This window comes from Pithys albifrons, chromosome 24 (assembly GCF_047495875.1).
Source record: "Pithys albifrons albifrons isolate INPA30051 chromosome 24, PitAlb_v1, whole genome shotgun sequence".
Lineage (NCBI taxonomy): Eukaryota > Metazoa > Chordata > Aves > Passeriformes > Thamnophilidae > Pithys > Pithys albifrons.
Window position 1 is genome coordinate 7,360,958 of NC_092481.1, and position 134,678 is coordinate 7,495,635.

A 134,678-nucleotide genomic window follows, 5' to 3' on the forward strand; every position below is an offset into this window, starting at 1 on the left:
CCTGGAGACTCTCAGTTGGGTCAGTTGTTTGCAACCCAAACTTGCTGCTGTGTAAAAACTGGTAGAACTAGATAAAGACAAGAGGAATTTTCCTATAGCCCCCTGGGCTACAACAGATAATAACAAACTGTCCTGACTCTATTAAAAAGATGTTTAAGCATCGGGTCATGTTGTTTAGTGGTGCTGGGCTGCAGCAGAGCCAGTTGCATTCCCACAAACCCTGCAGGTAGAGCTCTGCACGCTGGAAAACAGCTGCTGGGAAGGGGCCAGGGAGGGGTTTGTCCCTCTGGCTTCAGAAGGCCAAATTCTTCTTTTCCTTTTCCTCATTATTACTGTGACAATAGAGCTATAGAGGGACTGCTGGAGCCTCCTTTGTGCTGTACAAACAGAAGGAAGGGAGTCCTGCCAGACTGAGCCTTCAGCCCAAGGAAGTTCCAGCTCAGCCTTTTGTTCTGCCTTCCAAGGAAAAGGCTCTGGGAGACACAGGGAGTCTCACTGGGAAAGATTGTCTGCTTTGGATATCAAAGGTCTCTGCAAACTTAGATGGCACAAGGTGTGCTCTTTGCTGGAAAAGCACCCGAAGCAGCCACATCTCCCTGTGGAGAGCAGCTCACCATAACCTGCTCCAGGCTGCTTCCTCTTACTGAGTATTAATTGTTGAAGTGTTTTAATAACCTTTGGTCAAAGACAGCTGAAATTCCTGGCACATCACAGGACAGCTGGAGAGGATGTTTGACAGCTGTCAGTGGGAAAAGCTGTGTATCCTTAAGGGATTAAAGCCCTTGCTTTGAAGTTTCTTACAAGTTATACAGAAAAGCAGCCAGACTGGGAACTGGGAGTGTGGAATGACTTACAGGAGGTCACACCACCCCTCGGTGGCAGAGGGAGAAGTTGGGTATGGGATGGCAGGGCCACAGGGCCACTCTGCACCTTGGGCACTCCTTGGGGTGCACCCCCAGTGGCTCTGAGTGCTGGGCACCCCCAGTAGCTCTGAGGGCTGGGCACCCCCAGTGGCTCTGAGGGCTGGGCACCCCCAGTGGCTCTGAGGGCTGGGCACCCCCAGTGGCTCTGAGGGCTGGGCACCCCCAGTAGCTCTGAGGGCTGGGCACCCCCAGTGGCTCTGAGGGCTGGGCACCCCCAGTAGCTCTGAGGGCTGGGCACCCCCAGTGGCTCTGAGGGCTGGGCACCCCCAGTGGCTCTGAGGGCTGGGCACCCCCGGGCCGTGTCCTCGGCCGGAGCTGCCGCCCTGGCCTGAGCCAAACACACTGAGCATGGTCTGCCCTGGCTGTTTGAGGAGGGTTTAACAAGCCAAACACAAGTGCAGCCCTGTTGCCTTAGAGAGGGTGTAGCTGTGAGCAAAATTTGGCCCTCTTTTAAACCTTGCAGTTTGTCTTGACTGCTGCATGCTTTATTTTTAGAGCATCATAAAAGGCTTTTGTTCCAAGGTATATTTAACAGGGGAGTGGAAGGGAAGTGGGAGGGTTTTGTGCACAGAGAATGTATCTCTTGGTCTCTTTCTTTTAACCCACCCCCTCACCAGATACTCTTGGAGGGTGGAGTATAAATGAAAAAGAAAAAAAAGAGAAGAAAATAATAATTAGAAATACTGAAATCACAGTCAAAGGGATTGTCTGGGCGTCCAGGCCTGGAGGCCTCTCTGGCGCCATAAACTCCCATTATTATCCCAGAAGGACAAGGGACCAGGGCAGGGCAGGTGGTCCCATGGCAGGGCTGGTGGGGCAGGGCCATGCCCGGGGGGGAGGGCTGTCCTGCTGCCCACCAGGACACACCACAGCCAGCCCGAGTGTGCTGGGCTGGCCCTGGGGCTGGGAGGGTTCTGTCTGGGGGGCACTCACTGAGGGAATCAGGAAACATGTTCACCTGGCCTTGGAGGGGTGTTTGAGAGCTCTGGTGGCACCACATGGAGCCAGCCAGGCACAGCCCATGGCAGGGGCAGTGTGAGCTGGGACTGGTGGCACCAGGGCACTGTCACTGCTGGGGCTGGGACAGCCCTTGATGCTGGGGACCTGCACACAGGGAATTGTGTAAGGATTGAGGCTGGATGTGGGAACCAGCACATGTCTCCCAGCCTGGCCAAGCCTCTCACTCTACCATTGCAGTAAGATCCCCTCAGGAAAAGGGTGAAGTCCTGGAGCAAAGCTGAGAAGAAACTTAGTGCTAAAAACCAGAATTAGTAAAAATGAGAGAGTCAGTTCCAGAGAATTTGTTTGAGGGGACTCTGTTTCACCCTCCCAAGGGATCTCGTGGCTCCTCAGGCAGACTCTGGGAAGCAGGACAGGGCACAAAGCCTTGCCAGGGACTGGAGGGCAGCACCAGGGGCCTGGTAAGCCCAGGCTGGCCCTGGCTGTCCCCGTTCCACTGAGCTGTGGAGTTGAGCTGCAGGTGTAGCAGGGCTGAGCTCAAACCCCAAAGGTGGAACCAGGGCTGTCCCAGAAGCACTTCTGTCACAGACTTTGGCTCTGGGCAGGCAGGAGGGTCCAGTGGGTTCATTTTTCTCTGGTCCCCAGTCCTAAAGCAGCAGTGTCACCCCTGCTGGTCTGCAAAGGCCAAGTCTGAACACCTGAAGCAAATCCAGAGGTGGATTTGGCCTGGCACAGGACACCTCTAACTGAGGCAAAGCCCATCACTGCTCAGCTTTGCCAGACACAGTTCTCCCTCTCTTTTCTTTGACATGGGCTTTTCCCCTCAGAGGTGAGGATCCCATGGCCTGCTGTTCCCCTGCATGGTCTGGCTCAGGTGGTGTTTTCTCCTCCTTCACTTTTGTTGCTGGAATCTGTTAAGTCTCACTGAAAGCTTAGAAGAAACTTGGCAATCCCCTGAGGGGACGTGGCTGCTCTGCACTGTCAGAGCCAGTGAAATACTCCCTGCCCGGGTCGGGGAAGGGACAAGTGCCCAGGACTGGGACTGGTCATCGTGAACTGGGCAAAGCTTCCTTGGTTTGGAGATATAATCAGAATATTGATTCAGATTTGGGCTTTCCTTGGCGTACCAGGACATGGCCCTGCCCTTGGTAGGGGCTTGGGACTGGATTATCTTTAGGGTGCCTTCCAAGCCAAACCACTCTGTGATTCTGTGGGGGTTCTTTTCTCTTCTTTCTTTGTACCTTCAGCACTGCAAGGTCTGTGCTATGGCACTGAATTGATCATCAGCCCTCACTCAGCTGACCTTTGGGCATTGCTGTCCTCTGCTGTACCAGTTTTGGCAGCTGGTGCTCTGCAGCAGTGCCCACTGCAGCCTGCATTGCTCCAGACCGTTGGCTTTCATTGCCAGCACGCAGCCCTTGCCCAGGGCTGAGCCCGGGCAGCAGGGCAGGGTCGGGGCAGACACGGCTCAGCCCAGCCCGTCCGTGCCCGCAGAGGCACCAGGGTCACCCCTCCTGGGCACTCCCAGCTGGCCACGCTGTGCCAGCAGCCACAGAGGTGTGTTAGAGGGTGTTGGACCCAAACTGGTGTGCTCTGTCTCCACATGTGCCTGTGTGGACACGCCTCGGGCCGGGCAGGGGAGGCTGTTTGTCCCCAGAGCTGCTCTGAGGTGTGAACACCCACAGCTGGTGCTCTGCAGTGCAGGAGCCCATGGGGCAGTCAGGGGGTGAGACACGATGGGGGGTGAGAACGAGGGGTGGAAGCCTCACTTTTCCCTTTGTTTTGGGGCTTGTATCAACCTGCCTTGTAAAATCCTCTCCTGCCTTCCAAATCCAGTCAACATGAGTCACGGCTGAGCCCATCCTTTGGCTCCTCATTGCAACACGGATGACAGAAACCATCCAACGAGAGGGCTTGAATCCATGATGAGTTTTGTTCTATTGCATAAACCTTTTCCCCGTTTGCAGGTGAGCTGCTCCAGAGGTGTTGCCTGAGTGCTATTCCCGCTGCCAGTTCCAGTGTTGGGATTTCCGCTGGAATAACGCTCCGTGGAAGGCAGGAGTGAACGGTATGGAAAAGGTTATTCCACAGACCTGCTCCTTCCAGAGCCAGTGCAATGCCAGGGGTCCCTGAGCCAGCAAGCCTTGGCATCTACAGCTGGGGAGGGTTAAAGTTACTTCTTAAGAGGAAACTTTTAAGAGAGGGATAAACCCCCCATACCTATGGAGATGTTCTGGAGTGAGCAGCTGAGGGAAGGCAAGAAAGGGTTATCCTGTACAATTACCATGTGGGAATGAGAGGAAACTAAGAGGCTTTTCTTCTTCCCTAATTTATTCCTGTATATATGTATGTATGTATTTTTGTCAGGGTATTTATATATAAAGAAACAGCAAAGGACAAATCAAACCCCAAATCCATAAAATGACAGTTCTTTGGCATCGCGGGAGATGGAACACGTTCACCAAACTGAAACTAATTATCCCCGAGATGAATACCTGATTCCACTCCTTTATCCTCTGCTCTCCCCCCGAGGGCTTTCCCTGCCTCCCTCCCCGCCCTCCCGCTCGGCAGGCACAGGGTTACCTGCACCTGTCTGGGTGTACCTGTCCCAGGGCACCTGTCCCGGCAGCCAATCGGGGCCCGACCCACCTGTCAGCCAAATACCTGCACGGGAAAGCCGCTCATAAAGCAAACACTCGGCGGGCGATGCGTGTGTGCGGCCGGCGCTGAGCAGAGACGGCACCGACCGGAGCGGAGCGGGACACCGGGGGAAACATGTCCAATGAACTGGAGTAAGTGGAGCTTTTTGTCTCTCCCCTCTCGTGCCGGGGCTGGGCCGGCGCTCCGGGAACGGGAACGGGAACCTTTGCCAGACCTTCTGTCCCCACCGACCTGGTGCTGCTCTGAGGAGGAATCGCGTCTTCGTGGGTTTATTTAGGAGTTGTTTAAAACCCTGATTCCTTTTTATGCCCAGCCTAAAACTGGACACGTGGGGTTTCTGTCTAGAGCCAAGCCTGCTCTGCCTCTGCCGACAAAATCTGACAGGACCTACAGTATTTTATTTTTTAATTTCAGAAAATACCTTCCAAAGTATTTATCAGTTTCTAGGTTTTGGCGGTGGAGGTTGTTGTGTAGTGGTTTTCCTTTGGTTTGTTTGGTTTTGGGTTTTTTTGGTTGGTTTGCGTTTTTTGTGATTGGAGGGATTTTTATTGGGGTTTTTTTGTTTATTTGTTTGGAAGGATTTGTGTTTTGGTTGTTTTGGGTTTTTTTAAGTGAATGAATTCACATTATGACCTTGTCAAAAAATTAGAACTGATTTTTTTTTAACAAGAAAAACCATTTTAACACTTACTGATCCTGTGAAACTCTCGCTTCTAATTTTGGCACCTCCAAAATATTTTGGGCTTTGGATGCTGATGGTATCGGCACAGCACATCACGCCTCACACCTCTGAAATGAAAGCAAACAAATGCCATACTGGTCTGCCAGGATGGAGGAAAGGCTGAAGGAATCTTGAATACTGCTGGGGAGCTGCCACGGCGCTGTTAAAGAGCCTCTGCGAGGCACCTGTGTGTGACAGAATTGACAGGAAACACATGTCCATACCTACGTGTGTGTGATTACAGATACGGTGCTTTGGAGGGTGTTTTTTGGATGGAAACCACACGCCTGTGTGTGTTTACAAGCCTGGCAGAGATGCTGTGTCAGCCAATCTCTTACTCATTAAGAGCCCTGAAAAGGCGCAGCAGTAATTGTTATTTTATGGAAATACTGGGATCAATCTGCTTGGATTGATTAAGAGTCAGTGACTTAAATTTTCCCTGAGTTTTTTTGGTAATTGACAGATGATGCTTTTTCAGTTTCAGGAGTCAGGGCGTGTGATCGACTCCGGAATGCCCGGAGTGTGTGTGAAGGGCTGCGGAGGGACATTGATGTATTTATCGCTAATTATGGACCGGGCCATTACGCTGCCTGCAGAATTACACGGTTGCCTGAGCCCTGTGCTGTTAACGGGCTGTTAACCCCTGCCCTTGGCATGAGGAAGGGCAGTGAGGGACCGCACGCCTTTGAGATGCAGATCCCGGCTCCAAGGGATGCAGATCCCGGCTCCAAAGGCTGCCCCTCTCCGGGACCGACCCCAGCACGGGGCTGGGTTGGGTTACCCCTGAAGGGAAAGGGTCTGTGCGACGTTTTTCCATAAATTGGTCCTGAGGACACGTCTGCAGATCTGGATGAAAATCCCGTTCTTGTTCAGTGCGGGGAGAAATCCCCTCGGGAGGGGTGGGAGCAGCAAAGACCCTCGGGAGGGGTGAGAGCAGCAAGTCCCCTCAGGGGAGGTGGGAGCAGCAAATCCCTCAGGGGAGGTGGGAGCAGCAAAGACCCTCGGGAAGGGGTGGGAGCAGCAAAGACCCTGGGAAGGGGTGGGAGCAGCAAGTCCCCTCAGGGGAGGTGGGAGCAGCAAACCCCTCGCCGGTGCCCGGGCAGGGGCAGGAGAGCCGGGGCCGCCGCTTGGGCTCACAGTGGGCCTGGGGCACCTCCCCGAAACCCCCCGGGGCTGGCAGAGAGCGCTGGTGGGAGATGAGGGAGCCGGGAATTCCGTGGGACCAAAGAGCGGCTGAACCCTCGAGCTTTGGGTTTGCTGTGAGGGGGAAAGGGCAGGGCAGGAGGAACCTCGAGCAGAGGCTGCGAAAGCCCCGCACTGAGCGGTGGCTGAGGGAGCTGGGACTCCTCGGCAGCCACACGGGGTGCAGCTCTCCAGCATCAGGAGCAGCGTTTGGGAGATCTGGAGTGGCTCTTTATGCACTCCCCGCCTTGGAGGACGGGTCTGAGCCCTGGGCATGTGCCCAGATGTGGCTGATGTTAAGGGAGCTGTGATGTCCCCATGGGCTGGGCCTGTCACCCAAAATGACAGGGAGAATAATCTCATCTCTCCCTTTGGGACTTCACAGAAAGGACTGGGAGAGACTAGTGTGACATGAGAGAATGAGATGTTTTGCCTATTGTAAAATATTCTAACTGATAATTTCCATAGTCTTCTAAATTGAACTTCTGTCTAACTCTGAGGTGCGTGGGCTTGAAAGAGTTAACCAGGAGTTACTCCCAGTTGTGGTTTTGTGGTCGAAACCATGATCGCCAGAAGCAAATTTTTGTCATGCATAAGGTGTGTTATTAAAACTTGAGTTATGCTCCTGGTGAATGAAAAGTTAAAGCCCTTTTATAAAATCCTGGCAGTAAAGCACACAAGGGATAACCAAGCTGGAGCAAGTGAGCTTTCAAGGGAGGCTGGGGTGGATTTCTGGTTTTTAAGTTATGTAAAGAGAAGGAGAGATTTGTAAATTAGAGAAACAACAATCAAATAACTGCTGTGCAATTCCCAGCAAAGAAGTAAAAGCCCTCTGAATAAAGTGCAGACTCAAAGCAGAGGTAAATCAACATTTATAGTATCTCTGCTTTGATGCTTTGGGTCACATTTTCAACTGGTTGGTCCATAAGAATGATGCCAGGGAAACTTGTGGAATAGGGACAGTCACACTGATGAGGATCTGCCCCTGCTTTGTTCTGGCTGGTGTTTAAATTGCTGATCATTGTAAAGATTCATCCAAAAATGCATTTGTGCTTGGATTGTGAGCACTTTGGTTCCGCTGACAGGCAGGAGAGGGATCCTGGAATTGTGAGTGCTCAGGGATGGAAAAGGCAAGAGCCAAAAGTACCTTCATCAGTGGAATTGATTAGTTAACAGGTGATGATATTCCATCTGAGACTCCATTGGTAACAGCCAAGTTTCCAAGGCCTGGAAGACAGGAAATGTGAAAGAGAGTACTGGAAGGGGATGGATTTAGAAGGGATATTGGGAAGCAATTCCTGGCTGTGAGTCTGGGCAGGCCCTGGCACAGAGAGGCTGTGGCTGCCCCATCCCTGGAGTGTCCCTGGCCAGGCTGGACGGGGCTTGGGGACACCATGGCAGGGGCGGGACTGGATGGGCTTAAGGGCCCTTCCAGCCCAGCCCATTCTGTGATTCTGTGGTTTGTTTCCTGTTGTTCCTGTGGGTGTTAATGCTGGTCTGGCTCGTAGCTGGTTGTGGGCAGGGGGAGCTCTGAGCCCAAAGAGTCCTTGTCCCCAGAGTGTTCATATCCAGGAGTGTCAGAGGGCAGGAGCAGCTGCCACTCACCCTCCTGCCCTGTCAGCTGCTTCTTTCTTTTCATCCTTCTGCCTTGCACTCCAAGTGGTGCTGCTTGTCCTTGCTCTCCAGAACTGCCTGGTTTTATAGGGTTATACCTACAATGGGGTGAATCATGTTTGTTTGGCAAAAGCATTGTTTGAAGCACATTATGCTGCTTTTGCTTTTTGTTTTTAATTCCTGTTAAACAGCAAAGCAAAAGGCTTGTTGACCCTGGGACGTGTCCACAGGACACTCTGGGTCAGAATTCCATGCACAGAGTGGTCAGTCAGGCACGTTGTCTGGGATGAAAAGTCCCTCTAGGATGGGAAGAATGAGATAAACACGAGGGGAGAGCCCACCCTGCTGTCCCAGCTGTGCTGTGGGAGGAACAGCCGAGGAGCAGGACAGGGCAGGGGAGCAGCTGCTCCTGCAGAGTGTCCTGCCCTGGCATCGCTTCCCTGGATCCTCTTGGGCACCAGGACTCACCTCACCCACCCTCAGCCAGTGAAACAGGTGCCTGAATTCGCAGGCAGTAGGAGAGATCAGCACAGCCCAGACTAGACCAGGAGGACCCAACTGTCCTGTTGGCTCAGAGCACATCAGGAGCCTGAGCCAGCTCTGGAGGTAACACCTCCCGGGGGCAGTGCCAGGCTCTGCTCTCACTGCCCTCCTCAGTGGGTGCTGAGCTTCACTCAGGAACACGGGGCAGCACTGGTGTGTCACTGCAGGATCCTCTCAGAGCACGTGATGAGGGAAGCACAGAAACTTGAGTAAAACTGGGCTGTCAGTACCGTGCAAATAACCCATAATAACTAATTACTGGATTAAAACCTGATTACCTGAAGAGCAGTAAAAAAGAAACAATTTTGTTACAAAAGTTTTCATATCCCTTTATTGCTACCATTGTTGGGGTTTTTTAAATCCAAGTCTTGTAAAACTGATTTTTTAAATGTAATTTTATTTCAAAGGCATGGTTCTTGCAGTCAGTGACTAACAAGAATTTCAAAAATAAAATGGCAATAGGTAGGATGTTGCATATGAAAGCTGGGAGAGAAATCCATAGGCACTGAAAACAAAAAGAAATAACTGCAAATACCCAAACTCCTGGAGTTAGGAAGCTCTTCTCATTGTGTGTAACCTTCCTTGTGGTGTGTGAAGGGCTGGGAGCTTCAGTGCAGGGTGTGCTGTGTGTGTGAGGTGAAGGTTTGTGCCCATGAGTACATGAGCATGAAAATAAGGAGAGAGTGGAGTTTACAGAGGGTTTCAGAAGTGGCAGCAGATGCTCAGGGCCTGGGTTTGTGCAGATTGCCCTGAAACTCCGGGCACCCAAACTGAACCATCTGACATCATAAACTGCTGCTGGAAAAAATCAGCCATAATTCCTGAACTGCAAACTAATTCTGTGCTGTAATTTGTTTTGTTAGGCAGGGGAGGCACTAAAGCAGGAATAATTTGTGCAATGGGATTGTGTGGGTGGAGCCCTCAGGGGTGATGTTATCAGGTAAAACACAAAACCAGCCGGTGTCCCCCAACATCACTCAGCACTGGCTTGTCTCCTGGAGCCCTCCAGGCTGAGGAGGCAGGACCAGCCCAGGGCTGGGGGGTTATGGCAGAGGGTCAGGGCTGGTCCTGTCTCTCTTTGCTGAGCTGGACTAAGGCACTGCAGTGGCAATTCCTGTGCCTCGGCTTTCCCTGTGGGCATACAGAGCTGCAAGAGCAGGGAGTTAGTTAGGCTGGTGTCGGAAAAAGGCAGAATACTGAGCTGGAGCTGTGGGTTTAAGGGTCCTAAAGAGCTGTAAGTTACCCAGAAAGGCCAGGTGAGGTCCCTGCACATTCTCCAGGCAGCCCCTGCCCCTGGAAGGTTTGCCTGTTCCACCATGGACTGAGCCTGCAAACTGTTCCCACTGGTTCCAGCTGCCCAGGAGAGCTGGAGCTGGGGGGGTCAGCCCAGGGGCTCAGCAGGGCTCTGCTCCAGCACAGCACACCCCAGTGCCCACCTGGGCCCTGCCCCGTGTCCCACTGAGGGCACAGCACCCCAGGGCCAGGAGCAGGGCCAGGAGCAGGGCCAGGGCCAGCCCACCCTCTGGGGGCTCTGAGCTCCAGGGCTGCACCAGCTGAGCCCTTTGGGGATCAGGAGTCACTTCCCAGGATGGTCAGGACGGCCCCTCCTGCGCTGAGCCCTGTGCAGGGCCGGGCTCTGGGGTGGGTTCCTGGCTCGTGCCTGTGCCGTGCAGGACCTGCAGGGAAAAGAGGAGCTGGTGCAGTGTCTGTGGGTGAGCCTGGCCGAGGGATGGCTGGAAACATCGGGCTGTGCTGAGTTAACAACCTCAGTGCCCGGGGCTGGGGGTGCCCCTGCCAGGGACAGAGGGACATTGTGCTGCACTGCCAGAGAAAACACTGCGGTCCTGTGGGCAGAGCAGGTCAGGGGCCATGAGATTAGGCTGTCCTGGGCCTTTCCTGTGGATTGACACCGTGTTGTACTTGGCATCCAGGCAGAGGTTTCTGTCATTAGTCTGCGTTTGGTGTGTTTCTTTCTGTGTTTTTTTTCCTGGTTCTGTCTCTGTTTGGATTTTTGCCTGACTCTGGATGGGCCTGTGACAACACACTGACTGCTGATTGTACTGTCACAGTCTCCAGGTGTGCTTGTTTGTTAAACTCGCAGAGACGAAGAGGGGAAGCAGAGATGGGGTGGGATGGAGCAGGAAGGGAGGTTGGGATCACCTTGTGTCAAACTGGGAACTGTTTGCAAACAAACAGGCTGCTCCTTCCCCAGCCCTGATCTGCTCATGACCCCAGGCCAGCACACGCAGGAGGGACAGGAGGGAGGGAGGGACAGACGGACAGAGCCTGCTGGTCCCACGTGTTTGTGTTTCCCTGGCTGGAGCTCTGGGCATGGCCTGGCACAGGAGCCTTCGCTCTGCCAAACAGGGCACGTGCTCTGAGGTGATCCCATGGCTCCAGTCACGTCTTTCAGTGGCTACCAGGGAGCAGATGGGCTCTGGAACAGAACCAAGATGCAGGAAATGTGCAGAGCCCATCATTGCACCTCTGTTGAGTCCTCAGCTGGGTGAGCTGGTGAGGCTCACTGGGACCAGGGCAGTTCCCAGTGCATGGAGGAGCCACTGGGCTGTCAATCCACTGACTTCCAAGGCCTGTGTGGCTTCTAAGCCTGAAGTTCCCAGAGGTCCTGGAGTAGCCTGAAATGCTGCTGTCCTGACCCTCCCGTCCCTGCTTTCTGCTGCTTTAGGACAGGAGAACCAGGAACACCTTTCAGTGCTCCCAAGCTCTGAGCGTGGCTTGTCACTTTGGGAAGTGCCTTTGCTTTGTGCCAGGCTGAGGGCAGGGCAGGTTTTCCCTGTGCCAGCCTTGCCCCAAGGATGGTTCTCCCCGCAGAGCTGTGGGGCAGGCAGAGATGAGGGGGCAATGTCTGTGAGCTGCCAATGGAGCCACATCTGAAAGGAGGTGCAGGGTCCAGGGGCACGTTTTGGGCTTGTCTTCACTCATAAACTGGGTGCAGCTACAAGTGGTTGAGACCCCAAGCCCCCCAGCTCCCCTCTGCCCCCAGAGAAATGCTGGCACAGCAGGCCAAGGCAGGAGGCAGGAGGGAGTCACACCAGGAGTGTGTCAGGTGAGGGACAATAAAGCTCCAAAGCAGTTTTTGCTTGTACCATCTTTGCTTCTCTAAGCTCCTGAGTGCTTTGCTGCTGCTCCTTGCCCCGGTGTGTTTCTGTGTGTTGATTACGAGTGATGGGAGCTGAGTCTCACCCTGAGCAGGGCCTGTTGCTGCCCATTCTTCCTTGAGCAGATCGGATTGGGAGCGGGAGAGGATTCCTGTCCGGACAGGACCCAACAGCCCATCGCGAGTCGGCAGCGGTGAAATCTGAGTCACGGCGATGGCTCTGCGGAGCCGGCACCGAGGGCAGGAGGAGGAGCAGGAGGAGGAGGAGGAGGAGGAGAAGGAGGGAGGGCTGCGTGAGAAACGCTAAAGACAACGAAACTGCCGGAACACCTGGTGAAGTTTCGTGCGCGGAGTGAAACCGGTGCCGGTGCATCACCCCGCGCCAGGGAGGGAGGAGCAGACCCGGCATCCCCGTTATTATCCTGAGGGGATGGAGCAGGTGAAGAGCTGCCCCTGGCCCAGCCTGAGCCCCGGGACTGCCACCCGAGGGCGGACTGGGCACCTCCGGCCACCAGCAGGGCCGGTGCCACTTTCTGTCCTGGCAGCTCAGATGGGGAGGGCAAAGCAACACCCTCCTCAGTGACAGGTGACAGGGACAGCAGGGGAGCCTGTGGTGGCCTCGTGGTGCAGAGCTGGGGAGCATCCCCAGGGCTGTCCCTGGGAGCATCCCCAGGGCGATCCCTGCCCAGTCTGTGGGTTATTCCCTGCTGGGCACACGGCAGGGCAGGCACTGGGGGCTGTGCAGGACTCAGGCTGGGCTGCCAGGGGGAATGGACCAGCATCCTGCCCCCCACCCAGGGCCCACCTCGGTGCCCCTCCAGGTTCCATCCCAGGAGCATCTGCGGAGCCCTTGGCTTTGCCCCTGCCAGCGTGGGCAGCTCCCACCACTCGGGCTGGCAGTGCCTGTCAGGGGGGCTCTCAGAGATGCTGGTGCCTTTCAAGAGGAATTACTGTTCTCCCAATGATTCACTTAAAAGTATAGACCAGGACTTACTATGAACACAAGGAGAGCATCTTAATGAAAACAACATGTTCCTTATAAACATGCTATTAAAATGTAGCATTCAGTGCCTTAATTCCTGTAGATTTTCTTTGCCTTCCCATAATATACATCAGTAGTTTATGTCGTGGTTTAATCCCAGTTGGCTCTTGGCAACTTTGAAGATTTAAAGAAATCTTCTCATAATTTTTTTAAGCCTCTTCTGCTTATAAACCCCTGTCTGAGTCTCCTGAACATTTCCACTTGGAGGGAGAAGTAATTTTTGTCCATGGACGTGTTACTTTCTGCTGAGTGGTGTGAGCTGTGACACCGAGTGCTCGTGGCTGAGGGGGTGACAGGAGCTCAGCCACTGCCTCATCCTCTGTGGGTTGGTGGCTGTGGTGGGTGTTCATCCAAGGGTAGACTCCACGATCCTGGAGGCCTTTTCCAACCTTGAGATCCTGTGATTCCACCACTGTGCCCTCTGAGCAGGGGGAACCTGCAGCACGGAGCACCAGGGAATGCACAGAGGTGCCTCTGTGCTGGCTGCTGGGAGGATTTGCTGGAGGAAGAGGAAAGATGACCAATGTTTGGGTAATTAAGTGTCTGACAGTTTATTAACATAAGATGGAGAGGCCTGGAGAAAGTGCCAGAAGAGAGGACAGGCATTATTTTGGTATGTTGCTTCTCAGCTCTGGCAGTCCCACGAGCCTCACCTCTGCCAGGAATTTCTCAGTGCAAGGGAGGGGGTTGTGATTTGCCTGTCTGCTTCCCTCTGAGCCAAATCACATACAAATGATGGGAAAAAACTAATTTAGATTAGGACTAAATTTAAAACCCACGAACTGCAGCACAGGAAAATGCTGAGGTTTGGTTTCACCTGGGCAGGGCAGGTTCTCTGAACAGAGTGGCTGTGCCTGGCTGTGGGTTGCACTGGCCTGTAGCTCCAAATCCAAGGCAGAACTGTGAGTTTCCTGATGCCCTTTTACTGGCCACTGTCCCCCCGTGGTGTGAGTGGCTGGTGGGCTGTGCTGAGGCAGGAGCAGTGCAGACAGTGCTGTGGTTCTGCCTCGCTGGGGCAGGAGGAGGGAGCAGAGGCACAGCTGCCCCAGAGGGGCTCTGGCCTCCCTTTGTGCAGAGTCACAGCCTCCCAAAGACTGTGGGAGTCAAGGACCAGGCAAGCATCCCTTCTCCACTCCACAGTGCCTTTGGGAAGCCCTCTGTGTGTTCAGCTGGGTGGATGGAGATTGCTGTGCAAAGTCCTCACCCTTCATTCCCACTCTCCTCCGTGTGGCTCAGTTTCAGGTCTGTGCGCCTGATGAAGAATGACACCATGAACTTCCAGAAATTCCCCTACACCAGTGAAGATGAGGCCTGGAAAAGCTACCTGGAGAACCCCCTTACTGCAGCCACCAAGGCCATGATGAGGGTGAACGGGGACGACGACAGCGTGGCCGCCCTCAGCCTGCTCTACGACTACTACATGGTACCCCCTGCCCTCTGCCCCCTGCCCTCTGCCCCCTGCCCCCTGTCCCTGCCCCCTGTCCCTGCCCCCTGTCCCTGCCCCCTGTCCCTGCCCCTGTCCCTGCCCCTTCTCCTGCCCCTGCCCCCTGCCCCTGTCCCTGCCCTTCCTCCTACCCCTGCCCCTGCCCCTCCTCCTGCCCCTGCCCCTCCTCCTGCCCCTGCCCCTCCTCCTGCCCCTGCCCCTTCTCCTGCCCCTTCTCCTGTCCCTGCCCCTTCTCCTGCCCCTGCCCCCTGCCCCTGTCCCTGCCCTTCCTCCTACCCCTGCCCCTGCCCCTCCTCCTGCCCCTGCCCCTTCTCCTGCCCCTTCTCCTGCCCCTGCCCCTTCTCCTGCCTCTGCCCCTTCTCCTGCCCCTGCCCCTGCCCCTGCCCCTGCCCCTGTCCCTGCCCCTGTCCCTGCCCCTGTCCCTGTCCCTGCCCCTGTCCTTGCCCCTGCCCCTGTCCCTGTCCCTGTCCCTGCTCACAGACAAGGCTAATTTTGCCTCTGTTTTCCATTAATAAAATCCAACAATAACCAACCTTTGTTCTGCCTTGCTGCAGGTCCCGAAGGAGAAGAGGATTCTCCCGGCTGGAATGATGGGACGCAGTGACCTGGGAAAGAGGTTGGCCTCAGTCTGTGCTCTCCTGGCTGGCTCCCTCTCTGCTGGCACCACGGGGCTCTGAGCTTGCATAAAACAGACATCAAAGCACGTTGTTATTACCAACAACAGTGCAGGTTATTAACCCTGAGACACACATTAAAATTCTTCAGGCCAGACCCCAAGCAGGTATAAATGGAGCTACACCCACTTACACACCTGAGGATGTGTCTGGCTCTGTTCACAGCACTTGTGATGATTTGCAGCAGCTGAAGAATTTGTCTCATTTCCTACTTTGTGACAACTGGAAAGGGCAAATGGATCAAGCAGGGGCAGGAAGAAGGGAATGGCCAAGTCCTTTTCCATTCCCTAAGCTGATAAGGGTTTCTCTTCCACTTGCTTCCAGTCTCCAAGATTCTCTTCCAGTGACTCCCATTTGTCCTTTGAGGTTTTCAGATAATTAACTATTAAATTAATGGCTCATTTGCCACTATGAGTTCAGTTCCCCTTCCTGGAGATTGTGTACTTTGGCAACCTTTTCTGGTTGTCAGTTTTTAACAACTTGACAGAATAAGTCTCTTGAGTGATGCTTCATTCCTTCTTCATAAGTCAACCAAGTTAAGCTTTTTCTCCTCTCTGAGAGGCCTCTGCATTCTGGGCAGTGCTGTGATTTTTATTAACTATGGAAATTTCAGCCACTACCTGAAGGTGAAGCTCGAGGTGGGTGGGAGCTCCTGGCTCAGCCCTGGGGCAGCTCCTGCTGCCAAGGCCTGTGTGGGTTGCTAATGTGGGGTTGGTTTGTTTGCTGAGCTGGTGACAGGGGCAATGAGCCACCTTTTCCCAGCTCGGCCAGAGCTGCAGGGTCAGCAGGTCCTGGAGTCCCTGCTGCAGGAGGGGCCAGGCTGGGATGCTGCACAAAGGGGCCACGAGGGTGGGTTTGGAGGTCTTTAGCACTTAAGTCTTTTCTGCTCTGAAGAGGCCACTTCCAACACTGCAGCCCTGTCAGACTTTCACTAATCTTGTTCCCTGGGAATTTTGCCTCCTAAGCTCCTGGAATTTGTGAATTTGTACAAGAATTGGTTTTCCTTTGAAAGAAAAAAAAAAAGAAATCAACTTTAAGCATCAATGAGCCCCCAGAAGACTGAGATGGAAAGAGCACACAGCAGTTCTTTCTTACTGTCCCTGCTGCTCTGAGTGTTTAATAGCCTAAAATAAAGGAATAGTGGATGCAGGCCCTGGCTCTGCAGCCTCAAACCACATCTAAATGATGTTCCCTGATTCCAGGTGCTCATCCCTTGTGTGCTGAGCCCCTCTGGCCCTGGCTGGCTGTGCTGGGAGCTGTGGGTGGAGATGACCCGGGGCCTGTCAGTGCTCCCGTGTCAGCAGGAGCTGCTCACGGCTGACTCAGGGACTCAGGGTCACCTGTGCAGGCTGTGCCCAGCAGCACAGCAGGGCACTTGGCTCTGGGGCTGCCCACGCTGTGCCCAGTGTGAGACAGGCCCTTCCTCCAGCAGGCACTGCCTTGGCATGGACTACGACCCCGAGATCGGCGCCTTCGACGGCTCAGCCCATCTCATGAAGCTCCTGTCTGAGAACGTCTCCATGGCCCAGGAGTTCTGTGAGCCACAGAAGAAGAATGGCTTAAGTCTGGAAGGTGTCCCTGCTCCCCACAAGCCAGCCCTGCTCCCTCCAGGCACCAGCAAGCTGGAGGCCACCCCAGACAACTACCTGGTCCCTCCTGGGGACGTGTATGACAACAGCTCGCTGAGCTCCCTGTTCGAGAGCCTGCCCATGGCCCCGGCACAGCAGCGCTGGCAGCCAGACAGCACCTTCAAGGAGGACCCCCAGGAGGTGAGAGCCCTTTGGGGGGACTGCAGCAGTCTGGGGGGCTGGGCTGGCTGTGCCCAGGCTGCAGTCAGGAGGAGCTTGGCTTTGCCTTGGGAGCTCGATGCCGTTCCCAGGGGGTTGTTGGGGGTGTTATATTGGTTTGGGAAGTAGGAAAGGCTTTGAAATGAGGGTCTGTGTTTGTGGCCTCTGCTGGGATGTCTGGGGGAAGGGGTGGACAAAGCAATGAAGGGCTCTGTTCTGACTGGTTGGTTTGCTCTGTTCTGACTGGTTGGTTTGCTCTGTCTGCAGTCGCTGCTGTTCAGTGACATCCTCAAGCCGCAGCCGGAGCCGCCCTGCCCCGAGAGTTACCCCTCGGACCCCGTGAAGAGGTACCTGCCAGTCCTGGGCTCGGGGCTCCCACTGGGCACTGGGCTGTGCCCCTTCCCTCTGCCCAGCCAGGCTGGGCACTGAGCAGTGCAAATTACAGCTCTTGTGCCTTCCCGATGCCTTTGGAGCAAGTTGCTGTTCCTGAGTTTTTAGACCCAAAGCAGTCGATGTTCTCCGTCCCAACTGCTGTAAATCCACCTCTCATGAGCACCTTGGCCTGCCCGAGGGGAGCTGTGGCCCTGTGAGGGTTTGCTGTGTCCCAGCCCCTTCCCAGGGAGCCCTGTGGGCTCCTGTGGGACAGATAGATCCAGGTGGCTGCACCACCTTCCCACCGGCTGCTTGGAACGGGGTAAATGACAGAGAAAAGGAGGATTGCAGTTGATGAGGGTGATAATTACCCTCCTCTTAATCTAAGGTTTAGGTTCTCACTTAGCACTGTTAGTCAACCTTGAATTTAGAGGGTGCCAGTGCCTCTCATTCCTAAAACATGAGAGGGATTTCTTCCTCCTTTCCAGCCCTGTCTCAGGCAGGGCTTCCCTGCTCCAGATACTGCACCAAACCTCCGAGCAGGTAACATTATTTCACCTCCCACTTTTTATTTGCCTCCGGAGCCACCTGACTGTGACTCAGCTGTCAGACGTGGGGATGTTCACACAGACAGCAGCTCATCTCCATGGGGCCCTCTGTTCTCTGCTTATTTGTGCACTGAAGTTCTCTGGCTCTCCTGGCTCTAGATAAGAGGAGCTGCCAAGCCCATCTTCAGAGATGGCATCACAGGAGGTGGAGCAGGAAAAAGATGCGTTGGTGACTAAACAGGGCACTTGAAGGGTCTGTGTGAAGGCTCCTGTACAGGCAGTGGCTTGCACAGATTCCTCACAGCTGAAAGCAGCTTGAGCTGTGGCCTCATGGTCTGAATGCCCAAGAGCTTCTGAAAACCAGGATCTTCTTTCAAATGTCCTTGTCCCCAGTGACGCCTTCCTCTGTGTGACACTACAGATCTTTTCTGTAAAGACTGAAGTTGCTGCCCAGCAGGCTGAGAGTTCCACAAGCTGGGCTTCCTAGTCCAGTTCTGGAGAGTCAGGCTGTGTCCTGCAGGTCCTCCTGCTTCTACAGAGCCATCAAGGGACAGGATTGCTGCCTCAGCCGTTTGTGGGTGGGAATTTGGAGACAGGAATCTGAATTTAGGATGTCGTAAAGTCTCATTGCAGGTGCCTGTTTTCTGTGCTTTGGTTTATGGTGTTAGTTGAGCAATGGTTCTGTTGCCATCCACAGAAAAATACTGGTTACAATCAAGTCCAGGGTTTTTTAAAGCCAAAACCAAAGGGTAAAGGGAGGCTGTTGGAGCACTGCTGCTGCTCCCTGGGGTGCTGGGCAGGACCAGCATGTGCTGTGCTGGGAGGTGCTGGGTGGTGTGTGTGAGATGGGAGCAGAGCAGAAACTCCTGTGTCTGCAGTGTCTGGAACCTGCAGGGGTGGAGGCTCCCTGGCTCTTGTTTTGCTTCTGGAGTGAACCAGCAGCGTGTGCTTATTCACCCTTCTCCCTTTGTTCCATGCAGTGACTTTGAATACACTCTGGGGTCACCCAAAGCCATTCACATCAAGTCTGGGGACTCTCCCATGGCCTACCTCAACAAAGGACAGTTCTACCCCATCACACTCAGGACAGCAGGAGACAGCAAATGTTTGCACTTGTCCTCAAACAAAGTGAAGGTACGAGCCAGGCTGACAATTCTGCTGACACACACTGTACTCAGACCTGCAGCAGCTTCACTGGGCAGGGAGTGGAGCTGAGCATGGGCAGGAGTGGCTTTGTGGCTCACGTTGGCTCTGAGGGGTGACTGGGATGGCTTCACTCAGAGCAGGGGAACCCTCTGATGCACAGGTGGTGCCACTGGGCAGCTGGAACCTGTCACAGAGAGGTCAGGGCTGCCCAGAGGGCAGGCTGGGGGTATTGGGGTCACCCTTTACTGGGGTAATGTAGATCAGCTTAGTGGTGGTCAGAGGAGGCAGAGACAGCTCAGGCTGCACTGGGGTCAGAAGGCTCACCCAAGACAAAGGACTTGATTTGGAGTAACAGCTTCACTTTTATCTACTCCTGTATCCAACATGCCAGCACACCATTGGTCAGCAGTTCACCTCACACACATGGAGAGATCCTGCTGGTTACGAGGCACCCACATTCTACAGGTGCCTCTCTGGTCCTTAAGGATGGACTCACCAGTCACCTCAGAGCTTAAGGGATCCACACACACTGTCACCCCCACAGGGGCCCCTGCTGGGGCATCTCTGAGCTGGAGAGACATTGCCCACCTTGCCCCGGGACTGTGGCCAGGCCTCAGAGCCATCCTGAAGGACTGTGCTCAGATCCCTTCCCTTGCCTGCCCCTGTTTGCCCAGGGGTGAGGCCGAGTGTTGTCAGTGCCCCTGTGCCTGTGTGGGAGGGCAGGGTGGGCACAGCCCTGTGTGACACGGAGGGTCCTGCCATTGCAGAGCGTTGTGATGATCGTCTTTGACAACGAGAAGGTGCCCACGGAGCAGCTCAAGTTCTGGAAGCACTGGCACTCCCGGCAGCCCACGGCCAAGCAGAGGGTCATCGACGTGGGTACGGCCGGGGCAGGGATGGGCAGGGGCTGGGACCCTCTGGCACCACTCTGTGGCTTGTTCTGGCCCTGGAGGGGCAGGGTCTGGGGGGAGGTCTGGGCAATGTGCCCAGGGTGGCAGCCCAAGTGTGAGCTGCTGCCCCACTGCCTTTCAGCTGACTGCAAGGAGAACTTCAACACGGTGCAGAACATCGAGGAGTTGGCCTACAACGCCCTGTCCTTCGTGTGGAACATCCACGAGGAGGCAAAGGTACAGACTGTGTGTGGAGGGGGTGTGGGAGGCCTTGATGAGGCTGCAGCTCCCTCCTGACAGCCCAGACTGCCCCTGCTCCTCAGCTGAAGGACAGGGAGAGTTCCAAACCCAAACAGTGCCACTCCAGCGGCCCCAGGTAGTGTTTGCCTGCCAGGACAGTGGGGAGCACACGGGGCTCCTCTGTGTGCTTAAGCATTGCCATTAGCTGATAAACACACCGGGAACACCCGGGACTGGCTCAGAGATGTTTTCCTAGTGCTGATGGATAACTCTCAAGAAAGGCTTTTGCAGCAGCTCAGGGCTCTGCTCACATGTACCTGAGGCCTGTTTAAATAACCCCCAGCTCAGGGAACAAAGACCCTCCTTTGGAGGAGCAGTTGCTGCAGACAGGACTGGCCACCCTTCTGTGCCTTGTGTGCTGTGGAAAGGAGCCAGCCAGGTCACAAGATCCCTTTTCCCCTTAAAATCTCTAAAGCTTAAAGCAAAAGCTTTCCAGCTCTGCTGTCTCTTCTGCATCTCCTCAGAGTCTCTTTAACACTTTCTACTTGGTGTGGATTGAAAGGGCCATGGAAAAACAGATGAAGGCAAGGAAAAAAGAAAAGCATAAATACCTGTCTGAAGCTTGGGAAAGCTCTGCTTTGGGATCTCAGTAAGCCCTTCTTTAGCCCAAAGGCAAAGCCAGTCTTTTACAACCCAAGAGGTTAACAAATGTCTTCAAGGCAAAGTGTCAGAAATGGAAATATGTCAGGTATGTGGCAAGCCCTGGGGGCACCTCAGCAAAGCTGGGTTTAACTCTTAGCAGAAACTCGGTCCCTGCACTGGCCTGGGGCAGGTAAAGGTGAGACTTCAGAGGACTGAGAGCTTGGAGTGAGACAGGAGGGGTCAGGAATCTGGGTTGTCTGTGGCACCTGTTACTTCTCTCCTTCCAGTTAAACTTCACACCACAGTCAAGTGGTTTCCTTTCCTATACACAGGTACTGACTAGAGCTGACATTGGGTTTCAGGGCTGAGGGAGCTGTGGGAGCATCTTCAGCTGCAAATCTGTCCCCAGAGTGCAGGGCAATTTCAAGATCACACCAATGAGCTGGCAGTTTGCAGAGCCCATGTGAACTAGAGCTGTGCTCAGCTTTTCTTCAAAACTTCCACTGGAGCTGCCTCCACACTGGTGATAAAAGAGACCAGTGTGTGCTGAGTATTTATTTCACCAGCAGCACTGCTGTGAGTTCCTGGAGCTGCAGTTCAGTCCTCCCCCTTGCTCTGCTGTCTGAGGGTCCCTTGTTCAAGTGAAAGCTCAGAAATACCAGCAAGAACATCCCCAGGCAGAATTCTGGGAGTGCTGCAGAGCTGGAATAGGTGTGGGGGGGACACTGTGCTCAGGTGGGGAACCAACTGCTCAGGTGCTGGGCTGGCACTGGGAGGGCTGGGAGGTGCTGGGCTGGCACTGGGAGGGCTGGGAGGTGCTGGGCTGGCACTGGGAGGGCTGGGAGGCGGCTCAGTCGCTGCCTCTGTCCTGCCCACTGCTCCCCTCGCTGTGTGAGGATGGTGCTTTCAGCCCCAACAGCCTCTGCTCTGCTTGCAGGTGTTCATCGGGGTGAACTGCCTGAGCACAGACTTCTCCTCGCAGAAGGGGGTGAAGGGGGTCCCCCTGAACCTGCAGATCGACACGTACGACTGCGGCGGGGGCAGCCACCTCGTGCACCGCGCCGTCTGCCAGATCAAGATCTTCTGTGACAAGGTACAGCTCTGCTGCTCCAGCTGCTGCCCCAAACTGCTCCAGAGGCTCCAGGAGACAAAGCAGGAAGGCTGTGAGGGCCCAGCACAGCCGGAGGTCAGGGCTGAGGAGCCCCCACTGAACGACAGGGCAGCAGGGATGGGGCTGCACCGAGGCCTCTGCAGAGCACTCAGGAGTGCCCCACATCAGCCCTACCTGGGGCTGTGCCTCACAATAAACTCTTGGTTTTGACAAGTTGTTAAGGATCAGAAGAGATGGGAATTTCCTTAGAGGTTCTTCCCCTATCTCAGATTCCTTCCCAAGGGAAAATTTGTCACTGCTATTTTTGTCTTTATTTTTCATTTTTAAAAGCAAATTTAAGTTTTGTTTTTCTAACTGATTAGTACCAGAGGGTCCTGGTGGCCTGTAGAGCCTCTGAGGTGACTATTTTTGAACAAAGGCTCCTTTACCTTAGTGTGCCCCTGTCCCAGAGGTGGCCAGTGAACCTCTGGCCAGTGCCAGAACTCTCAGTGTCCTGATTTGTGCCTGATCCTGCCCACAGGGAGCAGAGAGGAAGATGAGGGACGATGAGAGGAAACAGTTCAGAAGGAAAGGAAAATGCCTGGACTCCAACAACAACGGTCAGTGCCTGTGTTTGTTCCCTGGTGGGATGTGTGTTGAAATCCATGGCTGTTACTGCCACGAGACCTGCCCTGGGCATCCCACCCCGGGTGCCATCGGCCCCACTCAGAGCAGCCTGTCAGCCAGGGCCTTGCTGGGCTCCTGCCAAGGGTCCCAGAGCCCTTTGTCAACACCAGCCAACCCTTCTGACCCCCCTGGAACTCATGGCAGGGCCTTCCCTGGCGCAGCCAGCACCGGCCAGCCCTGGCACCTGGATCTGCAGGGGCCCCTCTTTCCCAGCATTGCTCTTGGTGCTTTCCCCTCTCCTGACAGAGCTGCCTCTCGTAGGGCCCTCTGAGCTGAGATGAACTGGACTTTCCATCTGTAGGTCTGAAAGGCTGTTTGCTCTCTGGCTTCAGAGGGAATGAGATCACGTTCCTGCGGCCGGAGACCGACCTGGAGACCCAGCCGGTCCTGTTCATCCCCAACGTGCACTTCTCCAACCCGCAGAGGTGTGGCACGGTGAGTCCCTGCAAAACAACCCACCTGCTGCCCTCACCTGTCACCCCCATCCTTTCCAAACTGATCAGTCTCCCACACATGACTTGTGTTATGTAAAAATCCCAAACCAAACCACAGTTCCTTGTGGGAATGTGGTGAACTGGAAGACGCAGCTGTCGGGAGAGGCCCCGTCCTGCAGCAGTGATGGGCAAGATAACCTGGCCAGGCTCCTTCCAGCCAGATACCCTGTGGTTTGCAGGGATCACCTGCAGCTCCCACAGAGGACTGGAGTGGTAGCAAAAATATCAGCAGAAAGTAAACTATAGAAAATGTGACTTTCTCAGTCCCTGCCTGTGTGGGACATCTCTGCCCCCTCATCCCAAGGAAACCTTAACCCAGTGTCCTTCAGAGCTCATCTGCATTCCCTGTCTCAGAAACAACTGTCTCAGTCGGGGAGGGGGAATCTGGAGAAGTTCTTTGCATTATATTCATTTGATGTAAGAAACAGAAGCAGATATTTGGGGTTAATTGTGTGCTGGGCTGGGAGGAGGGAAGTCACATTTGAACTGTGCCCATGTGGCCTCATGGCAGCCTCTGGCACACAGTGCAGGCTCACAGATCCACCTTTCCTCTGCATTCCAGGTGCTCCCTCCTGCTGTTCCCAGCGCTGCCAACAGGTAAGGATGCAGCTGTGCCCTCCCAGCAGCTGTGCCCTCCCAGCAGCTGTGCCCTCCCAGCAGCTGCTCTGCTCCTGTGGGAATGGCTTGGCCGGTGGGGGCCCACAGGTGCACAGTAACACAGCACAGTGTGCCCCTGGTGCCCCTGAGAGCCAGAATGTGTTAAACCTGGGCCCAGAGTGGGCTCGAGGGCTGCAGAAACACAGGCCCATTTGTGCCCCTGCCATGGGCTGGCCCCTGACTGTCCTGCTGCTCTCAGGGTTAGACAGGGAGAGTCACAGGTCACAGCGGAAGGGTTGGAGTACCCAGAGGCTGTAAAATAACTGGAATGAAGCAGAACGATGTAGACACACTTGTACCTTGTCTAGAGTGGGGAGAACCAGCATCTCCCCCAGGCCTGGCCCACTGTCTGGTGATACAACAGAGAAACAGTGACATGAGGGTGCAAAAGACTTCTGGTTTTGGTGTGACACCAAACTCTCTGCTCTCCCTGAGCTCCCCATGTGCTTTAGGCAGGAAGTTACAGCTCTGAGGGACACTTGCTGCTGTAATTACCAACCAGTACTTAATTGCTGGGTGGTTGTGGGGGTAATTGGTTGTTCAATCAGAAGTTCAGTTGCTGGAATGATTTTGTTTGCTGGTCTGTGCTCCTGAGGGTGTTGTTTCCTTTGGCTCAGGCTGCCCCTTAAACGCAGCGGTGCCTCCTTCACAGACGAGTTTGAGGCGATTCCTGCAAAGCAAAGCAAGGAAGAGGATCCCCAGAGAGGTAATGCCTGGGAGGGACAGGACTCCTTGGGTTCAGGACCCCTTGGCTCTTGACTTCCAGGAGGCCACAGGCCTGTGGGCCCCTGAGTCAGGGCTGCCCCTTCTCTTGCAGTGCTGCTGTACGTGCGCAGGGAGGCCGAGGAGGTGTTTGATGCCCTCATGTTGAAGACCCCAGACCTGCAGGGCCTCAGAACTGCTGTAAGTGCTCCCAGAGCCCTGGGAATGAGCAGCCTGCAGGCAGAGGGAATGGTGCTGGGGCACAGGCAGGTGGATATAGGGCTGCTCCTCCCTCTGCCTGCTCTCTCCTGGCAGTGGAGACAGAAAGTGTGAGCAGCAGGTCCCACCAACAGCTCCTGGCATGGGCTGCGATGGAGGAACCACCTCAGGGCAAGGTGTTCTGCTCAGATCACAAGAGAAGCTCCTCCTGTGACAACACAGTCAGATTTTCCACTGTAAGACGCCTTTTCCATTCTCAGGGCTGAGATGTGGAGTCAGTGCTGCCCTCCTGCTGGAATGCCATGGCTGTCTTTGAGGAGCACAGACATATTTCTGTGATGATTATCAGCAGCATCTCTGATAACTCAGCTCTCCTTGGAGGCTGCTGGGAAGGAAGCAAACAATAAACCTCCCAGATCTGGGGTGGCTTTATGGCTGCACCTTAAGCTCTGTTGGTTCTACAAACTTTTAAACAGAGAGAGTTTGAGAAATGTCAGCATGGAGGATTTTTGTCCATCTTGTCCCTTTCCCATCCCTCACCACAGAAAGTAAAAAACCTCTATGGAAAATGCTTGGGAAAACCTGCAAACCTCCTGTCATCCTAAGACCAAAACTGAACCTGCCCAGGAGAATGTTCAGGTCATGGGTTTGGCCCCTTTCTTCTTGAGTGAAAGGGAGGGGAATCCTTTGCTGCTGAACACCCCTGGCTTGGTGTTATCTTTGATTTTTATCATGGGAATTTCATTTTACAAGTACAAAGAATTGCCTTTTTTCTCTCACAGATTTCAGAAAAATATGGGCTTCCTGAAGAAAGCATTTATAAAGTCTACAAAAAATGCAAAAGAGGGTAAGCTAATCAATCTCTCATCTGCTTTTATGCTGTGCCTCCAGAGCCCCCTCCTCTCTGGGGCTCTGCCATAGGCTCAGACAGCCTTTTAACAAGATAATAAAAGGTAAAGCCTTGTCAGCCTGTGCTATTTGGAGCATATAAAACTTGGATCTCTCTGGGCTTTAAAGATTTGGGATAATGCTTGTTTGTATTGTATTAGTTTGGAGGGTAAAGTCTCCCAAGGAAAGGAAGTTGGGTGAAGGAGGAATTGTTTGGGTAGTTTAATGGGGGATCCTTTGTGGCTCAGTTTAAAAGCCTGAGGTTATGGAGAACTTATCAAAGAGGGATCAGTGTTTGCTTCTCCAGACCAGCTCTGCCATGGCCCTGGCTCAGGGGGAGCCTGTGCTGGGTGACTGTGGCAGCCCTGGAGGGTCCCCTCCTGGAGCTTCAGGACTTTGTGACACCACTGTGCCCAGCAGGGAACTGCAGGAGCAGAGCTTTGGGCAGGCCCAGGACGGAGGGGACTGTGGTCCCTGTGGTCACAGAGCCCCTCAGGGCTGTCCAGGTGTGACAGCAGCCCAGCTGGACTGGAACCTGCCCCAGCCTGGAGCCTCTGCCCCTCCCGAGCTCAAAACTTCAGGGGGCAGCTGAAGGGAGGGCAGAGGCTGTGGCTGCTCCTCCCCACTGGGATGTGTCACTGAACTGGGAAGCTGAACCACCTCAGCTCTGACAGTGACTGGGAGGGAAAACAGGCACATGTCCTTCCAGCTCCTCCTGGGAATGGAGGAGCAAAGAGGCATCTAATGAAGAGAAAAGGCCACGCCTGGAACTCAGTTTACATCAATAATTTTGACCCCTGGTTTAATGGAAGCTGTGCCCAGTGCCAGAAGTCACTGCTGCAGTGTGAGGGACACACAGGACACCTCCAGCCTGGGACAGGGCAGGGGCAGGGCCTGGTTCCTGCTCCCGCAGATTTAATTTTCAATAATTTTGTCCTGTTGCTCCACCCAAAGCAACCATCTCCTGGTAATTGCAGCTTGAGGGGCAGATCTGCATCTGGGGGAAGGCAGTGAAGCCCAGTGGTCCTGCCTGGCCTGGCAGGGGAGGGTGAGGGCCTGGCCAGGGCACTGAGCTCATGCGGGTGAACCCGAGCTCAGGTGACTCAGCAGCAACAACGAGAATTCGTATCGTGGTGAGGTTTGGTCTAGAAAAACAACACAGGGCTCAGATTCTTAATCAGCACTCCCTGGAATCATTTGTGGTTGGGAAATCAGCTGGAAGCAGGGGAGCAAGAGGCACAGGTGACTCCTCTGGTTCCTGCACTGAGATAGCCAGAGATAGGGGAAGCAGCTCTGCTGCTGCAAAGCTTTTTGTGACATCCTGCCCTGGGCACCCACAGGGACTCTCTGGGGCACCTGTTGGGGGCCAGACCTGGGATCCAGGGCTTGGGGATCTGGGCCCTTTGGCCCCAGGGGCACAGGAGTGGTCCCAGGGCCAGGGCCAGGGCTGGGGGTGGGATGCAGCCCCTGGACAGATCCCTGGGGGGATCAGACCCTCTGTCCCAGCCTACCCCAGCCCTGGGTGGGCTGCACTCCCCAGCTGTGCCCTGACAGAATGCCCAGCCTTGGGGAATGTTCTGGGCACTGCTGCAAAGGCAGCCCCGGCCCTGGCACAGCCCGGCACGAGGGCAGAGCTGCCCCCTCAGCTGTGCCAGAGGGGCTGTGAGGAGCTGCCCTGACCCCCGGGGGGACAGCAGGGCCTGTGTTTGTGCCTGTGGCACTGCTGGATGTGTCAGAGGCTCAGCTTTTCTTGGTTTTAATCTTGGCTTGAGGAGCATTGCACAATTAACGCTCTTGCCCCACTAATGGCCCCAGCAGGAACCTGCAGGGGTTGTGCTTCCCGCAAAGGAAGAGAATCTCTTGTTTCCTCCACATTTCACACTGATTTATGGGAACACTGGGGGGTGATGCCAAGCTGCCCCTGACAGGAACGAGGGGCTCTTGCCTGGCACAGAACCACAGCCTCGGGGTCACATCTGCCCTTGAAGTGTCTCCTTTTCCCTGTGTCTCCATGGAACTGATTCCAGGGCAGGGCAGCTGAGAGCTCTGCAGCAGGGCTGGGACCCTGGAGCAACTCAGGGAGGGCTTTGCCACAGCTGGGGCTGCTCCTGCAGGAAGGGCTCCCCAGCCCACCGGGGGCACATCTGCATGGGGGGCTGTTCTGGAAAGAACTTCCATGTGCTCCCAGAGCAGCCTCAGCTCCTCCAGAACAGGCAATTCCTGCAAGGCCAGAGAAGGGAGCAGGGAGCTCCTCTGCTCTGAATTCACACCCTCAGAATCCAGGGAGATTTGCCCAAGGAGCCAATGCTGGGGGCCAAGGCATGTCAGGGAGAATTGTCAGGGAGAAAAGCTCAGCAGGATCTCCCCTTGTGTTGTGCTGTGGCTTTAATTAATCATTTAATTGATTGATTCATTAATTAATGGTGGCTGAGCCCCTCACACTGGGTAAAGTGGACAAGCTGTCTGTGTGCTGCATCTGATCCAGCTGCTCTCCCTCTCCTGCAGGATCCTGGTGAACATGGACAACAACATCATCCAGCACTACAGCAACCACATGGCCTTTCTCCTGGACGTGGTGGAAGCAGAGAACAAGTTCCAGATCATCCTCAAGGAGCTCTGAGGAGCCACAGGCAGCACTTACTGGGACTTCTCTCCTCGCCTCCAGAACTCGGCCTCGTGCCCCACTTGTTGCCTTGACGTGAACCCACCGTGGCCAGGGAGGCCTCAGGGCTGGGCCACAACTGCCAGAGCAGTGACCAGTGTGAACGTGGAACTTGGCTCTGATGAGTTAATTATTATTATTATTATTATTTTATTCTATTCCCTTCTGGCCCTGGGCCTGACCTGCTGTTTGAGATGGGAACACGAGGTGACACTGACCAGGCCTGGGCAGAGCAGAGCTGGTGGCCTTGGCTGTGACTGATCCTGCCCTTGGGTTCCTCCCAAGCCACAGAACCCTCAGACCATTTGCAGGTCTGAGCCTCTCTCTGCCACAGACTCCCAGGTGCATCTTCAGCTCCCTCTGGACGGACACTGCCTGCTCCCACCCCCGCCACCTCTCACTGTAAATACCACCCAGGCCTCCACAGCCCTTGTTTATACATTTCTGATGTATTGTTCCTTTTATATTTTATATATGTATAAATATGCCTTGTTTTATACTGGACTCAGTATGGTGACACAGAGCATTTCAAACACAGGCTGCTTCACATTTCTCCGTGAACTCCTTTTGTAACTGTGTTGTTGGTTTTGTTGTTTTGGAATATTCCATAGTAATAAAGGCTCAGAGATGGAAAATGAGCTGTTTCCCCCAGCTCTGGAGTCAGAGTTGGGCTGGGCTGGGCAGGAGCCAGGGCAGGGACTGGAGGATGGGTTTGCACCACGTGTGCCATGGATGCTCCTCCCTGTCCTGCACGGGCTGTTCAAACTCCTCACACCTGCAGCTCTGTCCTCCACCCACCCCTGCTCCCAGGCCTGCAAGGATTCCCACGTGGGTAACCCAGTGCCAGGGGAGCCCTGTTTATTCTAATTAATCCTCTGACCAATGGAAACTGGGGCCTTTCCTCATCTTCAGCCCCTGCTTTTCCTGGCTAAGTTAAAGATGCACCTGAGTCCTGTGACTGGGGAAGGGAGAGCAGCTCTGCTCCCCCTGGGGAGGAAATGCAGCAGGTTGGTGAATTTTGTATTATATAAGTGTTAGTAGAGGCCTCCAAGATGAAACTCAGATAAGGTAAAGGCCTATCAGCCTTGGAGATCTGTCCAGCACTCTGTGCTCCCCCATTTCATCTCCCAAACCCCCTCAGGAGGGTTTCTTTGGTCCCCTGTTGGCTCTGGGAGGCTGTGCCTGCAGTCCTGCAGCAGAATCTCAGCTCCAGTTCAAACCAGTCACACCGGGAGTCCCCCAGTGCTCAGTGCCACCAGCTGTGACCCTCCAGCTGCCCCCAGCCCTGTGTGCCAGGAGGGTGTGTGGGCTCTGCCCTGCCTTGCCCTGGGAGAGCTCCAGGAGGGCTCCACGTGCCCCCTGCCAGGGACTCGAGCAGCACTGCCCCTAATTTACAACAGCAAGAACTACCTCCTGTTGTGACTGTTGGTTCCCAGCAGGACAGAGGTGGACCGTGCTGGGTTTTATGGTGTGCCGTTCCACACGGATCCTTGCTAAGCACTGCAGGGCCCTGGCCGAGTCTGCCCTGCACAAACCACGCTGGCTTTGGGCGGTGGGATGGAGGAAGAGACCAGGGCTGGGTCCGTGCGGGGTCCGGGCAGTGTCCGGGCTGTGTCGCGCTGTGTCCGGGCTGTGTCGCGCTGTGTCCGGGCAATGTCCGGGCTGTGTCGCGCTGTGTCCGGGCAGTGTCCGGGCTGTGTCGCGCTGTGTCCGGGCAATGTCCGGGCTGTGTCGCGCTGTGTCACCCGGCAGGAGCAGCGGCTGGTTCGATTCCCGGCGGCGCAGAGCGCTGTCCGTGGGTGTTTGCTGAGTGCTCAGTATCGCTCGTCCCTCCCAGCCAAGGCGAGTCCGCGCGGAGGTTGCGCAAAGCGGAGCTCCCAACTATGCGAGAGCATTCCTGACTCCCTGCCCGGAGCCCACCAGCTCCTTTTGAAGATCGAGATCCGAGCGATGGAGGCGATTCACCTCCAGCGAGCAAAGGTCGTGTGAAAGTACGGAAAGTTGTGTTGTGCAAAGGGCTCCTGCTGACACAGGAGCGGCTGCCCCGACACCTGGGGCTGGTCTGTGCTGAGTGCGGGCAGGAACAGGGAGATGGCCCTGCCGGGGGATGGTCCTGCCGGGTCCCTGCGCTCCAGGGGCCGGACACGTGCCCTGCACAGGGCAGTGTGTGGGGCAGAGCTCCAGGATCTGCCCCCCTGCCCTTCTCCTTTACTCCCACCCTGCTAAGGATGGCCCCTCTCCAGGGTAACACCTCCTACGGGCACAGTCAGCCCACAGCACTGCTGTTCCAGATGGAAACACAGAGGAGGGTTTTTGCACTGCTCATTGGCTGTATTAATTATTCCACATCTACAAAACTGGAAGTTTTCAAACCAACTTATCTAATAGTCATTTTCCAGTTCATAGCAGCAGGTAGCACTGATGACCTGCTGAGCTCTCAGTGAGCCATCCCTCAGGCTGAGAGCACCTCTGCTCCCTGTCCTGTGCAGGGCCAGGGGGACACCCTGAGGGGGGTCCCACTCTGCCGTCCCAGCCCTGCTGCTCAGCCTGGGAGCCACTTCCTCCCACAGCTGTGGAAGAAGGAACATGTCCGAGTGCTCCTGGTGAACAAGTGCCCTCAAAGACAGAGGTGCCTCAAAAAGAGAAGCAGGAGCACGAGGGGTGAGTTGTGCAAGAGCTGTGGTGTCCCCAGTGCTGGGTGGAGGGCTCTGCCCTTCACTGCTCCAAACAACACCCAGTTTCTGTGTCTTTATTCGCGCTTGTTCATTCCTTGCCCCATCAGGCAGGCAGTGAGGAGCTGTGCGTGCTGTGGCTCTGCAGGGCCGGCAGGGGAACAGCACCCCCTGCGCTCTGCTGGGACACGCAGCTGTGCTGGGAGATGCCCGGGCACAGTGCTGGGGGCGGAGCAGAGCGTTAAAGACAGGGAATTGCAACCCTGTCTGCAGTCTGCAGTGGGGAACCCTTTCATACAGCTGGTGAGGGTTCCCCCAGCTCTGCTTGCTCACCTGTTCCCCCAGGGAGCGCCTGGGGTTTGCATCACTCCGTTTCTGATGGCTGAGATGGGCACCAGAGCCCCCAGCCTGGGGGATGTCCTGGTCCTGTCAGCTGGAAAGTGTCCTTGGCCACAGGATTCGAGCTCAGAGCTCACTCTCAGTGTGCACAGACTGGGTTTCACTCTAGTAAGTCTGGGGCTGTGTTGGGTGTAGGTTTGACTGTGACTCGTGTGAGGGGCTTGCTGGACTCCTGAAACCAGCAGTGCTGTCAGGTGGCTCCAGCTGGAGCCCCTCCTGCTCCCTCCACTGCCTGGAACAGGAGAGGGAGCAGCTCTAACCGCAGCAGGTGGGTGTGCAGTGTTTGTGAGTCTTCTGATAACAGACTGGGGATCTTCTCCCCTCATAGTTGATCTGCCCTTTCCTCCAGCCCTCAGTCCTTATCAAATGCCTCTTGGCATTGCTTCCCTGCAGCTTCCCACCCCCTCACCAGCCCCTGTTACAAGATACAAGTGCTGAGAGATGTCGTAAAGATGTAGTAAAGATACCCCTGCTGGGTAAGGAGAGCCCTCAGCTTTCTCATGGGCTCATGTTTTTCCATGGCCAGGAATTTATTGTTGATCTTAATCTTAGGCCAGGCAATGTCACTGCATGGTGACAATAAATGTTCTTGAACAATCTGCTGATGGATTTATTTGTCTTCTCATGAGGATTCCAAGGGGCAGGAGGGCTCGGGAGAAGGGAGTTTCTGTTTGTGCCTTTTCATCTCTTTGAAACAGTCAGTGGTGGGATGGACTACACAGGATTGGCAGCTCTGGCTCGAAGGAGGCATTTGAGACTTTTACAGGCCTCTCTCCAGCTCCGATTCCCACCCTCAGGACAGGCTGAGGAAATGCCCAGGTGTTACCCTGGCCCCTTGCCATGCTCTGCAGCCACCAGTATCCCCTGCCATTCCTACCCAGTGGCTCCCAGATGTGAGTCTTTATGCCCAGTGTGTTCCTCTGGGAGCGAGTTTAGGACCAAAACAAAGACAGCCTAAATGTCTAAAGCCTCTGCTTGGGATGTGAGGGATCTTTTCCCAGGTCATGTGTGCTCTGGCTTCTTGTTCCATTCCTGGGGATAAGAAATTGCCCTCACATCACAGGGTGGTGCAGGATTTAATTACTCTTTGAACATGTCTGGGGCCCCTGATCCTCTGCTCCAGGCTGTTCTCACCCCACACTCCCCTTCCAGGCACTCCGAGCCTGTGCCTGTGGATCTGGGGCAAGACTCGTCCCCTCTGGACCAGGATGGCCAGTGGGACACTCTGGGATGGCTCTGCTGGCTCATTACTTTCATTTATCCCATGCAAGGGGCACAACTCCCAGGCTGCACTCACCTGGCAGGGCTGTCTCTGCCTCCCTGGTGGGCTGTGTGGCTCAGAGGGGGCACTGAATCTGCAGTCCTGGTTGGATGGGAGGGCTCTGACCTGCAGCGAGATGTTCTTCCCCTGGGAGACACCTTGGTGAGGGAATCAGTGTTGGAGGGACCTGCAGGACAAACAGGGAGGGATGGGAATACCAAAGCAGGCACTGAGAGAGGAGAGAGCATCTGTCAGTGAGTGTGAGTTACCCCAACCCACAGAACAGGCCACGGTGAGGTGGGACAAAGGGAAGGGTCTTTGGGAAAGGAGGGGACAAAGGGAAGGGTCTTTGGGAAAGGAGGGGACAAAGGGAAGGGTCTTTGGGAAAGGAGGGGACAAAGGGAAGGGTCCTGGATTCCCGAGGTGAAGCTTCACCTCTTGGAACATGGTCTGGGACTTAAAGGTTTTTACTGTTGGCTGCTGAAATTGGCTTTCCTGATGGGGCTGCAGTGAGGGACAATGTCTGATGGTTGAGGCTCATCCAGTTCTAGCACAGGAGAGGGGAGGGAGCAGCAAACACCTGCATTGTAGATTCAGACTCAAAGCATGATGCGTTTTCCCTGTTTTTCCCCCCTTGTTTCCTTTGGTAAGTGGGGAAATGCCACAAGAGCTGTGATGTTTAACTGCCTTTGTTTTAACACAGGGCTGACTGAGCACAGCTTGGGACACTGTTCTTATTTCTCAGTCATTTTTTAGCTCACAAGTTTGTCAGTTTTCATCTGTCACTGCCTCACAAGCAGAACCTCCAGTCCCTACACAGAAGTTCCTTTTTGCTGTGTGAGAGCAGTGCCCATGAAAATTGCAGGATCTGTCCACTTGGCTCAGATGTCTCTTTGTCTATAGTCATAAATTATCAGCCACTGCCATCTTTTAAATAGATAGTTTCCTGTTCTGCCTCTTGTAGGTTAGATATTATCTCCTCCAGTAAATCATGAGTCAGTGATTAATTCAAGAAGGCTGTTCCCAGAAGCAAATTCTTACAATGTTAAAATTAATGTGATGCGGAGCCATTACGGTGATATAGAAAATAATGATGGGCTGCAAACCAGAGCAATCAGCCCGGAACATGCCGGGGCGGGTGCCCAGCCAGGGTGAGTCACTGCAGAGTTCACGGGCTCACTGACGGGCTGGGTGAGCACACAGGGTCATTCCCCGGCAGCTGAGCCTGGACCTCTCTGGGTGCTCTTTGCACGCCCGAACTGTGAGCTCAGACACCTTTGCTGATGTTTCAACTGTAGCAAATGACTACAAAAACATGAATCGCCTCAAGAACGTGCGTGCGGCCGGTTGAGATGTCTCGGCTGATGAGTGGCAGCTTATTAAGCTCATTAAATTGTGTCTTCATTCTGCCTAGAGCAGCTCCGCAGAGTCATCAAGCGCTGGGGAGCGCCCCGGCTGGCTCAGCACGGGCTGTGTCCGCAGCAGGAGCGGCGCGAGGGGAGGGACAAACGCTCCCTAAAATCACAGAGCAGTCCGAGAGCAGGGACAGCCCCCGGGCGGTGTGGGCAGTGTGTGTGTGTCCCCAGAGTCCCCAGGACCCCCTCTGTGATTCTGTGACACCCAGAAGTGCCGCGGGTTGGAGCTCCAGCCCCCGGGCAGTGTGTGTGTGTGTGTGTCCCCAGGACCCCCTCTGTGATTCTGTGACACCCAGAAGTGCCGCGGGTTGGAGCTCCAGCCCCCGGGCAGTGTGTGTGTGTGTCCCCAGAGTCCCCAGGACCCCCTCTGTGATTCTGTGACACCCAGAAGTGCCGCGGGTTGGAGCTCCAGCCCCCGGGCAGTGTGTGTGTCCCCCCTCAGGCTCCCCGAGCAGAGTTTTGGTGACAGCTCCGTGCTGAGCCCCCCGAGCTGCCCAGGGCAGGGTGGGAGCAGCAGACACACAATGGCTGAGTGAGGGACCTGCTCAGGGTGCTCAGCAGGGCGGGGGCAGCTGAAGGCTCAGCTGGCAGGACTGGCACAGCCCCCTGTGCCAGCAGAGTGCACAGCACTGGCCCCAGCGCTGGGGAAGAGCCCCCAAGGCCAGGACCTGCCTCAGCCCCCCAGAGGGTTTGCCTGGCAGGAGGAGGATCCCACACTGACCACCAGGGCCAGAGGGGTGGTCCTGCCCCCAGCACATCCTGCCCTTCATCCCCCACTGCCCAGGACAAGCCAGTCCTTTGGGAACAGCTCAGAGCAGAGAATGGTCCACACAGTCCTGAGGTGTCACATGTCTATAAACAACTGTTAAACTTTGCTCATTGGCCCTCGTGGCTGTGAGTTCCACAAATGAACTACTATTAATTAGTGTGTTATTTCTCTATCTGTTGCTTCCCACCTATTCCATGGTAAATTATAATCCCAGTTTTCAAATGGAGAATGAACATTGTTTGTACAATTATTTCCTTCTTTCAGGTTTCAGTTTACTGGGGTTTAAGTTTGTGCTGATATCCCTTTGGTTTATATGGTGTGGGAGCAGCTCATTATTTTACTTAATTACCTCACATACATCTTGTTTGCCTTCTCTCTAAATGAAACATCCTGTACAGGGACTCTATACCTTGTTTCTAACTGAAGGCTCCTTCTGCCCTTCCCTTTCAGAGTTAGGGTGGCCAGAACTCAGCCACATTCCCTCTGGAGACATTCCAGCCCCACCACTGGTGGGGTTACTGCATTTCCTGTGCTCTTTTCCAAGTCACATGAATTTCAGGCTTTGATTTTAACTGTGCATTGGGGTGTCTCCATGATTTCCAAATTATAATCCTTTAATGCAAGTCTCCAGCTGCATGGAAATGTGGCTGTTTCTGGGTATGAGGAAGACCAAATTTCTCTCTGTTTACCTGGAATTTGTGTCGAGTGGGAGCCAGGCAGCCCTGAGGTGTCAGTGCAAGCCCTGAGCTGGGGCTATGTGGGCAGAGGGCACTCTGTGCAGTGCCACACCTGCCCTGCCTCTTCTCTTCCTGGGCTCTGCAAAAGGAGGCCTGGGCAGGATTCTGTTTATAGAGGCAGGGAAGCCCCAGCCTGGCTGTGGTAGGTGACACCTGAGCCTTCCAGCCCCAGTGCCCAGCAAGGGCTGAGTGCCCCTGGCAGCCTGTCCTGCTCTGCCCAGCCCAGGCACAAAGCTGGGACTGCAAGGTCTGGGACCAGACAAGATGAAGGGAGCAGCTCTGTACTAACAGAGTGTGGAGGGTGGGAAGAACTGACACTCCTCATCTTGAAGAGCATTCATTGTGTGAACTTCATTAATTGCCTTGTCTGCCACTTGGCAACGGAAAATACTGTGGAGGGCACTCGGTTCCTGTGGTGCTGCCTGGAGGGGGCACTGACAGTGCCCACGTGCCCCCTCCCCACAGACACGTGAGTGCCCTCAGCCTCCCCCTCACCCCTGCCCCTCCTGTGCCTGTTCCTGCTGTCCCAGCCCGAGAGAAGCCCCTGCTGACACCTCTGAGATGGCAGAGACGGGCGGGGAGGGAGATCAAAGGGAGCAGAAGAAAGAGGAGATGCCAAAGGCAGAGGGAAGATGTCAGGGACTTCCTTGATTCACCTGCTTTGCATACCTGGTACAGTGTCAGGAATTGTTAATGTACATAATTTTGGGAGTTCTGGAGTCGCCACGTAGTCACCAGACAGCAGGAGGCTGTGGAAGGGCATCCTCCTTCCACCCGCTGAGGAACGAGCTCGAAAGGCGGATCCAGGAGGGCCCTTGGCACCTGCGAGCCTCGGCTGGAGCTGGAAAGGGGCCCGGCCCGGGGCAGGGGAGGGAATCCCGGGGCTTGACAGTGTCTTCGTGCTTCCCTCTGCCGGTCACACAGAGCTGTGCTCCTGGGAAGGCGCAGCGTGTCTCTGTCTGGCTGTGTCTGGCTGTGTCTGTAGTTCCTCTGTCTGTGTGTCCTGGAGAGCTCCGGAACGGGAACTGGCTGCAGGGCCAGAGCTGGGGGGTGGCAGGGGATGGTGCAGCACAAATCAGGTGCTCTCTGGGCAGTCATTTCAAGCTTTAAACCACTGATATAACCTCCTGTTACCAGCGGGGATTACAAAGGTAATTTAACGGCCTTGATCTAAATTTAGTTGCTATTGTTACACACCAGGATCGTTACCAGCGCCACTGTGGGGGCTGCACCGCCGGGCCTTGGCCGGGGCCCGGCACGGTGTGAGGGGCAGGAGCCGCCGCAGGTTTGCCGGTTCCGGCCGCGCTCGGGGGAGGCCCCTGAGGAGCCGCCCCGGGTGAGGCCGCGGGGGCGGGACCGGAAGTCGCCTCACGGCCCGGCCCCGCCCCCGCGCGCGCCGTTGCCACGACAACCGCCCCTCAGCTCTCCTCCAATCACCGCGCGCGTTACTGCGGCGCTGAGCGGGGGCCAATCACAGGCGAGCTCTCAGAGCGGCAGCGTCTGGTTTAAGGTGGCTCGGCGGGTGCGCTTTGCGCATGCGCCTTAAGGCGGCCCCGGCTGCCCCCGCGGCGGGAGGGACGGACGGACGGGCCCCACCGGGGAGGGCGCGGGGCCGCGGCTGTCCCTGCGGCCGTACCTGAGGTTGTCCCCCCGGGCCTGCACCGGGGAGCGCCTCGGGACCTCCGGGAGGGGCCCGCGGGGCCAACCGGGCGGTGGAACGCAACTCCTTCCGCCCTGCTCGGCAGAGCTGTGCGCCCATTGGCTGATTCGCGCCCCGCCCCCGAACGGCAGCCAATCCTCGCTCTCAGCTGGGCCCGGCCCTGGATTGACAGCGAGGACGACCAATGGCAGGGCCGGATATGGCCCGCCCCCCCGCGTAACGTGACCCGGAACCGGGGCTGGGGCTGAGGCTGAGGCTGGGCCGCACCGGGCACCGGTGAGGGACGGGGCGGGGACCGGGGGGGACCGGGGACCGGGGAACGGGGGGGACCGGGGACAGGTGAGGGACGGGGCGGGGACCGGGGAACGGGGAACGGGGCCAGGTGAGGGACGGGGCGGGGACCGGGGGGGACCGGGGACCGGGGACCGGGGAACGGGGGGGACCGGGGCCAGGTGAGGGACGGGGCAGGGCAGGGCCCCTCAGCCGGGCCCCGTGCGCCGCTCCCCGCGCACCGCCGCGGTCGCCCCGAGCAGTCCCGGCTGCAGCGGCGCTGCCGGCCCGGCCCGTGCCGCGGGTGCTCCCGGAGGGCAGCGGGACCTTGTGGTGCCGGTGAATGCCGGCCGAGTGTGCCAGCCCGGGGGGTGCCGGCTCAGCTCCTGTAAAGCCAAGGGGGAATTTCTGTCCAGCTCTGAAAGAAAACGTTTAGTCTCTGCTGTCCCTGCTGGTGTGTGCGGGGGGTTGAGCCCAGGGGGTTTCATTCCAGGGCCGTTCCTGTGGCTCAGCCTTCAGCAGGATCTCATTGCAGGTTTTGGACCGTTGATTAAATTCAATCTAATTCTTTTTTCTTATTCTTTTTTCCCATAGTATCACCTTGGAGGAACACAACCCCTGCCTGGCTGGAAACAGTGTCTGCTCTGCCCCTGTGCCCACAGAGCTGCTCTCCCCCTGCACTGTCTGTTCCTTGGCCAGGCAGCAGGATGGGGGGCCCGGAGGGGCACCAGGAGCTGCTTCCAGCAAGATCCCTGTCTCTGCTCTGAGGAGCAGCTGCAGCATCCCAGAGGCAAACGCTGCAGAGCTCCGAGATGGAGGGAGGGAACGGCCCAAACCTGCAGCTGCAGCAGCTCCTGGTGGGCACAGCAGCAGTTTCTGTGCAGCCTCACACCGAGCCCTTCTCCTACAAGGTCAGTCCCAGCCGGGGCAGCCCCAGGAGGCGCTGCCAGTGCTGCTCTCTGGGGGTCACTGTTTGCAGACAGTGCTCTGCCTTTGTATTCAGCCGCTGCTGGAGGCCCCGGGGAGTCACATGCTGTGCACAGGGAGAGACAGAAGGAGCAGGTCTGTGTCTGCAGGGCAGGCAGAGCCAGGGAAGGGCTGGCAGGTCAGAGCTGGGGGTGTCTGAGGTGTCCAAGGGCAGTGGATCCTGCCAGAGGGTTCTGGTTTGCTGTGAGTCCCAGTGCTTGGCTCTCAGGGGTGCCCCCCAGCTGGCATGGCACGGGCTGCTGTGGTGCTGCTTGTTCTGCAGCTGTTCCCATCCCACTTCCCTCTGCATCCCTGACTCAGAAGGTGCCAGAAGCCCTGAGCAAAAGTGCTCTGGGCCCACAGAGCTGGGTCCTTGCAGGGGTGCTACAGCCCAGGACACTGCTGGGCACACACAGTGCCAGCCTCGTGCCAGCCCCCCTGGCTGGGGGGAATGTCCCTCAGGGGGTTAGAACAGAGCTCTGGGGGTGCATCTGATCTTCATACATCCTGACTGGGAGAGTTCTGGAGAGTTCTGCTCCCCTTGAGATCTGAAAGGTCTGGTTTGGGCGGGTGTGAGGGGGTTGGGGTTGGTTCCTCTGCTGTGAGGGAGGGCTGGGAATGGGGCTGGGAATGGGGCTGGGAATGGGGCTGGGAATGGGGCTGGAAATGGGGCTGGGAATGGGGCTGGAAATGGGGCTGGGAATGGGGCTGGGAATGGGGCTGGGAATGTGGGCTGGGAATGTGGGCTGGGAATGTGGGCTGGGAATGTGGGCTGGGAATGTGGGCTGGGAATGTGGCTGGGAATGGGGCTGGGAGTGGGGCTGGGAGTGGGGCTGGGAATGTGGGCTGGGAATGGGGCTGGGAATGGGGCTGGGAATGGGGCTGGGAATGGGGCTGGGAGTGGGGCTGGGAGTGGGGCTGGGAATGTGGGCTGGGAATGGGGCTGGGAATGGGGCTGGGTTATCCCAGATCAATCCCATTTTGGAGTCCAGCACTGAATGGACCCTGCTAGAGACATCTAATGACATTCAGGCAGCTGTTGGGAGCACACAAATGCTGAAAGGCCTGGCTTGGCCTCGGGCTCTTCACTCCTACTCTACATTTCCTTTGTGACTCAACCTGCTTTGCATCCTGTTTTGTTTCAAATTCCATCTTTATAGACCGTGGGAATTATTGCTGAGCTGGGAATGCCAGTGTAGGAGTTGGGAGTTTGCTGGAGCTCTGAGCAGCTGCCTCGGGACTTTGCAGCAAGTGGGGCATGTAAAAAGCAGCATAAAATCTGTGACAACTGAGCTGCCTCACCAGATGGGCTGAATTGCTGAGTGAGCAGCAGCTGTTACAGGTGGAGAAAAGCAAAATGTTTGGAAGCAACGGTTCCTGATCCACAGAGTGGAGTTCCAGGGCAATAAAACGTCCTCAAGACAGGAGTGTCTCAAAGGGAACAGTGACAGGGTCATTGTGTTTGGCTTTGTCTCCCTCCCCTCTGAGAAACTGCAGAGTAATTGGAGAAAGTGGCTGTTAAGGGTTATCTTTGACCCGAGTTCACAGCTTGGGAACAGCCGCAGAACTTCCCTGACCTGACCCAGATCAGGAGAAGGGGAGGGAGATAAACAGACTTTATTGCCAGGTGGGTGGGGCAGGAGATGACCTTTAAGGGTCCTTTCCAACCCAAACTGTTCTGGTTGGGGAGCAGTTTTAAAAGCCTTTCTCCAGGGTGTGCAAAACCTCCGAATTCCCTGGCTCAGCTGAGCCCTGTGTGTTTCCTTTGTTTCTGCAGGAGAACTTGATTGGGGCCTTGCTGGCGATTTTTGGGCACCTTGTCAGCAGCATTGCCCTCAACCTGCAGGTGAGTGTCCTGCAGGACCCCCCTGCCCCCGGAGCCCCGGGCCCCCCAACCTGCTGTGCTCTTGTTCCCTGTGCAGAAGTACAGCCACGTCAGGCTGGCGGGCTCCAAGGACCCCCGGGCCTTCCTGAGGAGCAGGGCCTGGTGGGGGGGGGTCCTGCTGCTGCTGCTGGGGGAGCTGGGCGTGTTCTCCTCCTTCGCCTTCGCCCCCCTCTCCCTCCTCGTGCCCCTCAGCGCCGTGTCTGTCATAGGTAAGGGGGGCCCAGTGGCTTCTCTGGGGCCGTCCTGCCTCAGCCAGAGCTCACTGGTTCTCCCTTTGCTTCTGTAGCCAGTGCAATCATAGGAATTATATTTGTTAAAGAAAAATGGAAGCCCAAGGAATTTTTGAGTAAGTTCTACAATTTCTTTTCATTTTTTCTGTTTGTTTACAGGCCATTACACACACACACACGTGGCCTCTCAAGAATTATATTGGAATTATTTGATAGTGAGGGGTGGCACATCCAGGGGTGTGTGGGGTGGATACCCCAGCCCTGGCTGTGCCCTGTGCCCTGTCCTGTCCCTGCTGCCCCCCCAGTGCCCTGGGTGTGATGGTTTGGAGGTGGCCCTGAGTCCCCCCAAGGGGTGGCACATCCAGGGGTGTGTGGGGTGGATCCCCCAGCCCTGACTGTGCCCTGTGCCCTGTCCTGTCCCTGCTGCCAGGGCGGTACCTGCTGTCCTTCCTGGGCTGTGGCTTGGCAGTGGTTGGCACTTACCTGCTGGTGACCTTTGGGCCCAACAGCCACGAGCAGATGACAGCAGAGAACATCACCAGGCACTTAGTGAGCTGGCCCTTCCTGCTCTACATGGTAAGGGGGCCCAGGAAATGGGTGGTTTTCTCCATATGCCTGATTTGGGAGGTTCATTTCAAGCATTGTTTTTCCTTGTGGTTGTACCAACACTGATGAACCTTTCCAGGTGTCAGACACGGGCCCAGCTTAGAACTCTCCCATTCCTTCTCTGAGTTATTCTGTCAGAACTTGAAGGGATTCAACTGAGAAGTTCCTGTGCCTGCATCTGGGCTTTTCTTACACTGACTTTCTCTGGAGCCATTCACTTCTCACTGAAAATCTCCTGGAATGTGTCACTTTATAGCTGAGAGAGGCTTGGCCATTGACTGAGTCGTGTGTTCCAGGGGTCCCTGACAGAACCCATTGCAGAGAGCAGGCTGAGGCCTCTGATGGGAATATTCAGTCAGGATTATTTGATCTGCTGCTTTACCATAATGTCAGAAGTGTCCCATGTTCCTGTTCTGCAGGAAGGCACTGAATATCCCACCCAACTGCAATCCAAGATCGTGCTAAATTTAGTCTGTAATTGTGGGGGATCCCTATTTTCCTTTGATTTGCCCTATTGTGCAGTTCTGATGTTTGACCAGCTCGGAGTCCCATTTACTTCCAACCCATCTAATCTGCATTTTTAATATTCTCCTTTGTAGCTTGTGGAGATCATTGTTTTCTGCCTGCTGCTGTACTTTTACAAGGAGAAAAATGCCAACTACCTTGTGGTTATTCTTCTGCTGGTGGCTTTGCTGGGTAAGTGGATAGGGAGTTGTGAGACCCTTAAACAGTGACCTGAGGCATCTGTGGCGTTTGAGGGCTTCCAGTGACCTCAGCAGTGCCAGGAATGCCCCGGGCTGTTGGGAGTGCAGCTGGCAGAGCTGTGGCAGGGGGCAGTTGGGCTGGCAGGGGGTCGGGGTCCTGCAGCTCCCTGTGGTCCCTCCGCAGGTTCGGTCACCGTGGTGAGCGCCAAGGCCGTGGCAGGGATGGTGCTCGTGTCCCTCCAGGGGCAGCTCCAGCTGGACTCCCCCATCTTCTACATCATGCTGGTGTGCATGGTGGCCACAGCCATCTCCCAGGCCACGTAAGGCTGCTCTGGGGCTGGCCCTGTCCTGCTCCCAGGGGTCAGGGGTGGGGGGGCCTCGTTACCATCCCAAAAATGCTCATTAAAACTCAGGGGAGTCACCCAGTCTGTCCTCTGGCCTGTCCCCACATCCACGTCACAGGAGCCTGGGGTAATGGTGCTCTGTGCTTCTCCATGGAGTGACACTGCCAAGCAGTTCTAACCCCAAATGCAAATACATCATTTGAGCATTTGCAAAGCAATTTTAGGGCTGAAATGGTGATTAATCAACCCTAACCCAACATCAGCAGCATCTGTGCCCTGGCTGAAATCACAGTGCAGAATCAGTGTTGTTGAGGTGCAGTAACATAAAGCCCAGTAGCAGCAGGAATAAAAAGCTTCTCCAACTGTGAGTGACAGTCTGGCCCTGAGGTCAGGGGCAGTAATTCCAGAGCCTCCCTCCTCTGGCCTTTATCCTCATTCCAAGGGATGCTGCTGCTGCTGCTGCTGCTGCTGCTGCTGCTGCTTTAGGGAGAAATGGTGAATTTTCTGAACTGTGTCAAGGTGTTTGCAGAGTGTCCTGTGTCTGTGCAGGTTCCTGGCCCAGGCCTCACAGCTCTACGACTCGGCCCAGATTGCCAGCCTGGGCCACATCCTGTGCACAGCAGCAGCAATCTCAGCAGGTAAGGGCACAGCTGCCCAGGGAGGGGCAGGGCTGGGGAGAGCCCTCCCTGACAGCTGAGAGAGGGGAGCACCCTGGGCAGAGAACCCTCCCTGACAGCTGAGAGAGGGGAGCACCCTGGGCAGAGAACCCTCCCTGACAGCTCAGCAGGGGCAGCACCCTGGGCAGAGAACCCTCCCTGACAGCTGAGACAGGAGAACACCCTGGGCAGAGAACCCTCCCTGACAGCTGAGAGAGAACACCCTGGGCAGAGAACCCTCCCTGACAGCTGAGACAGGAGAACACCCTGGGCAGAGAACCCTCCCTGACAGCTGAGAGAGGGGAGCACCCTGGGCAATCCCCCTCACAGCTCAGCAAGGGAACACTCAGCAAGATGACCATCTGTGTTTTCTTTCACCTCTCTGTAGATGCCTTTGTTGTTTTGGCCTTCAAACAAGATGAATTATCCCATTAGACTGTTAAAGTTCTCTGTTGAGTGCTGTCACTTCATTTAACGTGCAGGGGGTCTTGGGTTTGAGGCTGTTCCTCATTCCCTGCAGGGTGCTGGGTGATCTCAGGTGTGCAGTTGAATACACAGCTGGAATCTCTCCTTGCTGAATTTATCTCGATTTTCTTAGTGTGTCACACAGTGGACAGACCTCTTTGCTTCCTCTGCCCAAAGGTGTTGGGATCCCTTCCTGACAGCCTTGTTGGGGCACCCAGAGTGCAGCAGCTCCCTTGGTGTGGAGAGGCTGGTGCTGCTGAACAGCTTTACTTGCATCTGTGTTAGTCACACCAGCAGAGCTATTCTGGTAGTGCAACTCTTGAAAGGTTTGTCAATAATTTGTGTTAAAATAGAAATCAGGCCACCTTTTGCTATTTTAAGATCATTAAAAACCAAAGGTGCTGACTATAAAAGTAGGGATGTTGCCTGATTTGGTTTCTGGAGGGATTAGTGCTGGAGGTGTAACTGGGGGAAAGATGTAATGAATTATTTCCTTTTGAAGGAGCAACTTTTTACTTGGACTTCATGGGTGAAGATGTTCTCCATATCTGTATGTTTGCACTGGGGTAAGTGCCTCAGGTTTCCTTGGCAGAAAACTGGCTATTCTTGCTTTATGTGACTCCAGTTTTAAAAATACATAGCTTAAAAATATCTCCCTACTGGGGGCACAGACTGGAGAAGGACAGACTGAAAACACTTGCTCTGTCAGAGCTCAGTTTGTGTCTGGGTGATGCTGGAAGCTCTAAACAAATTAGTCCCAGTGCTGTGTCTGATGGAATTGGCTCTCCATAGTCAGGGACATTCTCAAATGGCTTTCAGGTGAGTAAAGAAGAAACACAGTTGGGAGATTATTGTTTGGAACTGCACCTTTCTCTGCCAACCCACTGGAAAAATCAAGACCAGTGGCTGTTCCTGTGTTTACCTTCAGGAAGCCTTTCAAAGGTCAGGCTGCTAAACCCTGGAATTTCATCAAAGAAAACCAAATGCTGATATGCTTCCCTTCCCCTTCAGTTAGTCAAGGTTAATTCATTAATTAACATGAAAAAATTCCCTGTGTTTTGATAAAGAAAAGGGGAATTGTGCTGATTGCTGGGTGGGTTTCAGAGCTGCTGAAGGGGGTTCAGCTGAGACAGTGCTCTGGAATTCTGTCTTTGCAGTTCCTTAATGTCAGTTCTGAGTTCTGTCTGGAGTCACACAGAGGCACTGTGGGAAAGCAACATGGGATATTGTGTGCTCTGCCTTGCCAGTGATCCCAGTGTCTTGTGCTCTCCCTTTCCAGTGATCCCAGTGTCTTGTGCTCTGCCTTTCCAGTGATCCCAGTATCTTGTGCTCTGCCTTTCCAGTGATCCCAGTGTCTTGTGCTCTCCCTTGCCAGTGATCCCAGTGTCTTGTGCTCTGCCTTTCCAGTGATCCCAGTGTCTTGTGCTCTGCCTTTCCAGTGATCCCAGTGTCTTGTGCTCTCCCTTGCCAGTGATCCCAGTGTCTTGTGCTCTGCCTTTCCAGTGATCCCAGTGTCTTGTGCTCTGCCTTTCCAGTGATCCCAGTGTCTTGTGCTCTGCCTTGCCAGTGATCCCAGTGTCTTGTGCTCTCCCTTTCCAGTGATCCCAGTGTCTTGTGCTCTGCCTTTCCAGTGATCCCAGTGTCTTGTGCTCTCCCCCAGGTGCCTCATAGCATTTCTGGGTGTTTTCCTGATCACAAGGAACAGGAAGAAGCCAGTCCCCTTTGAGCCCTACATATCCATGGATGCCATGCCAGGTAACAGGGAATGCAGGGCCTCACCCCCTTTCCAAGTGCTGGGCCCCCACTGAGGGCTCAGGCTCTGGCTCTGCTCAGCCTCAGAGGGATCACTGGTGGTGTCTGCTGGTTTTCCTTCTGTTTCCTTGTGCCCTGTGCAGGGTGTGCATGTTTGGCACTGAGCTGAGGGGAGATGAAGTGCCACTTGGATGCCACTGGGTGCCTGGCACCAGGGGGTGCCCTGTCCTGTCAGAACAGCTGGAGGCACCCTGGGAAGATGTTTCTGGGGATTGGGGTTGGCCCAGCAGGAAGAACTGATTCCTAGGGAAGGCTGGGATAGTGGAAGAGCCAGAGGGCAGGGGGAGCAGCAGTTCTTGGGAAGCACAGCTCAACTCTGGGAGCTGTGGGTCACTGCCTGCCCTCCCTCCCTCCCAGCCCTTGGGGGGGGTCACTGCCTGCCCTCCCTCCTTCCCAGCACTGGGGGGTCACTGCCTGCCCTCCCTCCCTCCCAGCACTTGGGGGGTCACTGCCTGCCCTCCCTCCCTCCCAGCCCTTGGGAGGGGTCACTGCCTGCCCTCCCTCCCTCCCAGCACTTGGGGGGTCACTGCCTGCCCTCCCTCCTTCCCAGCACTGGGGGGTCACTGCCTGCCCTCCCTCCCTCCCAGCACTGGGGGGTCACTGCCTGCCCTCCCTCCCTCCCTCCCAGCCCTTGGGGGGGTCACTGCCTGCCCTCCCTCCCTCCCTCCCAGCCCCTGGGGGGGTCACTGCCTGCCCTCCCTCCCTCCCAGCACTGGGGGGTCACTGCCTGCCCTCCCTCCTTCCCTGGGGCTCATTCCCAGCAGCTGCCCCAGGGCTGGGCACAAACCCACCAGTCTCTCTTTGACACTCCAGGAGCTGCTGAGCCCTGTCCAGAGCCCTGATAATTCAGTGATTTACCAGAGCAGGGAGAATGCAGCTTTGCCCATGGAATTTCCTCTCTGCCCTCTCCAGGCATGCAGAACATGCACGACAAGGGCACTGCAGTCCAGCCTGACCTCAAGGCCTCCTTTTCCTACGGGGCCCTGGAGAACAACGACATGCCCGAGCTGTACAGCCCCGCCACGCTGCCCGTGGTGCAGGAGCAGCACGGCCCCAGGGGAGCCCCTGCCCCTCCCTACAGGGTGCTGGAGCACAGCAAGAGGGAGTGAGGGCCCCCAGGGAGCTGACCTGAGCCCTCACAGCTTCCACCTTTATTTATTTACCTGTTAAAATACAAGCAAGTGTAAAGCCAACCTGGAAAGAGCTGAGAGCTCACGTCAAGCTGAACCTCAAGGCTGATTATCAAAATAACCAACTCTTTATAGCTGTGACATTGAAAGCCCTCGTCTTAGCAAGGAGTAAATCCCAGTTCTGCATGGAATTCTGCTCTCTGGAAGTGTGAAAGGGGGAGTGCAGCAGCATGGAATGGACAAGGGAGCAGATGCTGTGAAATCAGAGCTGTGCAGTTTTTAGTCCTGCTGGGAGTGGGTTTATCTCCAGCCAGAAGTTTTCAGGAGTGGCTCAGAGAGAGAGAAGGGCAGGATTTGATCTGTCACTTACAGAGACTGTGATGGATTTCCAGGAGGGCTGGAAATCCTTGGCAATAAATGGATTTGTTTTTAAGCACCAACACTGGAACTTTCTGTGTCTTTAGAGCAGCAAAACTGCTCAGAGGGAAAAAGCTGCTGGATCCCTTCAAACCAGGAATTTTGGGCACTCCTGTCCAGCTGTTCTCTGGCTGGTGTCGAGCACAAGCACTGAGGGTGTGAGTTGTTTTAGAGCACCACTGGATTATATGTCAGCCTAGAACAAAGATTATTTGCCAGTTTTCTGTTTCATAGCAGGAGCTTCAAGTTGGAGTAACTGGTGCAGAGGGAACACTGTAAGGGACAGGGACAGAGAATAATGTGACTGGATCTGGGGGGGAATTTTATGTCATTTTTGATGAGGTCTTAATGTTTTATCACATTTATTTTTGTTCTGGTTGAGGCAGATTTCCAACTTTAGTGGTCCCAAATCCTTAAAGGTGTTGACATTCCTCAGTTCAAAAGCTCAGTCTGGGTGTTGTGAGCTGGGATCCCCCCAAAAAAGGGAAAAATACTGGTCTGTGGTTGTGGCTGAGCTGAGGAGGAGAGAGGTGTGCACAGTGGGGGACTGTGAGAGTGATGGAGCTTTGTGTCCTTGGAATGTTTCTCTCCCAACTTCCAGGAGGTGCCAGGAGCTGATCCAGAGGGAGAACAGACCCCAGGGGGAGAAGGGGCTCGTGTCCAGGGAAAAGGGCAAAGTGCCACTTTGTTTGCTGGTGTAGGCAGGTTCTCCTGGCACTTTGGTTTTGTTGTGCTCTCTGAAGTTGGGGTTTTTCTGGGAAACTGAACTTTAACTCTGTTTGGTGTGTCTTAGGCTGTAAGAACAGTGAGAGTCCCCAGGACCCTGGAAGGCTTTATGTGCTTGTGTTCTGTGCATGTTTGAGTGGTTCCTGTAACACCAAAGGGTTTGGGAGGATCTTGGCCTTGGGACAGTGTCTTTCTGCATTTATTTATTTATTTTTAGGTTTTAAATTGACTCCTGGCCAGTTTCTGTTCCCACAGCAGATTCCCCACAGCTCCACTGCCTTGTGCAGAGTTATTCCAGGTTCTTGCTCTTGTGTGTGACAACAGAACTGTTCTGTGCATGTATTTGCCTTGTCAGCTCTGAGGGCTGATTTAATCTGTTCATGCTTTTGCTTTGGCATTTCTGGGCAGCTCAGAGTCCCAGCCCTGCCCTGCTCAGAGAGGTGCCCAGGGCTGCCCCCACCTGCCCTGGCTCCAGATTCTTTTTGGCACCTCTGGCAACTCAGATCTCACCAGTGGCATCCCCCACACTGCAGGTTGTGAAAGCTGGAGAAGTAACAGCTTTTCTGTTCCCCTGGATATTCCCTGTGTTTGAGCAAGATAAGGATGGTGCTGGGCTGGTGCTGCCAGAGCATCATTCATCTTCTGGAGCTGCAGTGACTGATTTACTGCCTTTGGATCCTGGTCATCAGAGGGGATTTATGTGCAGCTTTTGTTCAGCAACAATACAAAGTGAAGCCCTGCAGGGAGGCTGATGGGAAGGGCACAGGAATGCTGCCTTCCCTTCTCTCTTCCCTTTTAATTGGAGGCACTGGCTGTTCTGACCTGTTAGTTCTGCAGCCACAGAACACACAGTTGGAAAACAAGCTGTGCTAAACCACTGTCACCTACCAACACTTTCATGGCAATATTCTGTGTCTAATTATTGCTGATGCTGCTGTGGTATAACATAAATCCTCAGAAGGGCCCAAATGTTTTGCTGGTGACACTCCTGTGTCAGGATGGGCCTGTGTGTAACAGGATGTGGTTTCCCAGTTCTGTTTCTGTGCTGAAAAACTGCAGGTGACCAAGCACAGACTTTGCAGCAATAAATGGTTGGGTTTGGTTTGTCCCCTCATCACAGCCCTGACACCTGAGAGGTGGGCACAGAGTGCTCTGGGGGGAGCCCTGGCTTGTGCTTCTCCTGCCCTGCTCTCTGCCCTGAATCAGGGGGTTTTCTCTGTGAACTGCCCATTTCCCCAGCCCAGGGCTCTGACTGACCCCTGGCCCTCCTCACAGAGCCCTCAGGGGTCGGCACTGCTGCTCTGAGTGAAACTTCCTCCAGCCAGAACTTGAGCTTTTCTGTTATTGTGTGGGTTTGCCTTTTCTTTCAAAGATTCTAAAGGCAATTTCTTGCTCCAAAGCTTTACATAACCATGTTTTATTTACACAGTCTCCACGTGTTCCAATAATTCTACTTAATAATGACAGTTCCCTTTACCTTGATTTGCCTTTGGAAACTCCCTGACAAAGGACTGCAGGGGAGGTGATGCCTTTTCTGGAGCACATAAATCACTCTTTGTTTGATTCCTGTGCCCCCTCAGAGCCTGAGGAGATCTTTGGGCCTCAGCTCACTCTGGTTGAGGGGTTGGGAGGACTGAGGGGTTGCAGCTCCCTCCTGTTTGCTGCTGCTGTTCAACACTTGAATTTGAAAATATGGGGGTTTTGTACTTCCCCCTTTTTGCTTTTTCTCCCAGGCTTCCAAAAGATGTTACTGCTGCCTGTTGGCACCATCACCCAGCTGGGAAGGCAGAGCAGGGCCCTGAGGAGACCAGTATCTTACTTACACTTGACTTGTAGGACTTGTGTGCTCTTTCTGACAGGGAGGGGGGAGCTCAGGATTGAATTAAACTCCTGACCTGCCCCTTCCAGTCAGAGAAGCTGAACAGGATGGTCTTTGTACCTTCAGGTGTGAACTGTCCCCAGAGCAGCTGCTGGTCTGAGGTGGCAGCACAGGGAGGGGCAGGAGAGGAGCCTGTGCCACATCCCAGTGTGACCAGTCACACCAGTGGGCACAGCACGTTCTGCCAGGGGCCTGTGAACCCTCCTGTGTGTGCAGGGCTGGCCTGGGGGAGGCAGAGCCTGCTCAGCACCCACAGCCCCAAAGGGGAAGGACTTTCCTGCACCAGGAGCTGTTTCTCCCACCAGACTGTGGATCAGCTCCTTGGCTCCATCTCTGGCTCCCTTGTCCAGTGTGAACTGACATCTCTTGCCTCCACACTGAGTGGCTTTTCAATGCACCAGAGCACTTAATACCTTCTCAGTGTGTACTTTGTGTGTAATTCAATGCTGTGGAGCAGCTCCTGTGCTGGCTGAGTGTATAAAAGGATCTGCCTTCAGTGTTCTCTTGTTCACATTAAAATGTGTAAATAAATCAAGCTTTACACTATTGCACTCTGAGGGTAACTGCTGCATTTTCCACAAGAAATGGTGCATGTCTATTTAATTCTGTTTGTCTTTCAGGTGAGGCCTTTGGAAATGAAACTTTGAATAAAAGATTGTGGTAAAATGAAACTTTGAGTAAAAGATTGTGGTAAAACCTATGGAATTCTGGCTTGCCCCATGCTCTGGGAATGGCTTTAATTGGCCATAAATGTCTGGAGAGAAGTTAAGGCAGGATTTATTTTACTAAAATGTGTATTGAAAGACCTGCGTGTCTGTTTTTTAACACAACAGTTGTGAATGAAGTGCAGGTTGCTCTGTTTGGGGCTGCAGCATTGGATTACATGAGTGCCCAAGTATTTGGTGTCAGCTGCAGGAATTGTGCAACTTCCTTTAGAAACTTAGTTTTACAGAGCTCTAAAAAATGAGCATTATTATTTTGAGGAAGAGCTTGCAAAGTGATCCAGGGATAACCTGGAGGAGACACAACCCCAGATCGTTGCCTTGCTGGTGGCCTGACCCGAGTTATTTTACTGAACGGAGCTGCTCTGCCAGCCCAGCCCTGGGGCGAGAGCTGGGGATGCTCAGCTGGAGGAGGGGCCGTCCAGGGACGGGGGGCAGGACACGGGACAGGACACGGGGCACAGGGAACATGGCACAGGGGACAGGGGACATGGCACAGGACACGGGGCACAGGGGACATGGCACAGGGGACAGGACACGGGGCACAGGGGACATGGCACAGGGGACAGGACACGGGGCACAGGGGACAGGACACGGGGCACAGGGGACATGGCACAGAGGACATGGCACAGGGGACAGGACACGGGGCACAGGGGACATGGCACAGGACACGGGGCACAGGGGACATGGCACAGGGGACATGGCACAGGGGACATGGCACAGGGGACAGGACACGGGGCACAGGGGACATGGCACAGGACACGGGGCACAGGGGACAGGACACGGGGGACATGGCACAGGGGACAGGAGCAGCTTCACTGCCACTAGAGAGCCAGACCATTGTAAATAAATTTAGAATAGTGGGAACGTGGCTAATCGACTGTTTGCCAGTTTAATTAACACGTAACAGATGGGGTTTAGTCCAGGGGGATGAGAGGAGAACCCTCAGGATACTCTTAATTAATTCAATGTATCTCTTGGGGTCCCAAACCACCAAGGACAAAACCAACCAAGCCAAGAGCAGCCTCAGCTGGTTCGGTGTTCAGAGCTGCTGTCCCCTCCCTGAACTCCGCTCAGCGCCGGCCTGAGCTGCTTCCCCAGCCCCTCCTGCGCTCCCTCCATCCCATCCGGGTCACCCGACCCGCCGCTCTCGGGGGCGCGCACGCGCCGTCCCGCCCCTCCCGGACAGTGCGCGGCCCCGTGCGCGCGCTCCCGCCGCTCCCGCCGCCCCTCCCGGCCCCGTGCGCGCGCTCCCGCCGCTCCCGCCGCCCCTCCCGGCCCCGTGCGCGCTCCCGCCGCCCCTCCCGGCCCCGTGCGCGCTCCCGCCGCCCGTCACGCAGCGCCGTCCGCAGGTGGGCCGGGCCGGGCTGGGCTGGGCTGGGCGGGGAGGTTGTTCCTGTCCCTCCGGTTTGGGGGTTAATCAAAGAACAGCCGGGGCTGTGCGGGGTCCTGGGGGTGGTTCGGGCCGGAGGGGCCTCAGAGCCCGCCCGGAGCCAGCCCTGCCCCGGCAGGGACACCGGCCCTGTCCCCGAGCAGGGCCACCCCTCCGCTGCCCCTGCCCAGGCCATCTCCCTGTCCCCTGCCCTGTCCCCTGCCCAGGCCATCTCCCTGTCCCCTGCCCTGTCCCCTCTCCGGGCCACCCCCCTGTCCCCTGTGCTGTCCCCTGCCCCCTGTCCTGTCCCCTGCCCCCTGTCCTGTCCCCTGCCCTGTCCCCTCTCCGGGCCACCCCCCTGTCCCCTGTCCGGACCACCCCCCTGCCCCCTGTCCTGTCCCCTGCCCCCTGTCCTGTCCCCTGCCCCCTGTCCTGTCCCCTGCCCTGTCCCCTCTCCGGGCCACCCCCCTGCCCCCTGTTCTGTCCCGGCCGCTCCAGCCCGGCCTGGGGCGCTCCCGGATGGGGCTCTGGGATCCTTCAGTCCCGTGTGTGGGGCTGTTGGAGCTGCAATCCCAGAGCAGCGACTGAGCACACAGTTCGCCTGTGAGTATTGCAGTGAAATCGCTCGTAGCTCTGTTTGTTGCAATTAGTACCCGTGCAAGAATTAGCTGGTGGTAATGAGCGCCCTGCGTGTGTCTCTCCATCCATCCCGGGCAGTTCCTGTGAATGAACCTCTCCCCTTCCCATCCCTGGGGAGCTGAGCCCGAGCGGTTCGGCTGCTGCACTGACAGGCACACCCCTGCCCTGCCAACCCTTTTCTGCTTTTAATGCTTTCTGATAATCGTGCAATAAAATAATTGTAGCTGATCTGTTAAAATATCGCCTCTCCCAGGGCTGTTTTAACTGCACCTCTCAGGAACATTCACATCAGCCTTACCCCGAGTCTGATGTCGGTGGAGCTGCTGGATGTTCTTGCCTTGCTCAGTAACCAGGTGTCTGATGCTGGTTTGGGTGAAGTCATGAAAAATGAGTAATCTGAGGAAAAAATAGAATTAACCATGTAGGCTTATGATTAAAGAGAATGAACTATGATGCATTCTTAATTAAAAAAGAACCACACCATAATTGAAGTAGCTTTTCTAGCTCAGTTTTTGCTATGGAAGCTTTTCAGATTTTGGGTTTACAGCAGGAAATGCTGTGCTGGAAATCACACAGAGCTGTTGATGTTGTTGCTGGAATGTTTCCTTAACTTAGACTAAAATTGCTTCCATTAAATCCCTTCCCCTGCAGATTGTTTGCAGGAATTCAAGGGAATAACTGCACTGTGTCTGCAGCTCAGGCATGTGCAGGTTTCCACTCCAGTTCTCTAAAGGAGTGAGATGATTGCTGGGCACTGAGGAATAAATTCACCTGCGTCCTGGCCTGGGGAGGGTTAAACTGCCCCAGCTCCTCGGTGTCCTTTGCACTCATCATTTGAGACCTGCTGCCTTTTCACAGAGCAGAGAATTTAACCCAGTCAGGTATTTTCCTGCTGTATTTAAATGTTCAATGTGATGATTTCCTGTCTGACCAACCCTGTGGCAGAGCTGGGGATGTGATGCCCAGCCCGAGCCTGGGCTGTGCTTCCCATCAGGGATCTTGGCAAGGCTGCAGAGCATCTCCCCAGTGCAGGAATCCACACCGGGCAGGATCTGAGGTGTGTTGGGATGCCACACATTGCTGAGGAGCAAAAAGCAGGATATTCCTCATAGTAAAGGTATTTCCAGTGTAAGATTTTGGTTTCTGTGTGAAAGGAAAGCTGCCCAGTGGTGGCAGGACCAGCCTGCAGAGCAGGAGCAGCAGGGCCGTGGGCTCAGCTCTGCTGAGAGCCCAGCTGGGCTCTGGTCCCTGTGCCTTTGGAGGGGGAGGACACAGCAGTTCTGTTCCACAGGGAGCTGCAGGAAGGGACCCAGGGCCCAGGATAAAGATGTAGGGACTGCAAAGGGAATTTATTTCATGTTCAGATGGTAACTGGCCAGGTTTGTGTCCCAGCATCCCAGTGACTGTGCAGCCACCACTGCCCGTCTGCTCCACAGGCACTTGGATTGTTCAGAGGGCCAGGAATTAAACTGTAAAGAACCTGTTGGGGCTTTTCTGTTGGCCTTTTTCCCTCTCACTTTTCTTCCCTCCTCTCTGGCTCTGTCTGCTGTCTGTGATACCTGAGCTCCTGGCACTGTCTGCAAACATTTCTGTTTGTTATTGATCCCTCTCCTGTTTCTGAGCTGATTTGGCAAAGACCTTTCCTGAATTGGATTCTCTCTCCTACCATCAGTCTTGCCTTTTTCTTTTCCATCTCTCACCTCTGTATTTGCAGAATTGCCCTATTCTGTTTTACCACAAGGTGCGGAAGTAACAGGGATGTCTCTTTTCAAAATACAAAATGAGTTTCAGTTTTAGAACCTCCTCGTGCTGGAACTTTGACATTCATTGTAATTCTTTAAATTACTTTAACCAAATGTGGAAAAACAAGTGAAATCTGGGACTTGTTTCCCCCACAATGGATTCTTTGGGTCTTTTAAGTTGATATTTTAGAAGTGCCTTGTTTTGCTGGTTTTAAGAGTATCAGTTTTGTTTCAAGGAGATATTTTCATACTTCTCCTGTGTGAAATGACGCCCGCTGGGCTGGGCTGGGCTGGGCTGGGCTGGGCTGGGCTGGGCTGGGCTGGGTGGGCCCCTGGGCTGGGTGGGTCCCTTACGGTTCTGGCTCTGTTTGCTGACCCCCCTCACAGTTCTGGCTCTGTTTGCTGACCCCCCTCACAGTTCTGGCTCTGTTTGCTGACCCCCCTCACAGTTCTGGCTCTGTTTGCTGACCCCCCTCACAGTTCTGTCTTTGCTGACCCCCCTCACAGTTGTGGCCCTGTTTGCTGACCCCCCTCACAGTTCTGGCCCTGTTTGCTGACCCCCCTCACAGTTCTGTCTTTGCTGACCCCCCTCACAGTTCTGGCTCTGTTTGCTGACCCCCCTCACAGTTCTGGCTCTGTTTGCTGACCCCCCTCACAGTTCTGGCTGTGTTTGTTGCCCTGGCAGAGCCTTTGGGGGCCGAGGGTGCTCAGGGACCCCATGAAGTCCTGGAGCGACAGCCAGTCCGACCTGTGCAGCAGCGACCAGGAGGAGGAGGAGGAGCAGATGGTTTTTGGAGAAAATGAAGATGATTTGGAGGAGATGATGGATTTAAGTGACTTGCCTACCTCCCTCTTTGCCTGCAGCGTCCACGAGGCTGTGTTTGAGGTGCAGGAGGAAAAGGTAAGGCAGGAACAGTGTTGTAAGTGTGGAGAGATGACACCTCCCTTTTTAGATACATTTTGAACTTACTGATTGACTTAATTGCTGCTGTTTCTACTAGATCAGCTTCTAGTTCAAAAGACCTTAGGAAGTGGGGAGGACTCTTTCCTTCTTTGGAGAGGGGAGTGAAGCGTCCCTTAATCCCTGGGGCAGCAAATAATGCCCTGTCCAAGCCCCGGTGCTTTGGGGATGAGCACTTTGGGCTTCCCTCACTAGGTGGCAGTTTGTGCATGTGGAGTTTGGGCTCCTTCACCTCGTGTGCTCTGGGAGTTCAGATGTAGCTGGTGGCACGAGGCTGTGCTGCTCTGAACAGGGACTGAGTGGTTGGGGTGACAGGGGGGCTGTGGAATGTGCAGCCTGAGGAGATCAGGGCAGTGAACAGGATTTAGGAAGGGAAAGTGAAAGGAAAATGTGTTTTCATGGAGTGAAAGTGTTCGTTTTGTGTTTGGAGAATGTTTGTGCTTCCTCTCTAGGAAAGGTTCGAAGCACTTTTCAGAGTCTATGATGACCAAGTGACATTCCAGTTGTTTAAAAGCTTTAGAAGGGTGAGGATAAACTTCAGCAATCCCGAGGCAGCAGCCAGAGCTCGGATAGAGCTGCACGAAACAGACTGTGGTGGGAAGAAGCTGAAGCTTTACTTTGCACAGGTATGGTGGAACCTGCTGTGTGTGTCCCTGTTTGTTTGTGCAGGAGCTCCACGTGTGGCAAACAGCACAAGGCACCTCCAGCCTCGCTGCTCTGCCCTGGGCTGGGTCAGGTGTCACTGACAGGGACACGTTCACACCAGGGCCAGTTCTGCTGTTCATGCAGGAACAGGAATGTGCTGGAAGAAGAGGTGGGTGGGAGGCTCTCTGTGTCAGGGGTGCTGTGCTGGGAGGGGGTGCTGGGCCAGCACAGGCCAAGCCTGACCTGCAGCCCCTCCCTGGGGCTCTGCCCAGAGAGCCCACAGGAGCTGGACTTTGATTTTTAAAGCTGGGCTGAATGAAGAATTGCTAATGCAGAGAACAGACATTAGTGGGGAAATGACTAAATGCTGAGGGAATTGATATTTGTGATCTGTATCTCCTGGTCTGCCTTCAGGTGCAGGTGTCCAGTGAAACAGGGGACAAGTCCTACCTCCTCCCTCCACAGCCTGTTAAGCAGTTCCTGATCTCCCCACCTGCCTCTCCACCAGTTGGGTGGAAACAGAGTGAAGATGCAACTCCCCTGATAAACTATGACTTGCTGTGTGCTGTCTCCAAGCTGGGACCAGGTAGGAGGATTGTTTTTGTTGTGTTCCTTCACTTCAAAAATGGTTATAAAGGGATTTTATCTACTTATCTTTCTGTGAAAAGGAACTCAGTCTCTTTTATGTGATGTTTCCTCCTTGAATGAAATGGTCCATCACTCTTTTTGCTTAATTATTAATTGATTGAAAGTACAGCACAGACTGGACTGTGTGGCTCCATCACATCCATGTATGGAAGTTTGTCAGTCTCAGTGTTAAGAAACAAGCAATAAGAGGAATGAGAAGTTCAGTCTCTTGCAGTTGGGCAGCTCAAGTTACTAAGGATGTCAGGATGCTAATAGGTACTTTTGGGTTTAATAATCAACTTCTTTCTGAGCCTTCCTGGAAAATGTGGTGTTTGCTTTCTGTAAAATACAGGAAATAGAGAGACTTAATGTTTTCAAATGCTTTTGTAGGTTTTCCTTTACAAATGTAATACAAACGTGCAGCATAAATGATGTCACTTAAAAATGTGTCTGCTGCTTGTGCTCTGGTGCCTTCAGTGGTCCATGACAGTTTCTAACATCCCTTAAACACTGAAAGATTTATTCAGAGTACAATGTAACTGATGCAGGGACTGTCTGAAAGCATTTAAGACCTTCAGTGAAGTGTGGAAGTTGAGCAAATTGAAGATGAGATGGGATAGATGCACATTTGATGGTGTTGCTGAGATCTTAAGGAGCTTTTCAGATAAAGTGGCTTAGTGCTTTTCCTTTGCTGCCCGTAGGGGAGAAGTACGAGCTGCACGCGGGCACCGCCTCCACTCCCAGCGTGGTGGTGCACGTGTGCGAGAGCGAGACGGAGGAGGAGGAGGAGCTGCGCAACCCCCGGCAGAAGATCCTGCAGACGCGGCGCCCGGAGCCGCCCCCGGCGGTGCTGAGCGACCCGCAGGGGCTGGGGCTGGGCATGGGGCTGGGCGGGGCGCTGCGCTGCTAGGGGTGCCAGGGGGGCTGCCAGGGCTGTGCCAGGGCTGTGCCAGGTGTACCCGGGGCTGCCAGGGCTGCTGGTGGTGCCAGGGCTGTGCCAGGTGTACCTGGGGCTGCCAGGGCTTCTGGGGCTGCCAGGGCTGTGCCGGGGCTGCCAGGGCTGTGCCAGGTGTACCCGGGGCTGCCAGGGCTGTGCCAGGGCTGCCAGGGCTGCTGGTGGTGCCAGGGCTGTGCCAGGTGTACCTGGGGCTGCCGGGTGTACCCGGGGCTGCCAGGGCTGTGCCAGGTGTACCCGGGGCTGCCCACACTGCCAGGGCCAGGCCAGGCCAGGCCATCCATGGCACGGCCGCCTGGTCCTGGGCTCCTGGGCAACATTTGGGATGCCAATGCGCTGAAAAGCACTTTAATTTTAGGGACTAGTCCCCCTGAGTGTAGCAAATCCACCTGACTTGAAATAGTGACAGGTAGGAAGTCTGGTTGTGTGTTGGTTTTCCAAGGTGTTACTCCTTTCCCTCTGTTGTACAGTGTGATGTACCAAGTGCTGAAATGATCTCTCCCTGTCAGGATTGGATTCCAGCAGAGTTCCTTGTACAGCAGGTAAAGGCTGATCTGTGCTGGCCCAACAGCTTCCAGTGAATACAGTGTTAAACACAGGGGAAATGCCCTCCTGATGCTCAAACCCCTTCCCAGCTGAGGTGAAGATTGACCTTTGCTTTCCTCAGAAAATTTGCCATGAGGAACAAATACACATGTGGAGCTGAACTCAGGTGGGTTTGGTGACTGCACAGGAACACCAGGGGAAGAACCACCCAACAAGTCTGTCACCAGCACTGCTGCCCTCACCTCTGTGGTGTGCTGGTGCTTTGCACTCACCCTGATCAGGGGTTCATTACAGTAGGCAGATTAAAATATGGATCCAGCTGTTGAATGTGTTGTCTCTGATCCTCCCTGAGTCCTTGAGAGGCCTCCACACACGGATGAGCTCAGTGACTGTTGGGTCATGTCAGGAGATAAGACACTGAGGGTTAGTTTTTAACTTCTCCAGTCTGTTTTGTATTTTTAAAGACAATCAGTTGCCTGGCTTAGCCAGTTTTTATGCAGTTTCAGCCCTTGTTTGCTGTTTTTCTGTGTGGCATCCTGTCTGTGTGACAGAGAATCTGCTGCTTCTGAGACCAGGATGCATCTTTTAGAATACAAATCTTTAATTTTGTGATCTTTTGTTAAGTGTTTTCGTAGGAGGAAGATATGCCTTGGTATAACAACACCTGCTCCTGTGCTTTTATGCTATTTTATAGCCAAACCTTTTTAGTCTAGACAGATTCTTCTTTTTTTCTATTTAAAAGGATAAAATGATTTGTGAACAAACCAGGCTGCTGATGTTTGTGTGTAGAAATCATTCAGGTCATTCAGAAATTCAGATTTTTCAGGTTCATTTCCGTGTGTTTCAGTTGAACATGGTGTGCTTGTCAAACTTGCAGAAGTGTTTTCACTTCACTAACAGCAGAGAGGAGAGGAATGCTCAGGAGCTCCCATGGATGGAGCAGTTTCACCCTCTGCTGTCCTGGCTCGTGATCCCTCCCAGCACCAGCCTCACGTGTCAGAGTGGGATCCTGCAGGCAGGTCCTTGGGCAGAGGCAGGAATGGTGTAGGTAAGAGGTAGGAAAATGAAAATGGGGGTCGTTCATGTTGCCTCCACAGGTGGGATATTCATGTATCTCTTCTGGTATTACAATCACTCAAAGACCAACTTCTCTGTCTCACTGTTCCGTGGTACTAAAACAAAGGACAAAACCCAACAAAAACCTGATTTATCCATCAGGCCTGTGGATATTTTAAATTCCAGAAGCCCGGTCTGGATTCTCTGTGCTGTTTATTTTTTGTTAATTGTTTAATTTCCTCCCCACTGTAGAAGTTGCTGTAAGTAGGAATAAGTGGAGAACCCTCAGAAACAGTTTTATAGAGCAAATCAAGTGTGATGTTGATGTGTAAATGTGTAAAATGTGGAACATTCCAGCACTTTTCATTGTGTAAAGACACTTAAAATAAAACACTGCAGTGCCATTCACACTTGGATTTTAACTGTATTCCACGTTGGACCAAGTGGGATGTGTAAGATTTTAATGGTGGTGTGTGCTTGAGTGAACACAGTAATTGTTATGGTTTTCCATGAGGAGATGATGAGAAAATGGTGCTGAAGAGGTTGGGGGTTTCAGCAGAAAACCAAAGCCCTGGGAGCTGCTGGGCTCAGGAGGGCCTGGGGGCTGTTGTGGTGGGTTGTTGTGTGTGGGCTGGCACAGCTCAGGCCAGTCCTGAGTGGAGTCTGGGACCTGCTCGGGCTGTCCCGGGTGGGAGGGTCTGGATGGGTCTGTCCTGAGCTCTGGGAACATTTTGTTGTAACAAAGAGAAATATTTCTTTGCTTTTAAAAACCTTCCAAGAGCCATTTCCAGCAGAGGGAAAGGGCCAGACTTCCTGTACATAGATGTGGATGGACCAATCCACAAACCCAAAGCACCAGCTTGAGGCTTTGTTGCGGTGCCTCAGGAGCAGGTGAGTCCTGGGCACTGCTCGGGGCAGGGGGGGCTCTGCTCTGCCCCAGGGTGACAGCCCTGTCTTGGGAGTGAGTGAAGGTCAAGTCTGCTTTGTTTGCTCCACGCCATGGCTGGGTAACAACATCAGAACCTGTTCCTCTGAGTCACTGACGTGCTGTTGGGCGCTGTTTGCAGGAGCTGCAGTGACTGCTCCAGCTGAGCAGTGCCAGGGGAGGCAGGTGAGCACAGCCCTGGCACTCTGGTGTGCTCCTACAGAAATACCCGAGGAGCAGATTCCGTGTCCTCTGTGCCTGTGCATGGCCGTGTCCCTGCAGGGCCAGCACGACCCAGCGGGCAGGGACAGGCAGGGAGCCAGGCTGGGCTGTGCCCTCCCCTCCTGCTGGGACAGGCCCTGGGTCTGCAGGTCAGCTCCCCTGCAGGGGTGGCTGCCAGTTGTTGTTGAGACCGTGGGGATGTGCAGAGCACTGAGGGCCTGATTTCACAATGCAGTTCCAGAGTCAATGAATTCCTCGCTGGTCTGTGGTAATTTCTCTGTTCTCTCTTTGTTCTTACTGAGACAGTCCCAGGCTCTGCCCTGCAAAGTGCAAACGTCCCCAGTGTGGCTGTGCCCTGCCCTGGTGTTCAGGAGTCACAACCTATGCCGTGGATAAATTCATGGATAAATTCACACACTGTTGGGTTGTGTCATTTCCTGAGGGCTTTTGTATGGCTGCAGTAGCCCTTGTAGTTAACTGAGAGTCCTGTTATGTCCTTTAGTGCTCACTGACTTCATCAGGATCGTTCTGGAGCATCCCAGTGTTTCGTTTTGTCCTCCTCTAACAGGGTAAGATCAGGTTGGTGCCTGGTGCCCTGTGAACTGGGTAACTGATGTTGGCAGCAGAGCTTCCTACACAAGTATGTGAATGTTTCTCTGTGTTGATACATCCAGCAGTGTATAAACCCAGTGTGTGGCTACAGCTGATGGCAAAGGGCTACAAATGCAGGACGTGGTGAGGGACTTCTTGCCAAGCAAACACGTAGGCAAGTCCCACCCTCCCTCTGCTGCCACACAGGCTTTGAGAGCTCACCTTTCACTGAGCTTGTGCTTGGCCTCCCTGTAGATGTTCACCCCTCCTGAGGCATCGTGGCAGGGATGGCACTTCATAAATCCAGGAGGGTTTTATGTTGAGAGGGTGCTGAGCACATTGTGATGCCTGGAAACAATTCCACTGGGCTGCTTCCAGCTGGGACTGCTGTGTGCCAGTTCATCCCAGGGGGAGCCTCTGGGTGGATCTTCTACTCTGGGTGAGACTTTGGACAGAAACTCTTGAGGGGTTTTTCTCGAAAGCAGAGGGTGTCATTCTTTCCTCAGATCCCTGCCACAGGGAATTCCTTGTTTAGGACAAAGCAGTGGGAAGCAGGAGATCTGAATTCTGCTTTAAACTCAGATTTCTGCAAGGAAGGAACATCATCCAGCCAATGCTTGCTACCAACACAGAAAGTTTTCCTCTTTTCACAGTCACAAAGGCTGGTGTCTCCTTTCTTAAACTATTTAAATTGAGTTATTAATTACCTTTATTAACTTACTTCCAAGTTCTGGTTGCTGTTGAAGGAAGCCCCTTGTGCTTTCCAGAGGTACAGCCCAGGGAAGGTATGTGGCTGGAAAACCACTCCTGTTCCCGGGGCAGCCTCATGTTCCTTCTTGTTTATGCAGGATGAGGCAGTAATTGTGAAGAAACCAATCAAGCAAAATCCATTCCCTTGAAAAGATGACTGGTGAGTAATCCCTGCTGAGGTTTCAGTCTGTGGTTTGAAGGAGCTGTGATGGCTGCACAGGGGCTTCTGTGGGACTGAGGCAAAAGGGGATTGAGCTGGAAGGGACTAATGTGGGTCTTTGTAAGGAAAAATTGCTAAATAATTGGATCTTGGACACTGGTCTCTGGCAAGAAAGCCTCTGTGGGGTTCAGTTTGGGGTTCAGTGTAGAAACCAGACCATTGTGCTCACCATACTGAACACAACCTGTGTTAGGAACACGGATGTTTCTGGAGGAGGTAAGTTCTTATTTACTCTGCTGGTTTCGTTGTTCTTTACAGTCTTCACTTGGACTTGAGCACCAGCTGCTTAAATGGGACATGTGGCTGTAGCTTTCTCTTTGGTGCAAGCACTGACTGGCACCAAGGCAAGTTCAAGTTTAGATTTATAAATGCAGGTTTGATCCTGATGAGTGAACAAAACCACCGGTTTCCTCTTGGGGATGGATGAGTTTGGGATTCTCCTCCCACGTGCCTGTAACATCATAAAGTGCATTAAAGGGCAGCCGGGGCTCCGGGCTGGGGGCTCCGAGCTGTGCTGGGGGCTCCGGGCTGTGCCGGGACTCACCCTGGGCTGGGCCGGGCCGGGGAAGGGGCGGGAACGGCGTTGGGGCCGATCCCGGGCAGAGCCGGCGCTGGAAGGAGCCGCCTCCGCGGGAGCGCCGAGCCCGCAGCATCAACGTGAGCAGCCCTGGGGGAACAGAGGGGACAGAGGGGACATCGCTGTCCCACAGCCCGCAGCATCAACGTGAGTAGCCCCGGCGGGCACGGGGGGGACAGAGGGGACAGAGGGGACATCGCTGTCCCACAGCCCGCAGCATCAACGTGAGTAGCCCCGGCGGGCACGGGGGGGACAGAGGGGACATCGCTGCCCCACAGCCCGCGGTCACCCCTCTCTGCTGTGCCCGGGACGGTGTTTGTGCCACGGCAAACGCGAGCTCCGTGTCGGTAACTCTGACCAGAGAGGAACAGAGAGCAGATGTCCCTGCTCGCTTCTCGGTTCAGCCGGTGCTGGAGCAGTTGTTCCATTAACTGCAGACCGTGCAGGGCCGGCTCTGGGGCTGCTCCACACGTTGTTCCTCCCCGAGAGAAGCCGGCACGGCTGCTGGGAGACCATCCCCTGGCTGGCGGTGTCCTTGCCTTTCATCGCTGCCAACGCTGACTCCTGTCCTGACTTATTCAACCCCAGCACTATAATAAGGGTTTGTTGGTGGGGTTTTGTTTGTGGTTTTGGTTGGTGTTTGGTTGGTTTGGGTTTTCTTTTCAATCTGCTGACTGGAAAGCGCTGGCAAAGTAATATTTAACAGGAAAAAGCTGGAAAGCTCAGGGCATTGTGTTACAGTTCACTGAGTGTCCCCAGCACAGAACTAACTACAGTGCTTGCATTATTTGGGAACATGCTGAAGTTGCTGACAGGTTTGATGGCGATTTCTGGTTTTCCCTGGTGATTTATGTATTTAATGCCCCAGGAAGTCCTTGCTAAAGCAAGCAGAGCATAAACAGATTTCACTCCTGTGATACATTGTGCTGATGGAGAGTTTGGGCAGGAGGGGCTGATTGAGTGATCACAAACCAGGAGACAAAGGCAGAGCAGTGCCCGGTGAGTTGCTGGCCCGTTGGGGTTCTTGTCTGTGTGTGGGGACAGGTGACCAGGCTGGGGGTGCCAGGCTCGGGCATGGAGGGCTTGCCAAGAGCCTGAGCGAGTCCAGTGGAGCACAGGCTGAAAACAGGAGGCATCAACCACCTGTGTGTTTGTCTGCAGAGTTCTTGGAAAAGGGGAAGGGGCCTCATCAGTTCAACAAGTCTGCATAAAGAAATCCTGTGACTGTTTTCATGGTGCTGTCTGGAAAGTGAAAGGAGCTGCATTTCTGTTGCAGACAGAATTCCTGTACAGGTTCTTCATGTCATAGAATGGTTTGGGTGGGAAGGGACCTTCATGCCCATCCAGTCCCACCCCCTGCCATGGGCAGGGACACCTCCCACTATTCCAGGCTGCTCCAACCTGGCCTTGGACACTTCCAGGGATGGGGCAGCCACAGCTGCTCTGGGCAGGTCATGATCTGCACCTTCAGGAGTACTGGGCTTCCCCTTTAGCCCCTCAAAGTCTGCGATAGTGGAAGGGGGTTGGAATAGACAGTCTGTGAAGGTCCCTTCTTTTCTCCCCCCAAAAGACCAAGCACTGTATTGCACCTTATAACAAGGTGGATCACACAGAGGGGGCTGTTCCCTGAGGCCACAGCTCTGTCCCAGCTCCCCCCAGCAGTTTGAACTTGGGCTTTTCTTTCCTCCTCCTCCCTCGTTAGAGCCTCTCAGGTGGGTCCAGGCACACTCAGGCCTCACTGAAGCACACTCTGAGTTTATTACTTTCTGCAGTGACAGTTTGTCTCAGTGATGTTCCTGGTAATGCTGGCAGGGTGAGTTTGAGCAAACCCCACCTTTTCCCAGGTGGAAAGCACGGGGTTTGTGTGTCCTCCTCACCAGCACCTGCCCTCCCTGAAGGGAGTCGGTTCTCCAAGTCCAGCTCTCCTGGAAGAAACTCCCACAAAGCCCTGTGTTCCCTGTGCCCCTGTCCTGGCACTGCCAGGTGCTGCAGCAGCTGCTGGCAGGTGAGCTCTGATCCCCATCTATCTCCTCCTGAACAAGCAGGGCCCTCACTGAGACTCGGCAGGGCAGGAGGGCTGTACAAAGGGGGGCATTGCTGCCTCTCCAGAAACAACCCACACACTGTATCTGCAAAGGTGTTTTAAATGGACACGTGCCCGAAGTTCAGCTTTATGGAAACATTTCAGCCCTGTGCTGTGGGGATGCAGAAATAAGCAGTGTGAGCCTCCCCCAGGCTGGGGACCGAGTGGCCCTGAGAGCCAGGCAGGTGTGTGTGCACAGGGGGAAGTGCAGCTGTGTGTCATGGAGAAGGAATGTCCCGTGATTGCTGTATCAAAGTCCATTTCTTCTCCTCTGCTGAATGGCTTTTATCCAGCACTCCCGATTTTCCAAAGGTTTTTCTGTGCAGGGCAGCATCCAGGCTGCAGTACCCCAAACCAGCAGGTTCCCCTGGGTTTTGCTGGGCTTTGCTGGGCCCTGCAGTGGCACAGCAGAGGCTCAGCCAGGTGGGACCTGCTGATTCTCAGGGCAGGAATGGAGCTGGGACTCGCTGCAGGTAAAGGACAGGCACCTCCTGCCCTGGCCAGAGACACACACCTTGGGCCTCTTGACTTGCTACACAACTGAGAAAAACCTGATGTGATGCATTTTTCAAATTGCACCTCAGTTTGATACACCCAGTGGGATAAATTAATCCTTTTGGTAAACAGGAGGTTTCACTGACAACAATAGAAATTCTTTAGGTTTGGGTGACTCATTCACTGACAACTCAACCATCCCCAAGGTGGCTTGAACCAGATGGAAGGTACACAGCATGAATATTACAGGGCTTAATATCAAAATATTCAGCCTTATTTATTTGGGGGGTTTATTTTAGTAGCCAGAGGAAGATAAAAACACTTCTGTAGGTCTGGGATTTGAGCTCTTCTGGTCAGGAGCCACAAGGTGACAGTTGGCCATGGCTTTTCCTGAATTCTGCCCACATCAGAACCCTGACCAGCTTTCCCAGCCTGCAGTGATGGACAGTCTCTTCAGCCTCTGCTGTCAGTGGCACAACCTTCCCCTGGGTGGGGAAGGCCAGGCCAGCTGTCCCCTGGGCACTGGAGCCCCTCAGGCTCCCCCAGGGGGTGTGAACCCTGCCCTGTGCTCTACAACAAGCTGAGCAAACTCTAAACACAAAATATTTGAGCACTGAAAGATCCACAACTACAGCTGAGTTCATGTTGCTGAATTAACGTGGCCTTGGCTAAACAAAGGAATCATTCAGTCAGAGGAGAATGACCCAGTTACAGACTTGGGACAGAGTTATTTTTGGTTTTTAGATTAAAAGAAGAAACCCAAACTTTTAACTTCAGGGGACTGAAGCATTTGATGAATGGACCTTGCAGTTTTGATCCCACACTCCCAGGCAAACACTCTGACTGTTTCCCTTCCTGAGCCCTCCCATTGCTCAGCAATGGACACACCGTGTGTGTGTGGGCTCAGCTCTGCCCTCCCCACCCAAACACCCCCATCACCTGGGGGGTCCTGCCTCCCAAATCCATGCCCTGCCACTGTGAGTGTTGTATTTGATAGATCTTACTCGGCAGGAACTTTCCAGTTATTTTTATTATCAACTGATTTCTATCCACTTAATTATTCCTGGCTGTTGTGTATCTTGTGCTGGGTAAAATTACCTGTATTAAGAACATCCCACAGAGCCCCAGTATCCCAATGCCTGATTGTGCTGGGAAGCATTTGAAATGGGAAACTCAGTTCCATCTCAAGGGTTGAAGGCTGGTTTGCTTTTCTCTGGATGTTTGGAGTGCAGCAGCTCCCTGGGGCTGGGGCTGGGGCTGGGGCTGTTCCAGAGGGCTGTTTGGAGAGGTGCTCACACCCTCTCAGCTGAAGGAGCCCTTGAATGGCTCAGTTACCAGGTACCCTTAGAAAACATTTGGAAAAGGCTTATAAAGTCAGTAAACACCCAGGCTGCTCTCTCCAGGTCTAGTTATACCTCCCCAAACCCAGGCTGGGAGGGGTTTTCCAGCTGTCCCCTTGGCAGCTCCTCCAGCTCCAGTGCAGCCCTGAGGTGACACTGGTGTGAGGGTGCTGGGCTGAGCTCACACCCCCTCCTGTCCCAGCCACCTGCAGGAACCCTGACATGGGACACCTCTTGTCTCTTGTGTAACTCTCAGAGCTTCAAATTAGGGGGTTTTCTTCATGTTGGATGAATGAAGCTACTTGAAATTCTATTTCATAATTGAGTCTTTAAACCTTTCTGTGCTGACTTTTCCCCTTCCCTCAAGACATGTTGCTGAATTCTGGGTACAGAATCCCTCACACTTATTTGATCAGTGATCTGAATCTCAACCTGGGATGATAATCTAAAACTCCTGTAGCATTTAAAATAGCTATTTATCCAAACTTGTACAACAGCAATAGCAACAATGCATTACTGTGTTTATATCTTATTTTATCCTATTAATACTGAATATTTTAAAGCAAATTGCTCAAGATTGTAGCACAATTTCCATTGACTTCATCAGGGCCAGATTTTCACTACAATGAAGATATTGAGAACCCCAGCTCAGTGAACCTGCACTTAGTAGGTTCTGATCTTTTAATGGACAATTGCTTAATTATCATGGTCAAACTTGGGTTAATATTTCATTAATGCTTTGTGAACTCCCTGACTCTCTGGCTTCCCTCTGCAGCTGAATCAAGATGACGACAGCCACGCCACGGATCAATAACACTCAGCTCTCACTGAATGTCACCACAAAGTCTCAAGAACAAAGTCTCTATCAGAGTAAGAAAAGGAGTGGGCTGGTGCCTTTCTTTTTTTTAAAGTGGGCCTTGGACTTATCAAACAGTGCAATGACAACTCTGTACATAAGGCTTTTTCTCCCTCCCTGTTTCTCTCCCAGGTTCTGGGGCAATAGTTGCTGCCATCGTAGTAGGAGTGATAATTATTTTTACAGTGGTTCTGCTCATTTTGAAAACATACAACAGGTGAGTGACCGAGTTCTGTGCTCGCTGAGGCCAAACCAGATGAACCAGTCACTGCTCTCAGCCAGCACAGCGTTCCAGGATTTGTTGTTGACAAGTTCCAGAAGAATCTAAACCTTAATGTGCTGATTGAAGTGTCCTGAGTCTCACAGTCAGTGCCCTGTGATTGGATTGTTGGGAAGCTGAAGTCCTTGAAGGGAGCTCTTTTCAGGGACTCCTGCTGGTGTGGGGAGGGTGTGAGTGCACCCCAGGGCTGCCAGAGGGGAGATGATCTCTCACTCCTCAGAGCTTACATGCCCTGGAGGCACAGCCTCAGGATGAAATCCTGGCTTTTATTTTACTGATTTTCAGTAACTGCTCCCTGCGGTGGTTCTGTGGGACCCTCCCCAGCCCCAGGGCAGCAGCACAGCAGCCCCCCGCTGACGGTGCCCCCCGCTGACGGTGCCCCCCGCTGACGGTGCCCCCGCTGACGGTGCCCCCGCTGACGGTGCCCCCTTACCTTGCAGGCACACGCGGGTGAGGCGGGAGCTGCAGCCCAAGGCCTCCAAGGGGGCAGTGCCCCCTCCCGGGGGGCAGAGCAGCCAGGGCCTGTCCCAGCCCCCCTCCGTGCTGTTCATCCCTGGGGACATCCACGTGCACAGCAGGTAACGGGAACGTTCGTCCTGCCTGGGAGAGAAGAGATGGAATTGTTGCTCACACGGCCCTGGCCCTGCTGAGCAAAGCAACGCTGCCCTTGGATCAGAAACAGGCCGTTGTGGTGCCTGTAGGTTGTAGTTAATCCTCCCTCTGTCTTGGGAGGAAATGTCAGAGGGCTGGACACTCTTTCTGTGACTGAAATCACCTGGTGGAGGCACAGGAACCACCAGACAGGCAGTGAGGCTCCTGACACAGCCCTGGCCTGGCCAGAGCAGATAGAGAAGGTTCCTGCTCAGAGTCTGTGGAGCTGAGTCTGAACATCTTCTGCACTGCTGATGAACAGCAAGAAAAATCTGGACATGCCAAAACTCAGGTTGGACCTGGGTTTGTTATGAGTTACATGAAACAGGTGTGTGGTCTCTTTTATACATGATGGATAGTACAGAAGTATCTGAATTGTATTTATCATTACCTTGTGTTTCTAATGGGCTGAGATAAAAAGCTACCTTTCATTTTTAACTATTTTTAAACAATAAACTCTGTAACTCTCCATTTCCAAATGAACTCGGTGTCTGAGGGTTTTCACTCTCAACAATTGGGTCAGTGCTGGAGCTGTGTGAGAATGTTTTGCCTTACACAAAATCTGAGTTCTTGAATTGAAAAAATAAGCCTGGAAATAGAAGGGCTCAGCTTGTCTAAAGCCAAGGAGGCTTTCAGAGCCCCAGTGTGCCACTGCCCCTGCCAGGCCTTGTTCTCTGCTGCACACCAGGCTCCAACTATTTTTAGCCATTTCTTATTCTAGAAACAGACCAAAAGCTGCTGCTTTCCAAGTGTGCTGGTGGTGGGTGTGCAGCAATGCCACAGAGGAATTCCCAGGGATATTCACAGCCCCCTGAGTGGGAGCACAGAGCAGCACTGTCACTTCTGGCTGACTGTCTGAGTGTGGGGCACAGCAGCCCCGGGGGGGTGACACACAGACAGACAGACAGACAGACAGACAGACAGGGCTGGGGAGAAGCTGAGTTAAACCTTGTCTTACATGGAAGGATATGAGGCTCTGGAAACAGCCCCACTCCTTGACACACAGCTCAGATTCCATGGAATCCCTCACAGGAATGGCTGCACAGAGTGAGAAGTTCCTTCTGTGTGACTGAACTGACCAGAGAAGCTCCAGCTTTAGAGCCTTTTGTGCTGCAGCTTCTTCCCAGCTCTTCACCAACAGGTACCTCCCTCAATCCCTCCACCCTCAGTCAGGGGGAGGGACAGGGGGTCTGGTTTTCCTATTTTTTCCAAGGAAACACCTCTTGAACAGGTCAGTTTTACTAACTGGGTCTTCTGGGTTGGTTTTGGTTTGGGTTTTTTTTTGTGCAGAAACTAAACTCAATTACTTTGCAATATTTTTTGTCTGAAACTGGAGCAGGGTTTGAATTCCAAACTAAATATTGAGACAGCTGTTTGTGAAGTTTCTGAATCTCGAGGTAAATACTTTGCTTGTCCTCATTCTCTGACTTATTTTTTGTGGCAGGGATAATTGATTTAGTCAGAAGGGGCAGCAGATGCAAATCTCATTTTTTCCCTAAAACTATAAAGGAGTTGACTTTCTGTTGCTCTCTCTGATCAGCAAAGGATGCTCTCTGAGCATGAACTGAAATCAGCATCTTTAGAAAAGGTGAGTCCCATCTCACTGTTATTTTTGACATCACCACCCAGACCTACTTTGTGCCAATTCTGTTTCCTTTCCATTTGCTTCCTTTCAAGCACTGAAGTTCCCCAGCAGAATGAGCAGAGCTCCTGTAAGCAATTCTGGGTTTGTAGGATTACCATTACTGGCAGGAGAATCTCTGCTCTGGCCACACCACCATTTGCTCAGCTAAAGAAATCCCAATCCCAGTAAAATTGGCCTCACATTGGCCCATCCTGGGAGGCCCCACAACCCTCCTCAGTCCTGGCAGCAAAACCCAAGAGCTTGTGCTGAACAAGCAGAGTCACCTTCCCAAGCAACAACAATCCCTGTGTTTCCACTTGTGTAACTTGCTGTGGATTGAAGTTTTCCAGGAACAATCCCACACTCTCCTTGTCCTGCAGCAGCAGCTGCCTCAGTGCTGGTCCCACCTGCCTTGTCCTGGCTCCCACATTCCAGTTCCAAAGGCCCCCTCTCAGCTGCCCCTGCCCCTCTCAGCTGCCCCTGCCCCACACCTGCCCCTGCCCCACACCTGCCCCTGCCCCTCTCAGCTGCCCCTGCCCCTCTCAGCTGCCCCTGCCCCACACCTGCCCCTGCCCCTCTCAGCTGCCCCTGCCCCTCTCAGCTGCCCCTGCCCCTCTCAGCTGCCCCTGCCCCACACCTGCCCCTGCCCCTGCCCCTCTCAGCTGCCCCTGCCCCACACCTGCCCCTGCCCCTCTCAGCTGCCCCTGCCCCACACCTGCCCCTGCCCCTGCCCCTCTCAGCTGCCCCTGCCCCTCTCAGCTGCCCCTGCCCCACACCTGCCCCTGCCCCACACCTGCCCCTGCCCCTGCCCCTCTCAGCTGCCCCTGCCCCACACCTGCCCCTGCCCCTGCCCCTCTCAGCTGCCCCTGCCCCACACCTGCCCCTGCCCCTGCCCCTCTCAGCTGCCCCTGCCCCACACCTGCCCCTGCCCCTCTCAGCTGCCCCTGCCCCTCACCTGCCCCTGCCCCAGAGCCGTGCCAGGGCCGTGCCAGGGCCGTGCCAGGGCCGTGCCAGGGCTATGCCAGGGCCGTGCCAGGGCCATGTCAGGGCCGTGCCAGGGCTGTGCCAAGGCCGTGCCAGGGCCGTGCCAGGGCCATGTCAGGGCCGTGCCAGGGCTGTGCCAGGATTGTGCCAGGGCTATGCCAGGGCTGTGCCAAGGCCATGCCAGGGCCGTGCCAGGGCCGTGCCAGGGCTATGCCAGGGCTGTGCCAAGGCCGTGCCAGGGCCGTGCCAGGGCTGTGCCAGGTCCATGTCAGGGCCGTGCCAGGGCCATGTCAGGACCGTGCCAGGGCTGTGCCAGGATTGTGCCAGGGCCATGTCAGGGCCATGTCAGGGCTGTGCCAGGGCTGTGCCAGGATTGTGCCAGGGCCATGTCAGGGCCATGCCAGGGCCATGCCAGGGCCGTGCCAGGATTGTGCCAGGGCCGTGCCAGGGCTGTGCCAAGGCCGTGCCAGGGCCGTGCCAGGGCCGTGCCAGGGCCATGTCAGGACCGTGCCAGGGCCGTTCCAGGGCCGTGCCAGGGCCGTTCCAGGGCCATGCCAGGGCTGTGCCAGGGCTGTGGGCAGCTGAGCTGAGCCCTGCTCTGAGTGTGGCTGTGCACAACACACACAGACCATCACGAGTGTGAGCAGAGAAAATACAGGAATGTTCTCTGGGGTTTGGTCCTGAGTCCCATAACCAGTTTCATTTCCCACACCTGGAAACCACCTGTCTGCTTCCTAACACCCACAAATGGTGCTGCTGAAGCAGGAAGGGCTGCTGTGCTCTAAGTGGAAATTAATTTTTTGATTTAAAGACAGAGGACATAGGAGTTGCTTTTGGATAAAGGGCAAGGCTGTTACTGTGGATAAATCTGTGCTGCCCCCAGTGAGCTGTGACTTTACTCCCACGTGTTTCAGCCCATCATGGGGCAGGAAGGACAAGGAGCTGCTGGGGAGGGCCCAGCAGAGCCCACAGGGATGGTTTGGGGTCTGGGGCATCTCTGTGATAGGCAGAGACTGCGGGAGCTGGGCCTGGTTGGGCTGGAGAAGGGAAGGCTGAGAGGGGATCCATCAGCCCACACAGATATCCCAGCAATCCATACAAGTATCTCCTCAATCCACACAAATATCTCCAGGGCTGTCAGAGGATGGTCCCAGACTCTGTTCAGTGGAGTCAGTGACAGGACAAGGAGCAATGGACATAAACTAACACACAAGAAATTCCACCTCGAGATGAGGCAGAACTTCTTTCCATGGAGGTGGCAGAGCCTGGAGCAGCTGCCCAGGGAGGACGTGGAGTGTCCCTGTCTGGAGACATTCTCAACCCACCTGGACGTGTCCCTGTGCCACCTGCCCCAGGTGACCCTGCCTGGGCAGGGCTTGGACTGGGTGATGGCCAGAGGCAACATCCATCCCGGGCCGTTCTGTGCCCCTGTGCGGCCCCGGCCCGCTGCAGTGCCGGGACAGGACCCTCCGGGCAGGACCCTCCGGGCAGGCCCGTCCGCCCCCTCCGGGTCAGGCCCCGCCGCCATCGCTGAGGGGCGGCCGTGAGGGCACCCGAGATCTCGCGAGATTCGACCTTCCGAATAAGGGCGGGCGTCACAACGTCTCGCGAGAGCACGAGTCACACACCCTCACGCTCACACACACACTCACTCACACCCCGCGCCCTCCGATTGGCCGCGCTCCCGCGCGCGCGCCGGCGCTGGGCCAATGGGCGGCGGCGTGGGCTCCCCGGCCCCGCCCCCTGGCGCGGGGCAGGCCGGGCGCGGCGCGGGCGGGCGGAGGCGGCGCAGCCAAGATGGACGCAGGGTTCTTCCGCGTAAGTGCCGCCCGCGGCCCGGCTCGGGCCCGCCACGGCGCCGGGGACGGGACACGGCCGGGACGGGCCGCGGGGACACCGCCCGGCTCGTCGCCGGGCCGCACCGGGGCCAAGCCGCCCCGCGCCCGCCGCCCGGGCCCGCCCGCCCCCGCCCTGCGCAGGCCCCGCGCCCGCAGAAAATGGCGGCGGGAACAGGCCCTGGCCCGGCGGCGCCGTGAGGGCAGCGCGGCCCGTCCCGGGGCATCCCGGCCCGCCCCGGGGCATCCCGTCCCACCCCGGGGCATCCCGGCCCGCCCCGGGCCTGGGCCCAGCTCGCTCCGCGGCACCGCGGCCGGGCCGGGCCGGGCTGTGCGGGGCAGGGGCCGAGGGCACAGCGCGTTCGAGCCCATCTGCCCTTTCTGTAGAGAGAGGCTTTTAATGTTGTTAAGTGTATTTATAGGGAAAAGAAGTTACGCTTTATTCGCGCGTTGATATTTGGTTTGTAATCACTGAGTTCCTCTTCTCTGTTCCAGCTGGGCTGCATTTTCTGCAGAGACCATTAAACCTGCCCAGGGTCTGTTTCTTTTCAGTTTTTTGTTGCATTAATTGGAGTGACCTCATTTCTGGTTTTCTCTGATAGTTTTGAAAGCCAGTTTAAATGTTCGATATTCACTCGTTGTTTCAGTTTGAGCAGCCAGGATGGCTTTGAAACACGGCCCGCAGTAACCCTGCCCTGAGCTCAGTGTTGCGTTAATGAGGAAAACAACAATTAAATCTGCACTTGTTCTGCCGCGATTGTTCTGAAGTTTGCAGATCAGGGAGCTGGAACTGGCAGCAGTTCCTGGGGCTGAATTAGAAATCGACTGTTCTTCTAAACCGGCCTGCAAAGGAGCCTCGTGTTAAACAAAGCAGAATGTTACTGAAGTGGGCTGTGAACAGTGTCCTGTCCTTAGTGTGGGTTCAGGAGGAGCCAGAGTTGTTGGGAAGTGGCAGAAGTGCAGCAGAGCAGGTGTTTGGACTCTGTCTCAAGGAAACTATTAATAGTTCCTTCAGTTCCCCCCTGTGTGGGGTTTTGGTGCAGCCTGGTCTGTCTCTGCCTCTGAATTCCTGTAGCCCTTGTGCTCTGCCCTCTGCTGCTCTTTGCTGCTTGGCACAGGTTACAAACAGGCTGCACAGTCTCCCTCTCTGGGTTGGGAAAGAACTGAGAGAAACAAAAAAACTAAACAGTTGAGGGAAGTGGCAGGTGTTGTGTTTGCTGTGAGCCACATGGACTGCAGATATCAGAGGGTTTAAATGGGCTTAATCCTGGGGAGTGCCTGTGCCCCTGTCAGTGTTCAGCATTCCCATGTTCTGGAATAGCAAGTGGGAATGGCAGTGGTTTGTTCCCTTTCAGTGTCTGATGACTTTGCCTGTTGCTGATTCCACGTGCTCTCTGATCCAAGTGTTTGGGACCTCAGAATTTGAGGGGGTTTGTTCTTTACCATCACTGGGTTTCTTGTCAGCTCCTGTTCCTGCTGGTGCTGATCCTGTTCCCCCAGGCCTGGGGAATTGCCTGTATTAAAGTCCATGTTTCCATCACTCCCACTGGCCTCCTGAGTAACCTGCCCAGTCTGTGGGGTTGTTCTGAGTGCTCAGCAGCCTGGCAGGGCTTGGTTGTGTCTCTGGTTCTCTTTGCTTCTCTGCAAGTGGATTTTCCAGGACTGGACTCCAGGCCTTTCCCTTCCCAGTGAATGAACCCACAGTCCCTGTCAGTGACAGTGGGAGTTGTTGGTGAACCTTTCCCAGAGCAGGATCAATATCAGAGTGTTCTTTGTGCTCTGCTGGCTCCCAGGGGCTGCTTTGCCCCAGGGAAGTTCCCCAAAGGTTTCAGGGATGGCCCTGTAAGCAAACAGGACATTTTTGTTCTTGGACAAAGCCTGTTTTCCATCAGGGAGGTTTGTGCCTTCCAGCACAGCCCCTTTCCTGGCACTTGGAGCCTCCTGGGCTTTAATCTGTGGGCAGAGTGCTGGGGGTGTGACTGGGGGGCCCCTGGGGGGCTCAGGAGGGGCCCCTGGGGGGCTCAGGAGGGGCCCACCCCAAAACCCCCAGCAGGAGGTGAGGGTGGTTGTGCTAAAGGCACCTGGAAAGGATCATTTTGCCTGAAATAATAAAAGAGGCTTGCAGGGCCCTTTCCCTGGTGCTGCCCTGGCCAGAGCAGCTCTGGGGGTGGCCCTGGGGGGCTGAGTGCCCGGGCTGAGCCGTGTCTGCCTTGCAGGGAACCAGTGCCGAGCAGGACAATCGCTTCAGCAACAAGCAGAAGAAGCTGTTGAAGCAGCTGAAATTTGCAGAATGCTTAGAAAAGAAGGTGAGTGGGCTGGGGGGAGTTGGGGGGTCAGGCACACCAAGCAAAGGGAATTTTCAGTGCATTTGTGGGGTCTCAGGTGGGACACACAGGAATGTCTTCCCTGGAACCACACTGAGGGTATTTGGAATGTCTTTCTGAGCATCAGGGATAGAGCAGTAATATCCATCACCTGGTTGCAGTACTAGATACACCTCAAAAGGAGTCAGTTTTCCAGCAAATGTGAACAGTTTGGAATTCTGGGCATCCTCAGATGCAGCTCCCCAACCCCCTTTTTTGGGGTGGTGGTTTTTTGTTGGTGTTTCAGGTTTTCTGGGTTAGTGTGCTGGAAATGCACTGAGCTTGTGGTGAAACTCCTGCAGTGACACAGAGAGGGGAGAGCAGAAGCAGTTCAGGGTTCCTTCTGAGCTGCTGGTGGGAGATCCCTGGAGATCAACTGCTTTATTTCAAAGCCCAGAGCTGATCCCTGCTTGGGCTTTCTTGGCCCAAACCTGCCCAGGCAGCAGCTGATGGAGCTGCTGAGAACCCCGTGGTGAGACCCAGCAGGGCTGGGGGCAGAGCTCAGCTTGGGAGGGACTTTGGATTTGCAAGCAACTAAAGCTGAGGTGTGGAAGAATTGCATTCCAAGGAGTTCAGTGTGGTTGTAGTTCCCAGGGATGGAGGTAGGAATAAAACATCTACAGATGTTTATTTCTGTAGGGAAATGGGCTGAGCTCTGGCCTTGGGTGAGGATTCTGGAAATCAGGACCTTTGGAATGGTTGAATTCTCTCCTAACATTGAATGCTGAATGGTTTGGGGGAGTTGGAGTCTGGTGTGCTGGAGTCAGGGGAGTTGGTGAGCTGAGCTGAGCTTGGCTTCATCATTCAGTGGGTTTCATTATTTGCTGGAAACTGGATTGGATGAGAGGAATAACCAGCACTCTGGTGTCCTTTCACTTTTGGTTTGGTTTCCTCTCCTCTGGCTGGTGCTTACTGGAGTTTACTGGAAGTTTAACGTGTTTTGACTTTTCCTGCCATCCAAAGGTGTGCTTGGATCCAAGTGTGACCTCTGAGCAACAGCAAAGTGGTTTGAAACAGAAGTGGGCTGAGGGGATTGTGTAGCAGCATGAACTGAGTGTGTGCAGTGAGAGAACTGTGAGCTCGTGTGTTCAGTGGAAGAGCTTGTTGTGAAAACCTTTCTTGTGGCTCTTTGATACAGGTGGACATGAGCAAAGTAAATCTTGAAGTAATCAAACCATGGATAACAAAACGAGTAACAGAAATCCTTGGATTTGAAGATGATGTAGTAATTGAATTTATATTCAACCAGTTGGAAGTGAAGGTAACGATTTTGTTGTGGATATTGTTTCTAAATGTGTAACATAATTATTGTGAGTTCTGTTGAGCCTGTGAATTTCTCAAGTGCAGTCAGGAGGGGTTGTGTTACTGTGTATGTTTTGGAAAGAAATTCTCTGTAACAGCTGTAAGGCTGCAAGTTTAGTGGAGGTGCGTAGTTTGCAAACTGCTCAGGTGGAAATCAAACTTACTGTTTTAATTTTGCTGTTACATGTTAAGTTCCTTTGACAGCAACTTTCTAATGATGATGTGATTTATGATTTAAAAGGCCTGAACCAAAATGGAAGTTATTCCTTGCGTCTGAAGTGTAGCACCATCACCCTATTAGGTCACAGCAGATGAGTGTCCAATGGCGCTCTGACCCAACTCCCTTGATGATGCAGTGTGTGTTTGGAGGTGAGTTGTGTAAAGTGGCCGAACCAAAATCCAGCACAGACAGTTGGGCAAAGCTTTACACTGCTCTTGACATTACTGTGCAGTAGCTCAGGTTGTATGTGCAGCATGAGGGGAACTCTGAACTTGGATGGTTTTGTAATTGAGAGAGCTTGAGGCAGTTTAGAGGCCAGGTCTGTAGCTATCTTAATTTTCTCTTTTGTTAATTACTGTAGTCAGTATATGCAAGTAGTATTTCTATTTGCTGTAGTCTTCTGACTGAGACAGTATGAACATTACCAAGATCATTTAATGCAGTAAACTCCATGTGAAGGGTATGAATAATATGAGGTGGTAATAAGCTCAGATTTTCTTAATATCTGCCACTGTGCCACTGCACCCCGAGGGACAGTAAAAGATGTACAATATGAATTATTGGCAAACATTCTCATGCTGATGTACTTTACACTTAATCTTTCTTCCTAAGAGTTCAACCTTGTGTTTTGAGAGAGCAGTTGACATTTCAACTGATAAAGGTATTGCTGTTTAAAAAACCCTTTAAATGTCACTTTATTTTGAAGAGATTAGTATCTATTTCATGAATATTTAGATGCTTTCATGTACAGAGAACATAAAGGGGAAATAAGTTTAAGTTCTAAGCTAACTAAAGCCAGGGCTCGCAATAGGAAATGTTTTCTTATCATGTGTTAGTGTAATACAGTCTGAATACTCATTTTAATTCCCCTTGTACTAAGCATGATTAAAGTTTAGAACTTTTTTAAAGAACAATCTTTTCTTTTTTGTGGTTGTGTACTCATTATTGCTTGTTCGTCTTTTGCAATTTAGATAAATGATATAACATTAAACTCAAGGTGGTTGAGTTGCAGTAGGGAGTCGGAAGGAAGCCAAGGGAACATCTTTCTCTACAGGGGACTTGGCGATTCCAAACCCCCCAAGGTTCCAAGAAGAATCTGAAGACACCTGGAATCTGTACTTGCTTTGTGCTGTTGAGCTGTGCTTGTTATATGGACCTTGTTGCTTGACCAACAAACAACATTAGAATTAAAAAGCCCATTTTAATCTTTGAACCTCTTTGACCTCTTAACCCTTTGTGGACATGACGTGGTGACTTTGAGGAAAGCCTGTGAGGCACATCTGTGGTGTGAGCTCCCTCGGGCAGGCAGAGTGTTGGGAGACAGTCAGAATGTGCATGCATGACTTTGGCCTTTCCCAGCAGGATGTGAGGGGTTAGCAGGATGTCCTCTCCAGGGCAGGCACTCACACACCTCCTGTCCGTTGTGCAGATAGTGAGAAAGATTTCCAAGCAAACAGAATCAAAACCATCAGGGAAAAAATGTCTAGGACATGATTCTAAAATCTCATAGCAGCACTGTAATGGTGTGTTAAATTAAAGGCCCCTGATTTCCTGTAGAGCCACACGGTCCAAAAGTACTTATGAAACCCACAAAGGATTAACAGGCCTTGCTGAATATTTATGGTAAGACACACACAAAAAAAATTATTAGTACAGTAAGCTTATATTGATGAGAGATCACTAGGGAATGATTTCTAAAGAAGTAGTTCTTGAGTGTGTATGTATTTTAGCCCCCATGGTAGTTTTAATTGAAGTTTGATATAGACTGACTGTTGTTTTTTCAGATAACCGGTTTGTCTTCCTGTCATATCTCTTTGCAGAATCCAGATTCCAAAATGATGCAAATCAACCTGACTGGTTTTTTGAATGGGAAAAATGCTAGGGAGTTCATGGGAGAACTGTGGCCACTGCTGTTAAGTGCACAAGAAAACATTGCTGGTATTCCAACTGCATTTCTGGAACTGAAGAAAGAAGAAATAAAACAGCGACAGGTAAGAGTTTTTAAATGGAATTGTGGCTGAGTCCTGAGCACTGGGCAGAATTCATGGCTGTCTCAGTAGACATTTTGAGTTCAGCAGAGCTCTGCTGTCTGGGCACATGTTCTAGAGTCCTGAAGGAGTTATTTGTTGGTGTTGGACATACATATTTGATCAGGTCTTTATGCTGCCTCTGAATTAAGTGGTGGTATTTGTTGCACAGATAGAGCAGGAGAAACTGGCTTCTATGAAGAAACAGGATGAAGACAAGGAGAAGAGAGATAAGGAAGACAAGGACAACAGAGAAAAAAGAGACAGATCCAGGAGTCCGAGAAGGTAATGAAAATGCACTGTCAATGTATCAAGAATATTGCAGGACAGAGGAAGGACAAGTGGCAGAGAAAAATAATTGGGGCTCTGGAAATACCCTCCTTGGGTATTGTAGCAGGCTGGCCTGACTTACTGCAGAACAAGAACTGCAAGTACACCAGAGCTGCTTTGCCACGGCTGTTGTTTGCACTGGGAGCTGTTGCAAATGTTTTCTGTTCCAGGCTTTGTTGGTTTTGGTCTGGGGGGGTTGGAGTTTAGTTTGACGCCTTCATTGCCCGTCAGTCAGCAGAGAATGCAGCTCTGTGTGTGCTGCCTGCTGTGACAGCACTGAGGGTGTCCCTGCCCTGGGGAGCGCTCAGCCCCGAGCCCTTGATGTCCCTGAGCCCCACGTCGCCCCCGAGGGCTCAGCCCCAGCCCCGCGGCGTCCCCGAGGGCTCAGCCCCAGCCCCAGCCCCACGGCGCCCCCGAGCGCTCAGCCCCAGCCCCACGGCGTCCCCCAGCCCCACGGCGTCCCCCAGCCCCGCGGCGCCCCCGAGGGCTCAGCCCCAGCCCCGCGGCGCCCCCGAGGGCTCAGCCCCAGCCCCGCGGCGCCCCCGAGGGCTCAGCCCCAGCCCCGCGGCGCCCCCGAGCGCTCAGCCCCAGCCCCACGGCGTCCCCCAGCCCCACGGCGTCCCCCAGCCCCACGGCGCCCCTGAGCAGCCCTTGCCGTCCCCAGGCGCAAGTCCCGGTCCCCGTCCCCGCGCCGGAGGTCGTCGCCGGTGCGGAGGGAGCGCAAGCGCAGCCACTCCCGCTCCCCCCACCACCGCACCAAGAGCCGCAGTGCCACCCCTGCCCCCGAGAAAAAGGAGACCACTCCGGAGCCAGAGCCCTCCGTGAAACCAAAGGAGACCGTTGTGCAAGAGGCCACTTCAAACAGGTGAGTGGGGCAGCTCTGTGTGTGGAACTGGGGATTGCCTGTAAGGAATGGGAATTGTGTTAATGCCTCACTGGAGCCTGACGGGGGGGAATGCTCCTCCCTGGCCCTCTGCAACAGCCAAAGAATCCATTTAATAATCTTCAGTGAGATTTCTTTTTCCTGTGTACAATTCTGAGGGCAGTCTGCTTTGCTGCCCCTGTGATCTCATTGTCCTGGTCATTACTTTGACTTCTCACTGTGCCATCTTGTCTTCCAGCAGATTGTCACAGCCTGTGTGTTACTTTTTCTTCTCTTTGAATCCTTGTGCCATACTTTCTTTTCACAGTTTTGGAACAGCTTGTCAGAGGATGGGCAGGAGAATGTTGGAGGGGAATATCTTGTTGCTCTGTGGGCTGTGGTTTTTATGTGCTTATAAATTGTCTGTTTTTAACAGTGATATCCCAAAAGTTCCTAAACCTGAACCACCTGTACCAGAGACTAAGGAAACTTCACCAGAACGTAATTCAAAGAAGGAGAGAGAGAAGGAGAAAGAGAAGACTCGTCAGAGATCCCCAACTCGGTCCAAGTCAAGGTCAAGATCTCGATCCCGTTCTCCATCTCATTCTCGCCCCAGAAGGCGTCATAGATCACGGTCAAGGTAGGACTTCAGGTCTGATTGTGAAGGTTGACAATGAGTATTTTCTGCTGAAGAAACACTTAATGTTCCTGGTTAGTGCTGGTTTCAGAGGTGTTGAGCTTGTGGGTGTTTTAGGCCAAATGAGAAAGGTGCATTTGATGCATAAATGTGTTTGGGAGTGTTTTCTTTCTATCAGTTCATGAGAAGCTGCTCACAGTGACCTACACTGGATGGAGAAGGAATTGGGCTACTTAATAGTGAATATGGCATTTGTTAGATAATGGGAATTGTGTAGCCTTTGTTTAGGAAATGAGTGTGATGCTGAAGATGTAAAATACTTTTGTCTTTCCTTTTTTTGTTTATTATTTTGCAACTTAATAGAGAGATGTAAACTTTAAAGCCCTGATTGTGTGTGAATGTACACTTGGCATCCTGACCTAAGTGCTACCTTAAAATGATGCACTTGGAGAAAGTCAACTCAACCCCTGGTGCCCTGAGGATGAATTTCCTCCAATGTGTGAATTAGATAGTTGCTGTTCATTGGACTCTCTGGTCATGACAGGTCTTACTCCCCTAGAAGGCGACCGAGCCCGCGCCGGCGGCCGTCCCCGCGGAGGAGGAGCCCACCCCGCAGGATGCCACCCCCTCCCAGGCACAGGCGCAGCAGGTCCCCCGTCAGGAGGTGAGTCCTGCTTGGGGGACAACAGCTGGTGTTGGACTTGGAGAGGTGAGGGGAGCACTGGTTGTGAGGAGTAAGTGTTAGCAGAGTCACCTCGTGCATCTCTCCTCTGTACTGGCAGGGGTAGGGTTGGAGTCATGGGATAACTGCAGTGTCATGTTCCCCGAGTGTGTTGGGGGGATCACAGTGGTAGCTGTGACATCATTTCTTCTGACTAAGGTGGAATTCTCATCACTATTCTTTTTGAAAAGTGCTCATTTCAGAACTGCTACTTCTTCACATGGCTCCCAGCTCCCAGCATAGGTTGATATGCCATTGATTGACATGACATCTCCTAAGACTTTTCCCATAATACTTTTCCCCCTGCCTGGCGTAAAAAATGAGAGCAAGTAACTGGATGTTACTTTTAGGAATTAAAAATATGACTTACATTTCCATCACATAAAATTGAAACTAAAATCAAATTTAACTTGAAATGTGTTTCTTCCTCATGTTATTTTACTGAAAAGCCTTCAAGGTCTGCTCTCTGGTGTTGGAAGTGACATTTTTGACAGCACAAGCAGTGGTTGCAGGAGCCAAGCTCTTAGTTGCCTTGTAAAGTAAATTACATGCTTTGTGGTGATGGCAAAATAGACATTTGTCTTCATGGGGAGAGAACAGATTCTTATTCCCTTCATAGGAAGAGAATTAAAGTGGTGCTTCCTGGTACAGCAGTTGTTCTTTTTGAGGAAGGAACACTTCTTCCTTTCTGTGACAAGGTGTGACTGTTTCCTGAGTCTGTCAATATGTTCATTTCACACAGTTACTGGGAAAACTGTGAAAAGTATCAAACAAGTCTGTTACAAGATGTACAAGAGCTCCCTTTCAGCAAATGTTTATCTCACTCAAGGTAGGGTTTCTTTTTTCCAGGTTCTCAGGAATTCTGCAGCCAAAGGTGGATTCTGCAGGTACACAATTGCAACAGAACTTGCCACAAATTTTGCCGCAGAATTCTGAGGCCCTGCCTTTTAAAACTGCAGAGTAAAGATGAAAGACTAAAACATAAGGATGGATAGATTGATTCTGAATTGTTAAGTCATTAAGTTGTCTGAAATTTTTGCCTCCTGGTATAAAAACATTCAGTGTACTTGCACACTAAACTCTTATCCAGATCCTTTCTGAAGATCATTAAATCACGTGTGCTAACACAGAGAATTCTCTTAACCATCCAGGAGTTAGAGAGCCCAACCAAAACTAATTGTTCCCAGGGGAAAAGCTTAGTTGTAGCCTGTAGATGGACAGAAGGCCAGTGGAGGTGACACTAACAATTTTTAGCTCAGTGTGTAGTTTAACTGAAAGACTGGCTGTTACTCTCCTCTTCTACAACCCAAGTGTTGAAGGCTGCCCACCGTGTTTGGAAGTGCTGTTGTCTGTGGCTCAGTGTCTGTGCTTGCATCGGCCGCAGGTCTGTGTTGGTGCTGAGCTGCCCCCCCGTGGCAGGTCGGGCCTGACGCCGTGTTTGCTTTGCAGGCGAAGACGCTCCTCGGCCTCCCTGTCCGGCAGCAGCTCCTCCTCCTCGTCCTCGCGGTCCCGCTCCCCGCCCAAGAAGCCCCCCAAGAGGCCGGTGTCGAGCCCCCCGCGGAAGATGCGGCGCCTGTCGCCCTCGGCCAGCCCTCCCCGCCGGCGGCACCGGCCGTCGCCCGCGCCCAGCCCGCCCAAGCCGCGCCGCTCGCCGACACCGCAGCAATCCAACCGCGCCAGGAAGAGCCGCGGCTCCGCCTCACCCAGCAGAGCCTCAGGTGAGGAGAGCAGGCACTGTGTCCCGTGGGCCTGGCCGTTTGGGGCCTTGTGTCCTCTGAGACTGTGCCATTCGTACGGGAGCAAAAGCGTGGCAGGATGTGATGAATTGCAGCTGAGTTGCTGTTTTGCCTCGTAGCACCCAAACACAAGAGCACTGAAAAGAGAGAATCTCCCTCGCCAGCACCAAAGCCAAGGAAGGCAGAGCTGTCGGAGTCAGGTACAGCTCTTGCTCTTCAGCACTGCTTTGGGGGGGGCTTGTAGTGCAAAATGCTTGACAGCAAAGGGCAGTGAAGTGCTGAACTCTCTTGGTAGTTCGGCACTGAAGGCAAGAGTTTCCAGAAATGTGGTCACTCGTACTGCTTCAAACATTTCTAGCCAAGCTTGCATAGAAAAATGCTCAGCCAAACTATATTCCAGCCTCAGTGTTACCTTAAGATTTATGGGGGAAATGCCCCGTGCTTGATGATCTGCTGTACATGACTTTGCTTCTGCCTGAGTAAGGCAAATTTGTATCTTTGGTTTACATATTCTGTCCATGTCTGTCCTTTCAGAAGAAGACAAAGGAGGTAAAATGGCTGCAGCAGATTCTGTCCAACAGAGGCGCCAGTACAGGAGGCAGAATCAACAGTCATCTTCTGGTATGGAGGACAGAAATTCCCTGGAACTGGGCTGTAGTTTACTTTTGCAGGAAGTAGTTAAGTTCAGATACTGATACAATTTATCTGCACTGTGCTCTGCAGTGCTATTGTTAACTTAATTACAGGTTTGCCACTAATGATAAAGTCACTTTATTGTTTCTCAGGAAGAATAGAAGTGTAACTTTTAGAGGTTATTATATCTTTTGTAATGGGTCTCCATCTTTTGAAAGTTGCACTTTTAAACTCTTAACATCACACACAAACATTGTGTGCTGTGGATTACCTCAGCCATTCTTGTAGTAGGTTATTTCCTTGTATTTCTAAAATTTTGGACTCTTATGCTTGAGATCAGCAAATTCCCCTGGGCCGGGTGTAGGTTTTTGTCCATGTAATATTTCTATAAGTAACTGCAGTCCACCTTTTTAACTACCTGGCTAATCAAACTTTATGGGGAGAGTTGGGTTTGCTGCAGATGTTTTTACCCAGTTCTGGTGGATTTAGTTACCATTGACTCCAACCACCACTTTTAGCTGAAGCCCATTTAAAGAGCAGCTCCTTGGTTTTTAATGGAAGCCCATTTAAAGAGCAGCCCCTTGGTTTTTAATTGAAGCCCATTTAAAGAGCAGCTCCTTGGTTTTTAATTGAAGCCCATTTAAAGAGCAGCTCCTTGGTTTTTAATTGAAGCCCATTTAAAGAGCAGCTCCTTGGTTTGCGGGACGGGCCGTTGGTTGGTTGGACTGGCAGGGACTGTGGGGAGTGTGATGGGATGCTTTTCCAGAGGGTGATCCTTCTACGTTTGCAGATTCTGGATCCTCGTCCTCCTCGGAGGAGGAGCGCCCCAAGCGGTCGGCGGTGAAGAACGGGGAGGTGGGGCGGCGCCGCCGCCACTCGCACTCGCGCAGCCCGTCGCCGTCCCCGCGCAAGCGGCCCAAGGAGGCCTCCCCTCGGTAATTCCCTGCTGGGACAGCCTCACGTCTTCTCTTTTCATTGTTGTTTATCTGCTCTGGATCTGTCAGCAAATACAGCAGTTAAATCATGTCCAGCTTGCCCAGCCTTGGCTCAGGATTTTGTTCCTGCTGTGGTTGTTTGGTACAAATGACTCTGACCTTTGTGTGAATATGTTGATTTTTGCCTCAGATACGTGGCAGATAGATTTGTTTTGTTTTGTTTTTCCTCCACTGCTCTCAGGATGCAGATGGAAAAGAGGTGGCAATCACCAGTGATGAAAAGGTTGGTTAGAAATTCATCTATTAAATAGGGTTTACATGTAGAAAATCATTTAGACTGGCTGTCATTTATGCTGTCATGGATGAGTACTTGTTGTCCTTTGGGTTTGCACGCTCAGGGTAGTCAGGTGAGGGAAATTCAGACCAATGTGTTCCTTTATGTGTTGGATCTGGGGCCATTTTGCTGGGGGAAAAAAAAAAGGAGGAGCAGCTGCTCTGTCTCCTTAATGCCCATCAGCCTGTGACGTCAATAACAGTGTTACTGGCATCTTACTGAGACCTGAAAACACCTGAACACTCGTGTTCTTTGGGGTTCCTTACTCCAGATACCTGGGTTTGAGTGATGGCTGAGCTGTGTTGGATTCCTGTGCCAACAAATGAGATCTTGATGTTCTGGGTCACAGCTAATTGGAGTCTTCAAAAGTCTCATTTCTCCATTCATTAGATATTTGAAACTACTGGTAGTACACAATTAGTAGACTGGTAGTAAACACCTCCTTTATTTTCTCCTGTAGGCAGCATTGTTAACACCTTGTTTGTGATGCTGTTTTCTCTGTGTTGATCTGGGAACACAGGAAGGTGCAGGAAGCTGGGTGTTTCATGGGTGTATTAATTTCTTGTAATGACCCTTGAGCAAGCTGTAATTAAGCCCCAGCTTGAAGATTGAGCATTCATCATGATGTCAGATAAGTGGGACTGCTACCAATGCAGACCATTCTAATGATGGATCTTGTCAAACAATTCTGTGTAAAACAGGTTGGAATTAGAGGGTTTGTTCTGTTTTGCAACACAAGTGAATTCACCTACTGCCTATTGCATAAATGCACATTTAATTAGAACAATTAGTATAGTTCAAGGTTGGGGGTTTTTGGATCATAAAAGAAAATTGTGTTTTTGGAGCAGACTCTTTATCTATTGGAGAACAATACCCAGCACAACTGAAATCAAATCTCAGTTAATGTAAATGAGCTTTGTTGCTTTATAATTGCTTTCATTTTTCCCTTATCCAGTCTTTTCATCTTAATTGCCTTTTTAGTAAGAGAATATTTTACCAATATTCCTCTCCTTTAGAATTCTGGACAAGTATGTGTTGCATTAAAATTTTTCCTTCCAGAAGTCTAAACCTGGCACAGCAGAAAATGGCTCAATTTGTGAACAATTTTAATCCAGATAGCTGCAGTTTAGCAACAACTTTGATTTTTTTTTTCTCTGCATTTCAAGAAATAAGTAATTTTGGGTTTCAGATCCATAGCTAAAAGCTGTTTTCAGAACTACAGTTTCACTGTAAAGAAAATTAACTCTACCCCAGCCCAAATCAGCACATTATGCATCCCCTGTTTCAAACATTTGGTCTTCCTCTCTGGCCACAAGGTAGTGATGCAGGTGTGGAGTTGTGTCCTGACTGCTGTGGTGGGCTCAGAGTCACCGTAGAACACGTGTTGTCTCACACTCTCTAGAAAGACTCCAGTGTGTGTTTCCCTCAGGGGCTGCAGTGGGATTCCATCCTGAAGTGCACGGGGGATGATTCTCTCAGTGCAGGCAGAGCAGGAGGTGTCTGAGCTGTGCCCCTCTCTCTGCAGCAGGAGGAGGAGGAGTCCCTCTCCACCCCCAGCGCGGCGGCGGCGATCGCCCTCCCCGGCACCCCCTCCCCGGCGCCGGCGCTCCCCGTCCCCGCCGCGGCGCAGGTACCGGGGCTGGGCTGGGCTGGGCTCGGGCTGGGCTGGGCTGGGCTGGGCTCGGGGTGCAGGGGCTGGGCTGGGCTCGGGGTGCGGGCGCGGCTGGGCTGGGCTCGGGGTGCGGGCGCGGCTGGGCTGGGCTCGGGGTGCAGGAGGTGCTGGGCTGGGCTCGGGGTGCGGGCGCTGCTGGGCTGGGCTCGGGGTGCAGGGGCTGCTGGGCTGGGCTCGGGGTGCAGGGGCTGCTGGGCTGGGCTCGGGGTGCAGGGGCTGCTGGGCTGGGCTCGGGGTGCAGGGGCTGCTGGGCTGGGCTCGGGGTGCAGGGGCTGCTGGGCTGGGCTCGGGGTGCAGGGGCTGCTGGGCTGGGCTCGGGGTGCAGGGGCTGCTGGGCTGGGCTCGGGGTGCAGGGCCTGGGCTGGGCTCGGGGTGCAGGGGCTGGGCTGGGCTCGGTGCCCTCCCAGTGGGACAATGGTAGAAGTCTTGCCCTGACACCAGTTCCTCGGGTCACAGTGTCCTGAGGGGGCTCTGGCTGTGCTGTGTGTGGTGGGTGCAGGGCCTGTGTGGCTGTAGCAAATCCTGAGTCATAAAGTCACAGATGATGGAGTGGTTTGGGTTGGAATGGAGCCTAAAGCTCAGCGCATTTCAACCCCCTGCCATGGGCAGGGACACCTTCGCTAGCCCAGGTTGCTCCAAGCTCTGTCTAACCTGACCCTGGACACTTCCAGGAAAGGGACAGCCACAGCCTCTCTGGGCAACAAGTTATAAAGGATTTTATTTTAAATTTTTAGAAGTCTTAAAGAAACTTAGTTCAAACTTTTGGAAGTTCTAAAGAATCCCGGAGTAGTTTTGTTCCCCCCTGTGGGTGGGTGGGTTGCAGGGCTCTGCTGCCGTGGCACTGACCGTGTGTTTCCTCTGCAGGTCTCCGTCGCCGCCCCCCCGCAGACGCTCGCCCTCCCCCCGGCGATACTCGCCCCCCATCCAGCGCCGATACTCGCCCTCGCCCCCTCCCAAGCGCCGGACGGCGTCCCCCCCGCCCCCGCCCAAGCGCCGGGCGTCCCCGTCCCCGCAGCCCAAGCGCAGAGTGTCGCACTCGCCGCCGCCCAAGCCCCGCAGCTCCCCCGCGACCAAGCGGCGCTCGCCCTCCGTGTCCTCCAAGCACAGGAAGGGGTCTCCGCCCGGCCGGCCCGCCCGGGAGCCGCGCTCCCCTCCCCAGAACAAGCGGCACTCGCCCTCGCCGCGGCCCCGCTCTGCCCACCCCCCCGGCAGCCCCGCGGCCCCGCGCCGGGGAGCGTCGGCGTCGCCCCCGCAGCGCAGGCAGTCGCCGTCCCCCAGCTCCAGGCCCATCCGCAGGGTGTCCAGGACACCAGAACCCAAGAAGACAAAGTAAGGAGATCCCCCTTTGCTGGGTGCATTCCCGTGTCTCTCTGGTTGTTCTGCCCGTGTCTGATCTCGGCTGTGCCCCTCGTGTCTTGCAGGGCTCCCACCCCCAGCCCCCGGCGCGTCTCCTCCTCTCGCTCTGCCTCGGCGTCGCCTGAGCCAGCGCCCAAGAAGCATCCAGGACCTGCCTCTCCTGCTCGATCTCGGTCTCCCTCTGCCAACTGGTCACCTGCAAAAAAGACCAAAAGCCCAACCCAGAGCCCGTCACCTGCAAGGGTATTTGTTTGCTCACACAGCGGTGCTGCTCGGGGTCAGAGGGCAAGTTGTCTTCGTGAAGGCTGAGCAGCTCTGACGTTACTCCCACAGCAGGGAAAAAGTCCTTGGGGGTTTCTTCATAGTTAAAAACACTTTGTAACATAAATTTTCCAAAGTTGACATCTCAGACTTTGGAAAAGTGCTATTTATAAGAAATTCTGGAAGAGAAGTCTCCCATTTTATGAGTGTACATGAGTTCTGTGGTGTGAAGTGGGTGTGTTTATGCCTTGTAGTCTTGCTTGCAAACATGGGCTGTTCTGGCAGGAAGAGAACAGATTGTTTGGCTTCCTTACCTGTTCTCCTGAGGTGCTTCCCAGGGACACCCCCATTCTTTGCCAGGGAATTTTGCAGCCTTAGGGGTGAGTTGTAACATCTCTTGAATTGTTTGTTACAGAATTCAGATCAAGAAGGCGGCGGCAAGAAGAAGAAGAAAAAGAAGGACAAGAAGCATAAAAAGGATAAAAAGCACAAGAAACACAAAAAGCATAAGAAGGAGAAGGCAGCTGTGGCTGCAGCAGCTGCTGCTGTGGCTGCAGCAGACACCACCTCCACACAGGAAGACCAGGAAGTGGAGGCAGAACCCAAAAAGGTAGGAATTCAGTACCTGTGCCTGCCTTGGTAAGGCTGCAGTGTGAGAAAGGAGGTGGAGCTGGAGCTGCTCTGCCCTCCTGGTGGTCTGACAGCCTTGATTCCCAAAGGAGACCTGGATTTGCAGTGTTGGGAGGGTCCAGCCTGGCTTGGTTGGGGTGTTTGAGGCAGCACTTTGTCTTTGCTTGAAGGAGACAGAGAGTGAGCCCGAGGACAACCTGGACGACCTGGAGAAGCACCTGCGGGAGAAGGCCCTGCGGTCCATGAGGAAGGCGCAAGTATCCCCCCCCTCCTAGGCCAGCCCTTTGATATAATGTACATTTTATTTGGTTTGTACTCAGAATTCAATTTCAAATTGCTAAATGTGTTTGAGCTTTAGAATATAACATTTGTTGTAATAATTGCTAGGTTGAGGTTCACCATGTACAGAGGGCATGGATTTACATTACAGAGGTGTCCACAGTGTACTAGTGACATTCTTTCATTGGCAGCATAATTTCATTTAGAGTGAGACTTTTTAGAAGCAATAGGAATTTTGTTTTGAAGGTTTGAAAGGTGACCATCAATTCCCTTGTTTCTTTGAAATCCAGCAGAGCCTGGAGCTTAATCTGTGAGGGTCTCATTTGACTTCTTTTGTATCCACTTACATGATGCTACTGACCTTTGTGGTTTGAAAGCTTGCCCAGAAGTAAAACCACTGCAAAATTCCAAGGAAATACGTCTATATTTTAATGCTTTCTCCTGTTGCCTGTATGGTCTCCATTAAACCAATCAAGAATAGCAACTTAGAGTGGTGCATAAATGAAAGCATGTTGTTTACCAGGACACTGTGGGTTTATATTGATGTAACACGTTGATTTGGAACACTGGAATTTCATTTGTATTTTTATGTTCTTTTTTTAAAGGGCAGTTTCCATGATCAGCAGTCCCAGAACAAAATAATTCCTTCAGTTCCATAAATTTTGTTTGTGAGCTGTCGTTGCCCCATTCATAAATCTTGTCTCGTTACGGTTCTTCGGGAGGGTCAGAGCAACTTTCAGAGATGTCTTTGAAAGTTTGAGGAACCTGAACTTTGGATATTGTCATGTTTTCACTGTTCTTTGTTTTTGTTTTTTTAACTAAAGCTATATAAAGCTTGTGGATTAAACAAAATAAATTTCTAAATTTAAACAGATGTTGGCTATTTTTATATGGACATTTCCATTTGCTAATCAGCTTTTTTTTGTACAGGGTTAATGAATACTCAGAGATGAAAAAGTGTTTGATCCAGTGTGCTGGCTCTGGAAAAATTGGGGCTTTTAACTGTCCTGGGGGAGCAGGAAGAGCCCTTTAATTAGTGATGCTCCTGTTGTGTTCTTGCAAAGCAAGAGTCAAACAGCCTTACCTGCTCAGCACTGGTGGGATGGAGGAAAACAGACTAAACATGTGCTGTGAAAATTGCTTGTCAGAGCAAGTGAAACGTTTCAAGGTCCTGCAAAAAATGCACAGCAAGTTTGATTGACTTGGTGAAGGAGTTGTAGTTCTGTGAGGAATCTGAGAGCTTTCCATACTCATGGAATCACAGCATAGTTTGGGTTGGAAGGGACCTTAAAAGTCATCCAGTTCCAATGTTGGTATCATCGTGCTGGAAACTTGCTGGATTTCTGCTGTTGGATTCTTTCAAAAACTCAACTGTGTTTCTGAAATCGAGTCAGTTCTGGAGTTCCTCTGGAAGGAGGAGGAATGGAACACACTTGTGAATTTTTTTGTCCTGTATCTGAAGTAGATGTGGTGTGTACAATGAAGTGTAGATATTTGAGGAGTTTTTTACTTGCCTTCTTGTAGAGTTTTGAACTAAAGCAGGGCTGGTGTAGATCTTGGGTGGAAGGGGGGATTTCCAGGTAGCTCCTGCACTTCCTGATGTGCTGAATCTTTGTTTCGTAGCATAATCATTGTATGCTCAAGTGCTTGTAAACTTACTCAGCAGCTTGAATGTCGAGTATCATGTTACTAAAATGTGTATAATAAATTCCAAGAAGCTTCTCAACAAAGGCACTTTAAAAAGCACATCTGAGTGAATTTGCTGCTTCTGAATCCACAGACCCAGCCACGCTTCGTGCTGATCTTGGGCCCCTCCGGTTGGATCTTCCCTGTGATGTCCCTGGGAGCCCACAGAGCCCTCGGTGTGCAGCTCCCAGGGGTTTATGTCCTCCCTTATCATCCCAATCTTGATTCCACCTGGGTTTGGTGACCTCCCAGTGCCTTTTAATCTCAGCACTAATAGCAGTTCTTTAAATATGCTCAGTACTGAGTCACTGCCTGTCTTGCCTCACACCTATTTCCATCTCCTGCCTCCAGGACTCTGATAAAGAGTCACTGCTGGGTTGGGATGTTCTCCCACCTCTCTGCTTTGGAGTTTCTGTCTTTGGTGCTCCCTCCTTTTTTTCATCTATTCATTAAAAATGGTTTAAGTTTTAAAAGAGCAATTAAATGTGCTCTTTGAGAGGAGTGTAACTTCTCTATTTTGTTCAGCTCAATATTATAATTCCTTCTTTCTTTTACCCACTCAAGTATTAACATCATATTTAAATACCAGTCAAGGGATAACCAGCATTTTCCTGTCCTCTCCTGAGCACTTTCTGTTCTTGCTGCTCTCAGTGCTGCTGCTTGGATGTGTTTTAGCACAGACTCTCTGCTGGGCTGGTCACCATTTGTGCCTGTACTGCAAAGCTTTGTCCTGGGGAGCTCTGCACTGACAGCACTGAACTCACTCCTGATCCTCTAACTGAGATCCCCTCATCCAAACCCAACCTGTCTGATCCCTTCACCACTCCAGCTTCTTGGTTAACCTCTTCTCTCTGTTTTTCATGCTTTCATTTGTAGCTGCTGTAGTTCAGGAGGTGACTCTCAGGTCCCTGGTGCGACGGGGCAGGACCTGCGTGGATCTCACCTGCTCCTTTCTGGATCTGCTGGTGCTGAACCTTGGGTTGTTGATCCAGTCCATCCTCCTGCAGTGACAGGTACAGGGTTTAGAGAAGGGACTTGCTGCAGTAATTATATCTAACTCCACAAAAAAGCCCTACTCAAGTTTAATTGGCTTAAATAATTTAAATGAAAACGAGTCTCCAGGAGCGACCGCGAGGCTGAGGTGAGTCATGGGCAGGTTGGTCTCTGTAGCTCACACTCAAGAGGGATGTATTTGTTGTGTCAACAGGTGGGACAATGGCAGGTGTGTGTGTGTGTGCAAGAGATGGAAGTTTATAGAAACTCAATGCTGGATTATTCATTTTTTCCACTTGTGTGACTTTGGCAACTTGCCTGGGAGTCCTGTGTGGAGCTGAGAGGTGAATTACCTCAGGACCCAGAACTGTTCTGCTGCTGCCCAGGGCAAGGCCTCTCACTGCCTGCTGTGATCCCAGAGGTAAATGCCAGCACTGAGGCAGTTCTGAGCTCGGAGCCATCACCAAACCTCACTCACCAAAACCTCCCTCAGGCTCAGCTTTGGCCGACACAAACCAGTCTCTGAGCTGAGGGCTGGGCAGTGAGGGCTGAGGTGGGACTGGGCTGGGAGGAGCAGCTCAAACATCACCTGGAGTTCTGCTCTCTGACTTCATTCCTCAAGCACCAACCTCCAGCTATGTGGGGCTTGGTATAAGAGCAGCTCTTGGAGCAGCAGCTTTCAGCAGGGCGTGGAGCTGTATTTGGTGGAGTTCATTTCACCTGTTGTGTGTGGGAACTTATGATTTAGTGCAGAATCATCTTATAAAACCTTGAATTGTGTGCTTAAGGTCCACTGTTGATGTCACCAACGTACCCAGCAAAGCAGTGACAGCCCTGACAGTTCCAGTGGAATGGTGTTTCTCTTGATCGGGCCTTACTCATTCCAGTAAATTACCTGGAAGTAGCATATCTCTTCAAGGATAATAAAAGGATTATCAAATCTGAGCACAATGGGACAGGCACTTGTGTATTTCCAGACTTTTATCAACAGTTTCACTTCTGAACGGGTGTAGTTTGGATCCAGCCTGTCTGCCAGGGAGGGAGAATCCCACTGAATTCTTCCTTAGCTGAGAGTGTTGGATCTGCAGTGGGACCTGCCCAGCTCCTGGGCTGGGTGAAGCTGGGATTGGAGGGCAGGTGACTCAGGGGGGCAGCAGCCACTCTGTGCCATCTGTGCCTCTTGGCTTTGCTCTGTGCTGAGCCTGGTTTGGGTAATGCCAAAAGTCAGCACTGCAGGAAGGAGTGTTGGTTCCCAGACCAGGACTGGGGTCGGTGCTGGGAGTGCAGCAACCTCAGGTCGGGGTTTCCCAAGGGTGGGGATGACTCGAGCCTGCAGTGCAAGGTGTTTTAATCATCAAATAATTATGCACAGATTTCATATTGTGGCAGATTCTGTAAGAATAGTGGGTTTTCTCATTTGGGATCAATGCCTGGGGAATTGTGTCGTGAGCACCTGCCAGAGCCAGTGGTGCAGGGCCCGACCTTTGGGCCGTGAGCCAGAACAGGCTCAGATTCATTTTTAACTCCCCAGCTGTTTCCCCAGCCAGGATGGGCTGTGTGTGGTGGGATGAGCTGAGCAGCAGGAGGATGTGGGCTCTGGGGTGTCCTTCCTCCCACACAAAGGCAGGACGTGGCTGCCCCGCAGGTCCCTGTGGCTCCTGGAGCGAGTGTGCCCTTTGTGCAGGGACTGGAGCCAGAGCTGCTGTCCTGAGCAGGGGCTGTGGGTACAGGCTCCTGGTGCAGCCCCTCTGGAGCTGCCCTGCTGCTGCAGGAAGGGGACAAGTCCAGGGAGCAGCAGGTGCTCACAGAGAGGAGGAGGAGGAGGAGGAGGATGATGTCCAACAGGTCCTGGAGCGCTCAGGCTGCTGTTTGCAGCTGCAGGAGGGCAGTGGGGCTGGTCAGAGCCACGTCTGCTGCTCTGGGCAGGGGTGGGTGATGCTCTGAATCCTCAGCATGGGAAGCTCTGGGTCCTTCTGTTCCACTTAAAACACAGAAAATGGCTGTCCTGGGAAAGCAGCTCTGGGGGAAAGGGAATTGTTGGTTCCTCCACAAAGGCTTTGTGTTCGGTGCAGGGGCAGAGCTGCAGCTTGTGTGAATTGTTGTGGCTGTGCTGAAATAAATGGAGCTCTCAGATGGCCCCGTTGGCCCCCGGGGCCGGGCTCTCAAAGCACAGACTTCACTTATCTGCTCAGCCAGACCTTCCTCTGGGATTTCTCCCTCCCTTGGCCTGTTCCAGGGCCGTGTCCTGCTCCAGGTTGTCCCCAAGCTCACAAACCTCAGCTGTCTCTGTGGTGCCCCTGCCCTGACCCAGCACATGGGGTGGGAGAAGGGAATGTCAGTGCTGGGACAGCTGGGCCTGTGCTCTGGGTGCTGCCTGGGGAGGCTTTTTGTACTCCCTCCCTCAGGTGTACAAAGAATTGGCTACAAGCTTCAAATGAAACTGAGCCAGCAGAACGTTGGTGAGAAATGCTGATCCTTTTTATGAATAACCCCCACCTGCTTCCCCTTTGCAGGAGGGAGGAAGCCCCCATTAAAAATTGATAGTCTCCTGTCAACTGGATTTTAATTCAGCAAGTGGATTTGACTGCTGATGTGAAAAAATTACCTTTGTCACTACACTGATGTTTTTTTAATGAGACAGAAATGGTTTGGCACCTTTCCAGCTTATTAAAATCTTTGTGAGTCCACATGCACCGGCACAGGGGGACGAGGAGGGAAAATTACATTAAGTGCATGATTGGCAAAACAAAATCAAGCTCTTTTTATTTATTTATTTTTAATCTGTTACAAGCCTGTGAATGAATCCTTCTATTATTTATGGGGGAGGATAAAGGGAGCCGTCCCTGTGGCTGCAGGAGGCAGCAGACTCTGCTCTCAGCTCAGCTCTTCTTTCCAGATGAGGAAAGTGGACACCTCACTGTTACCCAGGACAGTGAAGGCAGTTGTGTGACAATGGAGCAGTTCACGTGTTCTGTGGGCTCTGCCCAGGAGGGGACGAGCTCCACGGGGACAGGGCTCATTTTGGTGGTCTGTGGGTTCCTGGGTTGCCATGGGGTGAAGCCCTGCACTGTCCCTGGGGATGAGGGGTGAGGCTGCTCCAGCCCTGCCCTCAGGAGTTCAGTCCCCCCAGGGTGTGTGTCCTGCTCTGGCTCAGCTGCCGGGGCTGCTCTGCAGGGAAGGCTTGGCCGTGTCCTCACCTTGGCCCAAGGTCGGCCTCGCTGCCACTGGGGATTTGGCCCTTCTCCAGCTGCTGCTTCCCTTCCTCCCTGCCCTCAGTCCAGCGTGGCAGCGTGGAGAGGCTGCAGCAAATGTTAATCTAATTTCCTGCTCCGTGTCCTTTCTGGGTGATCTTTGCTGGGGGAGGAGGAGGAGGATGAGCTGGACCTGCTGACACTAAAGCTGGGCAGGTCCTGGGCCCCTCCTGCCTCAGTGTCCCCACCAGTACCACGGGTTTGGCACTCCCTGGTGACTTCAGAGGATTCCTATTGATAAAATGGTTGATGAAACTCATGTGATTCTGGTACCTGAGACTCTGGGCAGTTCAGAAGGAGACTTTGCTGCAGAGGGGCTGAGGAGCAGGACCTGGCAGTGCCAGGGGCCATGCCAGGGACACCCCGGGGCTCTGGGGGGAGTTTGCTCCAGTTGTGCTTTTCCTAAAGCTGCACATCCCTCTATTAATGAGCAGTCAGGATATCATCTGAATTTAAATGACATCACAGATGCAGCTCTGCTAATTGCTCATTTGCTTATCCAGAGTAAGTGGTAAATCAGTGAAGGAAACCTGAACACAGAAAGCTCTTGTGCAGCTCCTTAGGAAAGTGTGTTAACCCTTCCATGGCAATGCCTCCCTGCTCCATGCTTGAATCCATTCCCACCCTGTTCCCCATCTTGCTGCAGTGAATAGCTGGGGAAGAGGTGCAATCACCTAGAAATACACGAGGAGTCGTGGCTGGGACAGAAGTGGAGGGTTTAAAGGGGGAAAATCTCAGCAGCATTGGTGCTCAGAGACTTGCTCTGATGAGCCTGGATGGTTTGGGCAGCCCTTGGGCTGGGCTGTGGGGCAGAGGGATGGCTCCAGTGCTCGGTGTCTGTCCTGGTATTGGGCCTAAACCTCTGGCTCTAAATGGCTCTTATTGTTACTTAGTAGGAGCCTGAAGAGTGTCCTGCAGTGATTGGTGCATGGAAACAACACTGGGGTAAAGAGGTGATAATTAAAATTGCAAAATCGAATACCTGGTGATCTGAAATACCAGAATTTCAGCCTGAGCAGGTAGAGCATGTGCTGCAGATAAGTGGGAAGGTTTGGGAAGTCTTTGGTCCTGCCCCGCAGGATTGTTGTTCTCCCCGTCTGCAGGGCACAAGTGGCTTCACCAAGGACTGCAGCTGCTTTTCCAATGTGTGACTCGGGAGGTTTGGGTTCAGTTCTCTGTCCTGCTGTGGGCACTGCAGGGCCCTGGCACTGCTGTGCCACCCCAGGCTGCCAGGCTTGGAGAAGGTGTGGGAGTTTCTGTGCCGTGTTTAAAGGGCTGGAGCTCTGTATGTGCTGCTGCAATGCAAATAATTTTATCAAAGAGATTATTTCTAAATCCTGGTAGAACTGAGAAATCTTGGCTTCTTGTCCTGGTCATGTTTCCTTTTCTTTCCTGAGCCCTTTGAAAAAAATCTGGCTCCTTCCACTGTGACTCAGACAGGAGGAAATAAACCCCACATTCATCATGTCCCTGCCTGAGTCAGATCAGTATTTATGCCATTAGTCCAGAGCAGGTTGGCTTTGGGAGGGTGTTCACTTTGTTCCTGGTGATGGATGTCATTCCTCTCAGATAGGGACATTGCCCAAAGAACCACCTGGAAAGCTCCAGGGACCTGGGGTGCCTCCTTGGTGGGGCACAGCCTGGACACGAGGCCCCTGGGGGAGATGTGGGGCTGAGCTGGGGCAGCAGCAGCCCAGGAGGACTCGTGTCTGGAGGAGCAATTGCACATTCCCCCTCGAGGATCAGCCTGGAGCTGCCTGAGCCCTCAACCCTGGGCAGTGCTGCCCCTGCTGCCCCACTCCCCTGGGCACTGCTGCCCCCGCTCCCGTGGGCACTGCTGCCCCTGCTGCCCCTGCTCCTGTGGGCACTGCTGCCCCACTCCCCTGGGCACTGCTGCCCTTGCTGCCCCACTCCCATGGGCACTGCTGCCCCTGCTGCCCCTGCTCCCGTGGGCACTGCTGCCCCTGCTGCCCCACTCCCGTGGGCACTGCTGCCCCACTCCCGTGGGCACTGCTGCCCCACTCCCCTGGGCACTGCTGCCCCTGCTCCCCTGGGCACTGCTGCCCCTGCTCCCCTGGGCACTGCTGCCCCTGCTGCCCCGCTCCCATGGGCACTGCTGCCCCTGCTCCCCTGGGCACTGCTGCCCCTGCTGCCCCGCTCCCATGGGCAGTGCTGCCCCTGCTCCCCTGGGCACTGCTGCCCCTGCTGCCCCTGCTCCCATGGGCAGTGCTGCCCCTGCTCCCCTGGGCACTGCTGCCCCTGCTGCCCCGCTCCCATGGGCACTGCTGCCCCTGCTCCCCTGGGCACTGCTGCCCCTGCTGCCCCTGCTCCCAGGGGCAGTGCCTGGGACTCACAGCCTCCTTTGCAGGGCTCCAATGACCCCACTGTCCTCATGTGATAAAAAGGCAGTTAGAGTCACATCAGTGTTACTGCCTGCCAGGCCTTGAGGGGCAAACACCCAGGGAGGTGGTTTGGGTCCCTCAGAGCTGCCTAATCTGTGAGGGATTTAGTGGGCTCTGTCTGATGTGGGAGGCTTATAGTGCTGGGAGCAGCCAGAGCCTGGGGAGAGACAGGAGAGGCAGCTGCTGAAATGGTACCACACCACAAAGGGCTCCTATGCCGACGGCAGGAAGGTGTTCCCTCAGCACCACATTCAGGTCTGAGGCTCAGACAGGGAGAGGAGGAGGGGAGGGAGGTTTTCCTTACCTGGGGCAGGACACGAGTGACAGGGAAGTGTCTTCATCTGGATCTTGAACAAGTTCCTTGCTTTGTTCTCTCCTCTTGCTGGTGTGAGGTAGCACCACACACCTTCCTCAGCTGCACGGGTTCAGTAGCCACTCAGGAGCAGGAAGTAGCCCCATACTCTCTTCAAGGGTTTCTGCCATGTTTGAAGCTTTGCTGTGGAGCCAAGAACATCAGCAGTGAGAAGAAAACAGTGGGTGGTATTTTTGAAAGTGACAGTCTTGCCATAAATCGGGATGGATTATCAGGTGCCTACACTGTTACAGAATCATGGGATGGTTTGGGTTGGAAGGGATCTTAAAGCTCAATCAGTTCCACCCCTGCCACGGGCAGGGACACCTTCCACCAACTCAGGTTACTCAGAGCCCCATCCTTGGACACTCCCAGGCATGGGGCAGCCACAGCTCCCCTTGGCACCCTGTGCCAGGGCCTGCCCACCCTCTCAGGGAAGGATTTCTTCATAACATCCATGGGTTTGGATCAAGCCCACGTGAGGATAAAGAGATTTGGGTGTTGGATTTGGGTTTTTTTGCATGGCTTTTTTTCTCTCTGATGTTGACCTTCACCCCAGAGAGGATCCAGGTCTCCGTGTGGTTGCTGTAATTGGGCTGATCCCCTGCAGATGCCTCCGTGGGGGATGGAAGTGGGAAGGGGCTGGTGCTTCCTGTGCACACACAGAGGAGCACCGGGATGTGGGGGCTGTGGGGCTGCCCTGGGGGGCACAGAACCTGCACCCCATTTCAAACCCACAGCAAACAGTGTCTCTTCCATCCGAGCTTTGTGACAGCAGCGAGTCCAGGCTGTGGACACCCAGCTGGGGTCTAATGGACCGAGTTCATTAGGGGCTCCTGGCAACTTGCAGCCTTTTCAGATGGTGGAAATTCAGCAGGAAACCTCCTGGTGCCCTTTGATTGCTGCTCTTCAGGGGAGTGGGTTGATTTAACCACTTAATCGACCACAGCCAGGCAAACCTGGAATTGTTATTTGGGGAGGAGCAGGTTGTGTAGTGGGGTTTTTTAGAGGAGTCACCTAATCAGTCCAGGTGTTTGAATCACCTGGAGACAAACCTTAAAAGAAAACAGCCAATACCTTGATTTATTTACTTTCAGGCAACTTCTATACATAAAGGTGGGGAAATAGATTTTAATCAGGTGCAGGAAACTCTTTTTTTTTTTTCCCAAATAACTTTTCAAACCAGATCTGCAATGGATTTTGGGTTTTTCTTGAAGGAACTCCTGGTGCATGTGCATCTGCACAGTGCTGCCCTGGGGTGTGTCCAGGGAGCTTTCCCAGCACCCAGACTGGGCTCCCAGCTCCCTTCACCACAGCTGAGGCTCCAGCTCTGCCTCTTGGTCCTTTCCAGGCCACTTTTTACAAAAGGAAGAAGCCGAAATCTTTGTTTCCTGATGCTCAGAGCAGAGAACAGGCCGATATCTGGATTGGGAAAGTAGGGCAGTGAGAGTCCCTGGCGAGGGGAGCAGAGCATGGCAACAGCTCCTGCTGCCAGGGCACAGCCGGGCATTCCACTCTCCTGTTGGCTGGGTGGTCTTGAGAGCCAACTTTGCTCTGCCCTCCTTGGGTGTCACCTCCTAACAGGGCGATGACAGGCGGTGTGACTGCCCCAGGGTTTCAGCAGCACCGAAGGAGATGAGGTGGACACTGTCCTGTGTCAGCGTTCCATGACGCTGCCCCCGGCGGGGACCCGGGGCAGCAGCGGCGAGACCTGCATACAATGCCCGCTTTGTGCACGGCCCTGCTCCCTCTGCAGGCGCCGCGAGATGCTGAGTCCAAACATTTAACCACAAAATGCATTAATTACCGTTCAGCTCCCCGGGGCAAGGCCCATATGCCAGTAACCAGGGAAGGGAAAAAACCATGGAAAGTACATCGATTGTTCAATGCCTCCGACTGCAATTACTGCCGCTAAAAGTTCTGATGAACGTTTCCTAGAAACATTTAGTTCCCCGACCTCTGTGCTGGGAGAGGTGTTAACTGGGAGCGTGGAAAAGAGGAGTGACCCAGAAATTGTGGGATGAAGTCAGCTTCCCACATAATGGCATGGAATGTGTGCTCTGCTCCTGTAGCTCTGCCCCAGCCCACAGCAGGGCTGTTTTCCACGGGGGGTTTCACCCGTGGCCATTGCTGGCTCCGGGTCCAGCTCCACACGGTGTGTCCTCAGCTGCTCACTCCAGTCCTGAGCCTGCAGCCACTGCTGAAGTTTGGCATCTGCCCCGATGGAAAGGAGCTATGCAGGGACAGCTGGGTGGGAATTACAGCAGGCTGACAGCAGCAGAAGTTTTGCCCTGTGCTGCCTGTAAATCTGGCAGGCTCACACCTTCCCAGCAGCTCCAAACCCAGATCTGCTCAGGACAGGGGGAACAATGACAGAATGGACCGGCTGAGGTGGCAGGTGATGGATGGAGCCAGAATGTTGCTCAGTGCCTGGGTGGGAGGAGGGAAACCAGGGCTCCTGGAGCTGCTCTGCCAAGGGGGCACCAGCTCAGCAGAGCACTGGGACACGTGGGCTGGGCCTGTGGCCACTGCCCTTCCACCGAAAGGCTCCAGGAAAGGCCTTTGCAGCATCCCAGCCCCGGATCCCGAATTAGCCCTGGAATGGGAATGCTGGTATTTTTAAACCAGGGTGTGTCATTCCTGCCTTTCTTTTAATAGGTGTCTGTGGGCAGGTTCTTCTCTCAGCTCCCTCCACCATTGCTTTAATGAACCCCAGGCTCAGGACAGGCTCTCACTTACAGCTGCAGCCTCACTGCGTGGCTCTTGCCTTCCCAAACTTCCTCAGCACTTTCCTTCTCAAAGCACTTTCATTATGCTTAAAACCAGTGTGTTGATCTTGTGGTCCTGCTGACCTGAGTGCTGAGCTCCTCCAGTGCCTGAAAAGTTCCCTCTAGAAATAAAAGCCCATTTTTGAGCCCCAGGGTCAGTGTGGCAGTGAATCCCACCCGTGGAACAGCGAGGGCCAGGGCAGGAGAATGCCTGCTTTGATATCTTTAACATCTGATGCCTCTGGTTTCAAAAGCACTTGGAAAGTTTGAGATGGAAAATTGCTGCAGAAAGGCCAAAAGTGCTGGAGAAGTGAAACAATAATAGGTTGTTTTGCTGCTTTGCCAAACAGAAATGAACCTCCTCAATGCAGCATAAAATAACAGCGAGGAGTGACCCACTGAGCACAGGTGGGGGCCAGAGTTGCTTTGTTTGACTCCCTGGCTTGGTGCAGATTTAGCTTTGAATAAGTCTCTGAACTTTCCTGACTCATTCCTCACCACTGTTAAGGTGGGTGACACTCATTTCCCTATGGATTGTTAGGAGAACTGGTGGTTTATTATGTAAAACTTGGACAAATTAAGTATTATCAAAAGAAAAAAATAAATCTTCCAGAATAATATAAGCAGCAATTACTGCACTAGGAAAGAATCAAGAGCTTTCAGCCTTCAAAGCTGTTCTGAGCATCGTTAGAGGTTTTGTTTGAATGGGGACTGTGAGGGGTTTGGTAGGTGGCAGCTGGAAACCAGGCAAATGTCACCTAAAAGTACAATAATTGAAAGGGTATTAAACAAGAGGCGAGGCTGGTGCAGTTGGGTGTAAATGAAATGAGCTGGTAGCTGCTCTGCAAGATAACAGCATGGGAGAGCCTTTGTTGGAGCAGAAATGCAGCAGTGGTGAGGGGAAAACAGCCCTGGCAGCTCCTTTGTCAGGCTGGGGAAACATGAAAAGGCCCAGAGTGCCTCAGACCAGAGATTTGTTGCTCTACACCCACCTTAACGGGCTCTGTGGGAGAGCTGTTCCTTTGTGCTCAGCCACTGCCTGTTCCCAAGGAGGTGGCTCAGTGCTCTGGGGAGGCTGTAAAGGCTTTCAAGGTTTACAAAACCCTGTGATTTTCAAACTTGTGGTGGAGGAGGAAGGGGAAGTAGAGGAGGGTGCAGCCCTTGGCTCAGTGGGGAGCACCTGGCTCCGTGTTCCTTACCCTGGAAAGAGGACTCAGCTCCTGCCTTTCCCACCAGAGGATACAGCTTTGCCCTGCCAGGTGCTGCAATGGCCTCACCATAAAAGCCCCTCGTTAAACCAGTTCCTGAATCTGCTGGGGACATTTGGCCCACCTGGTGCCAATTTCTTACTCTGCCATGCAGTAAAGTGGCTGTAAAGCCCAAGACTGATGGATGCTTGAATGTTTCTGTGACAATTTCATTTAGGGGAAATATTTTCCCTCCCCTCCATCCCACCCATGTTCCAAGGACAGTGGGGGTATCCTTTGTGGTACAGGCTGCAATTAATTAATGGGCAGTCGTTGAGGGAGGCTCCTGGCCCGGTCCTGCCGTGCTCCCACAGCCCTTTGGTTACAGGGACACACCGACTGCCAACCTGTCCCACCCCGTGAATCAGAGAGACTGTAAAACAAACAGAAGGGAATATTCCACTGGCTCCAGGGAGCTGAGGCCATGCAGGAGCTGCAGGGATGGGAATGAGAAGGACTTTGGCCCTGTCAGCTCCAGAGAGGGGCTGACAGCAGTTTTTCCTGCTCCAGATGAATTCAAGGGCATTCAAAGATGATATTTGCGTAAAGACATCTGGTTATGCAGAACCGAGGGCAGCAAAACGCCCTGCAGAGAAGGAGGTTTTGTCATTACCAGTGAATCCTCCGCTGGTATCCATTCCACGGGGAGCCATTCCCGGCTGCAGGGAGGCATTTGGGTACAAATTACAGGGCGCTTCTTCCAGCGCTGAGGCAGCAGAGGAGCTGCTCCCCCAGGCACCCTGGGCTGGCCCCACAGCCCCATCCTGCCCCGGGCCCCACAGGGTCCCACAGGCCCCACAGCCCCATCCAGCCCCGGGTCCCACAGCCCCATCCTGCCCCGGGTCCCACAGGGTCCCACAGGCCCCACAGCCCCATCCTGCCCCGGGTCCCACAGCCCCATCCTGCCCCGGGTCCCACAGCCCCATCCTGCCCCGGGCCCCACAGGGTCCCACAGGCCCCACAGCCCCATCCTGCCCCGGGCCCCACAGGGTCCCACAGGCCCCACAGCCCCATCCTGCCCCGGGCCCCACAGGGTCCCACAGGCCCCACAGCCCCATCCTGCCCCGGGTCCCACAGGGTCCCATAGCCCCAAACTGCCTCAGGCCCCCCAGGCCCCCCAGCCCCAGCCCAAGCACACAGCGCTGCCCCAGGCAGGGCAGGGCAGGGCAGGGCAGGGCAGGGCAGGGCAGGGCAGGGCAGGGCAGGGCAGGCCCCGCAGTGCGGGCGGTGCCGGCAGGGAAGGCCCGGGCTCTGCTTGGGGAAAATGTGATCCCGGCCCGAGCTATTTCGGTGAGAACACTGCAAACAGCGCGGTTTCCTTTCATTCCCATGTTCACTCAGCTCTCCCGCCCAGTTTTTCTGTCTAGCTCCTCATCCCTGACCTTAACAGTGAGGGGAAAACTAGGCTGGAGACTCTCCTGCCTCTTGGAATAGATTCTTCTCCATCCAGGACAGCAGCTGTTCGCAGTGAGGGAGAGTTTCCAGGTCTGGACTTTACGGTTTCCCTCAGGTCGAGGCGGGTGGGGACACCCCCGGGGCTGCGGCACCACCAGGGCCGAGCCCACACGGGAGGGCATCGGGCGGGGGCCGGCAGGGCGGTGTCTGTGGGGAGGGAAGGGAACGGCGGGGCCGGACCGGGCCGGCAGGGCGGTGTCTGTGGGGAGGGAAGGGAACGGCGGGGCCGGACCGGGCCGGCAGGGCGGTGTCTGTGGGGAGGGAAGGGAACGGCGGGGCCGGGCCGGGCCGGCAGGGCGGTGTCTGTGGGGAGGGAAGGGAACGGCGGGGCCGGGCCGGGCCGGCAGGGCGGTGTCTGTGGGGAGGGAAGGGAACGGCGGGGCCGGCCCGTCCGTGAGGGGACCCCGCGCCCGCCATGGCGGGGGAGCCCCCTCAGCGCTGCCCCCTCAGGGAGGCCCCGCCCCGGCAGGCCCCGCCCCACGCTGAGGCCCCGCCCCAGGCCCCGCCCCAGGCCCCGCCCCAGGCCCCGCCCCCGGCGCGGCGGGCAGTGTCCGCGGGGCGGGGCCGCTCAGTCGCGCGCAGGGCGGGAGCGGGAGCGGGAGCGGCGGGGCCGTCCCGGCTGTGGCAGCGGCGGGCGAGGCGCGGCGGGGGCTGCGGAGCAGCAGCGGCGATGGCGCTGTCCGTGCCGGTCAACGGGCTGAAGGAGAACGACAAGGAGCCCGTCATCGAGCTCTTCGTCAAGGTACGGACGAGGGTCGGGCCGGGCCGGGCCGGGGGGTCCCGTGTGGGCGCCGCGCGCGCGCTCCGGCCGTTGGGCGCCGCCGCTTTCCCTCCCGGGGCCCTCACCGGGCCCTGCGGAGCCCCCGCCCGCCCGCGGCCCCCGGCACGGCGGGCGGAGCCCCCTCGCGGGGCTGCCCCGGGCGCGGTGCGAGGCTCCCCCAGCCCCGGTGCGGGGCTCCCCCCGGCCCCGGTGCGGGGCTCCCCCCGGGCCCGCACAAAGGCACAGCGAGGGCGGGCCCCGCGCCGAGAGCGGAGCGCGGGGAAAGTCTTGGGCAAAGTGCGTTTGCCGGAGGGTCCTGCCCGGCCCGGGAGCTGCGGCAGCACCGGGGGGACCGAGCGCCACAAGGCATCGCCCCGCTCGGCATTGTGTGCCCGGAACGCGCGGGGAGGCGGCAGAAGGGCGGCGAGAACACGAGTTTCTGCTCACTCCCCGCCTGAGAAAGTAGTTTTGCGTCAGAAACCGAACGTGTAAGCGATCGCCAGTTTTTTATCGGAACCAGAAGAATGAGCATGTGTTTGTACAGCCCTTATCTGGGCAAAGATACCATACGGTATCTCCACATGTTTTGCATTCATTTATTGTAGTATGATGCAATATTTTGCATCCTCCGGGGCTCTGGTGATGCAGCATCTTGTCTTTACTTAGTATCAAAAGTGCACGGAGTAATTGGTGTTAATCTTCTCTTTCTGTGCTTAAATGCCCCTTAATGAAAGCCTCGGTAGAAAAGTATTTAAATTCTTCAGATAAAGTTTCTTTCAATTGCAGTGGGAAAATCTGAGATCTCTTCGTCTGAGATCTCAGAAAAAATGCTTTGTATAAAAGCCATAATGACAAACTTGGAAATTTCCAGCAGACTACATAGAGCTTTGAAAATAAGCTATTCAATATAAATTTTATTTCTTAAATAATACTCTAAAAGTGTTGAATTTTCCCCATTTCATACTTTTTACTATTAAGAGGCAGTAATGGAACCCAGGGAAAGCAGGGGAGGATTCTAGACCTGATTTTAGTCAGAATATTTAGCTCTTAATGTTGAGGTTAGGACTTACAACTACATCAGTTAAGTTACAGATTACTTTGAATTATTTATAGCAGTCACTTCTTTAATATAACGTGCCAGTTTATCTGTCCTAAAGTTCGTTGGCTGATTTTTTTCTTATTTTTAAACAACATAGAACAGTGATTGATGGCAGAGGGATTTGGGGGCAGGGGAAATAACCTTTGTGGGTGTGTTTAAAGGGAACATTTCATGCATGAGGAGTGGCATGGAAGAAGCTGTAAAAATAGTTGAGAAAGATGTGTTCACTCTGATTAAATCAGAACTGGACCAGTAAAGATTGAGAGTGTATGAAAGAGGATAATCAGTGAAATTCTTCTGTCCCTTTCTACTGACACTTCCTTTATTGGCATGAGTTTAGGAAGGCTTAAATTTGGGATTATCAGCGAGTTGTTTCTCCCTCAAGGAAGCCTTTTCAAGTGTTATGGGTGACTGCTGCACACTGGGTGCTGTCTGCCTTGAGGAGGATGAAGTTCAGGATAAAAAAAGAAGTTATTCTTGTCTGCCTTCACGGCCTTCAGGTCCAGGTTATTTCCCTGTACGATCCTGCAGGGGAGGAGCCGCCTCCCTGCCCCAGCAGACAGCCCCGAACTGTTGTTTCCCTGGGCGGTGCTGCCCGGCCCACACTTTATTGAAGCTGTTGGGGATTGTCAGGACAGTATTTCTGTAAAGTCCTTTTATGTGACTCATTTAGATGATCCCTTCAGAAAGTGCCAGCAGAATGTGGCTATTGAATGAAGCCAATAGTGCCTGTCTAGAGCACTAGATCTTGATTTACTATTTTTTTCCTTATAATGGGAAGCTCAGAATCTGCTGCAGTTTTTCACTTGGTTATGGCTGCAATGTCGAAAAAACTCGGGATTTCCTGAGCGTTTCCCAGCACAGCCGATCTCCCGGGCCCTGTTAGTCAGCAGAGCTCTCCAGGCAGAGGTGCTGGAGGGGCCTCCTGGCCCAGGTGGAGCCTCTGCCAAGGCCCGCGGCCCAAGGGCGGGGACTGCCTGACCCGAGCACAAAGGATTGGAGCAGCCAGACTGACATGAAACAAAGGTGCGGATTAAAGCTTGAGAAACAAACCTGCGCAGCAGGACAAACGCTTCGGCTCCGCGGCCGAGACGTGGGGTCTGAACCTCATTAAATTGTGCTCAGTAACAAAACAGGCCGGGCACGGCTGGGGAGGAGCACACTCCTGGAATTGCAGTTACCAATGACCGGACTGTTCGTCACCAGCAAAGCGGATTTTTCCTCAAAAGACAATGTATCGGTCTGCTGTAACTTGTATCTTCACAGTCTGTGATAAGGACGTGCAAGTCAGGTGCTGGGGTAGGAGAATGTGTCGGTGCTGGGGCGGAGAGCCCGGTCCGTCCCCGCGCCCGCGATGAGCTGCCTCAGCCGCCTGTCCGCACAGAGCCGGCGCTGCCCGTGCGCTCTTAAACCCACGCTAAATATTTTCAAGTCTTTTCTCCTGAGAGCTGATTAGGAGAAAGTAGCGATGTATCTGATTTCATTTAGTTTCCTTGCGTGCCTGCATGTTTTATTCATGAGGCAGGCCCGTTCCATTGTCTGCCAGGAGTATCCTGTGTGCCCAGAGCCCTCTCGGAGCAGGGAAGGTGCATTGTGGCGAATGTGCCTGCAGGAGCTCGAGCAGTGAGAGCTGAGCACAGCTCGGGTAGGTCACCTGCAGTAAGAGCTGCCGTTCAGTTGGTCTTGGGTGCAATTTTATTGTAAATAAAAAGTATGCTGGACTGACTTGATCAAATAGAACAGCTCATCTGTAGAAATATCAGGACAGTTACAAAACTACTTATGCAGCTTCTTTAAGGGAGTGTGGAGGGGAGATGGAGCTGCTGAAAGCCCAGCCCTTGGTGCTGGGGAGGGCAGGCAGGGATTGCATCCTCTTGTAATAGGGAGGTGAAGACACACAGGGTCAACAAGTTCAGTGTTACAGGAAGAAACCAACAGGCTCCACAAGCAAGAAATTCCCAGTGTGCTGGCATGAGGTGGGGTAGAGTACGTGTAGGGAACCGTTGAGGAAGGCACTCTCCTCTCAACTGGGTAACGTGCACATACCTGCAAATTAATCAGACCTTGGATTTCTGACAGCTTTCAATTGTCACGGTGAAATTGGGCACCTGTTTTGAAAATCAGATACTGTATAGTCTTTGTTTACCTGAGAGCTGTACACTCAGGAGAAAAAACCCTGTGATTCCACATTTCACAAATACCCCACTCTGAAACACTCCCAGTGGTTGTAACAGAAGCTTGTCTACATTTTTATATATCTGAATTAAACAAACAGAGATTTGGCAGGTGAACTGTTTGTGTTCTGGCATCTGGGTGTGTTTTGGTCAGGCCACTCTTGGAGCCATGGAAGGAAGGGATGTGAGGATGGGAGCTCAGGGGATGTGAGGATGGGAGCTCAGGGTTTGTGTGGATGGGAGCTCAGGGGATGTGTGGATGGGAGCTCAGGGTTTGTGTGGATGGGAGCTCAGGGCATGTGTGGATGGGAGCTCAGGGGATGTGAGGATGGGAGCTCAGGGTTTGTGTGGATGGGAGCTCAGGGGTTGTGAGGATGGGAGCTCAGGGGATGTGAGGATGGGAGCTCAGGGGATGTGAGGATGGGAGCTCAGGGGATGTGTGGATGGGAGCTCAGGGGATGTGAGGATGGGAGCTCAGGGGATGTGAGGATGGGAGCTCAGGGGATGTGTGGATGGGAGCTCAGGGTTTGTGTGGATGGGAGCTCAGGGCATGTGTGGATGGGAGCTCAGGGGTTGTGAGGATGGGAGCTCAGGGGATGTGAGGATGGGAGCTCAGGGGATGTGAGGATGGGAGCTCAGGGCATGTGTGGATGGGAGCTCAGGGGATGTGAGGATGGGAGCTCAGGGTTTGTGTGGATGGGAGCTCAGGGCATGTGTGGATGGGAGCTCAGGGCATGTGTGGATGGGAGCTCAGGGCATGTGTGGATGGGAGCTCAGGGCATGTGTGGATGGGAGCTCAGGGCATGTGTGGATGGGAGCTCAGGGCGTGTGTGGATGGGAGCTCAGGGGATGTGTGGATGGGAGCTCAGGGCATGTGTGGATGGGAGCTCAGGGCATGTGTCACTCTGGAGTCCTGGAGCTGCTGTATGTTGGTTTATAATAAACCAGCCCAGATCTTGATTGTCATAATTCTTTTTCCTTTTTTTCACCTACAATGCTGTACAGTTTATAGGCACATTGATACAAGGAAATAACAGGACTAGAGACATGCAGAGTTGCTTCTCAGAGACACTCTTGGCAGGGTTGTTGCTTGATAATCTTATTAGATAGGTCTCCTCCTTACATAGCAGATCATCCTTTGGAGGGTTTGATGTAATAACCTCAGCACCTGAGAACTCCTCAGCCTTCCTCTGATATGTGTTTGGTATGGACAGCAAAATGTCGTGGGAGGCTTATTTCTTGTGAGCAAACACTGGAGTGTTGTAAAGGAGCCCTTTATAAACTGAGGCATAACCATCTTGTTGTATCCTGTGCTCAGTGGTTATAAATCAGGCCTGCTCCTTCTTGGGCCAGCAAACTGTATTGCTTTAAATTGTGCTTGGGAAAGTTCTCACAGCCACAAACATCCTTGACTCTTTGATTTGAATCTGATTGCAAATACAGAACTGGTGCTCTTGGTACAGTATTAAAAGTACAGATGTGGTCTTGTGTAAATGATAATTATTTTGCAAAACATGGGTAAGTGAGCTTAAAGGCTCCTAGCAATCACATCCAAAGGGATTACCCAGGTGGGTTCAGGCAGAAATGGCCTCTGAGCACACTGCAGCAGTCGTGGTTGTACTCCCTGGCTTCCCTCCTCCCCCTGCCAGTGATGAACATCTCGGAGAACTTGTGCTTTACTTTGCAGCTGCAGTGAGGCTGTAACACCTGGTGCACTTTTCCTCCCTTTCTCCTCAGAGGAGTCTGCAAACTGTCTGAGTTGGTGGATTCCAGCTCCTGGCCTGGGCAGCTGTGGATGCTGCTGGGCTGCCCAGTCCCTCTCATGGGCAGTGCTGCCTGTGAGTCACTTGCTCTGTGGGCCAGACAAGGGCTCTGTGCTGTACAGACACTCCTGGAACACACACACTGCTGTAAAAGACAAATCTGCCTTCAGTTTTTCCAGCTGGGATTTCTCAGGGTGTGTATTGAGGGCTGGAAGGGGAAGGAGAAGCCCCTGTGTCAGAGCACTTGTGGGACAAACTTTAGACCGGGGTGCTGTGGAAGGTGAGGGGATCTGAGCCTTGTCCTGAGCCTTTGTGTGTCAGTGAGGGAGTGAGTGGGGGGGGTGTGTGTGCAGTGAGGGCTCACAGGGCTGGGGGGGCATCTCTGAACACCAACACTGTGTGTGTCAGTGAGTGGGGGGGGTGTGTGTGTGCAGTGAGGGGTCACAGGGCTGGGGGGGCATCACTGAACACCAACACTGTGTGTGTCAGTGAGTGAGTGGGGGTGTGCAGTGAGGGGTCACAGGGCTGGGGGGGCATCTCTGAACACCAACACTCTGTGTGTCAGTGAGTGAGTGGGGGTGTGTGTGCAGTGAGGGGTCACAGGGCAGGGAGACATCTCTGAACACCAACACTGTGTGTCAGTGAGTGAGTGGGGGGTGTGTGTGCAGTGAGGGCTCACAGGGCTGGGGGGGCATCTCTGAACACCAACACTGTGTGTCAGTGAGTGAGTGGGGGTGTGTGTGTGTGCAGTGAGGGGTCACAGGGCTGGGGGGGCATCACTGAACACCAACACTGTGTGTCAGTGAGTGACTGTGGGGGGGTGTGTGTGCAGTGAGGGGTCACAGGGCTGGGAGACATCTCTGAACACCAACACTGTGTGTGTCAGTGAGTGGGGGGGTGTGGGGGTGTGTGCAGTGAGGGCTCACAGGGCTGGGAGACATCTCTGAACACCAACACTGTGTGTGTCAGTGAGTGACTGGGGGGGGGCTGTGCAGTGAGGGCTCACAGGGCTGGGAGACATCACTGAACACCAACACTGTGTGTGTCAGTGAGTGACTGGGGGGGGGCTGTGCAGTGAGGGCAGGGAGACATCTCTGAACACCAACATTCTGGTGGAAACACATGAAGAGAATGAGAATCCTCCTAAAGAGAGTCTTACCTGTGCGTAAAGAAGGTTGATTGTTGAGCAGTACCAGGAGGTGGGAGGAACCCTTCCACAAACTGGGTTTCACTGGGAGGAGCTGGGTGGGGGCTCTGGTGAGCTGGCAGAGGGCAGAGCTGGGACAGCAGTAACAGCCCAGGGAGTCAGGAGTCATCCCCCTCCAGCCTGCAGTGACTCAGTGTTCCTGTCTGGGCCTTCCCTGGCCATCTGACCTCATCCTGTGGACAGAGAGAGTTCTTTATTGGAGGAGTCAGACTGGCTGGTGGTTGGAATAGGGCGAGCAGAGCAGTGATTGGTTCTGCAGCTGGACTTGGGCATTTTTGAAGGCTGAGTTGTCCCTTACACAAATCTGTTTAGGAGAATCTAATTTAGGAATTCCTTGAACTTCCAGCTAAACAGTAAGCTATGTACTCTGCAAAGTGCCTTTTGGACTGGGAGGGGTGATTTTTTGCAGGTGTTCATTAGCTCAAAGGGACAAGAAAACCTGGAACTGTTACTTTCTGCCCAGGGTGTTCAGAGCCTCTTTAAATGGCACGTTTATTGTGATGTGACAAACACAAGCCCTACATGCCTTTATAACAGTGTCTACATCAATTCCAAGTTCTGGCTGGGCTGGACACACCACTTGAAAATCCCCAAGAACTGGTTTTAAGACTGGGTAACTGTATTTGTCAGTAACTGGATTTGTTGCCTTTTCTTGCTAGATGTTCTCTTACTCCCTGTAACTGAGAGTCAGCTGAGCAGTGCAATTCTGTAGAGCCTTAACTGGACAGCAGGGGATTAAAAAAGGTGGATTTTGTTTGCCAGTGTAGACACTTCGTTTGTCTAAGACAACAAAATGTAATTAAGCTGGTGGTTGGTTGCAAATTGATGGTCCATGGAAAAATAATTTACATCTGTATTTGTCATCCATCTAATTTGATTTTTATCTTCAAAGTTCTTTGTAAATAACCCGTAACAAACAGCTTACTGTCCTAATCAGGTTTGGGTTTTTTCCTGCATGTTCTTCAGTGTGGAATAATACAGTTTAACTCTTAAAATAGATGTTAGGTGCTCATTTGTGGTATTAAGAGTTTCTGCATATTTTAACAGTTAAAACACCCAAACCCCAAATGAGTTTAAATAGAGTTGTGCTTCCAGGAGCTTTAAATCCTTTATTTAGAGTACGTTTTCCCTAGGAAAAGATAACACTTAATTTTTTAAAACTTGTTTTGAGTAGTTAGAGTTTTTTAATTCAGGTCAAATGCATTTGTGGCAGAGTCTGATTTTCAGGGCTCTGACTGCTGTGTTTGTTTATACTGAAGTGAAAAACAATCTAAACTCTGTTAATTACAAATGTCTTTGTGTGTGAGTTCTCTGTAGGTTCAAACTTATTCCTTGTATTGTTTGCCAGACAAAGGGCAAGGAACTTACACGAGGAAAGGAAATGACTTGGTTCTGAACACTGAATATCCATATTAGGTATAAACTAAATATAGGAGTGTAATCCAGGAGTGAAGTCATATCTGTATATTTTCCTGAGAGGAGCTAATGAGATCAGTCAGGGCTACTGGATCCGCTTCAGGCTTTTTGGCCCTGTTCAAACATGACTGTTCTGGCAGGAGTTTGGTGCTCTGTGCTTTGGAGAGCTGCTTTGCTAAATAAAGGAAACAGTTTTTTACGTGGTTCTGTCTACAAATGCAGACAAAGCAGCACAGCAGTGCATTTCTGTGCCCTTCCCAGGGCTGCATTGGCCACCCTGGGGAGGAGGCTGTGCTGGAGCTTTGGAGAGAGGGCAGAGTGTCCCAGGGGAGGGAGGGCTGCCCTGGAATGGCAGAGCTGGGATCCAGCTGGGGCAGAGAGTGCTGCCTTCCACTCACTGAGGTGGAGAGAGAGCAGGACTGCCTCAAACTCTGCTCTCTGGAGCTGCTCTAAAGTAAAAATTCCAACCCCACTTTTGGTCTTTGGTAATATTTTTCCTTCTCCAGCTTCTGGATGTGCTGTTAGCAGAGGAACAGGTTCAAAACTGCAGTGAGGTTGGAGTGATCTCGGAGAATTTGGACCGTTCCTTTGTCCCTCGGTGCCCTCCTCTGTGGCTGGTGCTGTTTGCAGGGGGCAGGTTGGAGGATTTGGGCCATGTCTCTGTTCCTTGGTGTGTTCCTCTGTGGGTGGTGCTGTTTGCAGGGGGCAGGTTGGAGGATTTGGGCCACCACTTCTGTGTCCCTCGGTGCCCTCCTCTGTGGCTGGTGCTGTTTGCAGGGGGCAGGTTGGAGGATTTGGGCCACCATTTCTGTGTCCCTCGGTGCCCTGCTCTGTGGGTGGTGCTGTTGCAGCCTGGCTGGGAGGCAGCCCAGCTCTCAGCCCTGCTGTGTTCCCTGTTTGACCAGCACTGTGAAGCTCCCAGGGGCAGCTTTTGGGCTGACACTCAGCCCTGAAGTTCTCTGGGCTCTCCCGTGCCCAGCTCAGAGCAGTGATGGGCTGCCCCTGGGCAGCAGCCCCAGGTCACTCCTCACCCCTGCCCTGCCCACCCCACGCTCCCTGCGCTCTCTGAATTGGGTTAGAAAGTACCACAGACACAGGTCTTTGTTTTTCTGTCCTGCACAAGTGATGCACATTCAGAGGGTCACTTGAAAAACTCTTCAAAGCCAAAGATACAAATTTTGTTTGGTCTTCTGAGCTCCAGTGACAGTTTGCAGTTCTTTCCTATAATTTTGATGCTTTGTTGTTTACTGGGGGAGATTTGGAAACAGGTCTCTTGGGCTGTAACCAAAGACACACAAATTAATTCATTAACGAATTTGATAAGTCTGGGGAGAGAATCATTGTCATATAAAATGCCTATTCCAGGTTTCTGTGCTGGATACCCAAAGTTCCAGGCACTGTAAAGAAACCCTCAGTCCTGTACAGTGACTTGTCTGTCTCCAGTTCAGTGCTAGAATATTGCCAGGATGTGGGAGGGTGTCACACAGCACCCTGGAGCCAGGGGAGCCCTGCTGGTCATGTGGAGGTCTGTTCCAGCAGGAGCTCTGGTAAAGGTCCTGCTGTTGAGGGGCCAGCAGAGATGCCAGGCCTGTGCCATTAGAGAGTAATTCAGTTTGCCTGTGCCAGGAAGTGGCATGTGGGACTCTGCCCTCAGTAATGCCAGGGGTCTGTATCCATGTCTCTGCCCTCAGTAATGCCAGGGGTCTGTATCCATGTCTCTGCCCTCAGTAATGCCAGGGGTCTGTATCCATGTCTCTGCTCACAGTAATTCCAGGGGTCTGTATCCATGTCTCTGCCCTCAGTAATGCCAGGGGTCCGTATCCAGGTATGTGCCCACAGTAATGCCAGGGGTCCGTATCCAGGTATGTGCCCACAGTAATGCCAGGGGTTTGTATCCAGGTATGTGCCCACAGTAATGCCAGGGGTTTGTATCCAGGTATGTGCCCACAGTAATGCCAGGGGTCTGTATCCATGTCTCTGCCCACAGTAATGCCAGGGGTCTGTATCCATGTCTCTGCCCACAGTAATGCCAGGGGTCCGTATCCAGGTATGTGCCCACAGTAATGCCAGGGGTCTGTATCCATGTCTCTGTCCTCAGTATTGCCAGGGGTCTGTATCCAGGTATGTGCCCACAGTAATGCCAGGGGTCTGTATCCAGGTATGTGCCCTCAGTAATGCCAGGGGTCTGTATCCAGGTATGTGCCCACAGTAATGCCAGGGGTCCGTATCCAGGTATGTGCCCACAGTAATGCCAGGGGTCCGTATCCAGGTATGTGCCCACAGTAATGCCAGGGGTCTGTATCCAGGTATGTGCCCACAGTAATGCCAGGGGTTTGTATCCATATCATCAAGTTTGTTTCTTCACTGAAGAAAATGGTAGTTCGTATTTAACGCAGGTTTGGGTTCTGACACTTCTTCTGATTTTCCCAGAGGATGAACATGGGATAATTTCTGTTCTCCAAACAACTACAAGTGCTTAATTAATTTCTGCTGAATTGTGAACTTACTTTACTACATCGTGGAGATCCCCCAGTCTTTTCTAAGAGCTTTCCAGTGGGAATTGGGTAGCACTGGCTAAGACTTGCAGGAAAGTGTGCTAATTATTGTGTTAGAAACAGCCTCCCAGGGCTAAAAATACCATCACCCCAAATGGTCAGCTGCTGTTGCAGGCAAGTGTCTGACACAGTGGGGGCTCGTCAGAAAGGTGGTAACTTCAGGGGCAGTTTGAGTGGGCTGATAAACATTCCTTTCCCCGGTGTCACTGCCAGATCTCAAGTGAACGCAGGAACTTGCAGTTAATATTTTAAAGCTTTTTCAGTGTAAGGAATTCCAGCAGCTGTGGAGCATGGATTGATTGCAAGGTGCAGAGGGTGGAGCTCATGGAGAGCCCGGGGTAACCCAGCTTGGCTTTTCCCAGGCTGGGGCTGGTGTCACTCAGCCTGTAGCAAATATGGACTGATTGTCTTGGGCTTTTGTACTTCAGTGAAGTCCAGGTATGAGCACTGCCCTTGGGCTTTTGTTTTCTCTTTTCCCTGTTTTTCTTAAAGGACTGGCTGTTTGAGGCAGCAGGGATGGTTTAACTGTTGGATAGAACTGGGCTTGGGGTGTGTGGTGTGATTGGAGAGCCCCACTTGGGACAGGGTTACCAACACTTTAAACATTTCCCTTTAGAAGTCCAATAAAGGGTCACCCTGGTCATGGGAGCTCATGTGAAGAACAGTGAGACATTCAGGTGCTGGAGGCTGAATTTGGAGCTTTCTGAGGTCAGCTCTGCAGTTTGGAAATGAATGTACACTCTTTCCTGAAAGACATTTTCATATGTTTAGATGGCACCTAATGAGGGATTTGCTAATTTTGTCACATTTTAATGAAATAAGTCACCTTTTTTCATAAAGGTGTTGGGGAAACACATTGAAGTTCAGTTATAATGGCAGTGGGGGAACAGGATCACAGAAACAGGATCACAGTGGGTGCTGTGGCCTCATCCACTGACAAACATGGGCAGCAGGGCTGAGTTTGAGGGCCCTGCATGGGTGACTTTGGTGTGAGGTGCCAGCCTGGTGGGTGTGGTGTGAGGTGCCAGCCTGGTGGGTGTGGTGAGAGGTGCCAGCCCGGTGGGTGTGGTGAGAGGTGCCAGCCCGGTGGGTGTGGTGAGAGGTGCCAGCCTGCTGCCTTCTGAGGGGAGGAGAATGAAGGGGGCTGGATGTTTTATTTAAAATCTTCTTAATGTTGGGAAAGAATGACAGGAGTTTGCTTACTTGCCAGAGACATTAATAGTATGAATAAATCTTCTTAATGCTTGCTTAGAGCTTATTGTGCTCTCAGACTGAATCTGCAGTGACTTTTTAACTTACTTGAGCAGTAAATGTGTGGAATAGGTTTCAAAGTGCTTAAAAAAGCTGTTGTGTGGTATCAGTGCCCAGGAGCTGTGGCACCGAGGGAGCAGCAGCCTGGGCTGTCTGGGACTGGCCGTTGCTCCTCTGGCTCTTTTGCAGAGGCTGACGGGGAACTTCAAATGTGCAGCACTTTTCTCTCTGTTATGGAAAACTTGTGGAGGTGAGTGGGTTCATAAACGTGACAAATTCCAGCTGGTAACAAGCACTTGGAACTGAAGTGAAGGAGCTCACAGTGTGTTAGGTATTGAACAGCTCTGCCAAATGGGAATTCTGATGGAAAGATGAGACCAGGAAAAACAATGTCCAAGGGACAATATTTAAAATCTTTATTCTGTCCTCTTTGTGTGTACTTTTTTTTCTTTACGAGGTGTCCTCCCCCTTCAGGTGGGACACACATTCCAGTTCTTACACACCCCTCTGCCTGTGGGGCTCCTGTTGGGCAAGGGGGGTGTGAGGGGTGGATTCCAGCCCTTTTTCGTTCACCTTTCACGTGCTCATTGTCAAAGCAGAGGATGTTTGTACCACTCTCTGAGATGTTTGTTGCTGGAGCCCTTGTCGGTGTGTCTGGTGGGAGAGGAACAAACGTGCTGGCAGGAGCTGGCCTGGGTTGCTGCTGGGTTTGTGCTGGCCTGAGGCTGTGTTTGCTTCCACTACTTTATGCTCATAATAACCTCTCTTTAAATGCTGTTTTACCGTGGGGTTTCATTGCTCTGTTACACTCCCAGGACAGCTGGATGTGAAAGGCCAGTCCCACCTGGCAGCACGTGCCAAGTACCTGCACACAAACAGTCCCCAAAAGGCTGAGGCAGCTTCACAGCTGCCCTCTGACCTCTCTGCCCTTTCTGCACTTACTTGATCTGCTTTGGGGCACTGGCAGTGCTGCCTTTTCACTTGGGGCTCCTGGAAACTTGTGCAGGCTGTTGGCACCAGAGATGTGTGGGATCCTGGTTTGCTCTCCAGGCTCTCAGCTCTGGGCTGTGTCATAAGGGCTTTGTGTGCCTTTAAATGTTTCTTTGCTTCTCTGTTTTTCTTGCTGGTGTTCAATAACCTCCAGCACTGCCTTGGTAAAGTACATCTGTGCAGGTTCTTGTGTCAGGATTCAGGTTAATTTTTATGCAGCTGCAAAGACAAACATTTCACAATTTAAATGTAGGGGGTTTTTTCCTTCTCTTGGCTTATTTAGCCACTTAAACAGATGTATTTTTACTTGTACTCTCTGGGGCTTTGGTTTGTTGGTTTTTTTTCTTAAAAAAACCCAACACTCTCATTTGAATGACATCACTGCTTGAGGGGAAGAGAAGGGAGGAGGTGGCTTCTGCATGGGCTGGATCAGCTCAGCTCAGACTTCCAGACAGTGGGATAAGTAGATTTTTCTCTGTTTTTTGCCCTTCCAAGTGGCTGGCACTCTGGCAAGGGCTGAGCTGCCTGGCACTGGGAGTTGCAGGAGTTTTACTGTGGCTGTGATGAACCAGGGTGACATCTCAGTGGGCAGACTGGTTTGGTTTACTGGCTGGTAACTCCCTCATGCTCACTGGAACTCACTTTCTTACTTAAGTTGCTTTACAAAGCTGCTTTGTTTGTTTTCATACAACACTGTAGGGTGAGTGCTGTGCTGTGTCTTTGCTCAGCTCTTTCTGTGCACACCTTGCAGTTAAGGAGGTCAGTTTTGCCACCTTTTCAGAAGGTGTTTGGTTGCAGTTTGGGGAGGGTGACACAGGTGAAGAGTGCCATGTGACCCTTCTGTCTGCTCCTGATCCCTGCTGGTGAAACCCTGGCAGGGCAACCCTGATGGATGATGAGCCTCTGGTGTGTATGTCCTTCAGTGGACAGTGGTAGAACTGAAGATCAGCCTAATTGAGGGTGGGTTGGCATTATTTAGTAATAAAGATTTTTAGACTGGTTTGAGAAAGACTTTGAAATAAAAACTCGAAGCTTCTCAGTATAGAACGGGCATAATCGTGTTGAATAACCAATAATTTAGGCTGACATTAGTGCAAAGAAGTCAACATACCATATTTACTTTCCTCTGATGGGGCTGAGGATTAGACACTGAAGGTATCCTGGACTATTATGGCCTGAGTGAAAAGGCAGTGACAACTTTCTGGCCTCTGGTAATGGGCTGGAGCACAACTGTTGTATGATTGACCCCCTGCACGACCAGGTGTGTGGAATTCCAGACTGTTCTTGCAATACTTAAAGGTTTTGATTCACTGCCAGCACAGCTCTGTCCTGGTGCAGGAAGAGCCAGAAACACTCTCCAAAGTGGTGCCCTCTGGGGAGGGCCTGCCCGAGAGAGGGGACATGGGGCAGTGCCCCACACACGGAGCTGCTCCAGCAGGGATGGGCTGTGGCACAGACAGGAGGTGGGGAATGGGCCTCTCAGGCAAACAGCTCCAGAGCAGGACTCCTTGTGCTCTGGAGCCAAAAGTTTCTTGGCATTCCGAGTGCATTCCTTTTCCAGTATGTGCTCAGAATAACTCGGGACTGTTTGGAGCAAAGTGGGACAAACGTTTGAGTGGAGACAGAGAGGTCTGTACTTGGCTGGGCTGTTCAGCTGCAGCTGGGAAAGTGCAGTGGGGTTGGTTTGTAGCACTGTGTGGGATTGGGCTGTAATCCCTGATTCCTGAGGCAAATAATCCAAAAAGCCTGTCTTGCTTAAACAAAAGCAGATGCTACTCATTGCTTGTAAATTTTGGATGTTAAACTTGCACTGCGAGGGAAGGGAAGTTTTGGACAAGTTGGCTCTGCAGCATAAATGCATCTGACCTTTTTTGGTCCTCACTGGCCACTTGGACTAAGGAGATGAACCTTAACCAAAGCCACAGCTCAGTGCTATGCCTGAATTTTGGAACACTTTTTTGTTCAGTTCTGTGATGTTAAAGTAGCTTTGCTTGGGGTTCCAGTGGGCCAAGCAGTGGCTGCTCTAAGTACTGAACCAGTTCTCTCTTCAGAGGATTGAATTTTATTACAAGTTTCAGGGTTTCCAGAGCTAATTCTTGCCCAGTGAAAACTCAAGTTTTCCAGCCCAGCAATACATCCCTCATTGTTGGGGCAATCATGAGATCCATGCCATCATCCCGGGGTGCCCTGAGGGGCTGCTGCTGCTGTCTGATGGCCCTTTGTTGTGGCAGGACAAAGGCTGATTGATAAATTGTCTATAAAAATGGGTTTGGAATATTAGTTAATGGTCAGTGAAGTCTCTATGTACTCACAGTTATGTCTGGGCTCCCCACACCTGCAGCTCAGCAGGGGCTCCCAGTGCCTGGGGGCAGTTGGGGCCTGCACAGGGACACACAGCAGGGAACTGGGAGAATTTACAGGGAATTGGCTGTCTCTTGGAGAAGGGAAAGTTAACCAAGAGCAAAGAACAATTCTGATGTGGGGAAACTGCCATCCCAAGGTGTGGCTGCTCAGGAGGATGTTCAGGGCACTGGATCACCCTCAGTGTGAAAGAGCTTTGTGGGCCAGGATAGAGTTCAGGTGCATTTCTTGACCAGCTGTTGGAGACATGACAAGTGAAGAGGGTACTCGAGTTCATAAATGTGCCAGTTCCAGTTGGTGCTCGGTCTGCCCTTGCCCAAAGATCCCTCAGTGCTGGGGAGCACTTGGAGATGCCCTGCCCTGCCTCCCATTCTCCCTGTTCTCCTCTGCAGGCTGGCAGCGATGGGGAGAGCATCGGAAACTGCCCCTTCTCCCAGAGGCTCTTCATGATCCTGTGGCTCAAGGGAGTTGTGTTCAGTGTCACCACAGTCGACCTGAAGAGGTAAGAAATGATTCATTTGTGTGACAAGTACAGGGCACTTGGTGTAACAAAGGTGCTGAACTTGCAGGGCTCATTCTCTGACATGAAAAAGAAAACCTGTCCTTATAAACACCGAGGGAACTGCTGTAGGTGGTGCATTCGTTGGTGGTTGTTGATCAGTGTCTGTAACCAACAGAATGGGTGTGGTAAATTCTCTTGAGTTTATTCAGAGATGCTCCTGGAAAGGAGCTGACAAGAATGTTATAACTTACATATAAGCCTTATAACTGAATATGGAATCTTTGCCACCTTCACAGAGAGATCCCACAAGTGGAAACTGCTGGGTGGGTGTTTCAGATCAACCCTTGGCAGATCCCCAGTGGTCACAAAGAATGCACACCCTGCACTCCTTCACTCCAAGCCTTGGGATAATGGTTCTCATTTTGCAATAGTAATGAAAACAATGTGAAAATACCTGTGCAGGAGGTAAATACAAGTGAGATGGGAAGGAAGAAAATGCAGAATATTCTGCCTTTGTGTATTGTCAGCCTGACTGGTTCTGGTGCCCTGTGTAGCTTCTCCATTTCCCAAATGAAAGCTTCAGTGGCTGGGAAAGGGGAGAAGTGAATCCAGGAGTTGAATTTCCTCAGGCTGGGTGTTCTTGTTTCATGAGGGGCACTGCTCAGTCCAGCAGAGCCCTTGTCACCCGAGTGATGGGGCAAGGCCAGTGGGACCAGCATGGAAGGCAGAACTCACCCCACCAGACTGAACCTCTTGGATTTTTGTGAAGGGGGTGGTTTGTTTGCATTTTAAGCATCCCCCCAAGCTGCTGCCTCGGTGCTGGCGAGGAGTGTTAAAGACTTCCATGTGTGGTGGGGCTGAAAGCAGCTTTTGTCAGCTGTGTGTGCATTTCTGGCTGCCCCAGGCTCTCTTCTGGCCACTGTGGGGTTTCACTGCAGATCTTGTTGCTGCCACAGCACAACCCAAGGGGGTCACACCTTGCCCTGAGCCTGCCCCTGGCCTGTGCTTGGGAGCTCCTTGGCATTCCAGACTTCTCTGCTTTTAATGGTGGTGTTTAACTCTTTGCTGGAATTGGTGGGGAGGGGGGTGAGAGGAAGGTGCAAAGGTGTATTTTAGTCTTTGAAAGCATTTTTCCTGCTGAACCAGTCGGAGATACCATTAAAATGCCAAATATGTCTGATGAATTGGCTTTATTTGTTTCCCTTTGGCAACTTTTGAGTTAATTTAATGGGGGAATGGGATGTAAGAATAACTTTTAATATATAAATTGGTTGCAGATGTTTAAAGTTGACCTTCCTTACACAAGGAAAGCTTTCAGGTTTGGTTTTGTGTGGGGTTTTTTTTTAATATTGAGGAGGGGAAAACAGAGTAAGTACAAAATTAGAAGAATTGCAGAGGAATGGGTCAAATAAGCTGCCTTTTTGTTATGCACTGGGAGGATTTTCTGGTAAAGGAAACAAAGGACCTCTGAAGCTAATTCAGATTTGAATAGATGTTGATACAACATAATTCCCTTTAGACTTGAATTAAAGCTTCATAAATAGAACTTTCCCATTCTAGATTGACCAATACCCAGTTATAGAGTAGTAGAATGTCCAATCCAGCTAATTGTTCAGTAGGAGCTCTTTTATACCAGATGGGATTGTTTTCCCTTGTTATGATTCCCAGAATGATGATACATGTGAGATGTTGCCTTAACACTTCTGACACTGTCCCAAGAAACTGCTTGTACAAGCACATTATTCCAGCCAATTATCTTCTCTGCTTTTTGTTCCTGCTGAAGACACTTGTTGAAGAGCACAGTACTAATTGTTTCAAGCATCTGAATTTATGTTCTTAGCCAAGCAAAGGAAGAGGCTTTCCTTGCAAACCATGTCTCTGCCTCACAACATCATTTCTGCACAACAGCAAGGCCAGCTCTGTCTGTTTGTGAGGCTGGAAAGGTCATGATTGGGTACAAAAGTTCACAGTGAGGAGCTTGGGACAAACTGAGCCTGGTTTGACTGACTGTGCTGGGTGTTTTCCCCCTCCATAATTGCTCTGGACATCACACTGTGCTGACAAAAGGAACATTCTGCAGTTCTTAGTTCCACTCCTGGCACACAAAAACACACCCATGGGCAGCCCATGTGGGACACCCCACTCTTTGCAAGGAGCTGCACATTTCTTGCCTCTCTTTGGGCACACAGAGGGTTTATTCTTCCCCTCTGGGCAGCAGCATTTCCGTGCTCAGAGCTCTGGGCTTGGCCTGGAGGGCAGAGCTGAGCACAGACCCCGTTTGTTGGGCTGCTGACAACACCCCAGGGCAGCCCTGCAGCTGAGCAGGGAGTCCTGTTCTCAACACCCCACCTGGGGGGTTTTACAGGTACCTTGGAAGTAAAGGTTAAAATAACAACATTAATAAATATTAAAAGGTGACTCCACCCTGGGCAGTGTGAAACTGCTGTGGAACTGGGCACAGGGGGGTTGTTGCTGGTTCTTTTCCCCCAGTCCTCAGACACTCATTGCAGTGGGTGTGTCATTTATAAATCACTGCAGCACAAGCAACATTTGGGGGCTGGATTTTGTCTGATCTACTAAAATTACTTGTGTGCTAATTGCTGTTCTGGTTTGTGGCAAAGCCATGAAATGTTTGTACCTTAACTCTGGTGTTGAAGATCCTGCCCACTTAATTAGGTAGTGACAGCCAGACCCTTAATGAAGTGCCCCTGCCTCTAAAGTGCCTGGTGGAGTTTGGGGCAGGCACAGGCCATCATGGAATCCTTTGCAGTGGTTATTCAGGGGGTTGTTGTTTGGCTTTTGTCTTTTAAAGCTCTCCAGTTTTATCTCTGAAGTAAAACTTCCCTGCAATATTTTTAATTGCCTCCTTGTTTGACTGTTGAGGGAATTTGTACTCTCAGCCTTTTAAGGATGTTCCTGTGCTCCAAGGGCTGTGGCTCCTCTGTGGTAAACCAGGGCTTGGTTATGATCTCCTGGCAAGGAAACAAAGTGGAAGTGAAACCCTCTGTGGTGTTTGGGCCTTGGCTTTGGGATGTTGATCTGCTTTCTTGTGCTTGAAAGATACAGGTGGTCTGAGTGGGTTAATAGTGCTCTGGGGTCCTTGAGGTGCACCCTGATTCTTTGGTTGGTTCATCAGACCAGTCTGTTTGTGCACTGGTCTTTCCTTTGATAGTTTTGCTGCAAATCCGGTGGTCTTGCCTGTGTTTGTTTTTCAAATAACATTCCTCTTGAGGAATTTTATCTATCCAGCACGAGGAATTGGAAGTGAGCCACCAGGACTTCCTGTAATTGTTGGAGTTACAAAGCTGTATTTAAATCAAGTGTTAAGCTACTTGGAGCATTAACCAATGACAGACTTTAAATCCTAAAAGTGAGAGAGTGATGGCAACTATTGGTGAGAAATCTCTTCTTTGAAGGTTAAAAATTAAAAAGAAAAGTTAAATTCTTGTATTAATAAGACTTCTGTCACCTGGTTTAAAGCAGCATGTGTAATATTCCAAGGTATGAAAATCAGCTTTCTCCTTCAGTCCTACCTGGAGTGCCAGGTAAGTACAATGGCACTGGGGGAGGATCAGCAGTGCAGGGCATGAGATTCTGGCAGGGCTTCTTCATTTTGTATAAAGGAAACCCAACATTTCTGTGGGATGCACTTGTGAACTGTGCTTAGTTTACAGAGCCCAGTGCTGTCCCTGCACACCCTGCTCTGTCCTGCTGCCCTCCTGGCTGTGTGTGTGGAGTAACCGGTCTGGTGTCCCTGTCAGTGAGTCAGGAGGGTTTCCTGAACAGTGGGGGCAGTTCCCCCCTCCAGTGGGTGCAGATCCCCCCTCCAGTGGGTGCAGATCCCCCCTCCAGTGGGTGCAGATCCCCCTCCAGTGGGGGCAGATCCCCCCTCCAGTGGGGGCGGTTCCCCCTCCAGTGGGGGCGGTTCCCCCTCCAGTGGGGGCAGTTCCCCCTCCAGTGGGAGCAGATCCCCCCCCTCCAGTGGGGGCGGTTCCCCCTCCAGTGGGGGCAGTTCCCCCTCCAGTGGGAGCAGATCCCCCCCCTCCAGTGGGAGCAGATCCCCCCCCTCCAGTGGGAGCAGATCCCCCCCCTCCAGTGGGAGCAGATCCCCCCCCTCCAGTGGGAGCAGATCCCCCCCCTCCAGTGGGTGCAGTTCCCCCCTCCAGTGGGGGCGGTTCCCCCTCCAGTGGGGGCGGTTCCCCCCTCCAGTGGGGGCAGTTCCCCCTCCAGTGGGTGCATTTCCTGGGTGCCCAGGGCTGGCTCACAAGTGTGGCCACGCTGTACAAGGCACAAACCCAGTTCAAAGGTTATGGTCCAGTTTGGGTTAGTTCAAACAGTAACAAAGGGGCAGCTTCTCCCTGGCAAACCTTCTGCTGGGTCAGTGTTTGTTGTTCTCTGCAGCAGCAGGTGGGGCTCAGGCTGCTCTCCCCAACCTGCCAGGCCCTGCAGTGGCTCCTGTGGGTTGTGGGAACACTTGGGGGTCAGTCACGGTGGGGGTGCAGGGCTGGGAACTGCAGCCTGCCCTCTGAGACACGGGCAGTGCCCTCTGAGACACGGGCAGTGCCCTCTGAGACACGGGCAGTGCCCTCTGAGACACGGGCAGTGTCCTGCAGTCAGGCCATGCCCTCTGGACAGTGTCCTGGGCTGGGGTCAGGACCCTCCTCAGGGGAGGTTTGGGTGCTGCTGCTGCTGCTCAAGTGCCAGGCAGTGCCTCATCCTGCTCCTGCTGGCACTGCTGTGAGACCAACTAATGCCCAGGTGACTTACTGGGGGAATTGACTGCAGCTCTTCAGGTGCTGCTTTGGGTTTTACAGCTTGGAATGGATCCACATCTCACTGATTTCAGCCTTCAGTCTGAATCTGCTGACCAGGATCTGGGGGGGCTTTCCATGGGGGTGTGAGCTGGGCACTCAGGGGGAGTGAGGAGGTGGCACAGCTGACACACAGGCTTTAGAGAAAGGCCTCTGGGGCTGTTGTTGTCACTGCAGCATCGAGGCACAGCCCGAGCAGAGAGAAGCCAATTGCTCATAGTATAGAGTGGGATTATTACTGAGCAAGGAGCTGGAGAGAACAGTGAGAGGTGTTGCCAAAACTGACTTAGGAGTTAGAAATGTCTGAGTATTTCAGCTTGGTGCTGTTTCTCTTCTATCCACTCATACTAATGTTGAAAATTCCTCTCCCAGGTGTGCTGCTCTTATTTGTAAATAGTTTTTTCACTGGATGAAACTTGAAGCATAGTTGTAAAGGTGATGTTTGAGCCTCTGTCAGCCTGTCTGTGCCCACATTCCCTGGGCACATAATAAATGGTTCATACACACTGCTGGGTGTCAGAGTTGCTTTTTTCCAGAGCAGGGGAGGATTATCACCAAGCACAGATTATGCTATATATAAACTGTTGTGCAGAGCTGGGGAAGGAGAGGCTGGGTTTGTGTGGGGTGTGGGTATATGTCCAGCCCCACTGTATTGATTTGAGAATAAACAGCCAGAGGCAGGAGGAAGCAGTTGGGTTTAAGTATTTTAACTTGTTAGGAAGTATCTTCAAGAGGCTAATCAAGTTGTAGAATCACTTTTTAAGAGGAAACCTGGTGATTCCTTTCTCAGACTGTGAGAGGCTCAGGCAGCACTTTGGTGTTGCAGCAGTGAATGGATGTCCCTGCTGACTCTGGCACTGGTTTGTGTTCCACCCTAGGAAACCAGCAGACCTTCAGAATTTAGCCCCAGGCACTCACCCCCCCTTCATCACATACAACGGGGAAGTGAGAACAGACGTGAATAAGATCGAGGAGTTCCTGGAAGATGTTTTGGCTCCACCCAAGTAAGTGTTCAAATGACAACTGTCCCTTGGAGAGGACACGTTCCCACAGGGATCCTGCGCTGGGGGTGATGATGTTCCTCAGCAGCACCAAGCTCAAGGCATGGAAAAGAGTTTGGAGTTCTTGCTTGTTGTACCTTCCCCTCCCCAGCTCCCTCATCTTTATATTAAAAACTGTTTTCTCTTAAAGATTATTTTTAAATTATCCTTTGAGTCCTGCCATTCTTCCTGCAGTTTCAAACTGAATGACTCTTCCTTTTGGCTGTTCTGATGACGTGTCCAAATAATGCAAATGAAGATGAGCCTGCCCCACAAAACTTAGTCCTGACTTGTAACTGCAGTGGGATGTGCTGTGCTGTGTTCCAGCTGTCTCTCAGCTGTTGGTTTTCTCCTCCTCAGCTGGCAGGAAGAGGCAAAATCCAGACACTGCCTGTAACAGACTGAACTGTTTGTCTTTTTAGTGTGACGAGACTTCACTTTTTGTTAAAAGATTGGGAGTCCAGAATATTCTGAAACAGCTGATATTAATTTAAATGAAAGAATAAATCTCCAGGGGTTGTTTCTGTACAGAGAATAGCCAAGTGTATTTAATTAGTTACCTGTTTGATTCCCCAACTATGAACAGTTACCTGCTTGAAACAAATGCCTGATTCAGAAAGCAGGAATATGCTCTGAAGATCTTCTGAAAAGTGACTAAAAAGTGGGTTTAAACATCTCAATTAAATGGAAGTATGAGATACTCTGTTTCAGAAGCAACACTGAAAATGGATAAATTGCTAAATCTACATTATGTACAATATTTTTTAAAAGGGCCATTTTGTACTAGTTGATGTATAGGATGAGTATCATTGTGCTAAATGTGCTGTAGATCAATTCCTTTCTGCTTTCCAGGTACCTAAAGCTTTCACCAAAGCATCCAGAATCAAACACTGCTGGGATGGATATATTTGCCAAATTTTCTGCATTTATCAAGAACTCCAGACCAGAAGCAAATGAAGGTGGGTGACCTGGGGCAGGGCCTGGGCACACGTGGCTTTGTTTGGCTGGTGTTCTCAGAGCAGCTTTGCTGGGAAGTGTCTCACTGACAAATTCAGCTGTGTTTAGTTGATGGACACTGGAGAGAGTCTCATGAATTAAATCTGTGGTTTAAAGTTCATGTCAGAGCCAAAGATTTCAACGCTTGAGAGAACTCCAGCTGGTGTTCAGTGAGAATTTCAGCAGGGTGTGCAGGGTTTGTATGTGCCTGGTATTGGATATTTACAGCCACTCAGAGCTCTGGGATCAAGGATAAATATTATAACATCCAGAACCCAGTTTCATGCAGAGTTTGTGCTTGAGTTTCTGTGCATCTGTTGCACTTGATTGTTTGCCCTCTGTGGGACTGAGGGCTCCTGTTCAGAGTTCTGAGCTAAGCTCAGTTCCCTTCACTTTCTTCAGAGGATTAAGACCTTTGTGTGTGGAGGCAAAACAGTAGATACAACATGAGAGATCAGTAAGTCATAAATAATTCACAGTTGGACTTTTAATAGTTTAGTTCAACTCTTTAATCTTCAATGTGCTTTGAGGCAGGACCGAAGCCAGGGGGTCAGGAGGCCCTTCTGCTGCATTTCAGAGGGATGTGCAAAGTGTTTGTGATCAGCTGAGCAGAGTTGGGTTCTGCGGGGTGTGCTGCCCTCTGCTGCTGCATCCCGGGAACCTCCGGGAGCTGGGCTGGCCGTGGCCCTTTGCTGAGATGTGACCTTAAACAGATTACGTTTGAATGTGTATAAACCTTAGCATAGCTTAATTCTGATTAGTGTAAGCCAGTTAGGCACAGTCCTAAGGAACTGACATAAGCCACTTTTAAAACCAAAAATAAACCCTTGTGGACAGTCTTAGAGTATTTTAAACTAGTGCAAACTCCTGCATTAGCCAGCTTTTAAATAGCCTGCATGTGTGGGCTGTGTGAAGGGACTGTGGTTCAGCTGCAGTGTTTCAGGTGACACAGGGCCAGCCCCAGCAGTGCTGGTGCCACAGCAGTTTCTCAGGGTTACAGACCCTTCTCTGTTGGGCTGCTCTGGGCAGTGCAGTGATGTGGGGGTGGTTGTCAGGTCTGTTACTGGTATCAGTAAAAGAGAATTTGTTCTGAACTGTGCGTGCTGTGGGTTGGCTTTCTGTTCCCTACACCTGTCCTTGCTGTGCAGCCTTAGAGCGTGGCCTCCTGAAGACCCTGCAGAAACTGGACGAGTACCTGAACTCGCCCCTGCCCGACGAGATCGACGAGAACAGCCTGGAGGACGTGGCCGTGTCCACGCGCCGGTTCCTGGACGGCAACGAGATGACCCTGGCAGACTGCAACCTGCTGCCCAAGCTGCACATTGTCAAGGTGCCCCTGGGGGATGTGGGAGGGACAGGAGGCCTTTGGCTTGTGCAGCCTGGAGCCCAGTAGTGTCAGCTCTTGGTAGGCTCCCGTGTGGGTTTAACTGCAGCGCCAACAGTCCATGAAATTCTGTGAGATTTGGGTCATTCACAGGGGCTCTGGGGCTCCTGCAGCAGCAGAGCATTGAATGGCACAACCCAAACCCCCTGAACTGCACTGACCCACGTGGGCACAGGCAGGTGCTGTGCAAGGTAGAGGAAGAAAGGAAAGGTGAAGGTCAGGTGAGCAGTTGGTGGTGGCAGTGGGTGTCTGCTCAGTTCTGTAGGGAAAACTGCCCTGTTAGCACAAAGTAAATGGCACAATGTGAAATAAAAGGATTGCATTAGAAAAAAGCTTGGAAGTCTTGGACGAGGTGGTCTGGGATAACCACAGGTGTGTCTGCCTAACCATGGCTGGATTTCTCTCACTGCCTCCAGTGATCTGTGCCAGTTTGTACTGCAGATGGAGCCACAGGCTCAGTTTCTGCCGGGGTGCAGGAGCATTTCCTTGGTGAGGACAAACCAGACAGAGCTGCCAGGGCCAGGTGGATCCCGAGGAACAGCTGCTGCTGGCTTTGGGAACAACTCTGAGTGTCCCACTGGGAAGGACAACCTCACAGGAGAGTGACCAGCAGTGGAAAAGTGGTTTCATTTGAAGGATGGAAATCCATAATCCAATTCCTTTGTTTCAGGTGGTGGCCAAGAAGTACCGTAACTTCGAGATTCCCAAGGAGATGACAGGGATTTGGAGATACCTGACGAATGCCTACAGCAGGGATGAGTTCACCAACACCTGTCCTGGAGACAAAGAAATTGAAATAGCTTACAGTGATGTAGCCAAGAGACTCACCAAGTAATCAGCACTTGCACAAGGATGACTTCCTGCATATTCCATAACAATGCTTCTAACAGACTGCTCCTTTCATATAAGATAGCAATTTTTTGTGCATGAACTTGCAGTTACTCAAAGTTACGGTGGATAGACCAGGTACAGTAATTACCTAAAGTTTGCAGAGTTAATTATAGGCTTGTTTCTCCTTACCTCCTTTGGCTATCATTGATGCAGTCGTGTTCATGTTGCACTGGGGAGCTCTGGGCTCCTCGGTGTGAAGGGCTGTCTTGCCCTGTGGCTTCTCTCTGTCAGCAGTTGGTCCCTGCCCATGAATTGGTTTAGGACACTGTCTCGCTGTATGGTACAAGGAATATTTATGTATTTTGGAGTTTATTGCTTTTCCAGAAGATCTGTACACAGTTGTCATACCTGTGACACGTCGAACTGTACCTGCCTGTCTATCCTATTTACATAGAGAAGGGAACTTATTATCCAAAAGAGCCATTTGCAGAATATTTGGCAATGTTTTCTTTTATTAAAAAAAGTCTCTTGGATTTGAAGTCGTGGTAGTGGTTGGGAATGGACTCAGTGTGAAAGTTGGATTTGAAAGGCCTCAGCATCAGGGAAGTTTGAATTCAGGCCTGAGTGCTGTGGCAGGAAGTGCAAAGCTCAGAGTTGGTTTTTAGTTGTCCTCAAGAGCTTGTTGAGATTAAAACATGTATATTTGTCCTGAATTGCAGCAAACAAACACTTGTTAGGATGCCCCTGACCACCAGGAAACAGCAGAATTGGAAGCTGCCACCTGTTCACCTTAAACATTGCAAGTGGTTTCTTTTTGGTAGTTAAGAGCCTTTGTTTGTATAGGTCTTTTTGGTGATATTTACTTAAAACCCTGTTCTGTCCTAAAGCAAGTCCATGTAAACCACAGTGTCCCAGTTGGTAACTGGTGAATAGCAGTGCAATGATTAGTGTTGCAAAATGACCCGAGAGCCATGAAATGGGAATCTTTGGGGAACTTTTTTATGCTCTTCCTTTCCTGAAGAAAGCTAAAGTGACCTTTAAAGAGAACATTTGCCTTAAATTATAGTATGCATTCCTTTTTCCTGAAAGGAAATCTGTTGATTATTTTGTAAAGAAATGGTGTGTGGGATCCAGTCCTTTCCATTGAATTTGTCCCAGTCTGTGCACCTGGACTGCAGTTTTGCATGATCATAATCATTGCACTACTATCCATAGTCTTTGTACAGCAACACTGAGGAATAGCACTGCAATTTTTTTAAAAGCAATTTGCAAATATTTCTAAACCAGGGAATAGTTTCTGTGTTTAATGTTATAGAGGCATGAAGTGAACTGCTGGGTTATTTTTTAAAGACCATCACAAACAACTCCAAAGAATGCTAGAATTATATGCCTATTTTTCTGTAAAGATACTTTTGTATTTAACTGATTTTAGAAGCTGGAAAGTGCTATTCCTGGTAGGTTGTTCTTGGAGTATTTAACATTCTGCAATAACGTGGAAATGCTCACAGAAACACTTTTATACACTAATTTTTTGGTAAGCACTGGCTTTCTGAAAACCAGCCTGATTTTTATAAGCATCCTGCTTTTGCTACTTTATATACCCATGGAGTTAGTTTGACATAGAAGAGGTAGAGGAGCAGATCCATATTTGTATACATGGCTTGTGGTGCCTTGTCTTGCCTTCCTAGAGCTAGAATTCCAATACAAAGGCAGTTAGAAATCCTCTTACTTGTCTTTCAAAGGCAACTGTTTTAGATACACTTGGTCCCTGTTCTGATTTATTACAGAGCTGTTTAGGCACAGAAGGAAAATTCTGCAGAGTGACCTGGTTAGGAAAACCTTAACTGTAGCCTTTTAATAATTACTGTATTCTAATGTCACGTTCTCCTCCTGAATAAAGTTGCTCAGCCATAATAATCCTCTGCAGGGGCTCAGTCTTTGCTCCAACGTGACATAGAAAAAAGGAAGGACTTTTTTATTTAGGTAACAATATTTTTAGTGACTTATAGAGTAAAAATCCCTCCGTCCTCACTGGTTTGGTGCTCTTTGCCATCATATTGTTCACCTTTACAAACAGAAATGTAGGAAGCAACGTGATTGTGGGCATGTCTTTGAGTTCTCAACTCTCTAAAAAGTAGATCAGAGGGCCCCTGGAAGTGTCCCAGGTTTTAGGAGTGGGGGCTGTGGGAGTCCTTGAGGAGCAGATCCCTGGGGTGAGCCTGGGACTCTTGGGTTTGGGTTCTCATGGTCCTTTAGAGGTAATGTATTCTCTCTGCTTTTTAGGCAATCTCCAAACCATTGTAGCTCATTCTCCTCAGCATTCAATGATTGTGTCAGAGCCTGTAAGCCAAGCTCAGGCTCTTGCTGTACCTGATGCAGTTCTTGTCTCAGCAAGGGGGGAAGGCCCAGCCCTCCCTTGGAGGGGCAGTGCTGGTGGGGACCTGGCTGTGATGTGGGGACTGTCCTGTGGGACAGCCCTGTCTGTCTGTCAGGCTGTGTCTGTCAGGCTGTGTCTGTCAGGCTGTGTCTGTCAGGCTGTGTCTGTCAGGCTCTGTCAGAGCCCTGTCTGTCTGTCAGGCTGTGTCTGTCAGGCTGTGTCTGTCAGGCTGTGTCTGTCAGGCTGTGTCTGTCAGGCTGTGTCTGTCAGGCTGTGTCTGTCAGGCTGTGTCTGTCAGGCTGTGTCTGTCAGGCTGTGTCTGTCAGGCTGTGTCAGAGCCCTGGCTGTGTCTGTCAGGCTGTGTCAGAGCCCTGGCTGTGTCTGTCAGGCTGTGTCAGAGCCCTGGCTGTGTCTGTCAGGCTGTGTCTGTCAGGCTCTGTCAGAGCCCTGTCTGTCTGTCAGGCTGTGTCTGTCAGGCTGTGTCTGTCAGGCTGTGTCTGTCAGGCTGTGTCTGTCAGGCTGTGTCTGTCAGGCTGTGTCAGAGCCCTGGCTGTGTCTGTCAGGCTGTGTCTGTCAGGCTGTGTCAGAGCCCTGGCTGGCTGTCAGGCTCTGTCTGTCAGGCTCTGTCTGTCAGGCTCTGTCTGTCAGGCTCTGTCTGTCAGGCTCTGTCTGTCAGGCTGTGTCAGAGCCCTGGCTGGCTGTCAGGCTGTGTCAGAGCCCTGGCTGGCTGTCAGGCTGTGTCTGTCAGGCTCTGTCTGTCAGGCTGTGTCTGCAGGCCTTGCTGTGGAGCTGCCCGGCCCCTCCTGGCTCTGGAGGGAGCAGGAATGCCGTGGGGAGGAGCAGCTCCCACCTGCCCAGGTGATCCCTGCAGAGCACTGGGGCCAGCTCAGCGTCTGCTGTGGGCTCAGCACTTTCATCTGGCCCCAATCACCAGCTCCACAGTAATTAAAAAAGCCCTTTCATAACTATGTAAATTCTTGACTTCTGTCAACTTGTTTACAATCTGATCTTTAAATGCATTTTTAATTTCATCAAACAGCAATTAATCTACCCCCTGTTTAAATTTAAAGAGCTGCTTCAAGCCCCTTCTACAGTTTAAAAACAGCAGTTACCCTTTCAAGTTGGCATTCCAGTTTGCAAGTTGGTTGCATGTATTAGCATGCTGAATAACTTACTTTATTCTCAAGCTGAAATATGCTTAAATTCGCATTAAAACAGGTGACTTGTGTATTTCCTGAGCATAAAGGGAAAATCCGTCATCTGCACCCTGCTGTTGTGTGGGAGAGCAGATTATGCAGTGTATGCATGGTTAGGGTTTTTTCCCTTCACAAAACTTTCCTTCTGGAAGAGATCCCTTCTGTGGAAGAGCTGCCTGGTGAACAAGAGACGTGTGGACTTGTGGGGCCCTTCCCTGCACTCCAGAGCCCCCCCGTGCCCCCCCTTCCGTGCCCCCCCCCTCCGTGCCCCCCCCCTCCGTGCCCCCCCCCTCCGTGCCCCCCCCCTCCGTGCCCCCCCCCTCCATGCCCCCCCCTCCATGCCCCCCCCTCCCTGTGCCCCCCCCTCCCTGTGCCCCCCCCTCCCTGTGCCCCCCCTCCCTGTGCCCCCCCTCCCTGTGCCCCCCCCTCCCTGTGCCCCCCCCTCCCTGTGCCCCCCCTCCCTGTGCCCCCCCGCCCTGTGCCCCCCCGCCCTGTGCCCCCCCGCCCCGTGCCCCCCCTCCCCGTGCCCCCCTCCCCGTGCCCCCCTCCCCGTTTCCCCCCCGTGCCCCCTCCCTGTGCCCCTCCCCGTGCTCCCCCCCCGTGCCCCTCCCCGTTTCCCCCCCGTGCCCCCTTGTGCCCCCCCCCCGTCCCCCCCCCGTGTCCCCCCCCCGTGCCCCCCCCCATGCCCCCCCCGTGCCCCTCTCCCCACTGCTCCCTGTGGGTGTCCCACACACAGGCCCAGCCTTGGAGCTTTTACACATTTGCATTTTCCCATAAAGTTGCTGGTTTTCTCCACAGTGGGCATGTCTGAACTGATTGGGAGCTGCTTGGAGTTCCACGATAAGAAGAGAGATGTAATCAAATTTTTATGCTAAAGTAGCAAATTAGCATTTGGTATCAAAGGAGCAGAGACATGAATAAGTGGAAGGTGCTGGAGCCAAACCAGCGATGCCAATCTCGGCGCAGCACGGGCGGCTTTGTGGTGCTCTTTGCCACTCACAGCTACCTGAACACAGCCAGTTAATGCTGCCAGGAGAAGGCTTTATCCCCAGTGCAAAGTATTTCATCTGCCTCAGAGCCTGTGCCACCAGCTCTTACAGTTTGCTTGTGGAGGAGGTGGGAGCAGAGTTGGGATGGTGGGACTCCTGAGGCAGCACATCAAGGATTGCAGCGTCGTTTGCAGAAATACTTGAAGAGTTGATGCAGTTTATTGTAGTTTGCTTATGTCTTTCACTCTCTGGAACATCTCTTACAGATATACCAGTATACTGCTGGCAGCTATTGTTAAATAAAATTATATTTTCACTACCAAGCAGATCTTTCTCTTATTTCTGAAGACTTCACGTGTAATCTGTGACTGCAACGTGGTGCTCAGCTACAAACACAACTTTGTAGGAATTATAACCCCCATTTTTGGCCCTCAGGTTTGTTGTGTTTTCAGTGCTGGTGTTATTTCTGGCATTATTACTTGCTGTTGTGTCCCTTAAAGTTAGAACTTCCTTAAAATTTAGAATGAGTTGAGAGGTGATGGGTCCTAAGGAAATTATGGGAAGTGCCACTTTATTCAGATTTAAGTGGAAACTCTTCAGAACAAATTCTGGTAGCCTGTTCTATGGAATACAAGTTTGCAGAGTTAAACTGTGGAACTTGATCAAAAAGACATCAAAATTCTCATGTTTGGTTCAACTTGTTTCCACCCAGATAACCCATTAAATGGCCATTGTGTGAGTTGAGACTGAATTGATCCCATCTACAGAATTTGTGGGTTTATTCTGAGTTTCAGACATGTTTCTTGACTGTCTTTTGCTTTCAAATGTGCCTCAACCAGCCCTGGCAAACCCCAGGGGTTTTAAGCCTTGGTTTAGCTGGGGGTGTCAGGCCCTGGGTCTGCAGGCAGAGACCACCAGCCGCTGCTGGAGGTTTCCTCCCAAACTTCCCAGCCATTACCACGTCGCTCTCTTGTCTGTCTGATGCCTGGCTGGGGTGTAGCTGGGCTCTGATTCTTGTTTCTGAAAGGAAACCTGTGGAATCCAGCAGACATTCCTGGAGCCTGTGATGTGGGCTGGATCACCTGTCTGAGTTTGTGCAGGAGGGGAACAACACACTGCAGTGGGAGCAGCAAATCCAGCAGTTCAATCCAGTAGGATTATATCCCTTATCCCTGGGTGTCCCTGGGACTGGCTGATCCTGAAGGTCCCTTCCAGCCCAAACCACGACTCCAAGCTTTTCCTGACTCAGGTTTGAGCTCAGAGGTGCTTGTGCAGTGGGGTTTGCAGTTGCCCTGCCTGAGTTTGGTCTCACAGGTCCATGAGAGGTGACAGGGTGGACAGAGGGGGATGTGGGCAGGGGATAGTGCTGAGCTGGGAGGAGGATGTTTGTCAGACATGGCAGAGTCAGGAGTCTTGGGATAAGTTGTATTGTGTATAATCAGGATTTGCTGCAAGAGCTGCTTTTGATTGGTTAATGATCTCTGAATTTCTGGCTAGATTCTGTTTTTCTGACTCCCCAGGTGACTGACTAAGGTTCCTCCTGGACATCTAACAAAGAACCAGCTGGATTTTGGCTCCAGGGGAGGCTGTGGAGCCCAGTGCCAAAGAGTTCTGTGTGGCTGCTGATGTGGCACTTCCTGGCACAGCAATGCACCAATTTGTCAGATGGTAGTGGAGATTTTTATGAAAGGAAGAAGAAACCTGGACAAACCTTTGTGATCAGTGGGACGGAACAGGAACTCATTCAGGGTGGTTGCCTGAGGGCTCTTGGACACAATGAAAGCTGAGTATGAGCTGAATGTCTGAATGGTTTTGCTGTCTCTGAAAGTCTTCAGGAGAAAGGGTGGATGCAGTGAGTCACTGATCAAGAACATGTTTAACTGTAGTGGTTCCCAAACTCTTCTCAGTGGATCACAGGATGCCAAGGAGAGTCTTTGATGGGCTTACAATTCAGGGGATTGTGTTAACAGGGTGAATGGTCCATGAGGAGTAACTGACTGTTTAATCACAAGCATTTAGGAGCTGCTGCCTGCCTGGGGCCTTTGCTTCACTGGATCCACTCTGCAAAAGGAAGATTCCCTGGAACTGGTGAGTGGTTCCCTCCCAGGTGCTTGGGGGGGTCTTCTGAAGGTCGTAGGCAGAGTGGTGAGAATAAAACCAGGTTAAACTCCAGTGAAATCAAATGCAGCAGCTCTGGCAATAACAAAGTGTTTTAGGCTGGGTTAGTATTTTTCCAAGACTTCCCAAAGTTGTGGTGGTTGAGCAACTTGGGGTCATGATGGCTGTGCTCAAAATGAACCAGAGGTGGGGAAGGGAAACTGGTCAAGTGTTGTGAGGTAAATTCTGAAAAGTCTTAAGTGAAGTGACATCCAGAGCCTGGCCTGGAACTGAGAAATGCCCAGAGTGGGGCTGAGCAGCTCTGGCACTTGGCCTGGCTGAATGTGGGATGAGCTCTCAAAGCTGATGCTGGAGGGTTTCCAGAGCTGGAAAAAGAGACCTCATGATTCTTTGACTCAAGAGAAGAACTGCTGTGTTCTTACCATGGACAGCGAGATGAAAACAGTTGCTAAACAAAGATCAAACATGTGAACTTGATAAATAAACAAACAAAGTTGATGCTGAGGGACGTCTCAACTGCTTTGCCCACGGCAAAGGGCTTGGCAGGACCCAGGAGAATGACTTTGTCAGTGTGCACATGGAATTCTTATTTTAAGGAGTCTGATTGAAGTGATAGTGGCTCCTCTTAATGAGCCTGAGGGCAGCGCTGGTTAAAATACCCTTCTCTGTCCACACGTCGAGGAGGAATCACTGGCGGGGCTGAGCCCTGGGTGTAGAACATGGCAGCATTTTAAATGATGTATGATTAAAAAAGCTGATTGTGAGAAGCTTCTGTGAGCAGTAAAACACTTAAAGGCAG

At 52.8% G+C, this 134,678-nt stretch overlaps 7 protein-coding genes and 1 long non-coding RNA gene across 36 annotated transcripts in view; 6 read left to right on the top strand and 2 right to left on the bottom strand.

Moving 5' to 3' along the window:
* The first annotated feature begins 4,503 nt into the window (after positions 1-4,503).
* GRHL3 (grainyhead like transcription factor 3) lies at positions 4,504-28,538 on the top strand. Of its 3 annotated transcripts, none has more exons than XM_071576598.1 (16): positions 4,504-4,675; positions 14,001-14,187; positions 14,763-14,824; positions 16,312-16,651; positions 16,937-17,016; positions 18,570-18,723; positions 19,503-19,614; positions 19,768-19,862; positions 21,445-21,600; positions 22,139-22,217; positions 22,586-22,719; positions 23,341-23,375; positions 24,053-24,141; positions 24,253-24,338; positions 25,139-25,203; positions 27,750-28,538. In XM_071576598.1, the coding sequence occupies exons 1-16, from the start codon at positions 4,659-4,661 to the stop codon at positions 27,862-27,864; spliced, it is 1,806 nt and encodes a 601-aa protein (XP_071432699.1). In that variant the 5' UTR covers positions 4,504-4,658; the 3' UTR covers positions 27,865-28,538. The 3 variants fall into 3 exon arrangements, with proteins under 3 accessions (XP_071432699.1, XP_071432700.1, XP_071432701.1); XM_071576599.1 differs by having other exon boundaries at positions 16,315-16,651; XM_071576600.1 differs by lacking the exon at positions 27,750-28,538 and having other exon boundaries at positions 22,617-22,719; positions 25,139-25,202.
* Positions 28,539-30,935: 2,397 nt separating this feature from the next.
* Positions 30,936-36,479, bottom strand: LOC139682331 (uncharacterized). The gene is made up of 3 exons (XR_011699631.1): positions 35,829-36,479; positions 32,275-32,425; positions 30,936-31,055 (listed from the first exon to the last, which is right to left on the bottom strand). It is a non-coding gene; the product is annotated as an uncharacterized lncRNA (long non-coding RNA).
* Positions 36,480-37,803: 1,324 nt separating this feature from the next.
* Positions 37,804-46,327, top strand: NIPAL3 (NIPA like domain containing 3). Of its 4 annotated transcripts, none has more exons than XM_071576638.1 (11): positions 37,804-38,000; positions 39,833-39,901; positions 39,978-40,149; positions 40,227-40,286; positions 40,601-40,746; positions 41,376-41,472; positions 41,665-41,800; positions 42,374-42,462; positions 43,448-43,511; positions 44,606-44,700; positions 45,670-46,327. In XM_071576638.1, the coding sequence occupies exons 1-11, from the start codon at positions 37,902-37,904 to the stop codon at positions 45,864-45,866; spliced, it is 1,224 nt and encodes a 407-aa protein (XP_071432739.1). In that variant the 5' UTR covers positions 37,804-37,901; the 3' UTR covers positions 45,867-46,327. The 4 variants fall into 4 exon arrangements, with proteins under 4 accessions (XP_071432739.1, XP_071432740.1, XP_071432742.1 ...); XM_071576639.1 differs by lacking the exon at positions 45,670-46,327 and adding an exon at positions 45,571-45,644; XM_071576640.1 differs by lacking the exons at positions 37,804-38,000; positions 39,833-39,901 and adding an exon at positions 43,123-43,271 and having other exon boundaries at positions 40,059-40,149.
* A 4,576-nt stretch (positions 46,328-50,903) lies between these two features.
* RCAN3 (RCAN family member 3) lies at positions 50,904-58,582 on the top strand. Of its 6 annotated transcripts, XR_011699626.1 has the most exons (7): positions 51,402-51,606; positions 51,896-51,995; positions 54,070-54,285; positions 54,798-54,971; positions 55,405-55,576; positions 56,319-57,284; positions 57,966-58,582. XR_011699626.1 is itself a non-coding variant. In XM_071576552.1 (6 exons), exons 2-6 carry the CDS (start codon positions 51,951-51,953, stop codon positions 56,525-56,527), a joined length of 816 nt encoding a protein of 271 aa, XP_071432653.1. In that variant the 5' UTR covers positions 50,907-50,983; positions 51,896-51,950; the 3' UTR covers positions 56,528-58,582. The 6 variants fall into 6 exon arrangements, 5 of the variants coding, with proteins under 5 accessions (XP_071432654.1, XP_071432653.1, XP_071432652.1 ...); XM_071576552.1 differs by lacking the exon at positions 51,402-51,606 and adding an exon at positions 50,907-50,983 and having other exon boundaries at positions 56,319-58,582; XM_071576551.1 differs by having other exon boundaries at positions 56,319-58,582.
* Positions 58,583-58,641: 59 nt separating this feature from the next.
* On the top strand, positions 58,642-67,641 carry NCMAP (non-compact myelin associated protein). Of its 11 annotated transcripts, XM_071576563.1 has the most exons (8): positions 60,039-60,087; positions 60,168-60,351; positions 60,761-60,822; positions 62,328-62,458; positions 62,621-63,464; positions 66,153-66,247; positions 66,366-66,450; positions 66,954-67,641. In XM_071576563.1, the coding sequence occupies exons 6-8, from the start codon at positions 66,163-66,165 to the stop codon at positions 67,093-67,095; spliced, it is 312 nt and encodes a 103-aa protein (XP_071432664.1). In that variant the 5' UTR covers positions 60,039-60,087; positions 60,168-60,351; positions 60,761-60,822; positions 62,328-62,458; positions 62,621-63,464; positions 66,153-66,162; the 3' UTR covers positions 67,096-67,641. The 11 variants fall into 11 exon arrangements, with proteins under 11 accessions (XP_071432657.1, XP_071432661.1, XP_071432659.1 ...); XM_071576556.1 differs by lacking the exons at positions 60,039-60,087; positions 60,168-60,351 and adding an exon at positions 58,642-59,890; XM_071576560.1 differs by lacking the exons at positions 60,039-60,087; positions 60,168-60,351; positions 62,621-63,464 and adding an exon at positions 58,642-59,890.
* Positions 67,642-71,523: 3,882 nt separating this feature from the next.
* Positions 71,524-88,779, top strand: SRRM1 (serine and arginine repetitive matrix 1). Of its 9 annotated transcripts, none has more exons than XM_071576657.1 (19): positions 71,524-71,590; positions 73,824-73,913; positions 75,109-75,231; positions 77,313-77,483; positions 77,692-77,804; positions 78,514-78,714; positions 79,148-79,351; positions 79,893-80,012; positions 81,519-81,787; positions 81,925-82,005; positions 82,340-82,426; positions 83,229-83,373; positions 83,615-83,656; positions 85,233-85,337; positions 86,244-86,708; positions 86,801-86,978; positions 87,412-87,606; positions 87,797-87,920; positions 88,511-88,779. In XM_071576657.1, the coding sequence occupies exons 1-18, from the start codon at positions 71,570-71,572 to the stop codon at positions 87,899-87,901; spliced, it is 2,715 nt and encodes a 904-aa protein (XP_071432758.1). In that variant the 5' UTR covers positions 71,524-71,569; the 3' UTR covers positions 87,902-87,920; positions 88,511-88,779. The 9 variants fall into 9 exon arrangements, with proteins under 9 accessions (XP_071432758.1, XP_071432756.1, XP_071432757.1 ...); XM_071576655.1 differs by having other exon boundaries at positions 87,797-87,879; XM_071576656.1 differs by having other exon boundaries at positions 85,236-85,337; positions 87,797-87,879.
* A 13,843-nt stretch (positions 88,780-102,622) lies between these two features.
* On the top strand, positions 102,623-127,732 carry CLIC4 (chloride intracellular channel 4). The gene is made up of 6 exons (XM_071576596.1): positions 102,623-102,801; positions 118,028-118,137; positions 123,827-123,952; positions 124,841-124,947; positions 126,133-126,314; positions 127,039-127,732. Exons 1-6 carry the CDS (start codon positions 102,730-102,732, stop codon positions 127,201-127,203), a joined length of 762 nt encoding a protein of 253 aa, XP_071432697.1. The 5' UTR covers positions 102,623-102,729; the 3' UTR covers positions 127,204-127,732.
* A 6,892-nt stretch (positions 127,733-134,624) lies between these two features.
* Positions 134,625-134,678, bottom strand: part of LOC139682287 (paraneoplastic antigen Ma6E-like) — an 810-nt gene continuing 756 nt past the window's right edge. Inside the window, exon 1 of the mRNA XM_071576470.1 lies at positions 134,625-134,678. This exon is cut by the window's right edge and continues 756 nt beyond it. Coding sequence (XP_071432571.1) covers positions 134,625-134,678 — 54 coding nt within the window.

What these genes read in the sequence shown, in the direction of transcription:
- GRHL3 (XM_071576598.1), top strand. An exon ending in TGCTCTACGACTACTACATG is followed by an intron (nt 14,188 to 14,762) that starts GTACCCCCTGCC and finishes GCCTTGCTGCAG; the next exon opens with GTCCCGAAGGAGAAGAGGAT. An exon ending in GCAGAGGGTCATCGACGTGG is followed by an intron (nt 19,615 to 19,767) that starts GTACGGCCGGGG and finishes ACTGCCTTTCAG; the next exon opens with CTGACTGCAAGGAGAACTTC.
- NCMAP (XM_071576556.1), top strand. Translation starts at nt 66,163, where the DNA reads ATGACGACAGCCACGCCACGGATCAATAACACTCAGCTCTCACTGAAT. An exon ending in AGAACAAAGTCTCTATCAGA is followed by an intron (nt 66,248 to 66,365) that starts GTAAGAAAAGGA and finishes TTTCTCTCCCAG; the next exon opens with GTTCTGGGGCAATAGTTGCT. An exon ending in ATTTTGAAAACATACAACAG is followed by an intron (nt 66,451 to 66,953) that starts GTGAGTGACCGA and finishes CTTACCTTGCAG; the next exon opens with GCACACGCGGGTGAGGCGGG.
- RCAN3 (XM_071576552.1), top strand. Translation starts at nt 51,951, where the DNA reads ATGTCGGTGGAGCTGCTGGATGTTCTTGCCTTGCTCAGTAACCAG. An exon ending in TTGCCTTGCTCAGTAACCAG is followed by an intron (nt 51,996 to 54,069) that starts GTGTCTGATGCT and finishes TTGCCCTGGCAG; the next exon opens with AGCCTTTGGGGGCCGAGGGT. An exon ending in TGAAGCTTTACTTTGCACAG is followed by an intron (nt 54,972 to 55,404) that starts GTATGGTGGAAC and finishes GTCTGCCTTCAG; the next exon opens with GTGCAGGTGTCCAGTGAAAC.
- NIPAL3 (XM_071576638.1), top strand. Translation starts at nt 37,902, where the DNA reads ATGGAGGGAGGGAACGGCCCAAACCTGCAGCTGCAGCAGCTCCTGGTG. An exon ending in ACAGCCATCTCCCAGGCCAC is followed by an intron (nt 41,801 to 42,373) that starts GTAAGGCTGCTC and finishes GTGTCTGTGCAG; the next exon opens with GTTCCTGGCCCAGGCCTCAC. An exon ending in ATCCATGGATGCCATGCCAG is followed by an intron (nt 44,701 to 45,669) that starts GTAACAGGGAAT and finishes TGCCCTCTCCAG; the next exon opens with GCATGCAGAACATGCACGAC.
- SRRM1 (XM_071576655.1), top strand. Translation starts at nt 71,570, where the DNA reads ATGGACGCAGGGTTCTTCCGC. An exon ending in CTCACCCAGCAGAGCCTCAG is followed by an intron (nt 81,788 to 81,924) that starts GTGAGGAGAGCA and finishes TTTGCCTCGTAG; the next exon opens with CACCCAAACACAAGAGCACT. An exon ending in CCCAAGGAGGCCTCCCCTCG is followed by an intron (nt 83,374 to 83,614) that starts GTAATTCCCTGC and finishes CACTGCTCTCAG; the next exon opens with GATGCAGATGGAAAAGAGGT.
- CLIC4 (XM_071576596.1), top strand. Translation starts at nt 102,730, where the DNA reads ATGGCGCTGTCCGTGCCGGTCAACGGGCTGAAGGAGAACGACAAGGAG. An exon ending in TCATCGAGCTCTTCGTCAAG is followed by an intron (nt 102,802 to 118,027) that starts GTACGGACGAGG and finishes TCTCCTCTGCAG; the next exon opens with GCTGGCAGCGATGGGGAGAG. An exon ending in CCAAGCTGCACATTGTCAAG is followed by an intron (nt 126,315 to 127,038) that starts GTGCCCCTGGGG and finishes CCTTTGTTTCAG; the next exon opens with GTGGTGGCCAAGAAGTACCG.